Genomic DNA, 125,654 nt, shown 5'->3' with positions numbered 1-125,654 from the left:
ATTGAGTCCATTCTCAAAACAAACATGAAATTCCATGTTATTAACCTCTTGGAGGATTTCACTAACAGAGGTTAATAGTCAGTGAAAAATTAATGGTGAATGATGCACATGCAAATACTGACCTACAGCATGAAAAAGCAGCTTCTTGCAGTGAAAGAGTCCAAACAGCTGATAAAAATATCACAATAATCCATAAGAAATCCACACCACTCCAGTCCATCAGTTAAAATCTTGTGAAGTGAAAAGCTGCATGTTTTTAAGAAACAAATTGATTTTTAGAACGAAACAAACACGGTTTTAACTTTAAACTACTGCTTCCAGCTAAAGTACGAGTCCTCTATACATTGCTTTCTTCAGTGAAAAAGGAATTTAGTCTGAATCAGGAGAGAAATACAGTATGCACAGATCAAGCACCGCTTACAAGCAAAGAACAGTCCAAAACAATTGTAAACAAATACGTTGGTTGGAAGACAACAGAGAATGGATTATTTCATTGAAAGGAGCATTATAATGGTTTCTCTCAAAAACACAAAAACTTCATAAGCTGTTAATGTACGGACAAGAGTCATGTAAATTGTGGATCATTGTTTTGTTTTTACCAGCTGTTTGACGGCACCCATTCACATCCAATAGTGAGAAAGTGATGCAATGCTTAATTTCTCCAAATCTGTTTTTATGAAAAAACAGATTTGCATCTGCATCTTGGGTGAGGGTGAGTACGTTTTCACATTTTCACATTATAAATGTCTTTACTGTCACTTTTGACCAATTTAACGCATTCTAGCTAAAAAAAGAAGAAAAAAAACAGTATAGTATATACATTTTGCTATTGCTGTCATGCTGGTAAACCAGAAAAATACAAAAGAACAAAAGCTTTGTGTCGCAATCACCATGTCACCGGGTGGCTTTAACAGACTCCATATGCACAAATGTTTCTCATATTCTTCCTCAGATTGTTATCCATTCGTATGCTTACACGTTCAACACCTATCTAAATCAAAAGCTGAAATAAGTAAATAAATAAGCTTTCCATTTATGTTTGGTTTGTTAGGATAGGACGATACTTGGCCGAAATACAACTATTTGAAAATCTGGAATCTGAGGATGGCAAAAAAAAAAAAATCGAAATATTGAGAAAATCATCTTTAAATTTGTCCAAATGAAGTTCTTAGCAATGTGTATTACTAATCAAAAATAAGGTTTTGATATATTTACGGTAGGAAATTTACAAAATATCTTTATGGAACATGATCTTTACTTAATATCCTAATAATTTTTAGCATAAACGAAAAATTGATCATTTTGACCCATACAATGTATTTTTGGCTATTGCTACAAACATTCCTGTGCTACTTTTGCGGTCCAGGGTCACATATCGCTTTCTCCAGTGAAAAAGTCATTTAGTCAGAATCAGGAGAGAAATACTGATGTAAGAGGACAACAGAGGATGGTTTATTTCACTGGAAAAAGCCCTATTTTGCCTGAAAAGACAGTATTAAGTTAAAACATCCTAATAATGGATTTGTTTCTTTCAAAAATGTTAATTTATGAACAGTCATGTAAATTGTGGATTATTGTGATGTTTTTATCAGCTGTTTGGACTCTCATTTTGACGGCATCCATTCATATCCAGTGGTGAGCAAGTGATGCAATGCTTAATTTCTCCAAATCTGTTTTGATGTTTACACGTTCACCACCTAATATCTAAATCAAAAGATTAATAAATAAGCTTTCCACTGATGTTTGGTTTTTTAGGACAGGACAATATTTGGCTGAGATGCAACTATTTGAAAATCTGGAATCTGAGGATGTCAAAAAATGTAAATGTTGAGAAAATTTTAATTTTAAATTTAAAGTTGTGCAAATGAAGTTCTTAGCAATGCATATTACTAATCAAAAATTAAGTTTTGATATATTTAAGGAAAGAAACTTGCAAAATATCTTAATGGGACAGGATCTTTACATAATATCCTAATGATTTTTGGCATAAAAGAAAAATACAATACATTTTTGGCTATTGCTACAAATATTCCTGTGCTATTTAAAGGAACAGTCCACTTTTTTTAAAAATAGGCTCATTTTCCAACTCCCCTAGAGTTAAAAAGTTGAGTTTTACCATTTTCAAATCCATTCAGCCGATCTCTGGGTCTGGCGGTAGCACTTTTTGCATAGCTTAGCATAGATCACTGAATCCAATTAGACCATTAGCATCTCGCTCAAAAATGACCAGAGAGTTTCAATATGGGGAGTTGGACACTGAGCCTATTTTCCAAAAAAGTGGAGTGTTCCTTTAAGACTGGTTTTGCGGTCCAGGGTCACATATCGCTTTCACCAGTGAAAAAGTCATTTAGTCAGAATCAGGAGAGAAATATGCACAGATCAAGCACCGCTTACAAGCAAAAAACAGTCCAAAACAGTTGTAAACAAATGTGTTTGTATGGATTTTGATGTAAGAGGACAACAGAGGATGGTTTATTTCATTGGTGAAAGCGTTATTATGGACAGTAGAAAGTTAAAAAATCTTAATAATGGATTTGTTTCTTTCAAACATGTTAATTTACCAACAGGAGTCCTGTAAATTGTGGATTATTGTGATGTTTTTATCAGCTGTTTTGATGGCACATCCATTGGTGAGCAAGTGATGCAATGCTTAATTTCTGCAAATCTGTTCTGATGAAGAAACAAACACATCTACATCCTGGATGACCTGAGGCTGAGTACATTTTCACATTATAAATGTCTTTACTGTCACTTTTGACCAATTTAATGCATTCTAGCTGAAAAAAAAAGAGAAAAAAACATATAGTATATACATTTTGCTATTGCTGTCATGCTGGAAAACCAGAAAAATACAAAAGAACACAAAAGCTTCATGTCGCAATCACTACACGGCCCTGAGTGGCTTATTACTTTAACAGGCTCCATATGCACAAATGTTTGCCTGTTTACACGTTCACCACCTAAAATCTGAATCGACACTCACTAAGCAATGCAGCAGCATGTCTTGCGGTTGTCATGGTTACGCCGCACTCAAATGCATGAGTCACATGATAAGCGCAACACGGCACATGTCCGTTTCGTGGTTATGATTGTGAGAAACACTGTCTGCGGCTTCATGCCGAAAAAACAGAGCGATGTACAGTGTTGCCGGGAAGAGTTTGGAGTCAAGTAGGCGTTCTGCGTGTACCCTGTCATTTCCTGACGATGCTGAGCATGAGAGCGAAAGATAGAGGGGGAGGTGAGAGAGAGAGAATTGCTCAACTGGAAAATACAATGACGATGCACTGCACAATAAAATCCGAAAGACTGTTTCCTTGTGTAAACCAGTGTGTCACTAGTCAGATAAAGAGGGTAATAGACTGTCTATAGCCTGTCAGTGGCAAAATGCATGTCACCCTGTACAGATTGTACTCTCAGACAAATATGCATTATTAATGTACAGTACCATGACAGAAAACAAGCTCCTTCCAGGATATGACTTGACATTGACTTGCAACCTCAGGTCTCCTTCTGTTTAATCCCACATTTCCCTGGAGACATGAAAACTGGATCCATTCAGCTGAAATAATAGAACAAAATCACCAGTTAATATTGATAAAAATGCAGATTGTTTAAATAAGATGAATTTTCAGCATCACTACTCCAGTCTTCAGTATCACATGATCCTTCAGAAACAATTCTAAAATGCTGATTTAGTGCATAAATATATATGTTTTGTATCATTAGAAATGTATTTATAGGTTTTAAATCTGGTCACCATTTTAAATTTATTTTTTGAACATCTTTAGCACCATTCTGTAATTTAATTCAGTAATCTGGTGGTGACAAATTCATTTTAAAAGTACATATATTTCATGTATCATGTATCTGTTTATCAATTTATCTATCTATCTATATATACTAACCGAAAACCAGTCAGTCCGAAAACCAGTCAGTATCTGGTGTGACCACCATTTGCCTCACGCAGTGCAACACATCTCCTTCTCATAGAGTTGGTCAGGTTGTTGATTGTGGCCTGTGGAATGTTGGTCCACTCCTCTTCAATGGCTGTGTGAAGTTGCTGGATATTGGCAGGAACTGGAACACGCTGTCGTATACGCCGATCCAGAGCATCCCAAACATGCTCAATAGGTGACATGTCTGGTGAGTATGCTGGCCATCCTTGCAACATGGGGCCGTGCATTATCATACTGCAACATGAGGTGATGGTCGTGGATGAATGGCACAACAATGGGCCTCGGGATCTCGTCACGGTATCTCTGTGCATTTGAAATGCCATCAATAAAATGCACTTGTGTTCAATGTCCATAACATATGCCTGCCCATACCATAACCCCACCGCCATCATGGGCCACTCGATCCACAACGTTAACATCAGCAAACCGCTCACCTACACAACGCCATACATGCTGTCTGCCATCTGCCCTGTACAGTGAAAACCAGGATTCATCCGTGAAGAGAACACCTCTCCAAAGTGCCAGACGCCATCGAATGTGAGCATTTGCCCACTCAAGTCGGTTACGACGATGAACTGCAGTCAGGTCGAAACCCTGATGAGGATGATGAGCATGCAGATGAGCTTCCCTGAGACGGTTTCTGACAGTTTGTGCAGAAATTCTTTGGTTATGCAAACCGATTGTTGCAGCAGCTGTCCAGGTGGCTGGTCTCAGATGATCTTGGAGGTGAAGATGCTGGATGTGGAGGTCCTGGGCTGGTGTGGTTACACCTGGTCTGTGGTTGTGAGGCCGGTTGGATGTACTGCCAAATTCTCTAAAACGCCTTTAGAGATAGCTTATGGTAGATAAATGAACATTCAATTTACGGGCAACAGCTCTGGTGGACATTCCTGCAGTCAGCATGCCAACTGCACACTCCCTCAAAACATCTGTGGCATTGTGCTGTGTGATAAAACTGCACATTTTAGAGTGTCATTTTATTGTGGCCAGCCTAAGGCACACCTGTACAATAATCATGCTGTCTAATCAGCATCTTGATATGCCACACCTGTGAGGTGGATAGATTCTCTCGGCAAAGGAGAAGTGCTCACTAACACAGATTTAGACAGATTTTGTTAACTTTATAATTATAAAATGCAGGTAGAACATTATAATTAAATCTTAAATAATTATATTTAAAATAAATATAATGTTTGGACACTTTTAAAGTTAACATGTTTTTTGATTTACAAGTTTCACATTACATATACAGTATTCATATGTCAAAATAGGTAGAATTTATTTTAAACAATTTAATTATTATGGTATATAAAATAAATGCATGCTATTTGTTGAAAAGTGCCAAAAATATTTTAGTTAAAAAATATTTTATAATGAGAATATGCAGACACAAGATTATAATTAATGACTACATTATTATTAAAAAAAAAAAAAAAAAAAAAGTTCTATTTCACAAATTAAATTTTATTCCCTATTGGAAAATGTTAAACATTATGAATTTAATTAATAGCAGAAGCTAATTACAAATTACTATTTACAAATTGTAATTATTTTTTTGTTAGTGACTTTGATGGAACCAATTATTGGTGAAATATTATGAAAATAGACTATAATTTGAAAAGAGGGTCGAAAGATTTTTAATGATTTTCAAAACAGTCTCTTATACTCACCAAGGCTGAATTTACGTGATCAAAAACAGTAAAATCAGTAAAACTGTGAAATATTGTTACAATTTAAAAATAACTCTTCCTATTTGAATATATTTTAATATGTAATTTATTTTTGTGATGCAACGCTGAATTTTCAGCACCATTAGTCCAGTCCTCAGTGTCACATCCTTCATGCTAAATTAAGTGTTCAAGAAAAAAAAAAACATTTCTTATTATCATCATCAATATTGAAGACAGTTGAGCTGTTTGAAAGAACAGCAATTATTTAGAAAGTAAATCTTTTGTAACAATAAAAATGTATTTAGTGTCACTTTTGATTAATTTAACATTTAACTTGCTGAATAAAAGCATTAATTTCTTCCAAAACAAAAATCTTACCGTCCACAAACTTAAGGCGTTATGGAAACATATGATGAAGTATTTGGTCATTTAGAATATACAATACATTTAAAAGGAATAGTTCGTGCAGTAATGATAATTCTGTCATAATCTGCTCATCTCCATTTCGTTCCATGACTTTCTTTCTTCCTTAAACAAAAGGAAGAAATTTTGCAAAAATAGTCCATGCAACTTCTGCACTACATTTTAAGTCTATTGAAATTATTGAAAATTTTGGCCTTCACTGTAACTCTGAAATCTCACTTGTGTTTTGCACTTTTAAGCCTCAAAATGCTTTATACCTGGATTTACATCAATCAAACAACACTGGTTCTCATGGATCTCATGACTGATTTTCAATAACACTTCTAAGCTTTCTTGTCATTTTTCTTTGACTACAGTAAATGCTCATACTGTAAAGGACCCTTCCTGTGTCACGGATCCTGCTGCTGTGTTTGTTGTTAAAAACATCACAGTAATTACAAACACATGCATTCCAGCCTCATTCTGTCAGCCAATATTGTCATCAAACTCAGAGATTTGTCATTTCAAAGAAACCATCTGTTTCCAGGGTGCAGGCGAGGAAGGAACAAGAAGCCGCAATCTACAGACAAAATATAGATTCGTGTGGGTTCTCGACACTTCGCTGCTCTTCAGATTTCGCCAAAACAAGCTTTACCTGCCCTCTGTGTCTCAGCAACAGATCACAAATGTCTCATGGTTACAATTTCCATGGTAACTATGACCAGGTCATCTATTCATCAGATGAAAACCCAAAGAGCTTTGTGCAGATCAGAGCAAACCTGAGACTCTCCAGCAAAGACAGTTCATGAGTTGATGATCCAATATCTACAGCTTTATAAGCACAATACTACAATTATGCATATCTACTTCAGTATGACTAATAATGTTTTCATAATGAATTTGGAGTAAAGTAAAATAATTAAAAAAAAATGCATGCATGCTATGTTGCATAAGTATTATGCAAAAATGTTTTATTTAAAAATATATATATATATATATATATTTATATATATATATATATATATATATGTATATATATATATATATATATATATAAATAATTGTATGTAATGAATTAACTATATACATTTTTTTGATATTTATTTTATTTAATAATTATGGTATATGAAAAAAAAATAAAAGTACAATGCAAAAAAAAAGACAAGCTCTGTTGAAAAGCGTCTTTGTTTTTTTTATATATAATTTTATTAATTTTTTATTTAAAATAAATAAATTACTTTTTTGGACACTTTTAATCTCATGCATTTTTGACCTTACACATTTCACATTACATTTATTATATCAAATTAGATTTAGAATTTATTTTATTTTTTTAATTTTATTTTTTTTGTATTTTACATATACAATATTCTTGTCAAAACAGGTAGAATTTATTTTAAATGATTTAATTATTATGGCATATAAAATTAAAAAAATAATAATTACAATTAAAAATAAAAAGAGTTGTCAGCTTTGTTTTTCTGTCATTTTTCACAGTACTTTATCTTTACAATGATGCAGACAGAACATAATTATTAAATAATTTTACTTTTCTAAATATCTTCAGCAAAATGTACTTTGTTTCACTTTTTTGAGTGTTCATGTAGCAAATCTTTTTAAAAAAAGTTTTCAAAGCAAAATTTTAAAGCATATCTGTAATACAGATAAATAAACACTGTAACAAACCTTTACTACGTTCATAAGTAAAATATGCTTCTTGTCTGCACAAAACTTGCCACAATGATTACTACTATGGTTACTAGAGTGTTGTGGCTGGTTGCTAGGTGGTTACACGTCAATAGTTATGACCCTAAATAAAGTATTAGAAAAAGCAACAGTGATCTTTCCATAGCAAATACCAGGAAAGACAAAAATAAAAAAAGAAAGGTCTAATGTCCCTGAACATAATGTTCCGGAGTTCCTAACAGAGTTGTGAGTGACGTCAAACAAAAGTGAGATATCACAAAAAAAACAGCAGAAAAAAGACACACTGTTCTCTCTGCTGAGAGTTCCTCTTTCCACTATATAAACTCTTTTGTCCTCTTCGGTCAGATTCAGACGTACAGTAATGATGAGTGGCAGAGAACAGCGGGTGAGATCTGTAAGGACCGTTCACACCGCAAAAGTGTGAAGAGATTCAACGACTCTTCATCCAAAATACACCTGTCTGCGTGAGAACATACACTCTGTCCTGTCAGATTCCCAGAGAAATCCCAGCGGTGTCTTTTCAGACAACTTACTCTGTAAAAGGTGCTGAGGCATGGAAGCCACAGAATATCTCACAATTCAGATTTGCTTCTCGCAATTCTGAGTAAAAAAGTCGTAATTGTAACAAAGAAACTAAGATTTCGAATTCCAAACTTACAGCGCACAATAATTTTTTTGTCAGAAAAGTTTACATCTTGCAGTTCTATTTTTGCAATTTAGAATTTTTCTATTTTTCTATTCTATTCCATAACGGAATTTAAAATAAATAAATAAATAAATAAATACAATTCTGACATTTTATCTTGCAACTGTGACTTTGTATCTCACAATGTGGACTTTTGCGTTTCTTGCAATTAAGAGTGAGAATTATAAACTTTGAATTCTGACATTTCTCACAATTACAAGTTTACAGCCATTTTTTTCTTTAAAAACAGTTTACATCTCACATATCTGCTTTTCTCTCAATACTGAGTTTATATCTTTGAATTCCATTTCTTTTTTCCTCCTCTCTAAATACTGAGTTTACATCTCGCAATTCAGTTTTTTTTTTTTGTTCCCACCATGGAATAAAAAATAAAAAAGGGAAATGTGACTTCACAATTCTGACATGTCTTTTTTTTCCTCACAATGCAAACTTTGTAAACTCACAACTGTGCGAAAAGTAAGTATTCTGAGTCTTCTTTCCTAAGAAGTTTTTATTTTTCTCACAATTCTGAGTTTACTTCTCGCAACTGTTTTTGTTTCTGCCACTGAATACAAAATAAATAATACAACTGCGACATTTTACCTTGCAATTCAGACAGAAAAAGTCATTATTGCAACATATAAACTTTTCTTGCAATTCCAAATACAGCTCATTTTTTTTTAATCCAGTTTACATCTCACAATTCAGTTTTTTCTCTAAATACTGAGTTTAAATCTTGCAATTCTGTTTTTGTTTTTACCACTGAGTTAAAAACAAGTTATTCTGACTTTCTGTCCACAATTATTTCCTCACAATTTAGATTTTTTATCTCATCGTTCAGACTTTGTTTCTCTGAATTATTAGAAAAAAGCCAGTATTGTGAGATAAACACAGAAACACAGAATTGCAGAATTTTTAGAAATAAACTTAACTGACTATTTATCTCACAAGACAGACTTTGTTTCTCACAATTCTGAGATATAAACATAGAATTGCAAGATATAAACTTCTGACTTTCTGACTTTTCCTGCATTCCAAGTTTACACACTTATTCACATTTTTTTCTTTTTCAAAATAATACAGTTTACATTTCACAATTTGCTTTTTTCTCTAAATACTGAGTTTACATCTTGCAATTCTGCTTTTTGTTTTCATCACAGAATAAAAACAGGGTTACTGTTTGACTTCTTATCTACAATTCTAACATTTTCCCCTCACAATTTTGACTTTTTTATCTCACAGTTTAAACCTTGTTCCTAGCAATTATGAGAAAAAGTCAGAATTGTGAGAAATAAACACAGATTTGTGAGATATAAACTTAGAATTTAATTGTGACTTTTTATTCACAATACAGACACTGTTTCTCGCAATTCTGAGATATAAACAGAATTTCAAGATATAAACTTAGAATTCTAAGTCTTCTTGCAATTCCAAGTTTACAGCTTACATTTTTTTCTTTTTTCTAAATAATACTGATTTTACATCTCACAGTTCAGTTTTTTTCTAAATACTAAGTTTACATCTTGCAAGTCTGCTTTTTGTTTTTATCATGGAATAAAAATAGGGTTATTGTTTGACTTTTTATCTATTTTCAGAAGTAAAAATTGTGAGAAATAAACACAGATTTATGTTATATAAACTTAGAATTTAATTGCGACTTTTTATCTCACAATACAGACTTTGTTTCTCACAATTCTGAGATATAAACAGAATTGCATATATATTGAACGGCATTTCACAGTTCTGTTTTAGTTCTCTGAATTCTGAGTTGTTTCCTCTACTTTTTATACAAAAAAATAATAATTTTTGACTTTCTATCTCAATTCAGACCCTGTTTGCTCGCAACTCTGAGGGAAAAAAAATCATAATTGCAACACATAACCTTAGAATTCTGACTTTTCTTGCAATTCTAAGCTTACAGCTCACATTCTTTTTTCTCTAAAAAGTAATTAAATAAGTTATTACTGAGTTTGCATTTCGCAATTTTTTCGCGAAATACTGAGCTTACATCTCATTATTTGGTCTTTGTTTCAAAAAAAAAAAAAAATTATTGTGACATTTTATCCATTTAGACATTTTTTTCTCACAATTGAGGCTTTTGGTCTCACAATTCTGCCTATATAATGGAATATGCCAATGGAAGCAGAAATAGCATGAAAAAGTAAAATGATTAGCATTTTAATGGTACTTTGTTAATTATAGAATCAAAAGCATCTGTAATTAGAAATTTAATTAAACCAAAATGGCTGTGTCCAATTCCTTATAATCTCTGGTTTCCTGAGATCTGTTTCCAAGCGACCTGTGTATCACTTTAAATGGACTACTTACCAATATGACCCACTTTACATGCTTTCAACCAGCTCTTTCCTATTCCAGCCTTCAGCACAGACCAAGAAGGAAACCCTTTATGAAAATCACAGTATACAGCCACCTCCACATTTCTCTGAGATGAGTCCGTAAGCACCTGCATTCACAATCAAACACAAAACACCAGCATGTACTGTAATAGCTGATGCATCAAAGCATATTAAAACTGGTGACAGTGTTGAGAGAAAGTAAAACTGCTTTCCTTTTAAGTCAGTATGTCTGACAAATGAAATGATTATACGTGTGCCGCGTCTGCAAGGTTTAAATCCCACTAATTAGCTGGGTTAATGTCTACGGTAATTTCTCAATTAGATATTTTAACTCTACTGAGAGCAGGTGGAGAGTGCTGCACCTGTTCACAATAATTGAATGTAGGAGTGCACAGGCGAGATGTCAAAGTTAGACTGATTGAACGTACTCTTGCTAAATAAACATATTATTTTATTTGTTTATTTTTTATCTTATTTAATTTAATGGTAGTGCATACGTTTCCACAAAAACATTAAGCTGCATTTCAAGGTTTTCAGCATTGATAATAATAATCTAAATTTTTGAGCAGCAAATCAGCATATTAGAATCATTTCTGAGAGATCATGTGACGCTGAAGACTGGAGTGATGATACTGAAAATTCAGCTTTGCATCACAGGAATAAAATACATCTTAAAATATATTCAAACAGAAAACAGTCTTGCATTTTTAATCTGAACTTGTTTTTTTTTTTTTTTTTTGTTTTTTTTTTTAAATAAAAGCATCTTTTTGTTGTCCAATAAAATGCTTTCATGCTAAATCTTACACCAATTATGCATTTAAAAAAACAACATAAATTACAAAATCATGTAAATGCATTAAACAACGTTATGTAATTGGGTAAAAGAATTCTCTGCATGTAAATGTTACTGGTGGCAGAGGAAAATAAATAATAATTTATTAAAATAATTTAAATTTTGAGATTTTCTTGCATTATCTGCTTTTTAAAAGCAATTTTTTGAAATTCATTAGTATCTTTGTGTATGTAAACACATAATGCATTGCATTTTGGGATTCAGTAATTATACCAAATGAGGCCTGCTACTAATTAAAAAAAAAAAAAAATGCAATATGCATTATCAGGAATAATTCACATTTTAAAACAATGTAGTATGCCATACATGCATCTGCATGCTGTCCACAGAATACATACTGCAGAAACAGTACATGTAGTACAGTATATTGTTATTCTGAACATGCCCACACAAACACACACTAATGGCAGCAATCCAGAGATAAACAAGACAGTGTTTTAGAAAATAATATGGCTTGTGCTACCCGTCAATCATGAGATATTTCAAGCAATGAACTCTGTGATGTTCTTCTAACCAAGTGTTCAAAGATCTACGATCTACTTCCTTTTAAAAATGACATTCAATTAGCTGTTCAACGCAGGCTGTTGATCACTATTAGCTTCATGATTGCCACTAAATTAAAGGCGGTGATGTATATTTGGACGTCCGGTTCTGTACGTAACGAGGATGCAGACAGGTACGCGAGGCGCAGCAGCAGCAGCTCTGTTGAAGCATGCTCTCGCTGGCTGACGCTCGGCTGTCTAATGGAAGTCAATGACTCGCATTAGAAAGGTTCCAGAACAGACGGAGTATCCATGGAAACCTGCGCTGGAGAGCATGTCCGTCCCAGTGCCTGCAGCGATATATTGTAATTACAGAGCCATTTATTCTGCGCTTGGGAGAAAAAAAAGCCCTCAGTGATGGTCGTAATCACGGCCGTCTGAAGGATCCGCATGTAAGTACGGCAGCCCACGCATGACCTGATTAAAATTCCAACTAAATCAAGTCCTTCTGGCCTGTGAGAACATCTCTACTGTGAAGTGACACATGATATCATGCGTACCGTCACGCGGACATGTCACAATAACCCGCTACATGGCAGTACATGTGGTGGGCCGCAACCTCAGCGTGTAAGCAAATCTAATTTATCGCTTTGTCTTTGGCCATGAACACTCACAGTCTCTTCCTTTGTCGAACCTCTTCGGATATAATCAAATAGATCACACTGATCAATACTAATAGTCATTTGCAACAATATGATATAATAATATTTTCTGAACAACTGCTAAGCTTGCTATTCAGTTGCTAGGGTGTTCTGAGGATTTTTTAGAGTGTCACTATGTGGTTGCTACTGCAGTTTCTACTGTGTCCTAATTGTGTTGTCATGTTGTTGCTAAGGTGTTCCAAATAGGTTTTAAAATTTTGTTATGCTGTTGTGAGGGTGTTTCTGGTTGCTAGGGTGTTGTTATGTTTCCTGGGGAATTATTAGACTGTTGCTATGTGATCAGTACAGTGTTCTGGTTTCCAGGGTGTTGTCATGTGGTTGCTAAGGTGTTTTGAGTAGGTTTTAAAATTTAGTTATCCTGTTGAAGAGGTGTTTTTGGTAGCCAGCATGTTGTTATGTGTTTCCTGAGGAGTTTTTAAAGTGTTGCTGTGTGGTTAGTAAGGTGTTCTAGTTTCTAGGGTGTTGTTATGTGGTTGCAAATGTGATCCGTGCAGGTTGTAACAAATTGTTATGCTGTTGTGAGGGTGTTTCTGGTTGCCAGGGTGTTGTAATGCATTTCCTCAGGGGGTTTTCAAGTGTTCCTAAGGTGGTGTGGCTGTCAGGGTGTTGTCATGTGGTTGCTATGAAGTTCTAAGTGGGTTTTAAAATGTTTCTATACTGTTGCAAGGGTTATTCTGGTTGCCAGGGTGTTGTTACGTGTTTCCGGTTCCCAGGGTGTTGTTATGTGTTTCCTGAGGGTTTTTGGTGTTGATATGTGGTTAGTAAGTTGTTCTGGTTGCCAGGATGTTGTAATGAATTTCCTCAGGGGTTCTTCGAGTGTTCCTAGGGTGGTGTGGCTGTCAGGGTGTTGTCATGTGGTCGCTAAGGTGTTCTGAGAGGGTTTTAACACATTGCTATGCTGTTGCAAGGGTATTTCTGGCTGCCAGTGTGTTGTTATGTATTTCCTCAGGAGTTTTTAGAGTGCTACTATGTGGTCTGTGGGGTGTTCTGGTTTCCAGGGTGTTGTCATGTGGTTTCTAAGGTGATCTAAGTGAGTTTCAACACATTGTTATGCTGGGTATTTGTGGTTGCCATGGTGTTTTTAGAGGGTTGCTATGCAACTGGTAGGGTGTTGTGGTTGCCGGGGTGTTGCCATGTGGTTGCTAAGAAGTTCTTAGTTGGGTTTTAAAATGTTTCTGTGCTGTTGCAAGGGTGTTCCGGTTGCCAGGGTGTTGTTATGTGGTTGCTAAGGTGTTCTGAGTGGGTTTTAACACATTGCCATACAGTTGCTAGGGTGTTTTGGTTACCAGGGTGTTGTCATGTGATGTTCTGAGGATGTTTTAAAATGTAGCTGTGCTAAAAGGGTATTTCTTATTGCCTGGATGTTGTGTTTCCTGTGCTGCTTTGCAATTGCTAGGCTGTTGTGGTTTCCAGTGTGTCGTCATATGGTTGTTAGTAAAGCATAATATGGTCAAAAGTAAAAAGAACAGATTTTTATCCCTTTAATGCATAATTCTGTACACTCAAAATAGTAACAGCACACCTCTCTTCAACAAGCTGCATGATGAGATGAACTGCCCACAGACATTCAGTGCTTATGGCTGGGTATGGGTTTATTCAAAGCAAGCACCACTAATTGTTATTATTATCATTATTATTTCACTATTCATATTTTCTTATTCATGCTGTTGGTTGCTTGCTACCGCAACACAGATGGACTGGCAGGGTTGTCTTTCAAACACTGCTCATATTTAGACATTTTATTGAGAGGTTTTGAGCTACAGCATGTTGTCATGGAAACAACAGATAAAAAGGCTATCAATTGGAAAGCTAAATGAGCCAGGAATGAAAAAAAAAAAAAAAAGAGAAGAGAAAAAAATGAATCAATCAATTAATGAATGAACGCCTTCTAAAATTTTAACAGGAGACAATCAAATATAAATCTTATTTAACTAGGATGTGTAACACTGGTAATTTTGGATATCTAAGTCCTGCAAACCACTGGAAGATTTCTCAGAGTGAAAGTGAAAACATTTTGACTCATGAGGTCTGTACATTGATCCATCATTAGAGCAAAAATATGACATGACATCTCAGAGACACCCATTTAAACTCTGGAAGCCTCGGGAGGAAACATGATGGATCACAGAAACGAAACATGACAAAAAACATGACAACAAAACCATTGTTAAACCATTCTAGTGCTGTTAGCTAAGGACAAACATCACTATTTCCTATACTAGGGTTAACTGAGGAGATGTGATCATACATGCTATTTTCATCTGACAGTCAATAAGACAGCTAAAAAAAAACCTTACAGACTTACTTACAGTGTTTCTATGCAGTTAGTAGGAGGTTCTCATTGCCAGGGTGTTGTCATGCGGTTGCTAAGGTGATCTGAGTGGGTTTTAACACATTGCTATGCTGTTTCAAAGGTGTTTATGGTTGCCAATGTGCTGTCATGTGGTTGCTAAGTCAATAAAACAGCTGAAAAAATCTTAAAGATTGATAGTGTTGCACCTAAAATATCTTACAGACTTACTTACATTGTTGCTATGTGGTTAGTCGGGTGTTCTGGTTGCCAGGGTGTTGTCATTGCTGTGTTAGCAAGATCATCTGACCAGCTACTTACCAGGTTATTGTTATGCAGTTGCTAACTAACTAAAAGTTAAAAATAACTTACAGTGTTGCGATGCAGTTACTATGGGGTTCTGGTCGCCAGGGTGTTGTTGTGTGGTTTCTAAGATAATCAGGTAGGTTTTAACACATTTCTATGCAATTGCGAGTGCATTTCTTGTTTCGGGGTTTTTGTTATGCAGTTGCTAAATTAAGGAAACATCTAAAATATCTTAGACTTACTTACAGTGTTGCTATGTGGTTAGTTGGGTGCTCTGGTTGCCAGGGTGTTGTCATGTGGTTGCTAAGGTCATCTAAGTGAGTTTTAACACATTGTTATGCTGTTGAAAGGGTGTATTTGGTTGCCAGATTGTAAGCAGTTGCTAAGTCAATAAAACAGCTAAAAATATTCTACAGACTTACGTACAGTGTTGCAATGTGGTTAGTCAGGTGTTCTGGTTGCCAGGGTGTTGTCATGTGCTAAGGTTATCAAAATGAGTTTTAACACATTGCTATACTGTTGTGAGGGTGTTTCTGGTTGCAGGATGTTGTTATGTAGTTGCTAAAGTCAACTGAGTTAATATTACCACACTGCTATACTTTTGCAATAGTGTTTCTGGTTTCCAGGGTGTTGTTATGTAGATGCTAAGTCAATAAAACGGCTGAAAAAAATCATACAGATTTATGTACAGTGTTGCTATGTGGTTAGTAGGGTGTTCTTGTCGCCAGGGTGTTGTCATGTCGTTGCTAAGGTTATCTAAGTGAGTTTTAACACTTTGCTATACTGTTGCGAGGGTGTTTCTGATGCCAGGATGTTGTTATGTAGTCGCTAAAGACAACTGAGTGAATTTTAACACACTGCTATACTCTTGCAAGGGTGTATCTGGTTGCCAGGGTGTTATGTGGTTGCTAAGATATACTGAGTGGGTTTTAACACATTTCTATGGTATTACTAGGATATTTCTGGTTTCCAGGTTGTTGTTATGCAGCTACTAAAAAAAAAAAAAAGGCTAAAAATATGTTACAGACTTACGTACAGTATTGCAGCATGGTTAGTCGGGTGTTCTGGTTGCCAGGGTGTTTTCATGTGGTTGCTAAGGTCATCTAAGTGAGTTTTAACACATTGCTATACTGTCGCGAGAGTGTTTCTGGTTGCCAGGATGTTGTAATGTGGTTGCTAAGGTGTTCTGGGTGTGTTTTAACACATTTCTGTGGTGTTGCTAGGGTGTTTTTGGTTTCCAGGGTGTTGTTATTCAGTTGCTAAGTCAATTAAACAGCTGAAAAAAATCTTACAGACTTACGTACAGTGTTGCTACATAATTAATAGGGTGTTTTTGTTGCCATGGCATTGTCATGTGGTTGCTTAGTTCATCTAAGTGAGTTTTGATACATTGCTATGCTGTTGAAAGGGTGTATTTGGTTACCAAATTGTTACTGCTAAGGTGATCTCAGTGGGTTTCAAACACAATGCTAAGCTGTTGCTAGAGTATTTCTGGTTTCCAGGTTGTTGTTACGCAGTTGCTAAGTCAATAAAACAGCTAAAAATATGTTACAGACTTACGTACAGTGTTGCAATGTGGTTAGTAGGGTGTTCTTGTTGCCAAGGTGTTGTCATGTGGTTGCTAAGGTCAGCTGGGTTCATTTTAACACACTGCAATTCTGTTGCGAGAGTGTTTCTGGTTGACAGGGTGTTGTTATGTGGTTGCTAAGGTGTCCTGAGTGGGTTATAACACACGTCTATACTGTTGCTAGGGTATTTCTGTTTCCAGTGTGTTGTCATGCAGTTGTTAAGTCAATAAAAAACTGTAAAATTCTTACAGTGAAGGAAGGAACAAAGCCATATCTGGTGACCAGAATATCAAAGTGGATTTGGATTAGATTTGGACCAGAAACACCCTTAGCAACCTGCTAAAAATTACCTTAGCAACCACATAGCAACACCCTGGCAACATCTTGGTGGTGTAGTCTCTTTCATTTTTTTTTTTTTTTTTTTTTTCCAAAAAATTCAGTTTAACTGATATGCAACAACTGCTAAAGTAAGTGGTAAAAATAAGTAGGTAGCGAAGAAAACAGAAAACAGGAAAGAGGGAAGTGGAATTTGATGAGACGCAGAGAGCTGAAATGAACAAGGAGGTCTCGGTTGCTACTTGACAGGCGGAAGTTTGTGATGAACGGCCTCTGAGGACGACTAAAGCAACCGCTCTGATGAAATTGTGCTTGACACCGACAAATACTAGGAGAAAAGGGACACAAATGCATCTGTTAGTCTTCAGCTCTCTGTCTCTCTCTCACACACACACACACATAAATACACTTTGATATTGATTAGCAACACTGGCATATTAGCAGGAGAGAATTTGAATAAGTGTACTCACAGTGCTCAGGAGAATAAAAGCGTTCTGGGGTTGTTCATTATGCTAATAAAATTCACACAGTGGAACGTAAACAGATTCCAGAGGCCACGCGTCACCGTGGCCCTTATTTGCATATTATGAATAATGCCTGTTGCTCATCACCTGTCCTGTTGCAGAGGTTATTAAGAACATTGTTAGCAATGTCTGAAGGAAATCGTGACGCATGACACCAACCTTACTAATATACTTTATTTATTTATTTTTCAAACATTTTTCTAAAAAAAAAAAAAACGGTTTTGTATTACATTGTAGTGACAACACCACTAAAACAGTAGGCTAAATGAAGCAGAGAGTGAATTTGATGGGTAATAAAGCTGTCAAAAAACAGCTTAAATAGAATTATGATAGCCTACAGACTACGGAAGTATAATGTGAACAAATTCCAAATATATAAAAAAAATCTGCTATCATAGATACTTACAGGCTGTTTGCATGTGTTGTCTTACAGCTTTCAGACATAAATTGTCAATGTATTCTCTTTCAAGTCATGCTTCGGCAGCGTTTGGCTTTTTATGAATGCAGTTTCAAGAATCAGATATAATAAATCAAATCAGTGCCGTTCATGGCTGTGATTTTTAACAGTAATGGTTGTGAGTCTGAGACTGCCACCTAGTGCTCATAACCACACACACAGCACATCAACGACAGCCTGATAAAACGTTTCTGTTTAGAGAATGTCCTTCGCCAAAATCACTCTGAGAAATTACACATTAAACATCTTTGCGTCATGTTCATGCGTCACAGGAACTGTAGGAAGCAATTTTGGAGAAACATTCCGGGTTCATAACGTTCGTTCCATGCAGTTATAAAATGTACATGGCTTTTTCGAGAGCTTAACTTGTATTAAACCCCAAAAATATCTTAGACAACAAGCGATAAATTGTTCACATGTAAGATACAGGTGTTAATTAAATGCACAGCCATTGTAGACACACGTGAGGGGAGCGAGCAAAGATTTATAGTACACTTAACTGAGCATGATATGAAATGGACACCACTTCAATCAGCTATCGAGTACTCTGGAATCCCATCCACTTCTTAAGAGGCTGTTACATTGAATATAGGATGGATATTGGCTGGAAATACATTAGCTAACTATCACACTGTAGTCAAACGATTCTGCAGTAAAATTAAAATAAAAATGCACATCAGCTATATTTATTACAATGCAGCGTAGTGGCATTATGTGACAACATAACATACTGAAATGTCTGTTCAACTTTTTCAATGCAGGAATAAGTTTATGGGTGAGACTTCCGGTTCATTAGCCGCTATAGGGAAATAACGAGCAGAACAACGTGTAGTAAACAGTAAAACTGTTTGCACTATAAACCAGTGTTTTCATAGTAATAATAATATATTAAAATAATATGGTAAGACAAACCAATTTGCAACATCAAGCAGCAAAATGAGCCGTTCCGTACAGATAAAAATAACTGAAGGCGAAGCCAGACCCATAAAATTTAGAAATGGCCACAGCCACTCTTATTAAAAAATAAGGTAGATACTGTTTCATGTTTAAAAATAAATAACAATAAAATACCCAAAACTATAGCAACGTGAATGAATTATACGCATTGCATTGTGGGAAACGGTACTCAGAGCTCATTTTTCGCAAATGCGCATTTTAGTAAATGTGACCCTGCACCACTAAACCAGTCATAAGGGTACATTTTTTAATTGGGATGAATAAATAAGCTTTCCATTGATGTATGGTTTGTTAGGATAGCACAATATTTGGTTGAGATACAACTATTTGAAAATCTGGAAGCTGAGGATGCAAAAAAATGTAAATATTAAGAAAATCGCCTATAAAGTTGTTTCTAAGTTCTTAGCAATGCATATTACTAATCAAAAATTAAGCTTGTACAGTAGGAAATATACAAAATATCTTCATGGAACATGATCTTTACTTGGCATAAAGGAAAAATCTATCATTTTGATCCATACAATGTATGCTACAAATACACCCGTGCTAAATCTTTCGTTAAAACACTACAATAAAGTTTAATGCCAAATACTTGTATAAGAGTTAACAAGACTGAAATCTTAACAAGATGAGTATGCAAAACATGGAAACAGCTAGGGCTGGTTATGGTTATTTTGATTTATAAGCTTGCAATTCGATAATGCAGCTAGCAGCTGGACTAAACAATTAAACTGCGCCAAAATGGAACTTGATTGAATTTTGTTATAAAACACACCGTTTACACATCGTCTTTGTTTCATATCAAAAGTAACAGTACAACATGTCTTGCAATGCTCAAAAATAATATTTGGTTCTGTTTTTTTTTTTTTTTTTTCATGCATCCACTGAAAATAGCAGAGTAAATTATTCATTTTTGGGATTTAAGAATCAGTATTGGTTCATCAAAGTTATAATCTAAAACTAAGAAATCAAATTTTTTAACACAGCCCTAGAAACAGCATTGCAATTTCAACCATATTGTAACATCAACATTGAATCAGTTTGCAAAATTGAAACAAAGTTCCAGACCGATTTACCCACGAATAAATGTTGAAATGCCAGCTGGGATATGCAGTATACATGCTAAATACTGCAGGAATAGTGCGAGTAGCATGGTAGAAATCCATTGTGAACACAGTCACTGATTCAGATGACTTATACCAATATGCATTTTTTTAAAGGTCATTTCTTAAACAATCACATCTGTTTCCCTGAACCCTGAATATGTAATTCCATGCTAGTGTATATATGTGTGTGTGAGAGCTAGGACTTAATATTCAACTCACATTTTTCTACACCCCCTCCCCCATCCCTTACTCTCTCTCTCACTCTCCCTGTATGTGTGTAAATCTCTGATCATTGCAGGCCGGTCACTGGATGTGATCTGATTTACAATGGGTTCATTAACCTTGGGAAACGGTCTGGACTCTGCAGCACAAACACGCTGTGTTCAGATGGACTTCACGGTGATCTCAGTGGCACTCGCCCTCTGTGGCGCAGCGTAACCACGGGCAACCGGCATATGAGCATGACTGACAGCATATGATGCAGCCCTGGCAGGGAATAATCAATATCCTTAGTGGACACATGCATAGAGACTGAGCTCATCACAGTGGAGAACATACACATATTCCTGGAGCAGATGGCAATGCCATGAGAGCGTGTTATTGTGTTTTACTATGGCTAAGGGTTGCCGGTGGTCTGTGGCTTCAGTGTTTTGTTTACAAGAAGTATTATACATAAGTATTGTTAATGTGAACAAAAATTATAATTGTTGAAAATATTTTTGGTTAATTACAATAAAGCTCAAAGGAAAAAATGCAGATATTAGATGAAACACTTAAATATAAAACAAAAATTAATAACCTGATAACTAAAACCATGAAAATGATTTTGTTTTAAGAAATATAATGCTTAACTTATATATGTACACACACACACACATATGTGTGTGTGTTTATAAAATGTGTGTATATACTAAATATGCATGTATATACTAAATGTGTATATATGTGTGTATGTATATATAAAATGTGTATGTGTACTAAATATGTGCATGTGTGTGTATATAAATGTATATACTAAATATGTATGTGTATAAATGTGTTTATGTATATATGTGTGTGTATATAAAATGTGTGTATAATGTGTATATATAAAATGTGTATGTACTAAATATGTGTGTGTATAATATGTGTGTATGTGTGTGTATATACTAAATATGTGTGTACTAAATATGTGTATATAAAATGTGTGTATATACTAAATGTGTGTGTATGTGTCTGCGTGTATAAAATGTGTATATAAAATGTGCATATATACTAAATGTGTGTGTATAATATGTGTGTATATAATGTGTGTATATACTAAATATGTGTGTGTGTATAAAATGTCTATATAAAATGTGTGTATATACTAAATATGTGTGTATAATATGTGTGTGTATAAAATATGTGTATATAATGTGCGTATATACTAAATATGTGTGTGTATAAAATGTGTATATAAAATGTGTGTGTATATTAAATATGTGTATGTGTGAATAAAATATACGTGTATATAAAATGTGTATATATACAAAATATGTGTATATAAAATGTGTGTATATACTAAATATGTGTGTGTGTACTAAATATGTGTATATGTGTGTATATAAAATGTGTACATACTAAATGTGTGTGTATAAAATATGTGTGTATATAAAATGTGCGTATATACTAAATATGTGTGTATAATATATGTGCATGACAGGATATGCTGTATATATATATATATATTTGTGTGTGTGTGTGTGTGTGTGAGAGAGAGAGATGATGTATTAAAATAACCAAAATAAACCATAAATGAAAAATGTTAAATTAAATTGAAAAAATTAAAAGCAAAAATAAAAATTATATTTAAAAAAAGCATTCAAAAAATAACAAACAACAAATTTACTTTAGAGACAAACTAAAACGATAATATAAAAATAAAAACTCAAAATATGACTAAAAACTAATATTAATTGTAGCTCAATGATACTACAATAACACCGCTTGGCAACTAAAAGTAATATTAGTTTAAATACAAAAATTACTAAATATATAATTACTAAATATATATATATAAATAAAACAAATCAAAGTATACAAACCTTCCACTGTATGTACATTATTGTACAGTGTTTTTTGTGTGTTTTTTGAAGACTGAAAGACACTAAAGCTAGCTTCTGTGGTAACTGAATGCCTCAGAAACATTAAGTTAAATTTAAACAATTGCATAACAATTGTAGGCCTACGAAAAAAACAACAATGGATATACAGTACACTGGGTCCAAAGTAGAGTCACGCCACCAAGTAGTTTTAATTCAGCCCCATTTCAAACTAGCTGTAATATAACATTACTGTCATATCACAGCTACTTACAGTAACCGCACATAAAAAACGACTGCTACAGTTCTTTGATCAAATGCCATCATCAGCCTCTGAAACACATTCAAAAAGTGCAACAGTGAAGAATCAATGCTTATTATTAAAATGTAGCCATTATAAAAAGTGTCATTTACAATGTCCACCTTCTTCAGGCTGGAGTTATTGCACCGCCAATCTGATTTATGCAAAAAACACAGTCACTGAGTTATTGCTTATGAATTTTTCCCTGGCGTCAGCCGAATGAAAATGCATTTTTTGGTTGAAAAAAAACAAGACGGCCAGGAAATGGAGTTTCCCCTTATTACTGTGCACTCGTCCCTTCAGAATACAGATTATATGTCTGCAGAGAAGTCATAGTTGATTTATAAAGCTTTGGAAAAAGACCTAAGATGCCCATATTATGAGAGATACACTATGCAACCTCATAAGAAAATAGATTATTCATAATTCTTATCCATTTATAGCTGTTTAAATTCCTGAATTTTTAGCATAGGTTAGACTTAAATGAATATTAGATAGAATGAAAAAATGTCCCTGTATGTCAGTAACCTGATGTAGTACAAGCATTTCCTTCATATCACTAATTCATTAAAAAACACAGTAATAAAGCTCTTCTGTAGTGCATAATCTGTTATAAAAACTTCATCTATTTTTCTACTGACCACACCAAATTTCAGGGGTTTTCCTTCATTGAGTTTTTTTTTTTTTTTTTTTCGCTGTCCATTCACTTAATAAGTATGTCAGAGATATTGTACCATTCTGGCCATTAGAGTTGGCCAAGAGTGTGTTAAAATCATTCATAAAAGGTTATGAATGAAGAGCAATCATCCATAAGAGGAATGTGGCTGGAATGAGGGTGAATCTCACAATATGTCCAGGTCATATTTCAAATTAACAAAAATAAGAAATTATTTTATTACATAAAGAAATTACCCTTGGGAGCATTTTTTGCATTTTGACATTATTATTTTTCATGACCAATACACACATTTCACCCTCAAATTCCCATTAATGTAATGCATCTGGATGTTTTCTGTTTTTTTTTAAGATTCTCTTTACTGTATTACAATGATCACATAAAAAAATATTATTATTTATTATATATATATTATTACTATAAAATTGTGTATATATAGCCATTATTTATTTACATTTTAACATTTCAGTAACAAATATTTGATTTTTGCATTACTGTAATAAGAATTTAAGGGGAATATAAATATACTTTATTTTATTACGAACTAAATTTCTCATTTTTTTTCATTTGATTGTGAGATTCACCACACAATTCATTGAAAGCAGCATTATATGTTTGGCTTGATAAACAGCCATATTGACTGGACAAGCGGTCCATGACCTGGCACAGACACAAGTGTGCGTGATTCATTTTCCTATGAAGAGCAATCACTTCCGTTGCAAACCTCTGGCTTCTCTATACTCAGTTTGTACTGGACTTTCTTCGAGAGGAACCTGCAAACAGGAAAAACAACAAAACTTAAACAGCGTTTAAGAGAGAACAACAGAAGCTCTGCTGGAGGAATTAACTGATCCTAATACGAACCTGGAGAAGGAGTTATCAAATATAAGAGTATATTCTCCAGGGTTTCTGACCTTCAGCTGACCCTGAATTGTTTCCTTATGAGAGTTACATCTCGTCAGAGGGATCAGAACCTGAAAAATTTAAATATACTTTAAAACATAATTAATTCCTGTGATCATAGCTGAATTTTCAGCATCATTACTCCAGTCTTCAGTGTTCCATGATCCTTCAGAAATCATTCTAATATGCTGATTTGCTGCTCAAAAATACAAAAGAATGAAATTTGTGTCCAAGCGGTTATAAATTGGCTGGAAAGCAGTAGTATGACATAAGCTGGTACTCTGGCAGAGTTCATTTCCAAGCATTTTAATAGCGGGGTTCAGCTGGCACATGAACCAATAAACTGAGAAATGCTGATGAATTTATGGCCGTATGTCATGCGTATGTTACCTTGGCCTGTTCTAGAGGCGTATCTGTGCTCTCTTTGTACACTACACTGAAGCCGATGCTCTTGGGTTCGGAGGAGAAGACCCAGCTGATCGTAGGACCCGGATGTGCAGCGGAGATGAGAATGACACTGTAACAGCTGGACTTGATGAAGAGCTCTCTGGACTTATTGCCAAACTGAGTCACGTCCTCTACACTAAACGGCACAGATAGCCTGTGAAATAAAACACAATGCTGGTTATGCAATATTGCCATTCTAGATGTGTTTTATTAGTGCAACAATAATAATAGTAATAATAATAATAGTTATTATTATTATTATTATTATTATAAATAAATACCATAATTTTGCAAAAATCATAAGACCTTTAGGATCCATCATGACCATTGTGTGTCTCACCAGTGGTCATGGGAATTTAATAAATATTGCAATACTGGATTTTTTAAAATACATCTTAGCAATAATAATACAAAAACTTATGATTACAATAATTAATAACAATAATTTTGCACAAATAATAAGCACATCAGGAACCATCATGAGTGTTGTGTGTCTCACTAATGTTCATGGGAATTAATAAATATTGCAATATTGCATTTATTTTTTGCAACAATAGTATTAATTCTTATGATTATAATAAATAATAACAATACTTTTATTGTGTCTCATGCATTGTCATTGAAATTATAAAATACTGCAATACTAGATTTTTTTTGGCTCAACAACAATATTAACAACAATAATAACAATAATAATTATTATTTACTATTTTTACAAATAAACAAGGGTGTCAGGATCCATCATGAGTGTTGTGTCTCTTACGTTCATGGGAATGATTAAGTATTGTAATACTAGATTTTATTTGATGATAATAATAATATTAAAATATATAATATATAATAAATTATTATTATTATTATTATTATTATTATTATTATGCAAAAATACAAGCATCAGGATCCACCGTGAACATGATGTGTCTCACTCACTAGATTTAAAAATACAAAAAAAAATACTAGATTTATGTAGTTAGTTATTTTCGTTTTAGGTTCATGGGAATGATTAAATATTGTAATACTAGATTACTAGACATTGTAATACTTCATTTTATATAATAATAATAATAATAATAATAATAATAATAACAACAACAGATGCATTTATGCAATACTAGATTTTATTTAGTAATAATAATATTTATAATAAGTATAATAATAAATTATTATTATTATTTTGCAAAAATCATAAGGGCATCAGGATCCATCATGATGATGATGTGTCTCACTCACTAGATTTAAAAATACAAAAAAATACTAGATTTATGTTTTATGCTTTAGTTAGCTATTTTGCATCAACAATAATATTAATTCTAATTATATTAAATTATAACAATAATTGTGCAAAAATCATAAAGGAATCAGGACCCATCATGAGTGTTTTGTGTCTGACTCACGTCTTCTCTCCAGATTTCAGCAGACAAATCTCAGCGTCCTGAACGGAGCCGATCAGCTCGTCTGAATCTTCTGTGCTGGTGATGTCACTGCTGCTTCTGCAGACATATATGCACTCACATATCATTTCCTGTCAGAAACTTAATTAACCACATACTAAAGATAAGCGCACACCACAGTGACATAAATGAAACAGCAACAAAGCCAGCAAGTTTCGGTATTATGTTTACTCAGTAGTCCATTTAGATACTCTGGCAGGCACCATGTGTGCATGTCAAATTTGCTCTGACGAATGAAAATAAATCCAATAATGAACCCCGAGTTCAGCTCAGCAGGAGCAAATGTAATTTTGTTTGTTACTTCAGCACAAATTCAGCACGTTGTGTTTAGTGCAGAGAATCTGTGCTAACTAGACAGGTGTGTGAGTTTGCGTGCATCTCACAGCTGTTGTGTCTCTGAGGGCTGCACAGCGGTGGTGTATAACGAGTCGCTGTCATGGACACAGTTCACCTCCTCTTCTGTGATGATGTCATATGCTGTGTCATCTGACCGAGGGGACTTCAGCACCCCTGTGAGGAGAACATTCACATTACACACAGGATTACAACACATTATCTGAAGAAAGGTTAGATTGTATTCAACCAATATGCATTTGGATTGCATTTAAAGCATTTACAGTCAATTCACAGTAAATCACATAAAAGGGTTGCAAAGCATGTTTGTTCTGCCTTCTATAACATCTTACATGGGACACCAGGCGTGCTGGTTCGCGTAGGGCTTGATATTGGGCTGTGGACTGGGCGTCCAGGACTACCCGGATCCGCATGTGCAGAATGGCGCTTACTGACGCAGTCCTTACAGCAGCGGTGGACATTTGTATCATGAGAGAGGCAGTAGTAACAGAATGGGCGCTGACAAAACCTGTTAAAAAAAATTATAGAAAAAACAAAAGCTATTATTTTGAGCTTTCTATTCATCAAAGAATCCTGAAAACAAAAGTGTAACACATTTTCCACAAAAATATTAAGCAGTTTTCAACACTGATAATAATAAATGTTTCTTAAGCAGCAAATCAGCATATTAGAATGATTCCTGAATGAGTAATGATGCTGAAAAATCATCTTTGCATCACATGAATAAATTATACTGTAAACATTTTTAAATACAAACAAATATGTAATATTAATAATATCCCTATGTAATATTATGTTACGTTTACTGTTTTTTGACCAAATAAATGCAGCCTTATTGATTTTATTTTATTTTATATATTTTAATGGTACAATGACAATTGTTGTTTTTATGTCTACATAGCACAACCATTAATAACAGAACAGAGAAACCACAAAAACTATAATAAATTATAAAATAATATAAACTATCAGTCATTATTGAACAGTAAGATTTGTAATGTTTTTAAAGAAGTCTCTTCTGCTCGCCAAGCCCGCATTTATTTGATCCAAAATACAGCAAAAGCAGTTATATTGTGAAATATTTTTACTATTTAAAATAACTGCTTTCTATTTGAATATATTTTAAAATGTAATTTATTTCTGTGATCAAAGCTGAATTTTCAGCATCATCACTTCAGTCTTCAGTGTCACATGATCCTTCAGAAATCATTCTAATAAGCTGATTTGCTCATTATGCTATTTGTTTTTATTATTATCAATAATTAAAACAGACGAGTATATTTTTTCAGGATTCTTTTTTTGGAGGGGAAAGAAATTAATACTTTTATTTAGCAAGGATGCTTTATTAATTGATCAAAAGTGATGATAATGATATTTGTAATGTGACAAAAGATTTCTATTTTAGATAAAGGCTATTCTTCTGAACATTCTATTCATCAAAGAAATCTGAAAAAATTCTACTCAGCTGAAATAAAAATAAAATAATAATAATAAATGTTTTTTTAAACAGCAAATTGTAATATTAGAACGATTTCTGAAGGATCATGTGACTGGAGTAATGATGCTAAAAATTCAGCATTAAAATCACAGGAACAAATTACATTTTAAAATATTTACATTTTTTTAATAAAAAATATATTAGAATAGAAAACAACTTAAAATTGTAATAATCTTTCAAAATTGTACTGTTTTTGCTGTACTTTGGATCAAATAAATGTTCGAAAATGTTTGACTGGTAGTGTACTTAAATATTATGCTACATGGATGTTTTTGGGTAGTTAAAAATAAGCTATTAAGTTTTATTATGTAGAGCAACCCATCAATCAGAAGACGGATGACTGACCAGTCAGAGCAAGTTAAGGGTTGGGTCAAGTATACTACACATATACAACAGACATTTATCGCTATGAAATCATAGGACACTCTTTAACTGTATCACATATATTTAAGAAACTGTGACAACCCGTTTCAAGCACAGCTTGGACAGAATTACTCATCACTGTCTAGCTACTGAAAGCCAGATGAACATCATTTCCGAAAAAAGCAATTTCCCCTTAAAGTTTTACCCCTGACCTGCAGCTATGTCTGCGCAGCATCCAGGTGAAGTTGTTGCGGCAGCTCAAACAGTATGTGACGTCTTTGTCTGTCTGTTCCTCAGCCCTCCTTTTCTGTTCAAACTCCAGTGCGTCCGACTTCTGCCATAAAGCATCTTTGTCCCTGTAGGGGGCGCCAGAGTTCTATTAACAACAGCTTGCAACAATTCAGCAGATACAGTTAAAGAATTGTCAAAAGCAGTTTTTGCAAATAAACTCTTCATATATTCTGATGTGACAGATATACATGATAGGTAACTACTGTATATACAGTAAGTCACCTTATGAGCTCGATGAGCCTCTCCTCCAGATTTTTTTTGGTGCGATAAAGGTCATCCAACTCAGCAGACATCTTCAGTTCAATGGCCTGCTTCTCCATCGCACTTCTGCTTAAGTTCACACCCAGTTCTTTACAGGACTGCTGAGCAAGAGCCAGTTCCTCCTCAGCTCTGATTAAAAACAAGAATCAGGCCAGCAGACATTCAAAACAGCTAGCAGAAAATAGAAAGCAAAAATTCCTATCTATCTATCTATCTATCTATCTATCTATATATATATATATATATATATATATATATATATATATATACATATATATATATATATATATATACACATATATATATATATATATATATATATATACATATATATATATATATATATATATATATATATATATATATATACATATATATATATATACATATATATATATATATATTTTTTTTTTTTATATTTTAATGTATGGACTAGCTCAAAAGCAATACAGAAATATCTTACCTTGTTAAGTCCACACTGAGGTTTTTGATCTGTTCCTCTTTCTGATTAATTAAACTTTCAGAATCGCCTATGAGGGCACTTTTCTTTTCGATCATCTGACTGTAATCGCTGTTGGCAGACTTTTAAACACAAAAAAACATGGATGCAAAAACATGTTGATTTTCATGCATTTAAAAGACGTTTAATCGAAATAATTAGGATTGGGAATATTTAGACACCTCAACATTGGTACTATGGAACCCCTAAAAATGCCTTCTCTCACAATTATATTGTTGGGTAATTTCACTGTATATATATTAAAATCGCTTTTGAATGCTAGTGCAGTACCACGAATTTTACAAGATAAGATCTGTGGTCAGTGGTGCTCAGAATATGCAAATTATGTGCAATTGTCCTATTAGTCATCTCTTCTTACACTGTTTATGTGGTAAATAAGGTCTGCTGTTTTTGTCATGCTCTTACACCACACAGCCAATTTCTCACGCCTTCTAAAGCACCCTCAGTTAAAACTATAATAATAGGATATCTGCAAAACAAATTTGCCAAAGACTCCTGTGTGCATTTGTGTTTGCGTTCTGGAAAGCGTCAAAATATTCTATTTATGTGTTTTCGTAGCGTTGAGCAATGTAGCCAATCATAGACATATCTGTTGATTTCTTGAATACCTGTGTTTGGCCACTGAGTTCACTCACAGGAAACCTAACACAAGGGTTTTTTTCCTGGCACGCTTGCAAATCCTCTCACTGTAACACGATGCAAATAAGAGGTTTGTCGATTATAAAGGAATATCATGAGATTGCGATGAACTAAAGTTAAGCGACACCTTTTTAGTGATTATTAAGGAAGGGCTATTTGCACATTTTCTAGAATAAATATAATCCATTAAGAATTTAAAGAAAATTTGTTCTTAATTCTGCTAATGGCCATGTACCCTTGTACAAGCAGCAAAGTTTCAGTAGTGAATATTTTCAAAAAGGAGAAAAATATAAATTTTCTAAAACGGATGTTCATGCACTACAGACTAATAAAAAAGTATTACAATTTTCACGTCAAAATATTTTAAATGCGGTTGCAATAATTTTTTAAAAGTAATGACTAGCAAATCTTGCAATTTTTTCACTGTACATGTGGAGTGGTAAAAAGTGGTAAAAAGTTAAATGTTTTGTAGCACTGCAACAGTTATTTTACATAATTGAAGGATAAAAACATAGTAACAGTACCATCATGACATTAACTAGGTATGTCTAGATGACAGACAAAACTCTGCAGACAGGTGTTTTGTACATATTTTGTATTTAAAAAAAAAAAAAAAAAAGTTAATTAATTTTCTATTTTAATATGCTTTAAAATATAATTTTTTTTACTGTGATGCAAAGCTGAATTTTCATTAGCCATTACTCCAGTCTTAAATGGTACATTATCCTTCAGAAATATGCTGATTTATTATTAGAATTCTCAAAATATATATATTTTTTAACAATATGCACTACTGTTTAAACGTTTGGGGCCAGTAAATTTTTATTCTTTCTTTTTTGAAAGAAATTAATACTTTTAAACTGATGAAAAGTGATAGCAAACACTTGCATTTTTAGAAAATATTTATATTTAGAATAAATACTGTTCTTTGTAACTTTTTGTTCATCAAATAATCCTAAAAAAGTATCACAGGTTCCAAAAAAAGCAGCACAACTGTTTTCAGCAGTGATAATAAATCAGCATTTTAGAATAATTTCTGAAGGATCATGTGACACTGATTACTGGAGTAATGATGCTGAAAATTCAGCTTTGATCATAGGAATAAATTTGATTTGAATGTATATTAAAACAGAAAAACACTATTTTACATCGTAATAATAATTCACAACATTAAATGTTTTCTGCATTTTTAAATTAAATAAATGCAGCCCTGATGAGCATAAGAAACATTAAAAAATAAAAAAATAAAAAACAATGAAAATAAAAAACAACCCCATATAACCATATACTGTAATGTAACAAGCTATGCTAGCAAGAGGCTAACCATGTTTCTTTTAGTGGCTCGTAGAACGTGTTGTTGGTTTTTGCGCACCTTTCCAAATATGGATTCACAATTCAGCACAATCCCTACTTGATAGAAAACAATGTCAATATCATTATGCTTTGAGATGCTATAAAAGCAGAGTGACTAGTCAGGATGCCTCAAAGAAATCATACAAAAACTATTTAAAATCAGTGCAGTGGAATGCAAAAGCACATTCTGCATAAATGGCCCTTAAAAGTAGGTTGTTTAACAGTTGCCAAAACTATAGCCTATGGGTGAGACTTCCAGTTTGTTATCTTCTATAGGGAAATAATGATAAGAATAATGTGCATTAAACGGCAAAACGGTTTGCACCACAAACCATAATTAAAATAAAACATTAAAATAATATGGTAAAACACACCAATTTTCAATATCAAGCAGCGAAAATAGTTGGACGTGGATGAGACTGAAAGCCAGACCCATAAAATTTACAAATGGTCACACCCACTCTTACTGGAAGAAAAAGGTGGATAGAATAGACTTGATTCATTCATTCATATTCTAGGTAATAAAATGAAAAGTAATATGGGACCATGTTACCTCGAGCTCCAAAACTTTGGACTCCAGACTTGAAACTTTCTCGACTTCATTGTCCAGCCTCTTCCTCAATGCATCCAGTTCCTCATTCAGACCCTTCGGAAAGACATTTATAAATAGCCTGGACAAAACAGAACAAAAACCATCACCAAGAGAATTTTAAATTCAATTACCTGCACTTGAGTTTGATGGTGCACCGCTTCATCGCTCAACTGTGACCTCAGTGTATCCACTTCTCTCTGTCGGCTCTCTTGAATGCTTTTAGCTTCTTCTTCCACCTGCTCAAGTCTCTCCTGCAACTTCTGCATGGCTTCTGGGACTCTCTCAGTCTGCTTTAGCTGCTCTTGAAGTCTTGCATTATCTTTTCTCAAGGCCTCCATCGAATCACTTAGAGTTTCCACCTCCTCCTGTGCCTCCATCTGCAGCTCCTGCAGTTTGGTAGAAAGCTCTTCCCATCTCAACTGAGCCTCCTCGTTCTGTCCCGTCAGCATGCAAACGTGAACCCCAAGCTCAGCTGTCTCAGTGTTGGCCCTGTGTAAGGCCTCTTGAGCCTCTCCGTTCTCAAGCACAAGCGTGCTATTCTGCTTTTTCAATTTGTGAAGCTCTTCCTTCATTTCATTCAGGTTTGTTTGGGCTTCTGCCCGCACCTTGGCCTCCATATCCCTCTCCTTCACCAGAGCATCTTCTCTTTCCCGGCAACGCAGCAGTTCCTCCACATGCCTACGGTTTAGCTCTTCCACCTGGGATTTTAGTTGCTCCGTCTGAGCCCGGAGATCTTCTCTGGAGGCTTCCGTCACTTCCTGCAAAGCCTGGATCTTCATCCTCTCCTCAGAGCTCACCAATAGCTGTGCCCGGAGCTCCACGACCTCTTCCTGGAGTCTGGAAACCTCCTTCATGTTCAGCTCAAGTTGAGCCTCAGCCAGAGCCAATCTAGAAGTGGATTCTCCATTATCAGTTCTCGAAGATTCACTGGCCTCCCGAAGGTGTCTAGAAGTCGTTGTTTTGTTCTCTTGTGGGACTGCAGCACTCTCGTCCCTTGATATACTCTTCTCCTCAAGTTGTTCAATCTCGGTTTCCTCGCTGTTCATCTGGCCATTCTCAAGATTTTGGTTATCCACCGTCAGTCCAGCCGACTCCAATTTGGTTCTCAGTTGCTTCTCAGAGGACTGTGTGGTAATCAGTTCCTTCTCCAGGGCGTTCTTGGTTTGCACCAGCTCCTTGCTGCTCTCCTCGTTTCTCTTCACCGTTTGGATCAGCTTGGCATTGATCTCCATTAAACTTGTGCACTGGTTCTTGTACTCTTCCAGTTTCTTGGCTTGCGCTTGGAGGCTCTGACTTTCCGCAGTCAACCTCTGGTTGAGATTCTCCAATTGCCGGATCTTCTGGGTAACGGTGGACAACTCGGTCACTTTTGCGTTCAATTGTTCTTCAAGCACACTTTTGTGTTGTAGCTCCTCATCGAGCTTTTTCTTGTGCTCCTCCAGTTGACCTTCCTTGGCCTCGAGTGCTCTCTGTACATCCTGCAGCTGAGTCCGGAGGTTCCCTGATTCTCGCTCCTTCAGGGAAAGCGCTCCCTGAAGGCGGTTGATGGTCATCTGCAGCTCATCAGCCTGCTGCACTGCGGTTGTTCGTTCTTTATCAGCAGACACTCTACAAGTGTCCAGTTTACTTTCCATCTCCTTAAGTTTCTCCTCCTGAAGCTTCAGCTCCTTGGCAAGTCGCTCAGCTAGTCTTGCCCGGTCTTCGCTTTCTCGTTTACACTCAATCCTTTCTTCCTCTGCCTCCTTTAGCTTGGTCAGTAGCTCTTGGATCCTCCAGGCTGAGTCGCAGTAGCTGGCAGCCTGGTGTCCTTTGTCGCTCAAGGCTCCGTCAAGCTTTGCCAGCAACTCCATGTTCCTGTTCTCCGCAACGCTCAACTTGGCTTCTAGGTTACGTTCGGATGTACGTAGAGCCTCTAGTCCCTGTGTGGTTGTATGGAGGCGATCTGTGCACTCTCTAACAGCTTTCACCACCTCCTGCTCTCCTTCTTTCTCTTGATTGGGACCTTTAGCCAAGAGTTGTTCTTGTAGGTTTTTGACCACAGCCTTCAGATCAGCTGCTTCGCTGGTGAGCTGCTGGATCTTTTCTTGGAGCTCTTTTTGTCTCAATTCTGACTGGTCAAGCTCAATGCGCAGGTCCTCAGAAGCACTACAGGATAGCTCACCTAGTTCCCCGAGATCACCTAGAAGACTGGAGCCAAAATCTTGGCCTTGAAAATCCGGAGCTTGCTGCATGAGGGAAAAGAGATTGAAATCAACAATGACTATGTAAATGCACTGCATTAGGTCAATACAATCTAAACTACTGTGAACACAGAAGGTCTACTTTGGTTTTATTCCTTATTTAATTTAATTAAAATAAATGCAATGTAATTAATTACTCCTTTTTGCGTGAGTGTGTGTTATGGTTAGTTTGCTGTTTGTAGGGCAATTACATGTGGATGAATATGAGTGAATACATGTTTGTAAATATGTGTTGTAAGGTTTGGATATATTTAAGAAAAAAATCTAATAAATAAAGTTAAAAAAGTTAGACTGGTGGAACAAAGAAAAGCAGACACAAATTTAAAATGTTGTTTTCTTATTATGTGATTTACATAATCACATAATAGCCTATGTATAGGTTCATTTTAACTACTGACAGACACAATAAAATAAAATAAAAACTGAAATGTTGTCTTGGCAACAAAATGAAATACATATGTTTAAGTGCTAAAATCTAAAATTCCAAAAACTGAAATGTAAATAATTTAAAGCTAAATAGAAAGATTTTAAAAAGCACATAACAAAAATCACTAAAACAATATAAAATATTGAAAATTATACTTATAAATTATAAAATTATTATTAAATTATAAATAAAATAAATAAATTATACAAAAAAAAATTATATTATAATTTTATAATATATGTGACCCTGGACCACAAAACAAGTCATAAGGGTCAGTTTTTTTAAACTGAGATTTATACATCATCTGAAAGGATAATAAGCTTTCCATTAATGTATGGTTTGTTAGGATAATATCTGGCCGAGATACAGCTGGAAATCTCGAATCTGAAGGTGCAAAAAAAAAAAAAAAAAAAAAAACAACTGAAAAAAATTCACCTTTAATATTGTTCACCTTTAATGCATATTGCTAATCAAAAATTAAGTTTTGATATATTTACAGTAGGAAATTTACAAAACATGATACAATGTATTTTTGGCTACTGCTACAAATATACCCATGATACTTAAGACTGGTTTTGTGGTCCAGGGTCACATATAATAACGCAATATATTACTTTTTAAAGCAAGAATAAGCAACATGTAATGATTACATTAAATGATACATCTAACAATCTGTATTTATGTATTTTACATATTAGGTACAGAGCGAGAGATTATGAGAATATGAACAAAAGCAATCATTTTAATGATGTTTCTAAAGTCTAAGGTGTTTCTAACATGTTAGCAAACCTGTGAGTAACTGCTGACCAAACTGTTGACACTTGAGCAGCGACTGGGTGGTTTCCATGCATGGGCGGGGTGAGATAGCGGATCCCAGAGTCTTTCTGTATGTGTCACATAAAAACAAAAAAAGGCACATGTATTGCTAACATAATTTCATTCACATTGTAAGCAGCTGCTTTGTTGGAAATGAATGAAAAAAAAAAATTATTTGCACTATACACTCTTTTTTTCATGAAAAAAAAATTACATATGATGTAATGTAACTGCTTACATGTCTTACAGTCTAAATGTGTTGAAATAGGGACTTTACTATTGTGACATGCATGGGATGAATTCTCATGAATCACCTTGCAAAAGTGGGCCAGTCAGAGTCAAGGTCGTGACCTCGGGACGCTACATCAAACTGGATCTCATTAAGCTCATACAAGTGATTGATGATATCGATGTTCAGATGGGACTTCAGGAAGGGACTGCGTTCATAATACCACTCACTTTGAACGACAAACATAAAATTATTACTGCTCAAAATGTTCTCAGAATGCTTGTTTCTCAGAGATGCTTTACCCCTGTGCATTCCTACAAATTTAGCTTTGCTTCTGTAACATAAAAAAACACCAAACTTTGGTTAACTCTGTTGTAGGTACTATAATAAAAACCGCTGACATTACGTGTATGAATGCTACTTTAACAAGAAGTTGCTTGTTTCAGAGAAGTGAAAGCAGGTGGAGGAAGAGAAATTAATGTGTTGATGAGTCGGTTCTGAATCAACACTTTCAGGTCTGTTTAAAGAGCAGCTTTGCACAAATGCATTATCACTCTCTATTCAAATGACTATGTTGAGTCATATGCAAAAACAAAATAAATACTAACTGCTAATTAAAATTAATTATTTGCAATTCATTGCAGACTAATTTGCTGAAATCTAACCCTTTTAAAGCTGGCTAGCAGAGCATGCATCTCTTGTCATGCATTTGCTTTGCTTTCGTGTGAAATTCTTACCACACTTTAAAGCCAATTGTGGTTGCACTTTCCACCAAAATGGTTGTTTACATGTTTGATCGTTCTGAGGTGTACATGCATTATATCAGTGTTATTTTAGTATAGTGGAGATACTATCATAGTTTTCATTGATATTTTTAATTCGTTTTTAGTTTTATTCAGTTTTAATTATAATTTTAGGTAATGTTTTTATTAGTTTCATTTTTTTGGCTTTTTAAATGTCTACATAGTTTTATTCATTTTTTAGTTATTGAATAGCATCAAGTTAAACTAAATGAAAATAAATTAAACATTTTAAGTTTGAGTTAACTGCAAATAACTAAAGTTGTTTATGTTATGTTATGTTTAATAACCTTACCCTAATATCCTTATAAAAACCTGTGTCACATGGCTTTTAGTTCATGTCAAATCATACACATTTGACTAATTTATGTGCTTTTTGTACTTTAGCAAAGCTTTGCATTTTGGTGCAATGCATCAAGCATCCTGTACAAGTTCCCACTAAGATGTTTGCATTTTTGCTGAATACATTACCTTGTGGTTTTGTAGTTTATAAGACATTGCTGAAGAGTGTCGGCCAGCCTTTGGTGCACAAGACAGTAGCGGATAAAAGCCCGTCCTTTCCCTAATGACGTCTTCAACTAAATCACACAGAGTAAACAAAGGCCTTGCATTTAAAAAAAAAAAACATATGCATGTTTTGAAATGAGAATTGAGCATGAAATATGTTCTGGTTAACTCTGTATAAATTACACAAGTGTCTGTCTGACCACAACACAACCGCTTCTCATTTTGTTGATTGCATCCGACAAACCCAAACCTAGCCAAATAACAATAACAACACATATGAAAATCAAAAGTAAGATAGAAACAACTGACAATCATTTTTGAGATTTAAGCTTAGATCAAAGGTCAGTGTGCAGATTATCTGCTTAACATAAGCATCACTACATGTTTATGCATTTATTTTCCCTTTTAGTATAAAAACATCAAACTTTTGGCAGTTTGATTAAATAATTAATCAAGAAAGTACAGTGTGATCTGGTTTTATGTTGCACATTTTGGCAAATGCAATAATAGGACAATTTTGTAATGCAGAAAATCTGAATACTGTACCTAGTGTAGTACACAGTGCATGCTGAAAAATGCTGTATGAGTAGTATGGTAATATGCCAATCTAAACACAAACAGTGTCTGTCAGTGGGACAGCAGATGGAGGATTACAGTGGGTGACCAAAGAGCATAAGGACACCAGATGGAAATGTTACACTACAGCTGACGCTGGATTTCTGGATTTATTCTGGATTCAAAACTCAGTGGCAAATGAATTCTGAAGAATTTTGTATGCGTTAAAAGTTCTTCAAATGAGGAACAAGGATGCTCTAATAATTAAATTATAACCTGTGAGTAATACAAGTTAATGTCTTAAACTGATTATGTTGGGAACAGGGCACAAAGAGAGTGATCACCTTTAATCTATATAGGTGAGTCTGAAAAAAATCTGCATGTTGTGGGTGATGGGTAGGTGGTTTTTAGGGTATTCCAGGTGGTTTCTTGCTGGCTAAGATTCAAAAAGACTCAAAACAGCTCTCCTCTACAATATTCTGGTCCTAAAATAAGGCTTAAGTCACTCCTTCAATGTCAGTCTATGTCTGGCCACTTCAAAAAGTAAAAGCACACACTATCTTTGATAAGATACACAATTTAAAGTACTATGTAAGTAGCACAAATGATGTGGGATGAGATGCACGCTAAAATTTGATACTTAAAGCTTAAAGAAGAAGTCCACTTCCAAAACAAAGATTTACATATAATGTACTCGCCCCCTTGGCATCCAAGATGTTTATGTCTTTCTTTGCTCAGTCGTAAAGAAATTATGTTTTTTTTTAAGGAAAACATTTCAGCATTTTTCTCCATATAATGGACTGCTATGGTACCCCGATTTTGAATCTAAGTATTTATATTGTACTTTTTTTAATGAAAATAACCGATCGTTTCGCTAGATAAGACCCTTCTTCCTCGGCTGGGATCGTTTACAACCGCACTTGGGATCGTTTGAAGCCGGATTTAAACTGCATTTTGGAAGTTCAAAATCAGGGCACCATATCAATCCATTATATGGAGAAAAATCCTGAAATGTTTTCCTCAAAAAAACATAATTTCTTTACAATTTACATGAACATCTTGGATGACAAGGGGGTGAGTACATTATATGTGAATCTCTGTTTTGGAAGTGAACTTCTTTAATAGTTTTTTTGACACTTATGCTTAAAAAAAGTTTAATACTTAAACTTAGTGCTTTGTCTCCCAAAGTATGAGCATTAGTAATCCTTACGCACTACAAATCACCTGCTTTGGTAAAGAAATAACATCCCTGTCTCTATAATGCACAATTCTTTGGCCTGCAAATGGTACAATCATCTTTGCGAGAGTCTACTGCTAGTTGAATGACCAACCTGAAGCTGAGAGTCACTGCTTCCTGCTTCAAACCCTCCAGAGAGGTGCAGATGAAAAAACGGATGTAAAAAATGTCAGAAAGCCAGCAACATGAAAGTGCGAAAGAGAAATGAGAAGGCAGGCTGGAGACAAACACGCACGTCTGAAGTGACGCGTTTTTCGACAGAAGTTTTGGCTTATGCAGTGGATTACCTCAGGGATTGATTTGACAAAGCGAATGCCGTCATTAGCTCCTTTAATCTTGGCCAAGCAGTCGCAGAAGTAGTCCCAGTAGTCTTTCCTGCTGCCCAGAAATGTGGTCCTCTCTTTCTGGTCAAACTGGACACGACGGTCAACAGGTTAATAACAAAGCAGGGTAATTCCATGCAAATGTCAACCTTGCCATGAAAAAATTCTTACCAAAGGTTTTTACTATAATGATAACACAGGTGTCAACATTTGGTGGTTCAAATACCCATGTGAGGTCTCTTTTAAAGCATTTTTTTTTCCTTTTTAGTGCATGACTTTCCATAGCCTGGTAAGTGCTATTTTCAAGCTTGTCACCTCCATAACAATACATATTCCTCATAAATAGACACGTAAAATTTAAAATACAGTAACAATTATATGATCTGTGAAGAGTCATCGCTTCTCTATTTGTTGGGTATTATTGCGTCTGGTTTGTGCATTTTAATTCGCAGAAATCCTACAAAGTATAAAGTCTCTCAAAAACTAAAAGTGTCCTTTTTTTGTCACATCCATAATGCATGATTGTTTCTCTTTTTTAATAAATAGGTAACTCGTGCATAGACTGATATTTTTCTGATGTTTAGACAAGGGTTATCAACAAGGGTTTATTAAAATATAAACAGATGGTTTGGTATATTGGGAACACATACATTCTCTAAGCTTTTATATGTAACATCCATAACGCTAAATGTCACATCCATAATGATGGATTTGCCCGGCAATCACCCTAAATTTGATGCTTGGTTAAATATGCGTGTGGAGATGCCCAGTCATCCAGGTCACTATCATTTCTATGTTAAACAACAAGAAACTAGTTCAGGTGTAACAACTAAATTTCACAGGATATTCCACTTTTTGCAAGTTACAACTAGTTTCACATTTTTTCACTGATTGAGGGAAAAATCTGCAGAATTGATATCTACTGCAGTTGTACTATGACTAGTAATTGAAAAAAAGCTGAAAAAAATTATTATAAATATATACATTTTAAACAGAAAACTAGAAATGTTGCATTGGCAACCAAATTAAATAAATTAAGTTGAAGTAGTAAAATTACTTAAACTAAAACTGAAATAAAAAATGTTTAAAGCTATTAAAGCTATATAATAAAAATAAAAAATAAAATTAAAATGTTTTATGTAAAAAGGTTCATTTAAAATATGAATAAATACTATAAAAGCATATAAATAATACTAAAATAAAACATAAGTCAAATTAATCATCAAATTAAGATTAAGATTAAATTATTATGTATTTAAACAATTATTTAAAAAATAATAATAATAATGAAATTAATTATGACCTCTGGCTGATATAAATGTAGTAAACGGGTAATTTTCTGTTGTTGTTTTTTTCCCTCCCCCAAATAATTAAAAACTTATTCAAATATGGACTAAATTATGGACAGATTTGCACAAAATACTGCACTATTACTGACATATAATATTTAAATCAAACCATTAAAGACACAAAAGACAAGGATATATAGAACTTGTATGGACATTTCTGCTGAATTCTGCAGTTGCAGGAAGGAGTTCCTGATGTACAAAGAAAAGCAAGAAACATAAAAACAACCTTAAAGACTGTGTCATACCTGCAGTAGGTACTCCAGTTTATAGCAGAACTTGTGAAGGCTGGAGCTGTCATCTGTGATGGGCTCTCCAGTATCACAATACTCTTTGCTCAACTCAGAAACTGCATCTGCACAAACAGTTGATATTCTGAGTTTCAGCAGAACATAGATTAAGTTATTTGCTTTATCTGTATTAAAATAGTCTGTCTTGTTTATTTCATAAGAAGCTATGTGAACATTTCAAACCCAAGCACAACAATATTTAGTAACATCTTAAGATTTCAATGATTTATAAAGGTCTGGAAATCACATATGTGACCCTGGACCACAAAACCAGTCATAAGGGTTAGTTTCTTGAAATTGAGATTTATACACCATCTGAAAGCTTTCCATTGATGTTTGGTTTGTTAGGACAGGACAATATTTGAGATACAAGTATTTGAAAATCTAGAATCTGAGGGTGAAAAAAAAATCTAAATATTGGGAAAATCGCCTTTAAAGTTGTCCAAATGAAGTTCTTAGCCATGCATATTACTAATCAAAAATTAACTTTTGATATATTTATGTTAGGAAATGTACAGAATATTTTCATGGATCATGATCATTACTTAATATCCTAATGATTTTTGGCATAAAAGAAAAATCTATCATTTTGACCTATACTATGTATTTTTGGTTATTGCTACAAATATACCCGTGCTACTTAAGCCTGGTTTTGTAGTCTATGGACACATATTTAAGTTTGTGTGTGATACATGTGTTGTGATAACAGAGAATACAGAGTATGTGGGGAAATTCTGCAGTGTCTCCCAGTTATTGGCCAATCAGTGTCAAGAGACTCTGTTCACATGATTGTTCACACATGCAAAGCACCACACTGAGTGTGTGATTTTACCATGCAGATCTCTGATTATTCTCTGCAGCTGATTTTCTCCCACTGTACTCATGGTAGGCTGAATATGTTAGGGTGGATGATTCATAAAGTCAACATTATGCCTGTAAAAGCAAAGAAAAAGGGTGGTACTTAGAGACAGCAATAAAACAGTAAAATTTAAACAGTTTTTGATGGCATAGCAATGTTATGAAAAAAAACATCCCATATTTTTACCATTTTAATTCTGAACTTATTCGTGTCATAAAATAAAAAACAGAATAATGTACTTGTGTAATCTTGTGTTGTGATCAGTTTGATAAGACTGCAAGTGCACAAGAGAGTTTTACTTTTGTTTTCAAACGTGCAGCCCAAAATTCACAATTCCTTTAAAAATATTATGATTACCATGAATACAGACTAAAACTCCAAATCATATCTGTAATATTTAAATATTATAATGAGACTAGGGAAACAAACGCACCTGCTGAACTTTACAACTTTAGCGTTTAGCGTTTCAGTCACATTTCTACCATAACCGTCAGCCTGTCGTCAGTATGAATAAATGTACATTTGATAAACATTTGTAAACGATGATAAATAGATGTAAATAAAGACATACTTCATAAAGAAAGATGATCTTCCTCATCGATTATTTACAGTAGATACAACCCTGCTTCCATTACAGGGGCGGTACTAAGATTGACTGACAGCACGCTAATCCAATCAGAGGCGAAAACGAGCACCAAGTTTGGTTGCGCGAGTGAAAAAGCGCAGTAAATAAAGTGTCATGTGATGATCCAGTTTTGAGTGCATCATAGGTAACACAACACATTTCAGGTGTTAGCATATACATATGCATCTCAAAAAATTAGAATATCATGGAAAAGAATATTAAAAAGCAAATCTTATATTCTAGATTCATTGCACACAAACTGAAATATTTCTTTTTTTTTTTCTTTTTTTTTTTTTTTAGTTCTGATTGTTTCGATTTACAGCTTAGGAAAATTAAAATTCAGTATCTCAAAATTAATTTTCATTTTGAGCTTGATTAGTTTGATTAATTTGGAGTATAAATATACAAGTATAATTACTGGGTACCTCCTGGACTAGTTTAGAACATGCAACCACAATTATGGGGATGACTACTGACTTGACAGTTGTCCAGAAGATGATCATCGGCACCCTCCACAAGGAGGGTAAAAATCTAGGTCATCACTGAAAAGGCTGGCTGTTCAGAAGTGCTATGCAAAAGGAGGCCCAACCAAGCACTGAGTGCATAATTAAACCTACTGTAGTGAACCTCCAGTTTTACTAAAGAGGTTCAAACAGACATTTATGGAGGACAAAAAGAGAACTGTATATAAATAACATTTCAATAAGTTCATCAAACATTAACCTGTAGGCCTTCACTAGGGCAAACAGTGTTAACCAGGTGACAATCAGCACTGCACTTCACTACACTCCAGTGATTATTGCTGCCCCACACTTCATACTAAAAAATCGTGTTCACACAAATCATTTCAAGTGATTGAAAGATCGACTCAGTTTCCCTCTAGCTCAGTACATACAAAGTAATCATGTACATATAAACTTTAAAACAAACACTCATTCACAAAGATATACACACTCATACCCCCACATGGACAACACAGAAATTGATTAAAATGCAATGCAAATTGATTAAAATCCCCGTCTCCATGAAACAAGACCCCACACTGGGGTTTCGGGAAAGAGATTAGCCGTACTGAGATTGCATCAACACGGGAGTCCCGTGCTCGTCTTTACTGTCAGTGAGCCACAATTGGAGGAGTTGTGGCTCAATTCCTCTTTACTCAATTCAGTCCATTTAAACATCAAACAGTTCGTCACTGTCGGAGAGCACACTTATCATAAATGCGAATGAGTCCTCTTTGCTCGGTTAAGTCCATTTCAGTGCTCCGTAATCACACAGTTCGTCGCTGCCAGAGAGTGCACTTATCATAGATGTAAATGAGTCCTTTTTACTCAATTCGATCCATGAAAACACTCATAGAGCACGCGGCTGGCACTCCTACTCCCCCCAGTTATCTACCTAAACCCCATGCATGTACGCTATCTAGCTATCTTCGTTGCCGGACAAACCCTAACGGTCTCGAGCAACACAAACCATTTCCCCCACTTCCTAGAGTGCAAAGGTCAGTCACATTAGCTCTCTCAGGACTCAATTCCGCTCTTCACTTGCCTCTTAAATTTCCTCTGGTCCAGGTGAGTTCAATTATCTCTGCCCTCTGTTAATGGGAGGGGAATGCATTACAACCAAACCCAAATGGGCTGGACTAAAGCCAACAAAACAAAGTCCTCAGCATTCATTACACTATCCCCTCTCCTCCACAAGAAAAGACTCATCCTCGAGTCACAGCCAGTTATAATCCTTAGACCACACTGGTGGTCGCCGAGAGCGAACAGGCTGGCTCCTTTGTGGGCATAGCTCTGGAACAGAGTTTCTAACTGCCATCCTTGGATCCCCACTATCCTGTGCTGCATCACCAGGTCCATTTTTTACAGGAACAGAAGGTAACCTGAATCCACATCACCTCCCATCACAGATTCCGATGTCTGATTCCTTTCCTCTGTGCTCGATACAGCCGACATCCCTCCCATTTGAGCAGCCTCTGGAGCAGCGGGTCAGTAATACCCCCATGTAGGCTCGTATCCCTCTTTTGTAGACTGCCAGACCTTGGGATATTGCTTGGTAGTCTGGCCCTCAGTAGGAGATCGGACATTCTCCCCCACAGGCTCTAAAACAGAACAAGCAACATAAGGCTTCATTCGGTCAAAATGCAAAATGCTTTCAGAACCTCCCCCCCTTTCTAGTTGCACTCTATAGAGCACATCAGACACCCTTTCTAAAATTCTAAAGGGCCCCTTAAAGCATCTCTGCAACTTTGGGCACACACCCCGTTTCCAAGCTTTATTTCGTATCCAGACCAATTCACCACTTGTATAATAGTGGAAATTTGCCCAAAAATCAGCAAACGTCTTCTGTCGACTGGAAGCCCACTCCTGATGTCTTTTTTACTGATTCTACTACTGTAGATAAACTTTCTGCCACACCTGTCACATATTCATTTACAGACTGGAACTTTGGCATATTATCTACCCCCAACATGATATCTACAGGCAAAACCATTTCCTGCCCAAATAAAACATTACATGGTGTAAACCCAGTGCTTGCCTGCACACTACTATGGTAGGCCATCATCACATAGGGTAGCAACCTGTCCCAATTTGTCCGGTTATCATCCACAAACAACGAAAGCGTTGATAATATGGATGGATTAACCGTTCTGTTAAGCCATCGGATTCAGGCTGATAGGGAGAAGTGCGGAACTTGTTTATTTGCAGCAACCTACACAACTCCTTAAACAAACAAGACTCAAAATTCTTCCCTTGATCAGAATGCACACTCCGAGGTACTCCATACCGACACACCCATTCCTCCACCAACACTCTAGCAATGGACTGTGCCTCCTGATTAGGAATAGGGAACACTTCAGTCCATTTCTAAAAATAATCACCAATCACTAAAATATATCTATTGTTATTAACAGTCTCTGGTAATGGACCCAGTATATCCAACGCCACCCGCTCTTATGGGCAGGATGCTACAGACATCTGGAGTGGAGCACAAGAAGCTTTGCCAGTAGCCTTATGAGATGCACAGTCATAACACTCCCTATACCATTTTTTTACATCCCCAAACCACCCCGGCCAATAGAAGCGATCCTTCATCTTAGCTTGTAGTTTCTGAATACCTAAATGTCCCCATTGGGTGTATTATGCAACATAGACAACACACCAGGCATCAACTTCTTAGGGAGGACCACCTGTACAGCTAAAGCAGTGTCAGTATTAGATGGAGGTAGCCTCACCAACCGTTGATTCTGAACCTGCAATTGATCCCATACTGGCAAATACTTAACAAGTGCTGGGTTGTTGCATGCTGCTTCCCTGGTCTGTGAATGATTTTATACTGAACATTTTCCAGCTGCTCTACCTATCGTGCTAACTGCCCTTCTAACCCACTAAAGTTAAGCATCCATCGCAAAGAATTATGATCAGTCCTCAAAAAAACTCCCTGCCCAGCAAATAATGTTTGAAATGTTTAGTAAAGGTCACCATACTCAGAAGCTCCTTTTTTTGGTGGCATACTTCTGTTCCTGCTTTGTCAGAGCCCTGCTAGCATATGTTACAACTCACTCCAATCCCCCTCCCTCCTGGGACAATACAGCCCCTATCAGAACATCACTAGCGTCAGTATCTAGGATGAATGATTTTTTTGGATCTGGATAGGCCAAAACTGGAGCAACAGTGAGACTGACTTTTAAGCTGATGTAAGGGACGAGCAATCTCTGTGAACCCTTTAATAAACCTCCTATAATAAAAAGCTAATCCCAAAAAACTTCTCACCTCAGTTTGACTTCTAGGGGTCGACCAACTACGTACAGCCTCCACCTTTGAGGGATCAGCCATCACTCCCTCCGCGGAGATAATATGGCCCAAATATTTGCACTTGAGAAGCAAAAAGTGTGCACTTAGAAGGTTTAACCTTAGGAATAGCATAAGTTTAAGAAGAACCTCATCCAATCTTTGAAGATGTTCCTAAAAAGTTTGCCCAAAAACAATAATATCATCCAAGTAGATTAAACAAGTATTCAACTGCAGATCCGCCAAAACAACATCCATTAAACGTTGAAACGTACTTGGCGAGTTACATAACCCAAAACATAAAACATTAAATTCAAATAAACCTTGACGAGTAATAAATGCAGTTTTAGGTCTATCCTGAGGATCAACCTCCACCTGCCAGTAGCCACTCGCTAAATCTAACATAGAAAATCAGTAAGCATTGGTTAAGCTATTCAATGCATCATCAATCCTAGGAAGTGGTTATGCATGCTTCTTGGTAACGTCATTAAGTTTACGATAATCTACGCAAAAGCGAAGATTACCATCTTTCTTTCTAACCAAAATCACAGGTGCTGCCCATGGGCCACGGGATGGATGAATAATGCCATTATCTTGCATCTATTTTATATGCTCTGCAACCTCCTGCTGGAGGTGCAAAGGCACACGACGAGGGGGCAATTTAACCGGCTCTGCTGACCCGGTATCTATCTTATGCAAAGCAAGGTGAGTCCTCCCCACATCCGTTTAAAATCAAACCCCCGCTCCTTTAACCCTAAATGTGACACTAAATAATCCACAGTCAAAGGAGATGACATAATTGAATCACTCATCTCTGGGATCGATGAACTATCTTCTACCTCCACATCTAAAAAAAAAAAAAGTCCCAACATTCATATTTTGCTTCAGCACACAATTATTTTCAGTCACACTGATGACCCGCACTGGCACTACCCCTCCTTCAAACTTACAAACTACTCTGGCCACCAAAACATCACAAGTGGGAAGCATAATAGAAGAAGGTTCTAACATACCCTCATAATGTAGTGGGAAAAGTCCTTCTAATTTACCTGGTTCAATTACTTCAGAACGATGCAGAATCATTACATCAGCTTGCACCCTAACAATTTTAGGTTGAGCACTATCAACTTCACTAAACAGGGGAAGATTCTTGCCCATTAATCGGCAACATTTGTTGCCCAAATCAATAATTGCCCCATATTTAGAGGGAAATCAGTCCTCAACAACAATTTTTGGGGGGTAACATCAGCCCCCAAAAAGTCAACAATTATGGCTAATGAATCAAATTGACACACAGTCTGCCAACGATCCAAAATTAGCATTTCCCCACCATTTGCAACAGCTACTCTACCTCTAAGGTTGACCCCCCATTAGTCACATCTAACCAAAATTGCTTGGGAACAATAGATACCTGTATTCCCGTATCAATCAATACACGTGTTTCCTGTCCCCCTACTTTACCTGTCAGAGAAACTCCAGCGCCTGCTGCCGAGACTGAGGCCAAAGTGTTAGACTTTGACATGGGGGCAGGCATTTGGCCTACTGTGCCTGCCCCCTCTATTTTCCCTGCAAATAAGGACAATTTCTGCACAGGTGCATAGTACACCCACACTCACAGCATGCTTCTGTCTGGGACTGAAGCTGTGGCTCTGAAAAACTGGCCAAGGGTGGTGTTCATACAGGAGCTGACATGGTTTTCCCCTGCAACTCTTTTACAGTCACTTGTACCATCTTAACCTCTTGACGTAACTCTTCCACTATGCCCAGCAATACCTCAACCCTATTGTCTACAGGCACCTTTTGAGTTGTTAAACCACACACTTTGAAATCTGAACCATGTGCATGTTCTAAATTTCAAATGAGCTCTAATTCAGAGGCTAAATTAATTGCACTTTCTAAAGTGGTAGGTTTTGCACTGCTAAGATGTATACGCATATCACCACTGCCTACATGTGCAACAAAATGATCCCGTTCCAATAAATCTTGGGTACCAGCATCAGCTAAAGGATAAGCCTTATAAATTAAGCATCTTAGTACATTTCCAAACTCTTGTGCAGTCTCATTAGGGAGCCTACATCGGGAAGAAACTCTATTCCAATCTGCACTCTCGCAAGGTTCTAAACATTTGCCAATTGCCTCTTTAAGAAACACATAGTTAGATTTTGCATCACTGGGAAGTCCACCATAAATATCTCTAGCTCTTCCAGCAAACAGTAAAGACATAAACTTTAACTTCAAATCATCATTCCACCCATTTACCTGGGCAGCCATCTTAAATTGTTCTGCCCAGTCAGACTATTCACATCCCACCTCAGTAAATGTTTCAGGCATAAAAAGTGGGCATGCAGCTGGAGCTACATTAAAGACAGCAATGGCCATATTGCTGTTTACACCTGATGCAACAGCTCCTGCCTGTGACACAGATACACCCTCATCCTCCATTCTGTCCAAAGTAATCCCACCGCTGCCACCAGTGTAGTGAACCTCCAGATTTACTAAAGAGGTTCAAACAGACATTTATGAAGGACAAAAAGGTGTATCAATGCCAAAGAACTTGATAGAAAAACAGCTTACTTTATTGACAATGTTATTCAGAAAAAGAGAACTATATATAAATAACATTTAAATAAGTTCATCAAACATTAACCTGTAGGCCTTCGCTAGGGCAAACAGCATTAACCAGGTGACAATCAGTGGATGTGCGATCTAGATCCAGATTCACACAAACTGAGTGAACTCGTGCGCTTTCGTTTCGACACCTATATATTACTTAACCACTTTGGGGAGCATGCTGTGTGATGTGTTGCGCAACTCCCGTCTCTTCGACTGAAATTAAAATGCCTCACTCATATATGTGTGAATTCGCTACAGAGCATCAGCCTTGCGCTTTCACATTGTACTTCCGTTGGCATTCAAGAAACGGGCAGAGTGTAAACAAGCGAGTTTGTGAGTTCAGTTCAAATCCTCATAAAAGCTATATACAGTGCTTAACAAACTTATAAGACCACCCGTTAAAAAATGTATAGTCGTTTATTAGGCAAATAACAAACAACTAAACTGTCTTTATTCACACATAATAACCAAAAAACTAATAAACCAAATAAATAAATATTTTATTTTTTATTTTGTATCCCTCTTTTGGCCTTGATAAAAGCTTGCATTCTTGCTGACATTGTTTTAATGCACTTTTCCACAGTCTCTGTTGTTACTAACATGATCCATCCAAATAGTTTCTAGTTGCTCCCAAAGACTTTTATGCAATGTACCTTTGAATCCATTCAATCCCAACGATAATCATATTTTAGCATTAGAAGCACAACTTTGACTAAAGATTTTACACTTACTGGTGGATTAACCAGTACAGAAACATTAAAAATGATTTTGGTAATCACTAATACCTAGTTTAGGGAAGCTGTGGCACAGACCTTACATTGGGTGCTGGTCCAATAAATTTGTTAAGCGCAGTCAGGGATGGGCAGTTTTCAAAAACATGTATTTGAAATACAAAATACTACTTTGTATTTCAATACATTTAATCTTAGTATTTTTTGTTATTTCAAAATACATAAAATACTTTTTGCCAATCAACCTCTTTAATAGACTGCTGATTTTCTGTATCAACAAGTATACAAAATACTAAATACAAAAATACTAAGATTAAATGTATTTAAATACAAAAATTCTAAATAGTATTTTAAATATATGTATTTGAAAAACTGACCACTCCTGTAGGAAATCAGCAGTCTAATAAAGAGGTTGATTGACAAAGTACCTTATGTATTTTGAAAATAGTAAGATTAAATGTAATTAAATAGTATTTTGTATTTCAAATACATATATTTGAAATACTGCCCATCCCTGCAACAAGACCATGCACTCATTGTCACATTTCTGAAAACACCCGTTTTACACCTTTCTTTCGAAGGGAGTAAAACACTCAAAAATTAAATGAAAAATGAGCCGAGGACAATAATGACTCTAAAAACACTATCTACACTTTCTTTGTTGGCCATAGAGTCTGATGAGATGAACAGATTGGATTATTATTATACCTGTAACAGTTGGCTTCACTACTTAAAACATGTTTGAATTTGCTGCATATTGTTCAGATTTATATCTCATCTTAGAACAGATTACACCTGTAAGAGTTGGGTTCACAAATTATAAATAAATTAGGGACTCTGTAAAAGGTGGTAACCTGATTTTGTAAGGATTCCTACTTGAGCGTAAAATGATATCTGTTGATGTAGCCTTCTGTTATCAGATAAGTTTACTAATATGAAATTTAGCAAATACAAAAAGTATGGGGGGTGTTTGGGGGGGCACTTTAGATGTCGTTGCCCAGGGGCACCAAAGAGTCTTAATCCGCCATCACATAGTTCGTCGCTGCCGGAGAGCGCACTTATCATAGATGTAAATGAGTCCTTTTTACTCAATTTGATCCATGCAAATGCCAGCAGCTAGCACTCCTCCCAGTTATCTACGTAAACCCCATGCATCCACGCTATCTAGCTATCTTCGTTGCCGGACAAACCCTAATGGTCTCGAGCCACACAAAGCATTCCACCCTACCCATGAGCGCAAAGGCCAGTCATATTAGCTCTCACAGGACTTACATTCCACTCTTCGCTTGCCTCTTAAATTTCCTCTGGTCCAGGTGAGTACAATCATCTCTGCCCTCCGTCAGTGGGAGGGGAATGCACTACAACCAAACCCAAATGGGCTGGACTAAAGCCAACAAAACAGTCCTCAACATTCATTACACTACTTTGGAGATCTTGAACATTTCTGTTTTGTAAATCTTTTTGTGATTGATCTTTGAGAAAATATTCTAATTTGAGATACTGAATTTTTAATTTTCTTAAGCTGTAAATCATAACCATCAGAATTAAAGCAAAAAATATTTATGAAATTACAAAATATTTCAGTTTGTGTGTGTCACGAATCTGGTCGGTGCTCTGCGGACCGCTCACCACCAGATGTCACTCTCACCTTTCCATTTCACTTTGACTGTTACTTTGCACTTCGGACTGCATCTCCCATCCTCCACCGCACTGATTGCGTCAGCCCCCATGACCAATCAGGCTTTCTATAAAGCCCTGGTCCTTCCCAGTGCTCTTCACGGATTGTTAAATTGTTGTATTGTTGTATTCCTAGTATTCCTAGTTCCTGTTCCGAGTTCCTAGTTCCCTGTGTTTGTTTTGTTTCCTGAGTTCCTGGTTTCCCGTTTTCGACTGTTCGCCACCTGCCTTTATGGACTATCTATCGTTATTGGATTATTCTCTACGTTTTGCCTGTGATATACCTGTCTGCTCCTGTTTTGACCCTGCCTGTACGACCATGTCTTTGTCTCGTCCATATAATAAAAGCTCGCATGTGGATCCGCTCGCCTCTCGTCTCATTTACCACATAACAGAACAATCCGTCACAACAGGATCCAGCAGCTTCACCCCCGGACAATCTTTCGATATGGACACTGACAGAATTCTTTGCAGAATCAAACAGCGATCACACACACTCGAACAGTACACCCGTGAGTTTATTTCAATTGCTAACCATTCCACTCTCCCGGACTGTATAATAATTGAGATTTTTTGTGACGGCGTGAACCAGCCCCTCCGTGCACGACTGAGAAGCGAGGGCCCGCGCTCGTCACTGGGGGCTTTTTTGAACTTTGCCCTGTTGTGTGTGGGTTCGCCGTGCACCGTGGGGGTCGCGCAGAGGGAACGCGACAACGCGGTAATGGCGACCGCGCGTCCCACCTGCAGATTGGCGGTCATGCCGGAGCACGATCCCACAAACACGTTTGCCGCCTGGATCGCTCGTGAAATGGCGGCCGTGCAGGAGCGCGCTCAAGCAATGGCGGCGACAGCGGTGCCCGTTCACAAAATGGCGGCGACTGCGGTGCCCGTTCACAAGATGGCGGCAGCGCTGGCGCGCGCTCACAAGATGGCGGCGACGGCGGAGTCTGTTCACAAGATGGCGGCGGAAACAGAGCTCCGTCACGTCACAGCTGCCATACCAGAGCCATATAAAGTTGCAGCTGCATTTCCTGAGTCAAGTCAAGTTTCCAAGCCAAGTCAAGTTGCAGCTGTGTTTCCTGAGTCAAGTCAAGTTTCCAAGTCAAGTCAAGTTGCAGCTGTGTTTCCTGAGTCTAGTCAAGTTCCCAAGTCAAGTCAAATTGCAGCTGTGTTTCCTGTGTCAAGTCAAGTCAGAGCTATCGCCCCTGTCTTAAGTCAAGTTACAGCCATCTTTCCTGAGCCATTGCACAAGATGGCAGCCACACCAGAGCCACCGCACAAGATGGCCGCCGTCTCCAAGCAACTGCACAAGATGGCCACCGTCTCCAAGCCACTCCACAATATGGCCGCCATTACAGAACCTGTGGTTTTTCAGCACCCGGACGCCACCTGTGGTCATGATGGCCCACGTGCTGGACACACCCCTAATGACGGTATGGGCAGCTAAAATGGCGCTCCTTCATGCCGCGGCGGCTACCCCTGGGTCAAGTCAGGCTTCCAAGTCAAGTCAAGACACAGAGTCAAGTCAAGACACAGCTGTCGTTCTCCACGAGTCAAGCCAAGTCACAGCTGTTCCCCACGAGTCAAGTCACATTACAGTTGTTGTTCCTGAGTCAAGCCATGTTGTTCCTGAGTCAAGTCACGCTACAGCTGTTGTTCCTGAGTCAAGCCATGTTGTTCCTTAGTCAAGTCACGCTACAGCTGTTGTTCCTGAGTCAAGCCATGTTGTTCCTGAGTCAAGTCACGCTACATCTGTTGTTCCTGAGCCAAGCCATGTTGTTCATGAGTCAAGTCCCGGTACAGCGGATCTCCATGAGTCAAGCCAGGTTATAGCAGATCCTCATGAGCCAAGTCAAGCTGCTGCTGTTATTCCAGAGCCAAGTCAAGCTTCAGCCGCTGCTCCAGAGTCAAGTCAGGCTACAGCTGAAGCCTCCAAGTCCAGCCACGCCTCCAAGTCCAGCCACGCCTCCAAGTCCAGCCACGCCTCCAATCTAGCCACGCCTCCAAGTCCAGTCAAGCCGCCAAGTCCAGCAATGTCAAAGCGGTCGTTCCTGTGTCAAGCAACGTCATAGCCGTGGTTCCTGAGTCAAGCAAGGTAACAGCCGTGGTTCCTGAGTCAAGTGAAGTCAATGATCTTCTCAAGCCAGTTCAAGTCACCGCTGGTCTTCACGTGTCAGATCAAGTCACTGCTGATCTCCATGAGCCAAGTCAAGTCACCGCTGGTCTCCATGAGTCAAAGCAGTTCACTACTGTTCTTCACGAATCGAGTCAAGTTACAGCCAATCTCCAAGAACCAAGTCAAACCACAGCTAATCTTCATGAGCCAAATAAAGTTATTACTGCTGCCCCAGAGTCCAGTCACGTCCCGCCTGACGGCCCAGAGTCCAGTCACGTCCCGCCTGACGGCCCAGAGTCCAGTCACGTCCCGCCTGATGGCCCAGAGTCAAGTCACGCCCCGCCTAACGGCCCAGAGCCTCGCCATGTTTCGTTTGACTGCCCAGAACCACGCCATGTCTCGTCTGACATCCCAGGGTCACGGCCTGTCATGATGGCCAGCGTGCTGAACCCACCACTAGTGTCAGTGAGTGCTGCAAACATCCCAGTGGCATTAACATCTTCTAAAACCACCATTAAAGAGGTCCTACCACCCGCTGCTGCTCTTCTCTTAATGGCAGTTGCCTTTTGGTGTGTGTGGGCTGCACACTCAGCTCTTGAGGTCACGTCTGTTCCCGAGTCAGCTCCTGAGGTCACATCTGTTCACAAGTCTGCTCCTGAGGTTACGTCTGATCACAAGCCGCCAAGTCCAGCAATGTCAAAGCGGTCGTTCCTGCGTCAAGCAACGTCAAGGCGGTCGTTCCTGTGTCAAGCAACGTCATAGCCGTGGTTCCTGAGTCAAGCAAGGTAACAGCCGTGGTTCCTGAGTCAAGTGAAGTCAATGATCTTCTCAAGCCAGTTCAAGTCACCGCTGGTCTTCACGTGTCAGATCAAGTCACTGCTGATCTCCATGAGCCAAGTCAAGTCACCGCTGGTCTCCATGAGTCAAAGCAGTTCACTACTGTTCTTCACGAATCGAGTCAAGTTACAGCCAATCTCCAAGAACCAAGTCAAACCACAGCTGATCTTCATGAGCCAAACAAAGTTATTACTGCTGCTCCAGAGTCCAGTCACGTCCCGCCTGACGGCCCAGAGTCCAGTCACGTCCCGCCTGACGGCCCAGAGTCCAGTCACGTCCCGCCTAACGGCCCAGAGCCTCGCCATGTCTCGTCTGACATCCCAGGGTCACGGCCTGTCATGATGGCCAGCGTGCTGAACCCACCACTAGTGTCAGTGAGTGCTGCAAACATCCCAGTGGCATTAACATCTTCTAAAACCACCATTAAAGAGGTCCTACCACCCGCTGCTGCTCTTTCCTTAATGGCAGTTGCCTTTTGGTGTGTGTGGGCTGCACACTCAGCTCCTGAGGTCACGTCTGTTCCCGAGTCAGCTCCTGAGGTCACATCTGTTCACAAGTCTGCTCCTGAGGTTACGTCTGATCACAAGCCTGCTCAAGAGCTCCCGCCTGATCACAAGCCTGCCCCAGAGCTCCCGTCTGATCACAAGCCTGCTCCAGAGCTCCCGTCTGATTACAAGCCTGCCCCAGAGCTCCCGTCTGATCACAGGCCACAGGTCTCCAGTCCCTCCTAGGGAGGCGGCGTTAACCTGTGCTCTCTCTGCTTCTCCCCTTATTCTCTCTGCCTCCTCTATCCCTGCTCTCCCCAGGTCCCAGTCCATGACGCGGGTTCCTGCTCAGCCCTGGAGGGCCCTGGCGCCTCCTGTTCCGCCCTGGAGGGCCTCGGCGCCTCCTGTTCCGCCCTGGAGGGCTCCTGCGCCTTCTGCTCCGCCTCCACCCTGGAGGGCTCCTGCGCCTCCTGCTCTGCCTCCGCCTCCGCCCTGGAGGGCTCCTGCGCCTCCTGCTCTGCCTCCGGTTCCGCCCTGGAGGGCCTCGGCGCCTCCAATTCTGCCCTGGAAGGCTCCTGCGCCTTCTGCTCCGCCTCCGGCTCCGCCCTGGAGGGCTCCTGCGCCTCCTGCTCTGCCTCCGGCTCCGCCCTGGAGGGCTCCTGCTCCGCCTCCGGCCCCGCCCTGGAGGGTACCTGCTCTGTCGGTCCTGCCTCAATCACTGGGCCTCCCACATGGACCTGGCCCTCCAACCCTCGCCCTGTCTCGCTCCCGCCCCACCGCTCCCCTGGACTGTTGTTTCCTTCGAGCGTCTGGAAGCCGCTCCTTGGGGGGGGGCTATGTCACGAATCTGGTCGGTGCTCTGCGGACCGCTCACCACGAGATGTCACTCTCACCTTTCCATTTCACTTTGCACTTCGGACTGCATCTCCCATCCTCCACCGCACTGATTGCGTCAGCCCCCGTGACCAATCAGGCTTTCTATAAAGCCCCAGTCCTTCCCAGTGCTCTTCACGGATTGTTGAATTGTTGTATTGTTGTATTCCTAGTATTCCTAGTTCCTGTTCCAAGTTCCCTGTGTTTGTTTTGTTTCCTGAGTTCCTGGTTTCCTGAGTTCCTGGTTTCCTGAGTTCCTGGTTTCCCGTTTTCGACTGTTCGCCACCTGCCTTTACGGACTATCTATCGTTATTGGATTATTCTCTACGTTTTGCCTGTGATATACCTGTCTGCTCCTGTTTTGACCCTGCCTGTACGACCATGTCTTTGTCTCGTCCATATAATAAAAACTCGCATGTGGATCCGCTCGCCTCTCGTCTCGTTTACCACGTAACAGTGTGCAATGAATCTCGAATATAAGAAAGTTAGCTTTTTTGAATTACATTACAAAAATAAATAACTTTTCCATGATATTCAAATTTTTTGAGAATATGTAAGCCAACTCAATGTGATTTTTTTATTTATCTTTCTTGATTCAAGTACCTTTTGATTAAGGTCAAGGTAAGGCCTCACCAGATTTTGAAAACGAAATTATGCGGAACAGAAAACAGGACATGAGCCTATTAGTTTTGTATTTGGGGATTGGGGATCTGAGCATCATTTATGGGTGGGTTATAGCCTGTCCTTTTAGGTTAAAAGGAACAATAACCCATTAAAGTTTCATTGTTTTTAACACTCACTTAGTCTACGATCAACTATTTTCTCTGGAGAATTTCATACAGGTAAGCGATAACTCAACAGGGAGAAAACACAGAACACTAAATTCCACTGGGATATTATAATTGTCATTTTGGTATAATATAGTAAAAGAAATGTTACATTTGCATTATTGTTAATGCTGTGCATGTGAAAAATATGTGCAATAACTATCAATGCAATTATTGGTTATTTCTCTAGTTGATTAATATATAATAATTTAGTTATTAGGATCAGATAGATAGATAGAAATTATTAGGAATTTCTGAGTGAAAATTGTCCCCACTTTGTTTTCAGTATACATTCATGCATCAAGATGACAGTCCAAACAGTGACTGAAAATCTGCATGGAATGCCTGACACTTCTGACTATTATGATTACGATAATCAAACCAGTGGTAGCTATGGTGACGACATCTGTATCAAGAAAAATGCTATCCAGTTTGGGAAAGCTGTCACTCCAATCATTTTCATCATCGTTGTTCTGTTCAGCTGTGTGGGAAACACATTGGTCTTGTGGGTCCTTGTGAAGTATGAAAATCTGAAATCCCTCACCAACACGTTTCTGTTAAATCTGGCTCTCTCTGATCTGATTTTCACCTTTGGCCTGCCTTTCTGGGCCTACTACTACATGCATGGCTGGACTCTTGGAGATCCTGCTTGCAAAGCAGTTAACTTTGTGTTCTACACCGGATATTACAGCAGCATCATCTTCCTGACGGTTCTGACCGTCCACCGCTACATGGCCGTGGTTCATCCCATGTCAGTTGTCATGTCTAGGAAGAGCCTGCACTGCTATGCAACATCAATTGTCATCTGGATCATCAGTTTTTGTGCTGCCATCCCACAAGCCAGGTTCAACTCAGTTGTATCAAGCTCTGTTGATGAATTCATAGATGCCTCAAACAACAGCACCAATATAGTCCTGCTCTGTGATTTTGATGGTGAAATTAATTGGAAACTCATGAGTACATATATGCAAAATTCCTTTTTCATTATCGCTTTTGTGGTCATTGCTTTTTGCTACACTGTGATTTTGGGGCGACTGCTTCGACCAACATCTCACACTCGTAGAAAGACGGTGCAGCTCATCCTCTTCATTGTGGTGTTTTTTTTCTTGGGATGGGGGCCGTACAATGTGGCCATATTTCTGGACTCTCTGATTTCATGGAAAATTAGTCCTTTTAGCGATTGTAATACGAGTGAATCTTTAGACTATTTGATATACGTCTCTCGGATGGTGGCTTTCTCACACTGCTGCCTGAATCCTGTGTTTTATGTTTTTATGGGGATAAAATTTAGAAACCACTTAAAGAAAATGTTACAGACTTTCTGTAGGAGCAACACAGAGCCTCAGAATCGACACAGCAGGCTTATTTACTCCAATGGTGAAGAAATATCTATGTATTAGCTCCCCATGCTTAACAAAAGCAATGCATGTACAGTACTGATCATCAACAAAATGAATGTAAAGTAAAATGTCTGTACTGAAATCGAATGTAAAAAGCTCTAAAAATATGTGATGCAATCTTATGGGAAGTAGTTAGGCACATTTACTGTGTTAAACTGATTTGCATTATATATTTGCTTTCTTTTATACATCATATTTGATGCTACAAATGATGAACAAATAAACTGGTGTGTATATACAGTAGTGAACATGTTAGCTTGCATTTGTTAACTTTGATGACATGTTTTTCACATGTAATATATATATATATATATATATATATATATATATACATTTGATGAGCAAAACATCTTTGCATCTATGCATTTCACATTATGTGCTACTAAAAGTGAAACATTTTTCCAATGAGATTTTTTATATAATATTAATAATGTTTTTGTTGTTGTTGTTGTTTTTGTTTGTTTGTTTATAATTAAATAATCAAAAGTTTCAAAGTTAAATATAAATAATATATTTACAGGCTTGGAGACTCCAATTATTTGAAAATATGCATGCATTATTTCACTAAAGAAAGTTGCTGGGCCTTTTTCTGTCAATACTTTTACGAGTCACAAAAAATAAATATACATTTTACCCGAAATCATTGCTGCTAGTTTCTTGTACTTGCAGCAATTCCATGGTTTAGTTCATATGTGGTTTGCTGATTCAGCATGGTCGTCTGGTATGTGTTTTGTTTGTGTTTCGATTTTATTGGCCCTACAATATTAAATGGTCCAGGGAAGAACAAACAACGACAGTGAAGTTTGCTCAGGTGAATTATTTTACCTTAATTTGTATGCTTTAATATGAATATAGTGTAGCATTAGTAATAAACTGTGTGTGTTTCCAGACTAATTATCCAATGTCTTAAAGGTGTAATGTGTAAGTCTGTGCCAACAGCAAACAAAATCACAAAATAATGATCGAAATGATACTCTAAGATAATGTACTGTTACAAACCACTTCTTTTTAGTGATTCAAACTCATACTTGTCAAATGTAGATGGTTGACTTAATTCTTCACATGACAATGTGTTAAATATGCATTTAATAAACATGTCTGAACTGAATACATTTTCACATTCATGTGTGTTGCATGTAGTTTAAGAAGAATAAAAGGTCCTGCTTTTGGATTTCATTTACTCTGCCTCTAAAAAGACTGTGAAAAGTCATAAAAAGTCTGTACTCATGCCTTTTGCAAGAATAGTTTAAAAAAAAAAAGATGCGATGCAGTTTTGTGGACAATTGATAAGGAACTGGTATTGCTACAATTCAGCAAAATAAATATAGCAATGTAAATATAACATAATTTGACAAAACTTTTTAAACTTCTCAGAAGACACATGCCAAGCCACACTCGGTTTATTCATTGTGAAACTGCGAGCATTAGTATATGAATAATTTTCTCTTTTTTTACCTATACCCCAAATAATTGGACCTTTATTAAATGATGGTCAAATTTGCACTAAATACTGCACTATTATTAATAGATCATATTTAAATCAAGTCAGTGAAGACACAAAGGCAAGGATCTACTGAACTTTGTCAATTTGAGTCTGAATTCTATGGAAATTTCTGATGAATTCTGCAGTTTCAGATTCCATGCTCGCCTAGATATACAATGACTTGAAGAAAGAGTTCCTGATGAACAAAGAAAACTCAAGCATTAATTGTAAAACCACTTTAAAGACTGTACCGCACTTGCAGATGTACTCCAGTTTATAGCAGAACTTGTTAAGACTGGAGCTTTCATCATTGATGGGTTTGCCAGTATCACAATGCTCTTTGCTCAACTCAGAAACTGCATCTGCACAAACATATTTGAATCTGAGTTCCAGCAGGGTGTTTAAATGTTATTTGGTGTAGTGCAATATAGATTCAAACATGGAGGTATTTGTAGTAGAGCGGGTACAGTTGGTACAGGGGTACACTTGAAACACCTTAAATAACTTGCATGTGCAAAAAGTCTGATCTGTGATGTTTACTTTGCACATGCGTATTAGCTCCCTCTTTGATCAAGGGAAATTTGAAGTACATGCGCTTCTCCAGTACGAAGATATTGGTGAAAGTTTTTTTCTAAGGTAAGTTTTTCACTTCACCACACCCCTTCCACATTAAATAACTTCCCATCTTTACATGACTGTTAAAGGAGAAGTCCACTTCCAGAACACTTCACAAATAATTTACTCATCCCCTTGTCATCCAAGATGTTCATGTCTTTCTGTCTTCAGTTGTGAAGAAATTATGGTTTTTGAGGAAAACATTGCAGAATTTTTCTCCATATAATGGACTTCATTGGTGCCCCGATTTTGAACTTCCAAAATGTAGTTTAAATGCAGCTTCAAAGTGCTCTAAATGATCCCAGCTGAGGAAGAAGGGTCTTATCTAGTGAAACAATCAGTCATTTTTTTCGGAAAATAACATTTTTATACTTTTTAAGCACAAAAGCTCGTGTAGCACAGGCTCTGAGGTGTGCATTCACGACACTATGTACTATTGAATCACGTTGAAAGGTCATGCGGAACTACAGACCCAAAGCGAACACACAAAGACAAAGTGCAAGTAAGTTTGTAAACGCTGTTTACAAACAAAAAGGTACAACAATGTCCTTCTCTCAAACTGTTGGAGAAAATAAGATGGAGTTTTTCGCCATACTCAGTACACAGACAATGAACTTACAAGTGATTCGTAGTAGTGATGGGAAGTTCGGATTTACCGACTCTGACCTTTGAGTCTCGTTCAGCAAAATGAAAAAATCTTTTTTCGAGTCATTTCGTTCATTTTAGCAAAATATAATTAAAATGTTATGTGTTACTTCCCTAACACATCTACTGCTTACACAAACGTTGATCACACTACAAACAAGACAAAACTATAATGCTATAAGAAACAGAAAAGATTCATTCATGGTTAAACAGGTTCTTTAGTCTATGATTTGCTCACCTCACCTCTTGTCTGACAAGTTTTTAGGTTTGAGTTGTTCGTTCATCATGTGACAGCCCCATAAGATGAACGAACAACTGGAAAAACCCAATGACTCGAAACAGGTGAACTAATTCCAGTACAGAACCTAATAGAATGTTGCGCATGCAAAATGAACGAATCACTCCCCGAGATGACTCGTTCTTCCTGAGTCACATTAAAAATTTGAAAATGAAAGAATCGTTCAAGAACGACCCATTACTAATTTGTAGCATTGTGAACGCGCATCCCAGAGCCTGTGCTACACAAGCTTTTTGTGCTTAAAAAGTATACAAATTATTATTTTTTTTTTAAAAAAATGATGATTGTTTCGCTAGATAAGACCCTACTTCCTCGGCTGGGATCGTTTCGAGCCCTTTGAAGCTGCATTTAAACTACATTTTGGAAGTTCAAAATCGGGGGCACAATTGAAGTCCATTATATGAAGAAAATCCTTAAATGTTTTCCTCAAAAACATTTCTTTACGACTGACAGAAAGACATAAACATCTTGGATGACAAGGGGGTACAAGGGAGTAAATTATTTGTAAATTGTTCTTCTGGAAGTGGATTTCTCCTTTAAAGTTAACTTACATTTTTGTAAACCTTAATCTGTGCTCTAAAACCTGACATATTGCATGACTTCTTGTCTTGCAAGGTCATCATAAAATCTAGAGAAATGTTCAAGGTGGTCAGCGGGGTACAGTTGAGACATAATGGGTCATTTATTTATTATGTTTATTGTTATTGTGTTTATTAGGTTGTTGTTTTGATCTGTTTTATTATTGCTGTTTGCAGTTTTTCAGTGTTTTTTACTGTGTTGTACTCAACTTTTCAACTGTTACTATTAAAATGATGAACTGAAATTAAATATTGCATCGCTGTTTGACATTACTGCACAATGTTTTACAAATCAACTACTTCTAACAACACAAATAATCAAATAAAATACTGAATGTAAATAAAAATGGATGAATTCTCATTTTTAAATGTATTTTACATTTGCAGTGAATTGGTTATGCAGCTTTACAGCATTACGGATGGGTGTCTCAACTGTACTCGGGAACAAAAAAGCTTCTTGTGTTTATGAGCTAATTGTGGCAAATATGACCTTACCTATGTATGTTAATAATTACTAATATCTCAGTAGACAAGTAAAGGAAAAGTCATATGAAAAATCACTTCTTTTCAGTCCCTAGGTTTGGTGTGGTAACAGAAAAAGCAAAAAGTGTACCAGCTGTAACCGGTCTACATGATGCAGAGAGTCTTATTTTAAGTTTTATTTTAATGATACATTTAATCCATATTTAATAATATATAGAGAGACTACAAGATATATTTAAGATATATTTAATCCATTTACTTGATGTTTTTTTTTTTTTTTTTTTGTTATAATATGTGAAATTTATTATGAATTTCTGAGTGAAAAATTGTCTCCAATTTGTTTTCAGTGTACAATATTGCATCAAGATGACAGTCCAAACAATGACTAAAAATCCACATGGAATGCCTGACACTTCTGACTATTATGATTACGATAATCAAACCAGTGGTAGCTATGATGACGACATCTGTTTGAAGAAAAATGCTATCCAGTTTGGGAAAGCTGTCACTCCAATCATTTTCATCATCGTTGTTCTGTTCAGCTGTGTGGGAAACACATTGGTCGTGTGGGTCCTTGTGAAGTATGAAAATCTGAAATCCCTCACCAACACATTACTGTTAAATCTGGCTCTCTCTGATCTGATTTTCACCTTTGGCCTGCCCTTCTGGGCCTACTATTACATGTATGGATGGACTCTAGGAGATCCTGCTTGCAAAGCAATTAATTTTGTGTTCTACACAGGATATTACAGCAGCATCATCATCCTGACGGTTCTGACCATCCACCGCTACATGGCCGTAGTTCATCCCATGTCAGTGGTCATGTCTAGGAAGAGCCTACACTGCTACGCAACATCAATTGTCATTTGGATCATCAGTCTTTGTGCAGCCATCCCACAAGCCAGTTTTAACATAGTTGTATCCAACTCCGTTGATGTATTCATGGATGCCCAAAACAACAGCACCAACATAGTCCTGCTCTGTGATTTTGATGGTGAAATTAATTGGAAACTCATGAGTACATACATGCAAAATTCTGTTTTCATTATCACGTTTGTGATCATTGCTTTTTGCTACACTGTGATCTTGAGACGGCTGCTGCGACCAACATCTCACACTCGTAAAAAGACGGTGCAGCTCATCCTCTTCATAGTGGTGTTTTTTTTCCTGGGATGGGGGCCGTACAACGTGGCCATATTTTTGGACTCTTTGATTGCGTGGAGCATCTCTCCTTTTAGTGATTGTGAGGTAAATGAATCTATAGACAATTTTATATACATCTCTCGGATGGTGGCTTTCTCACACTGCTGCCTGAATCCTGTGTTTTATGTTTTTATGGGGATAAAATTCAGAAACCACTTGAGAAAAATTTTACCGACTTTCTGTAGGAGCAACACAGAGCCTCAGAATTGACACAGCAGGCTTTTTTACTCCAGTGGTGAAGAAATATCTATGTATTAGCTCTCTGCAGGGTTTGAACAATGCATGTACTGATTTTCATCAGCAAAAAAATGCAATGTATAGTGTCTGTACAATAAACTGATTAGATTACTGAAATCACATGTAATAAAGCTCTAAAAATCTGTGATGCATCTTACAAGAAGTTGTTATATGCATTTACTGTCTTAAATTGTTTTGCATTATATATTTGCCTTTTTAATACATTCATAATTAAATAAATTGGTGTGTATATACAGGTGAAAACATGTTTGCTTTTTACTAAATTTGTTAACTCTAAACAACATAATGACTTGACAAACTGACGCATGTTTTTCCACAATTTTTGCATTTTTCCAATTAGACTAATTGACTTTATTTTTACAGCTTTAATAACAAAGAAAATTTAGAAAAATGAATTACATTAAAAATGTAGTTCTTTTTATTAAGTTAAGTTCAAAATTAAAACTTGTAATATTATTAGAGAATGTTTACATATATAATGAAGTTTTCATATATATATATACATATATACATATATATATATATATGACATTCTAAATTTACTAGCAGTGTGAAAATTGTTTCTCCACACTTAGAACTTTACACTTAGAACTCTTACAAACTTAAACTGAGTGAATCATTATCATTTATCCTTCAATATAGTCCTGATTAATGTTTTGAAAACATGTGCATTAACTACTTCATTGCAATACTAGACTATACTTTTGTCATTAACGTAATTTATGAGTCACAAACAATAAAAATAAATTTCACCTAACCACATTGCTGCTGGTTTCCTGATATACAGTGGTTCTGTAAGCTTCCCCTTTTCTAAGCTATTTCCTTTAACTTGTTCACTCTCATTAGAAAAGATATAACAGTCACATTTAAAAGTACATAATATTACCTAAATTGTTTATATTAATAACTTTTAAAAGGGTGTGAAGTAAAAAAAAAAAAAAAAGTACATTATGTGAGAAAAAGTACTTTGCGTGACAAAAACCTGTCAATATGTACAACCACCATCAGGTAAAAACATCTGTCAGCATGTGCTGTCACCATTTGTGAGGACTAACCTGATAACCCTACCCTGATGTTAAAATGATGCCAGTATAGTATGAGTTCTGTTTTGCAACTAAATAAATGCAATGAAAAATGTCTGCATGTTTGCTCTGGCCGCACACTCTCATTGAGGTTGCTTTGAGTGCTTCCTGCAAGCAACTTTGATCAACAAAACATCTTGGCACCTATGCATTTCACATTATGCGCTACTAAAAGTGAAAGATTTTTCCAGTGAGACTTTTTATATAATAATAATAATGTTTTTGTTTATAATTAAATAATCCATAATCACAATTTTCAAAATTCAGTATAAATTATACATTTAAAGACTTGGAGACTTTTATTATTTGAAAACTTGCATACATTTTTTTCAATGAGGAAAGCTGCTGGGTCTTTTTCTGTCAATACTTTTATGAGTCAGGAAAAACAAAAATAGATTTTACCCAACATCTCTGCTGCTAGTACTTGCAGCAATTCAGTGGTTCAGTTCCTAGCAACTTTGACACTTTATATGTGGTTTGCTGATTCAGCATGGCCGTCTGGTATGTCTTTTGGTTATTTGTTTGTTTCGATTTTATTGGTCCTACAATATCAGATGACCCAGGAAAGAACAAACGACGACAGTGAAGTTTGCTTAGGTGAATTATTTTACCTTAATTTATTTGTTTTAATATGGATATAGTGTAGAATTGTTAATAAAGTGTCCGTGTTTCCACGTGCAGACTAATAACCCAATGTCTTAAAGGTATAGTGTGTATATCAATGCCATTAACAATATTAAACGAAATAATGACTGAAGTGATACTGCAAGATAATGTACTGTTATAAGACACTTCTTTTTAGCGAATCAAACACATACTTGTCAAATGATCAGATTAGTTCTTCATATGACAATGTGTTAAATATGCGTTTCATAATCAAGTATGAATTTAATACATTTTCACATTTATGTGTATTATATGTGCTTTTAGAACAGTATAAAGGCCTGTTTTTGGATTTAATTTACTGTAACCTGCCTCTAAAAAAAACGAAAAGTCATAAAAAGTCTGTACTCATACCTTTTGCAAGATTAGTTTAAAACGTTTAAAATGTATATTTAATTGAAATGAAAAAAAAAAATAGAAGCAATTCAGCTTTGTTGACAGTTAATAAGGAACTGACATTGCTACAATTCAGTAAAATAAATATAGAAATGTAAATATAACATCAGATTGCCAAATGTTTGCATATGCTGCAATGCCATACTCAGTTTAGTCATTGTGAAACTGCATGCATTAAATATGGCACTATTATTGCAAGATAATATTCAAATCAAGTCAAGGATGTACTGAAATTTGTCAATTTGAGTCTGAATTCTGTGGAAATTTCTGCCGAATTTTGTAGCTGCCAATTCAACATTGGCCTAGATATACAGTAACTTCAAGAAAGAGTTCTTGATGAAGAAAGAAAACTCAAGCATTAAATGCAAAATGCCCTTAAAGACTGTGTTTTCCTGCAGTAGCTGGTCATCAGTGATGGGCTCACCAGTATTACAATGCTGTTTGCTCAACTCAGAAATTGCCTCTGCACAAATATATTTGAATCTGAGTTCCAGCAGGGACTTTAAATGGTGTTTAGTGTAGTGGAGAGAGAGAGAGAGAGAGAGAGTTCTTTAAATGGTGTTTAGTGTAGTGGAGAGAGAGAGAGAGAGAGAGAGAGAGAGAGAGAGAGAGAGAGAGAGAGAGAGAGAGAGAGAGAGAGAGAGAGAGAGAGAGAGAGAGAGAGAGAGAGAGAGAGAGAGAGAGAGAGAGAGAGAGAGAGAGAGAGAGAGAGAGAGAGAGAGAGAGAGAGAGAGAGATGAATTCAATGTGATTTTTATTCATCTTTCTTGATTCAATTCCTTTTTGACTAAGGGCAAGGCCTCTCCAGATCTTGCAAATTAATTTATGCTATAAAGGAAGAGAAAATAGGACATCGCCCTATTGGTTTTGTTTTTGAGGATGGGGGATCTGAGCATCACTTATTGGTGGGCTGTACTCTTTACTGGTACTCTAACTGGGACAATAACCCATCTAGAAAGTTTCATAGTTTTTAGATTCAGCACTCACTCAATCTGCGATCAATGATTATAATAACATTTTCTCACAATAATTTCATAAAGGTAAGTGATAACTTCCACTGGCTTCCACTGAAATATTATATTTTTGTGTATTATAGCATAAAAATGTTGTATTTGCATTAATGTTAATGCTCTCAATATTTCTAAAGTACATGTGAAAAATATGTACAACAATTATCAGTGCAATCATTTATTATTTCTCCAGCTGGTTAATACTTAATATTTGAGTTATTAAGATCAGATAGATAGATAGATAGATAGATATATTTAATACAGTTTAAATTTATGATGAATTTCTGAGTAAAAATTGTCCCAAATTTGTTTTCAGTATACATTCATGCATCAAGATGACAGTCCAAACAATGACTGAAAATCCACATGGAATGCCTGACACTTCTGACTATTATGATTACGATAATCAAACCAGTGGTAGCTATGACGACGACATCTGTTTGAAGAAAAATGCTATCCAGTTTGGGAAAGCTGTCACTCCAATCATTTTCATCATCGTTGTTTTGTTCAGCTGTGTGGGAAACACATTAGTCTTGTGGGTCCTTGTGAAGTATGAAAATCTGAAATCCCTCACCAACACATTACTGTTAAATCTGGCTCTCTCTGATCTGATTTTCACCTTTGGCCTGCCTTTCTGGGCCTACTACTACATGTATGGATGGACTCTTGGAGATCCTGCTTGCAAAGCAGTTAACTTTGTGTTCTACACAGGATATTACAGCAGCATCATCATCCTGACGGTTCTGACCGTCCACCGCTACATGGCCGTGGTTCATCCCATGTCAGTTGTCATGTCTAGGAAGAGCCTGCATTACTACGCAACATCAATTGTCATTTGGATCATCAGTCTTTGTGCTGCCATCCCACAAGCCAGGTTCAACTCAGTTGTATCCAGCTCCGTTGATGTATTTATAGATGCCCAAAACAACGATACCAGTGTGGTCCTGCTCTGTGATTTTGATGGTGAAATTAATTGGAAACTCATCAGTACATACATGCAAAATTCATTTTTCATTATCGCTTTTGTAATCACTGCTTTTTGCCACACTGTGATCTTGGGATGGCTGTTTCGATCAACTCGTAGAAAGACGATGCAGCTCATCCTCTTCATGGTGGTGTTTTTTTTCTTGGGATGGGGGCCGTACAATGTGGCCATATTTCTGGACTCTCTGATTTCATGGGAAATTGGTCTTTTTAGTGATTGTAAGCTGACTGAATCTTTAGACTATTTGATATACGTCTCTCGGATGGTGGCTTTCTCACACTGCTGCCTGAATCCTCTGTTTTATGTTATTATGGGGATAAAATTCAGAAACCACTTGAAGAAAATGTTATGTACTTTCTGTGATTACAACACAGAGCCTCAGAATCGACAAAGCAGGCTTATTTACTCCAATGGCAAAGAAGTATCTATGTATTAGCGCTCTACATTTAAAAAAGCAATGCATGTACTGACATTTGTCAACAAAGTGAATGCAACGTAAAATGTATGTACAGTAAACTGTTTAGATTACTGCAATTGCATGTAAAAGGCTCTAAAAATCTATGATGCAATCTTACAAGACATTGTTACATACATTTACTGTGTTAAGTTGATTTGCAATATATAGTTGCTTTCTTTAACACATTCATTATTGATGCTACAAATTCTGAACAAATAAACTGGTGTGTACATACAGTGAACATACACGTGACGTAAAAGAAAACATGATTCATCAGACCAGGCCTCCTTCTTTCACTGCTCAGTGGTCTAGCTGGTGGACAGGGGTCAGCATGAGCACCCTGACTGGTCTGAGGCTATGCAGCTCCATACGCAACAATCTGTGATGCACTGTGTATTCTGACACCTCTCCATCAGAACCAGCATTAACTTCTTGAGCAATTTAAACTCGTCTGTTGGATCGGGCTACACGGCCTAGCCTTTGTGCAACAATGGGCTTTGGCCACCCATGACCCTATTGCTGGTTCACCACTGTTCCTTCCTTGGACCACTTTTGATAGATACTGATCACTGCAGACCAGAAACACAGCACAAGAGCTGCAGTTTTGGGAATGCTCTGATCCTGTTTTTCTAGCCATCGCAATATGGCCCTTGCCAAACTCGCTCAAATCCTTACGTTTGCCCATTTTTCCTGCTTCTAACACATCAAATTTGAAGACAAAATGTTCACTTGCTGCCTAATAAAGTACATCCCAAACACTAACGGGTGCCATTATGAAGAGATAATCAGTGTTATTCACCTCAACTGTCAGTGGTCATAATGTTATGCATATATATTAGGGCTGTCAGTTTAACACGATAACTCAATTAATTAGTTTTAAAAAATAATGTAATTAAAATATTTTAAAGCAGTTAACATGCTGGCCCCACCCCCATACCTGTAAATCATATTAAATTTCATACAGTTGTCTGTTGACAAATATGATGCAGGACAACAAATCCATAAGTGCAGTTCTAACCTAAAATCCAAGATATTGGTGTAAAAATGTCCCTGTATGTGTTTTATCTCATATTTATATCTTATTTTATTTTATCTTATATTTATCACATATCACACAATATCACACACAATATGAACCGAATGCTGATTTTGTCCTAATCTATTATGAGCCTAAATGTGACGTTATAATAAGAAGTTGATATTGTGTTATATTTTTTTTCTTAAATGATCTTCTTTCATGTTTCATAGTTCACGTTAGGGCATTGCAGCCTAAATGTTAATGTGTAAATTTTATGCTGAATCAAATAAAATATTTCTTTCTAAACCTATACAGTTTGTACTGTGTACTTGATACTTTCTCATTTAACACAAAAATAGCCTTAAATAATATTTTGTAGGTATTTTAACAGTCAAATTTATCTAATTTATTTTGTGATTAATTAGATTAAAATTTTTAATCATCTGACAGCCCTATATGTGTGTGTGTGTGTGTGTGTGTGTGTGTGTGTGTTTTTCTGAAAACACATTTACACTAAAACTCCTACAAACTGAAACTGAGTGAATCATTTACCATCATTTATCATTCCATGTAGTTCTGATTTATTCATGTTTTTGAAAACATGTGCATTGACTATCACACCTCTGTCATTAATTGTAATTCATGAGTCACAAACAATAAAAATAAATTGCACCCAACCACATTGCTGCTGCAGTTTCCTGATACAGAGTGGTTCTGTGATCTATGTCAGGGGTCTCAACTTCCCTCTTTAAAGCCTTTTCCTTTAACAGAAAAGAAGATACAACACTGTTAGTTTTAAAAGCACTGCCCCAGTGAGAGTTTGAGAGTGAGAGTGAGAGTGGTAAACAAAATAAGCAAAAAAATAAAATTAAAAAAGAAGAAGAAAAAAAAAAACATTGCGTGATAAAAAGTAGTACATTGTATGAGAAAAACCTGTCAGTATGTACAACCACCATCAGGTAGGAAACATCTGTCAGGATGTGCGGTCACCATGGGAGAGGACTAACCATTTGTGAGGACTAACCTAACCTAAACCCATTTGATGCTACAAATGATGAACAAATAAATTGGTGTGCATATACAGTAGTGAACATGTTAGCTTGCATTTGTTATTAACTTTAATGACTTGTTATGCCTGCTTTTCACATTATTTGCTTTTATATATATATATATATATGTTCTGTTTTGCACAAAAATAAATGCAATGAAAAATGCCTGCATATTTGCTCTGGCCTCAGGCTCTTATTGAGGTTGCTTAGAGCGCTTCCTGCAAGCAACTTTGATCGACAAAACTCTTGGCATCTATGCATTTTCAAAAAATATACTAGTAAAAGTGAAAAATAATCAAAATTTCTAAAATTCATTATATATGATAGATTTACAGACTTCAATTATTTGAAAATGTGCATGGATTCTTTCATTAAAGCATGTGTTGCTATCAATACCTTTATGAGTCAAATATATTTTACATCATTGCTGGTAGCTTCTTGAAGCAGTTCTATGGTTCAGTTCACCGCAGCTGTGACACTATAGTAGTCGTATGTGGTTGGCTGATTCAGTGTGGTTGTCTGGTATGTGTTTTGGTTATTTGTCTGTGTTTCCATTTAATTGGTTCTACAACACCAAATGGTCCATGAAAGATCGAAAGACGACAAGTTTGCTCAGGTGATTATCTTTATTAATTATGCTTTCATTTTGTATGTTAATAAATTGTCTGTGTTTCCATGTGCATACTAATAATTCACTGTCTTAAAGGTGTAGTGTGTATATCTGTGCCATTAAAAACATCAAACAATATAATGACCTTTGTGATACCGCATGATGAAGTATTGTTATGAGCCACTTTTTAGTGAATCAAATTTTGATTTACACGTCAAATGTCGATGATCGAGTTACTTCTTCATATGACAGTGTTAAATATGCATTTTATCGATAGCAATTTTGTAAACATGAATGAATACATTTTCACATTTAGTATTGTAGTTTAATATAGTTTTATAACAATATAAAGGCCTGCTATTGGATTGCATTTACTGTATTATGCGTATTGTTTAAAATTCACACTTTATTGAAATAGAAAAAGAAGCAATGCAATTGCATTTCCTTATTATTTATTGAGAACTGTTAAGAAACTGGTATCGCTGAAATTATGCAAAATAAATCTATAAATATAAATATAAAGGCAACTGGCCAAAAGGATTTTAAACTTCTCAGAAGACACATGCTGCAATGCCAAACCACACTCAGTTTGTTCATTGTGAAACTGCGTGCATTAACAAAAGGAAATGACAACACTAACAGAAGTGTGATTTCTGTTGTCACTTAGACTATTTTCTTTAAGCTGTTATACAACCCAGTCAACCAAGATCTTGAGGTAGGCATTTCATGTTCTTTCATTCCTCCTATATTCTACTCTAGATGTTGCATGGCTTTACGACTGTTTAATATCAGAAACTGCATTAGAAAGTGCAGTAAAATGCATTTATTTTTATGCTAGATGGCACCATTCTTCCTATACTCTACTCTAGATGTTGCATGGCTTTACGACTGTTTAATATCAGAAACTGCATTAGAAAGTGCAGTAAAATGCATTTATTTTTATGCTAGATGGCGGTGCTCAACTCAACCAGCAGCTTTGATTACAACTACTCATATATTTATGAGGATGGGTTAATCACAGTGTGTGAGGTTGACGGCTATAAAATGACCACTGGCGTGTGCTATGCCATGATCTTCTTCCTCAGCATCCTTGGAAATGGCTTTCTCATGTTTGCGCTCACCTGCTACGAAGACCTGAAAAGGGCCACCAACCTTTTCATGTTCTGTTTGGCTCTTTTTGACCTTGTGTTCACACTGACGTTGCCTTTCTGGTCCGTGGAGTTTATTCATCACTGGATTTTTGGTGACGTTGCCTGTAAGATCATGACCGCAGCCTATTTTGTTGGCATCTACGGAAGCCTTATCCTCCTCACGGCCATGACCCTCGACCGGTTTGTTGTGGTTGTGGTCAGAAGCTACTGGCTGACTCGGAGTCGAAGACTCAAATGTGCAAAAGTTGCATGTGTTGGCGCCTGGATCATCAGCTTGATTGCTTGCCTGAGAGATTCAATTGCTGCAAAGGCACAAAAAATACATATCGAGACATACGCTTGTGAAAGCAGCAGTGAGTTTGATGACAACGTTGGGTATTTTGCACAGCTCATTCTGCTGTTCCTTGTACCGTTTGCAGTCATTGTTTTCTGTTACATCAAAATCATTTTGACCCTCATGTCAACGTCGACCAGGCAGAAATACAGGACTGTGATTCTGGTGCTGTGCATTGTTATAGCTTTCTTCATATGCTGGGGGCCGTATCATATTATCATCGTGTTGATGTCCATCTACGAGTATGATGAATGCAAACATTATCAGCTGCATGTTGCGTTCATCGTCTGCAGGATTCTGGCGTTTTCTCACTGCTGCATGAACCCGGCACTGTATATTGTCAGAGGGAAGTACAGAAACCTCTTATCAAGCATATTGTTCTGCTCACCTGAACTCAGGCAGTCGGGGCTCTACAGGAGACCGACGGATCCGAGCGACTCCAGGATTCATCCGTACACGAATGAAGGAGCTCAGGAAAACTGTGAAGTGCAACAGACAAATGTCACAGAGCTGAACACACTGAAAACAGTGTAAAAATGGAGGCCGTAAACATGATGAAATTATTTATTCCCAGAAAAACATTTTAGCAATAGAATTGTTAGTTATGTTTTGAGAAACAAAATCTTGTTTTCCCCCTAAAATGATAAATTACAAATATTTTAAACTTTTTAAAAACGTTGGCACAACCATCTATAAAACTGTAAAATACACACACCTACACATACGGATATAGATATATGTACATATTTTCGAGCATTAGAAGTAAAACTTCAGCATTGCTGCTTATTTCTGCACTCTATCACTGCATTGGAAGTTTAAGAAGCTATAGTGGAAAATATTAGAAAATGTAGCTGTTAAAGAAAATATATGTCAATGTGTTTGATGTAAATAAGTGGGCTGGACATTCATGTAACTGAAAGAAGAAACATGCAGAACATGTATGATTTCTTCAGTGTCTCCATGAGAAACAACACCGATATTTTAAGGAACAAACAACCACAGCAACCAAGGTATTTCTTATATTACATTTTTCGTTCCTTCTCTCTCTGCTTGTGGGAATGGATGATTGCATTTCTTACAAAAAAAAAAATATATATATATATATATTATTATTATTTACAGTAGTCTCTGGAAAACACAGTAGCATTTGTTTATATGAATCATGTGTCAATTTCCAAATCATCTGAAGTCAAACAGAAGGAATTATAATTATATAAGTTTGCATTATTTCCTAAAATCAGTGTTTACTTTCTGTTCCTCACACAAAACTATTGCAAAACTTCAGAAGATTTGGAATTTAGTCATATGTGTAAATTTTACAGTGGTTTTTGTTGCAATAATTGCATGGGGAAAAAATGTGTAAAGAGTTTTTAAAATGTACAATTTTGCGTTTCATGAAAAAAAAAACATTTATAATACAATTTTAAAAATAAAGCTTGTTTATTGGCATCTATGGTTCCATAAAGAACCTTTGACATCCATGGAATCTTTCCATTCCACAAAAGGTTCTTTATTGTGGAAAAAGGTTCTTTAGATTGTTAAAATGTTCTTCACACTCAAAAAAAAAAAAAAAAAAAAAAAAAAAAAAACTGGCTCTTTTAAGAACTGTTCACTGAATGTTTTTTGGTAAACCAAAAACGGTTCTTCAATTGCATCGCTACGAAATCTCACTTTTGGAACCTTTTTGTTTGAATTTTAAAAGTGGACTTGACCAGTGTTGTGGATAAAGCATTACAAGTAATGTGAGCTATCAGATTTTTTTTTTAAGTAACTAGTAAAGTAACGCATACCTTTTTAATTCAGTTACTTTTTTTCCCCATTTATTGACTGAAAGCTCTCGTGTCCCCATGTTGAGAGAAATCGGGAGTAAGATGTTACTTTAGTTCTAGAATAAATGTGAACATGCATTAATTTATTTCACTCACAAATAAACAGATTTAGTATTTCTCAAAATGAATAAAATAAATAAAGAAGAAGTTCACTTTCAGACATAAATTTACAGATAATTCACTCACCCCTTGTCATCCAAGATGTTCATGTCTTTCTTTCTTCAGTCATAAAGAAATTATATTTTTTGAGGTAAATATTTTAGGATTTTTCTTCATATAGTGGACTTCTATGGTGCCCATGAGTTTGAACTTCCAAAATGCAGTTTAAATGAAGCTTCAAAGAGCTCTAAATGATCCCAGCCAAGGAAGAAGAATCTTATCTACTGAAACGATCAGTTATTTTCTTAAAATCTATATACTTTTTAACCTCAAATGCTCGTCCTGTCTAGATCTGCGTGAACTCTGTGCATTCTGGTTAATAACAGTTAGGCCAGGTCGAAAAACTCCCATATCATTTTCTTCACCAGCTTGAAAATCACCCTACATCACTGTTTTACCTTCTTTGCATGTTCACTTTGTAAACACTGGGTAGGTACTTTTGCAGCAAAGACAAGTTTGAGAAAATGAGATGGGAGTTTTTGACCTATCATAACTGTATTAAACTGGAATACACAGAGTTCATGCAGAGCTAGACAAGACGAGCATTTGAGGTTGAAAAATATATAAATTGTCTTTTTTTTTCCTTTTTTTTTTTGGAAAATAACCGATTGTTTCACTAGATAAAACCCTTCTTCCCCGGCTTTTAGGGCCCCTTGAAGCTGCATTTAAAATGCATTTTGGAAATTAAAACTCAGAAGTCCACTATAAGGAGAGAAATCCTGAAATGTTTTAATCAGAAAACAATTTCTTTACAACTGAAGAGAAAAAAGACATTAACATCTTGAATGACAAGAGGGTGAGTACATTATATGTAAATTTTTGTTCTGGAAGTGAACTTCTCCTTTAAATAACAGAAATTTTCTTTATATATTTAATCCTATTTTATTAACCAGTGACCTTTAATGATCTAGTTTAACTATACTAATAAGCAAAAATTACTCAGGATAAACTAACATTCATTTTTCTTCTTTTTTTTATTGCTGATAAGTGTCAAACTTTCTTTTTCTGCATTTTACTGTACAGACGTGAATTTAATTTTCCTTCAGCCTGAGAGTTTTGGTGTGAAATGGCTTTTACTTTTGCCAAAAATAGAACTTTTTATATTAAAAACAAATAAGAAAGCCCTGCCCAGATTTTAAAAGTAACGCAAACGTAACGTAATGCATTTCGTTCCATAAAAGAGAACTAAGTAACAATTAGTTACTCTTTTAGGGAGTAGCACAATATTGTAATGCATTATTTTTAAAAGTAACTTTTTCACCTTTCCCAACACTGCACTTGTGTCAAATTTTATTATATTAGTAAAGTAGACATGTATTAAATGTTTTGAAGGAGGAGTAATAAAATATAATTACAGTATTTTTTGTGATTAAGCTATGGTGTTTATGCATTTATACTAAATGTATTTAGACAGTTTTCCATACAATACCTAGGAACCATATTACATTTTTACCATGGTATTGAGGTGCTGTATTTGTGGTTTTAACTGTTATTGTCATGATCTATAGATGATGGAAGAGTACCTCAAACAGTCAGAATAATTAAATGTCACCATATAAAACTAAAAAAATATTTTTTCTATTAAGATTTATGATCTATTATTTATTTTGTTAAGGAAAAATGACTGGAAAAAGTGTGAAGAATTAAAAAAAACCCATAAAGAATGACCATAAAGAATATTTTAAAGTCACATTTAACTGTCTGTTTTTTACAACTTTCACATTGTAGCAAAAATCTGCCTTTAAAATTTGAAAGAAACAAAAATTTGACATTTATTGTGATAATTATCGATATCGACCGATATGAAAAAAAAAAAAATTGTGATAATATTTTGGCCATATCACCCAGCCCTAACTGGACTTACTGCAAACGTTTTTATTTGCTTTCTGATATGATGTCTATGCTTAATTTTTGAGATTATTCAATCTGTGTCTTTCTACAGGTCATATGATGCATGAAGAGATAGCGCACGAGGTCTTCAATTCCAGCTATGATTATAACTACACATATGAGGATTATTCTTTGGTTATATTAGAGGAGGAGAATTTTCCGTTTAATATAATCAATGCCATTTGCTACAGTCTCATCATCTGCATTAGTCTGCCCGGAAACAGCTTTCTGCTTTGGGTGATCTTGAAGAAAGTGGGTTTGAGCAGCTCCGCTGATTGTTTGCTCTTCCATCTGACAGTTTCTGACCTCATCTTCACCCTCACGTTGGTTCCCTGGACCGCCTATCATATTTGGGGATGGATTTTTGGACATCTGGCCTGTAAGTTGTTCACCTGGTGCATCTTTTTGGGCCTGTACAGCTACATGATGTTCCTCATGGTCATGACAGTCCATCGATATGTGGCGGTGGTGTATCCGGTGTTCGCTTCATCCGTAGGGAATCGTAGCAGACTTTACACGTACATCTCGTCTGCTGTGGCTTGGTTGATCTCTGTGGGCTTCAGCCTGTCTGAAATGGTCTTCTCTGAAACGGTGGATGGTCCTGATGGTGTATTTTGTGTCCCTAACTATAACTCAGTGTTTATGGAGTTGTTTGGATATTTCATTCAGATAATTCTCTTTTTCCTGCTGCCGTTTTTGGTTATTGTATTCTGCCACACACGGATGGGATTTACCATTCTTCAGAGTCGCATCCGAAGCAGGAATCACGCCGTGTGCATCATCCTAAGCATCGCCGTGGGATTTTTCATCTGCTGGGCGCCATATAACATCTTCCTCTTCCTCATGTCCCTGAGGTCTTTGGGCGTTTTTGAATCCGGGCAAAGCTTTTGGGAGATTGCGTACTGCGTCACTCACATTCTAGCATATTCCCACTGTTGTCTGAATCCGTTAGTCCACATCTTCGGAGGGAAGAAGTTCAGGATTTACCTGCCGTGGAGCAGAGGTTTCCACCGGCTCCCGTATAGGTTTAGCACACAAACTTTCAGCAACCCCAGCAGCTACTCAGGCCAGGTTTATCTCTGATTATGTCAAGGGTCAAGTGTCATGATGTCATTTTGTTGTGGCTCCAGAATGAGTCATGTGACGTTTACAGCGCAGATGATTGGCTCAAAAAAGTTCTCAGGTTACTAAGATCAATAACAGATTAATCAACAATTAAGGCAAAAAAAAACAAAAAAACATGCAAGAATCAAAGAAGATATGACAAAAATGATTAAAACTTTAAATGCAAACCAAAAAATTTAATATATATATATATATATATATATATATGTGTGTGTGTGTGTGCCAAACTAAATTAATCTAAATGGCATTCATGTTCAGTTTAAGTGGTGTAACTATTAAGTAAAAAGTAACACATTTTCCTGAACACATGAATACCTGCACACCTTTATAACTATTTCCAACATTTTTTTTTTTTCAAAATAATTCTAATTTTTTAAATATTTTCTAATTTTTTGACATTAAAAAGTCTGAAATTATATATGTAAGAGTTCATTTGCAAAAGCTTTTTTTTTTTTAAACATTTTTTCTTTTTTTTTTTTTCTTTTTTTAAATTCTGCATTCCAAGTAATATCAATCAAACTGCAGTTGGGTTGTTTTGAAAATAATAATAACTCAAAATTAAAAAATACAACTAACACAATAAAACATGATAACACAATGAAAAAAAAAAAAAAAATGATTTATGAAAATTAATACAAATTTAGTTATCTGTTTTTGCAAATTAACTCCTCATATATATATATATATATATATATATAATATATATATATATATAAATATATATATGACAGTCTGACAGTCTGAATTACCTTTATAAAGTCAAAATATATAGGCCTTTATAAATATATTGATTAAAAACCTTGAGACACAGCCTTTTTATTATTATAACAGATTTTATACCAAACAACATCATTTTTTTCCAAGACTTTCTAGATTTTTTTTACTATATAGTTACACCATCTACATACAATATTTTGCCTTTAAACATTTTTAGCCCCCAAACTATAAATTACTTAGACTTAAATAACTGAAAACATGTTTATTATAAAAGTGTACTGAGCTAATTGTCTGAATGGGTGTATTGAATGTATTTTTGAATAACTTAATAGATCTAGGAAATGTTTTGAAAAAGTGTTGAGTTACATGTATTTCAGTTTTGCCATGTAATGTGCATGTGCTTGAGGTTGTTGAGTTTGGAGAAGTGCTCCTCTGCACGACTGTATTGTAATGAGTCATGAAAAATCTTAGAAGAGGAACAGAGACAAAAAAAAAAAAAGCAGATGGAAAACCAAGTGCAATAGCAGAATGCTGAGAGGTAATTTTCCACTGTGCAGTAAAATAATAATAAAAAAAACAGATAAATAAGAAATTGTTGTTAGTAGGCCTTGCTTGCAAATAAGCTTCAGGATGATAATTCCGCAAGTGTCCAGTAGGTGGCAGTAGCGATTAAGTTAGACATTTATGAGCTTTATAGCCCTTCGAATTTCATTCTTCAAATGTCATTTTTATTAAAGTGATGTTTTGTCCAAGACCATTTGGATTCACAAGACATTACTCCTTTGTTTTATTTTATTTATTTATTTTTTTAATTTTGCAAAAATATGGGTTTAAGTTAATAGTATTTTTTGTTTAATGGGTCTTTTCATGTGTTTTTTTTTTTCATTAAAAGTAGTCTGAAATGAAACAATATTTGGTGGACCCCCTGCAATACTGCTGCAATGCCCTGCTGAAGACACCTGGATTCATTTCAATTTACAGTGGATAAAGAGTTCTGGCATGAAACTGTAGATGGCACTGTCTGATAGGTCTGACTCAGTCTCACCTAATGACATCATTATCACATGGCACAGCTGATTGGTTCTTTCCTGTATAAGTAGCTAATGAGCTCTCTGCTCAGCATTCAAATATATGACTATTGCTTGCTGTAGTAGCAGTTGCAGCATGCTTCAGAAACCCTCCACCTTCTCCAGCTACACCTGTATAAATCTGCTATGAGTTTATTCATCTATGCTAGGGTTATTCATATGTGTTATATGTGTATTTCTTAGATGCTCACAGCAGCATGTTGTGATTGTATTGGCAGTAGCAAGTCCCGGTACTTAGCATAGCAGACACTTAATTTATTAATTATGAAACTGCATGCATATGTAAATGAAACATTTTCAGGTTTTTTTTCTCCTCCTCCAAATAATTTAATAAGAGTCAAATTTCAGTCAAATCTGCACTAAATGTTGAACCATTATCGATAGATAATATTTACTTTGTGAATTTTAGTCTGAATTCTGTATCAATTTCTCCTGAATTCTGTAGTTGCAGATTCCACACTGGCCTAGATATGCTGTACAGTAACTTCAAGAAATAGTTCCTGATGAACAAAGAAAATTCAAGCATAAAATGCAAAATGATCTTAAAAACTGTGTCATACCTGCAGATGTACTCCACTTAATGGCAGAACGTGTGAAGGCTGGAGCTGGTCATCGGTGATGGGCTCGCCAGTGTCATAATGCCATTTGCTGAACTCAGAAACTGCATCTGCACAAATATATTTGAATTTGAGTGTTTAAATGGTGTTTGGTGTAGTGCGATATACATTCAAACATATGAGTTCTTTGTACATGATGCATTGAGTCTTTTTTAAGTTTTATTTTAATAATACATTTCACCCAATCCATATTTAATAAAATAAACAAAGAGACCAACTCAATCTGATTTTTAATCATCTTTCTTGATTCAATTCCTGTTTGACTAAGAGCAAGGCAAGATCTCACTCAGTCTGTGATAAACAATTATAATAACATTTTCTCATGGGAACTTTATAAAGGTAAGTGATAACTCAGACAGAAAAGAAAATAAATATTATATTTTTGTTTATTATAGTATAAGAAATGTTATATTTGCATTAAGGTTATGTTCTAAATATTTCTGAAGTGCATGTTAAAAATATGTGCAATAATTTTCAATGCAGTCATTCATTATTTCTCTAGTTGTTTAATATTTAATATTAGATAGATAGATATGTCACATTCATAGACATTCTGTACAAAAGTGGGCTTTTAAAGACACTCCGTTATTTTATGTATTTACACACTCGTGTCGTCTAACCGTTGTATAAATGCAATAACACTCGTAGACGTCAGATATGGCTGTAAGGCTGAGTGCCGTAGGTAATCACAACGTGCTGATATATAGCCATATCTGGCGTCTACAAGTGTGACATTGCGTTCATACAACAGTTCAACGACACCAGTGTTTAAATACATAAACAAAATAACAACGAAGTGTCTTTTCGAATCAAAGTTTGACAGTTGACAAAACGTCACTTTAGAACTAGCAACGAAGGAATGTTGAGTTTCACCACGTAAATAATAATGGTGATAAAAGATAGCTTTCACAAAGAAAAAATGTTCCCAGCAGGCAAACAGCACCTACTGCAGGCAGTTACCCAGATGAACCTGTGTTATTAGTTTTACCGGTTGTTAGGACTATTGTAACGCACTACTAGGTGGTTGTCCTGCATCTTCAACAAACAAGCTACAGATAGTCCAAAATGCAGCTGCTAGAGTCCTTACCAGGTCAAGAAAATATGATCATATTACCCCAGTTTTAAAGTCTCTGCACTGGCTACCTATTAGGTTCCGCATCAACTACAAAATATTACTTCTTACCTATAAGGCCCATAACGGTTTAGCTCCTGCATACCTAACTAGTCTTCTAACACGCTACAATCCATCACGCTCACTAAGGTCACAAAACTCTGGACTTTTGGAAGTTCCTAGGATAGCAAAGTCCACTAAAGGAGGTAGAGCTTTTTTGCATTTGGCTCCCAAACTCTGGAACAGCCTTCCTGGTAACGTTCGGAGTTCGGACACACTCTCTCTGTTTAAATCTAGATTAAAGACACATCTTTTTAGCCAAGCATTCAATTAATGCATCTCATAAACTTTTACTGCAGTTATATCTGATCAAACGCACATTATTAATCTATTAGCTCTGGTTGAACAAATCTTTCTTTGCTTGGTTTGAACAGTTGCTGTGCTAATTATGTTCCTATCTGTTCTCTGTTTCTGCCATGGGATCCCATGGTAACTAGGAATTCAACACAAGCTTCAGTCTGGATCCAGAACACTTAAGAAGAGATGATGCCAACCACTCAGTGGATTCAGATGATGCCAACCCTGAAACAGCAATACAGCACTACTGAATTTTGCTACTAATTTATAGTGTTCTTTGTCTGTTTGATTATGTCATTAATCGATCTTTATCACACATCTCTGCCATGTGTACATCAACTTGACATAGTCACCACTAGTAAGCTACTACTAAATATATTGTAAAAACTTTAATTTGCTGTAAAGTTGCTTTGCAACGATATGTATCATGAAAGGCGCTATACAAATAAATTTGAATTGAATTTGAATTGAATCAATTGTTATCTGGGACTGGGAATATCAAACCTTGGAATGTTGCGACTGACCAATAAAAATCGAGTATTCCATGAAGCTGTGTAATAATATTGTATTAAAAGCTGTATGTTACCTGCATCTGATACAGCATTCATTAAGATTAATCTCATATCACAATAAATCAATGTCTGATAGGCTCGTACTATTTAAAACTGTATTTTTCCATTGAAAAGTCCTTACTCTGACTTCTAAAACAGTCTCGTCACCATCTAATGGCAGAATAACGTAAATAAAATCAGTCACGAAAAACACACACTGTTTCCTAATACTAAATACTACTACTACTTAAGTTGCCTTAAGTTTAGGCAATCCAGTCTAAAGTGTATAGGCTAAAGCACTGAATTTACATAAACATGAGTTTATCAAAAGTATTTGCTCCAGAGATCGATAAATAAGAGCAAATACTGCCTGTTAGATTTACCCAAAACGAATTACATCTCAAGTTTAACCACTACAGCAGGGGTGGGGAACCTTAATCCTGGAGGGCCGGTGTCCCTGCAGAGTTTAGCTCCAACCCTGAAAAAAAAAAAAATAAAATACCAACCTGTATCATGAAGACCTTGATTAGCTTGTTCAGGTATGTTTGATTAGGGTTGGAGCTAAACTCTGCAGGGACACCGGCACTTGAGGTTCGGCATTCTGCACCCTACACTACACGGACATCTAAGTCAGCGATAAATTCCCGGAGATCTGGCCGAGTTGAGGTGCTCTCGGGCAGGTTCATGAATGCTAAACGCCCGCAGACGGTCTGGAACTCACATGCCCGAAAACCCAAGAAGTCCTTGCTGCAGCATGTAGCACGATGACGTAGCTGGATCAGATTCGATGTTGGACACGCATGCGCAGTATTGGATTTTAGGCTGTCACTGAAGCTAGTATTTACTGTAAATTTTACTGTAATTACATGTGTGTGTGTATGTGTGTGTGTGTTTCATGGGTTTACACAAATTTTATTATACTGTGATTTTAAACTAGTAGTGTATTAAAACTTTAAGCAACGATGGGGTAGTTTTAAATGAATGAGTTTGGTATGTAAGCTATGTTTATTTTGTATTAGTTTGATTCCTTGTAGAAATAAAACTCTTCTAATTACAACTTTGTTTGTTCTTTAAAAAAAAATGGGGTGTAACTATTGTCTTTATTTTTTCATCTGGTTCTGTCAATAATTCATTCAGGAATCAAATATTTTTACCTCTCTGTGCTATACGTAACAGAGAATAAAAGTTATAGGCCTGCTAAAATAAGCGGATATCCAGTTTGCTATCCAGTTTGCGACAGACATCACTCTAGTCTTTTTCCTTGTTGTTCTGTTCAACTTTATGGGAAACACTTTGGTTGTGTGGGTCCTTGTGAAATATGAAACTCTAAAATGACTTTTTATGCATGTTCACATTATTTGCAATTTTCCAATCAGATCAACTGATGTTAGATTAACAGCTTTAATAACCAAAAAAAAAAAAAATTAAAAATGTACATGTAATGTATGCAATTTCTCCTGATTAAGGTCAAAATAAAGATAAATTTATGCATTTGATATATATATACATTTTAAATTTACTAGCAATTTATGTGTGAAAATGTTTCTGAAAACACATTTACAACTTAAAATTCCTACAAGCTTAAACTGAGTGAATCATTATCATTTATCCTTCCATATAGTTCTGATTTATTAACGTTTTTGAAAACATGTGCATTGACTATCACTGCAAAACTGTACTATTTAATTGTAATTTATGAGTCTCAAACTAAAAAAAATTGCACCCAACCACATTGCTGCTGGTTTCCTGATAGAGAGTGGTTCTGTGGTCTGTATCAGGGGTCTCAACTTCCCCCTTCAAAGCTTTTTCCTTCAACTTGTTCACTCTCAGAAAAAAAAGATACAGCGCTGTCACTTTTAAAAGTAAATATTATTACCTAAATTGTTCAAATTATTAACTTTTGAAAGAGCACTGCCCCACTGACAGTTTGGTACCTGTACCTGAGAGTGTAATAAGTGGACAAACATGAAGTAGTACATAAAAAGTAGTACATTGCATGAGAAAAACCTGTCAATATGGACTAACCTAATAACCCCAACCTGATCTTAAAATGATGCCAGTATAGTGTGAGTTCTGTTTTGCAACTAAATAAATGCAATGAAAAATGTCTGCATATTTGCTCTGGCCTCAGGTTTTTATTAAGGTTGCTTTGAGTGCTTCCTGCAAGCAACTTCGGTCGACAAAACATCTTAGCATATATACATTTCACAAAATATGCAAGTAAAAGTGAGAAAAAATCAACATTTTCAAAATTCATTATGATAGATTTACAGACTTTAATTATTTTTAAACGTGCATGGATTCTTTCACCGAAGCATGTGTTGCTATCAATACCTTTATGAGTCAAAATACATTTTACACCATTGCTGGTAGCTTCTTGAAGCGATTCTATGGGTGAGTACACCACAGCTTTGACACTTTAGTAGTCGTATGTGGTTGGCTGATTCGGTGTGGTTGTCTGGTATGTGTTTTAGTTATTTGTCTGTGTGTTTCTGTTTTATTGGTTCTACAACACCAAATGGTCCAGGAAAGATCGAAAGACGACAATGAATTTTGCTCAGGTGATTATCTTACATTAATTGTGCTTTAATTTTGTATGTTCATGAATTGTCTGTGTTTTCATGTGCATAATAATAATTCAATGTCTTAAAGGTGTAGTGTGTATATCTGTGCCATTAGAAACATCAAACTAAATAATGACCTTTGTGATACTGTATGATAAAGTACTGTTATGAGCCACTTCTTTTTAGTGAATCAAACACACATTTGTGACCCTGGACCATAAAACCAGTCTTAAGTAGCATGGGTATATTTGTAGCAATAACCAAAAATACATTGCATGGGTCGAAATAATAGATTTTTTTTTTTTAATGACAAAAATCATTCGGATATTAAGTAAAGTTCATGTTCCATGAAGATTTTTTGTAAATTTCCTACCTTAAATATATTAAAACATATTTTTTATTAGTAATATGCATTGCTAAAAACTTCATTTGGACAACTTTAAAACTGATTTTCCCAATATTTAAATTTTTTTGCACCCTCAGATTCCAGATTTTATCTGTATCTTGGCAAAATATTGTCCTATCCTAACAAACCATACATTGATGGAAAGCTTATCTATTCCGCTTTCAGATGATGTACACATCTCAATTTCAAAAAACTGGCCCTTATGACTGGTTTTGTGGTCTAGAGTTACATTTGTCAAATGTAGATAATTGAGTTAGTTCTTCATATGACAGTGTGTTAAATATGCATTTTATCGATAGCAGTTTTGTAAACATTAATGAATTTAATACATTTTGACATTTAGTATTGCAGTTTTATATATAGTTTTAGAATTATATAAAGGCTTGCAATTGGATTGCATTTACTGGACTGCATCATGCCTCTAAAAAGTCTGTACTCACACCTTTTGCAAGAATTGTTTAAACTGTACACTTTATTGAAATAGAAAAAAAGACGCTATGTAATTGCATTTTCCTCCAAATATTTATTAACAACTGTTAAGGAACTGTAATTGCTGAAAATATGCAAAATAAATGTATAAGTGTAGTTCTAAGGGCAATGTGTCAAAAGGTTTTTAAACTTCTCAGAAGCCAAACTCAGTTTATTCATTGTGAAACTATTTGCATTAACAAAAGGAAATGACAACACTAACAAAAGTGTGACTTTAGCTGTCACGTACACGTACAAGAAACTATTTTCCTTAAGCTGTTACACAACACGGTCAGCCAAGATCTTGAGGTAGTTGTAGCTTTACAACTGTTTCATATCAGAAACTGCATTAGAAAGTGCAGTAAAATGCATTTATTTTTGTGCTAGATGGAGGTGCTCAACTCAACCAGCAGCTATGATGACAACTATTCATATCCGTATGAAGAGTTAATCATAATGTGTGAGGTCGACGACTTTGAAATAACCACTGGTGTGTGCTACGCCACAATCTTTTTCCTCAGCATCCTTGGAAATGGCTTCCTTGTGTTTGCACTCACCTGCTACGAAGACCTGAAAAGGGCCACCAACCTTTTCATGTTCTGTTTGGCTCTTTTTGACCTTGTGTTCACACTGACGTTGCCTTTCTGGTGCGTGGAGCTTCTTCATCACTGGGTTTTCGGTGACATCACCTGCAAGATCATTACCGCCGCCTATTTTATTGGCATCTACGGAAGCCTTTTTCTTCTCACAGCCATGACGCTCGACCGGTTTGTTGTGGTTGTGGTCAGAAGCTACTGGCTGACACAGAGTCGAAGACTCAAATGTGCAAAAGTTGCCTGTGTTGGCGCCTGGATCATCAGCTTGATTGCTTGCCTGAGAGATTCAATTGCTGCAAATGCAGAAGAGAGACATATCAAGACATACGCTTGTAAAAGCAGCAGTCAGGATGATGACAAATTCAGATATTATGCACAGCTCATTCTGCCGTTCCTCCAGGATTCATCCGTACACGAATGAAGGAGTTTATGAAAACTGTGAAGTGCAACAAACAATGTCACAGAGTTGAGCACACTGAAAACAATGTAAATTTTGAAATATTTTTATTATTTGATATAACAACTTTCTATTCAAATATATTTAAAAATGTATTTCATCTCTGTGATCAAAGCTAAATTTTCAGCATCATTACTCCAGTCTTCAGTGTCACATGATCCTTCAGAAATTATTCTAATATGCTGATTTGCTGCTCAAGAAACATTATTATTATTATAAGTATTTAAAACAGTTGAGTACATTTTTTTTCAGGGTTCTTTGCTGAATAGAAAGATCCAAAGATCAGCATTTCTCTGAAATAAAAAGCTTTTGTAACATTATACACTATACCATTCAAAAGCTTGGAGTCAGTATATATATATATTTATAGATATATATATACAGTAGTTAACATTTGAAGTAGATCAAAAAAGTTAATCAAAGTTGTCCTAAGACAAGACCGGGTATTGTTTTGGTTTTAGGACAACTTTGATGAAAGGTTTTGATCCACTTCAAATGTTGACTACTGTATGTATGTGTGTGTGTATATATATATATATATTAGGGGTGTAAGGATACACAGATGTCACGGTTCGGTACGTACCTTGGTTCAAGGGTCACGATTCGATACGATTTTGGTACAACAGAAAAAAGAAAAAAAAAAAATCTACTATGCTAGGTTTAAGGTTTTAAACAGACAGTACTACAACTTATAATTGTTTGGACCTACATGTGAAAATATTAAAAATTATATCAAATTAATGTCATATATAGGCTAAAAAATCTGCAGTAAATATACATTCAAGGAATAAATACTTGAAATATATATAATTTAGTTAACTGATAGACAAGGGGAAAAAACTTGCAACATGTAAAGTAGCCTATATTTGCTGAGTTTCAGTTCAGTTTTATGACAGAAAAGAAAACTCAAATGGCAGAAAGCGACATTCTATTTGTTTTTAAAGTTGCTGGTATGAGGAAAGTTGAAGTAATCGCGCCGGCGCCCACAAACACAAAACATATCATATATTTCACATATATTTTTGGACAAACTATATCAGTATGTTCGAAATACCACAGTTCTGTTCATAACGTATATTAAAAGAAGAAGATAGCAGAAAGAAAACGAAAGTATAGTTTTAAAGTGGCTTATTGGAACACTAGTGCGCAAACTTTTTTCCTCATGCCAAGCTAACATGGTTGTCAGTCAGCATTAAAAGGTATAAATGCTGCTTTTTGCAGTGCAAATGTTTGTGATAAAAATAGTAATAATAATAACAATACGTTTCGTCAGTTATTTTACGTACAGATCGCTGCATTTCTTATTGATTTATTCCCATTCGAAATCGGATATACAGATGAAGTAGCACAGAAGTTTACATTTGTTTTAATGCATTATTGAGAGAGCCATTGCGTGTGAATAAGTGTTGTACTTGTTAAATCACGCTTTTGAAAAGAAAGAACAAACTAATTCACTGAAAACTATACTTTTCTGTTCATGTCCATTGCCGTCATCCTAGTTTTCACATTCTTTCTGATTTGAGTGATCCATCTCTATCAAGCTAGTTAAACAGGCTATGTTTAACGCGTGAATTCTTGCTTTATATGCAGTTATATTATGGGTCGTTGTCATGAATTGTACTCGTGATAGAGCGGTAGTGGAGCGCTCTCGGAGTGAGTAAAAACCACAACGCTCTGCTTTTAAAATTTCCGCTCCTCACTCCACTAAAAATCACACCCCTCCACTCCGCTCACATACTCTGGTACGAATACATGTATCGTTACACCCCTAATATATACACACACACCAAGGATGCTTTAAATTGATCAAAAGTGATGATAAAGACATTTATAATGTTACAAAAGATTTCTATTTCGGATAAATGCTGTTCTTCTGTACTTTCTATTCCTCAAAGAAATCTGAAAAAAATTCTACTCAGCTGTTTTCAACATAATAATAATAATAATAATAATAATAATAAATGTTTTTTGAGCAGCAAATCATAATGTTAGAATGATGGAGTAATGATGCTAAAAATTCAGCTTTGAAATCACAGGAATAAATTACATTTTAAAATATATTCAAACAGAAAGCAGTTATTTTAAATAGCAAAATTATTCTGTAATTTTAATGTTTTTTTTTTTTTTTTTTTTTTTTTTTTTTTTTGTACCTTGGATCAAATAAATGCAGACCTGGTGAGCAGCAGAAACTCAAAACATTTGACTGGTAGTGTACACACAGACAGAGAGAGATATTGATATATGTATATAGTTTCTAACGCTTGGGAGTAAAACTTCAGCTTTGCTGTTAAAGAAGATATGAGTTCATGTGTTTATTTCTTATATTACATATTTCTTTCCTTTTGTCTTTGCTTCTGGGTATGTATACATGCATTTCTGTGTTCTGATCTTTTAAAAATTAAAAAAGAAAAAACCTGTCATTATTTGTAGTCTCTGGAAAACGCGATAGCATTTGTCCAAATTAATCATGTATCAATTTCGGAATGCGTGTTTAAGTTTGTATTTTTTCCTAAAATCAGTGTTTACTTTCTGTTCCTTACACAAAACTTGCATGACTTCAGAAGATTTGGAATTTAGTCATATATGTCAATTTTACAATGTTTTTTTTTTTTTTTTTTTTTTCCATTGTATGGAAAAACATATACACTTCTAAAAATAAAGCTTCTTTATTGGCATCTATGGTTTCATGAAGAACCTTTAACATCCATGGAATTTTTCCATTCCACAAAAGATTCTTGATAGTGGAAAAATGTTCTTTAGATTGTTCAAATGTTCTCCACACTCTTTCAAGATCTTTCAAGAACTGTTCACTAAGCATTTTTGGGGGGAACCAAAAATGGTTCTTCAATTGCATTGCTATAAAAACTCACTTTTGGAACCTTTTTATTTTACTTTTGAATTTTAAAAGTGGACTTGACTAATTGCAAACATTTTATGTTTTCTGATCTTTATGCTAAATTTTTTTTAAGAGACAGTGCCTGAGGTCTTCAATTCCAGCTATGATTATAACTACACATATGAGGATTATTCTTTGGTTATATTAGACGAGGATAATTTTTCGTTTAATATAATCAACGCTATTTGCTACAGTCTCATCATCTGCATTAGTCTACCGGGAAACAGCTTTCTGCTTTGGGTGGTCTTGAAGAAAGTGGGTTTGAGCAGCTCCGCTGATTGTTTGCTTTTCCATCTGACAGTTTCTGACCTCATCTTCACCCTCACGTTGGTTCCCTGGACCGCCTATCATATTTGGGGATGGATTTTTGGACATCTCGCCTGTAAGTTGTTCACCTGGTGCATCTATTTGGGCCTGTACAGCTGATGTTCCTCACGGTCATGACAGTCCATCGATATGTGGCGGTGGTGTATCCGGTATTTGTTTCATCCGTAGGGAATCGTAGCAGACTTTACAAGCACATCTCGTCTGCTGTGGCTTGGTTGATCTCTGTGGGCTTCAGTCTGTCTGAAATGGTCTTCTCTGAAACGGTGGATGATCCTGATGGTGTATTTTGCGTCCCTAACTATAGCCCAGTGTTTATGGAGTTGTTCGAATATTTCACTAAGATATTTCTCTTTTTTCTGCTGCCATTTTTGGTTATTGTGTTCTGCCACACACGGATGGGATTTACCATCCTTCAGAGTCGCATCCGAAGCAGGAATCACGCCGTGTGCATCCTAAGTATCGTTGTGGGATTCTTCATCTGCTGGGCACCGTTTAACATCTTCCTTTTTCTGGTGTCCTTGAGGTCTTTGAGTGTTTTTGCATTCGAAGAAACCATTTGGGAGATCGCATACTGCGTCACTCACATTCTGGCGTATTCCCACTGCTGTCTGAATCCGCTAGTCCACATCTACGGAGGGAAGAAGTTCAGGAATTACATGCCGTGAAGCAGAGGTTTCCCGTTGGTCCTCGTAGAGGGTCAGTACACAAACGTTCGGCAACCCCAGCAGCTTATCGGGCCAGGTTCATCTTTGATTGTGTCAAAGATCAAGTGTCATGATGTCATTATGTTGCGACTCCAGAGTGAATCACGTGATGTTTACAGCGCAGATGATTGGCTCAAAAATGATAAAAAATATTAAAACTTTAAATGCAAACCAAAAATGTAAAAAAAAAAAAAAATGTGCCAAATTTTTCAAAATTAATCTAAATGGCATTCATGTTCAGTTTAGGTGGTGTAACTATTAAGTAAAAAGTAATACATTTTCCTGAACACATGAATACTTGCACACCTTTATAACTATTTCCAACAATATTTTTCAAAATATTTCTCATGTTTTTTACATTAAAAAGTCTGAAATTATATATGTAAGAGTTCATTTGCAAAAACTTTTTTTTAAACGTTTTATAAAATGTTAAAAAATCATTTGTTTTTTAAAATTTTGCATTCCAAGTAATATCAATCAAACTGCAGTTAGGTTGTTTTGATTAAATAATAATAACTCAAAACAGAAAAAATACAACACAACACAATAAAACATGATAATACAATAAAAAACATTATTTATGAATGAACTATGAAATGAACTATATATCAAAATATATAGGCCTATATAAATATACTGATTAAAAACAGCCTTTTTATTACTATAAAAAATATTATACCAAACATCTTTTTTTTTTTTTTTAAATGTATACACCACCTAGCTTTAAGTAACTGAAAACATGTTTATTATAAAAGTGTACTGAGCTAATTGTCTGTATGGGTGTATTGAAAGTATTTTTGAATAACTTAATAGATCTAGAAAATGTTTTGAAAAAGTGTTGAATTACAGTTTTGTAATGTAATGTGCGTGTGCTTGAGGTTGTTAAGTTAAGTGAGGAGAAGTGCTCATCTACAAGACTGTATTGTAATGAGTCATGAAAAATCCTAAATGAGGAACAGAGACAAAAAAAGCAGACGAAAAGCCAAGTGTGATAGCAGAATGCTCAGAAGGATTTTTCCACTGTGCAGTAAATAAATAAATAAACAAACAAATAAATTTTTGTTAGTAGGCTTGCTTGCAAATAAGCTTCAGGATGAATAATTCCGCCAATGTCCAGTAGGTGTCAGTAGTGATCAAGAAGTGAGACATTTATAATCTTTTATAGCGCTTCGAATTATATTCTTCAGATGTCATTTTTATTAAAGTGATGTTTTGTTCAAGACTATTTGGATTCACAAGACTTTAGTTCTTTGTTTTCTTTTTTCTTGAAATGTAATATTGCAAAAAAAAAAAAAAAAAAAAAAAAAACTTGGAAGTATTGAACAAAAAGCTAAATAAAAACACTATAAAAATAGTTTGTTAAACTACTTGTGCACTAAATATGAAGTCATAGGATGGATTCTGATTTGTCTTTCATACAGTTATTCTCTGAAAATCTCACCTTAAAAATCCTGCATAGTTACCATTTGCTTTAACTGTATAAACTTTGGGGGCAAACAGTTTGGTCATTGTTGCATAAAATTGCACTTCCATAATGTATCTAAAGTGCTCTTTTTTCACGCACTAAATGTGTATTCTTTAGTACTTCTTAAAAAAAATCTTAAGAACATAAATGAACTCAAATGTACTATTTTGAGACACCATGAATATGAACTAAAATGTACCACAAAAGCCTGGACCACAAAACCAGTCTTAAGTAGCATTGGTATATTTGTAGCAATAGCCAAAAATACATTGTATGGGTCAAAATGATCGATTTTTCTTTTATGCCAAAAATCATTAGGATATTAAGTAAAGATCATATTCCATGAAGATATTTTGTACATTTCCTACAGTAAATATATCCAAACGTAATTTTTGATTAGTAATATGCATCATTAAGAACTTCATTTGGACAACTTTAAAACCGATTTTCTCAATATTTAATTTTTTTTGCACCCTCAGATTCCAGATTTTATCTGTATCTTGGTAAAATATTGTCCTATCATAACAAACCATACATCGATGGAAAGCTTATCTATTCAGCTTTCAGATGATGTATAAAATTTTCCTTTATGACTGGTTTTGTGGTCCTGGGTCACATTTGTGAAATGTAGATAATCGAGTTAGTTCTTCATACGACAGCGTGTTAAATATGCATTTTATCGATAGCAGTTTTGTAAACATTAATGGATTTAATACATTTTGACATTTAGTATTGCAGTTTTATATATAGTTTTAGAATAATATAAAGGCTTGCAATTGAATTGCATTTACTGGACTGCATCATGCCTCTAAAAAGTCTGTACTCTTTTGCAAGAATTGTTTAAACTGCACACTTTATTGAAATGGGAAAAAGAAGCAATGCAATTGCATTTTCCTCCAAATATTTATTAACAACTGTTAAGGAACTGTAATTGCTGAAAATATGCAAAATAAATGTATAAGTGTAATTCTAAGGGCAATGTGTCGAAAGGTTTTTAAACTTCTCAGAAGCCAAACTCAGTTTATTCATTGTGAAACTATTTGCATTAACAAAAGGAAATGACAACACTAACAAAAGTGTGACTTCAGCTGTCACGTACACGTATGAGAAACTATTTTCCTTAAGCTGTTATACAACACGGTCAGCCAAGATCTTGAGGTAGGCATTTCATGCTCTTTCATTCTTGCTATACTGTACTCTACCAAAGATGCAACAGTTGTATAGCTTTACGACCGTTTATATATCAGAAACTGAATTAGAAAGTGCAGTAAAATGCAATTATTTTTGTGCTAGATGGAGGTGCTCAACTCAACCAGCAGCAATGATGACAGCTACTCATATGTGTATGGTGATGATTTAATCATAATGTGTGAGGCCGACGACTATAAAATAACCACCGGCGTGTGCTACGCCATGATCTTCTTCCTCAGCATCCTTGGAAATGGCTTCCTTGTGTTTGCGCTCACCTGCTATGAAGACCTGAAAAGGGCCACCAACCTTTTCATGTTCTGTTTGGCTCTTTTTGACCTTGTGTTCACACTGACGTTGCCTTTCTGGTGCGTGGAGCTTCTTCATCACTGGGTTTTTGGTGACATCGCCTGCAAGATAATTACCGCTGCCTATTTTGTTGGCATCTACGGAAGCCTTATCCTCCTCACAGCCATGACGCTCGACCGGTTTGTTGTGGTTGTGGTCAGAAGCCACCGGCTGACATGGAGTCGAAGACTCAAATGTGCAAAAGTTGCCTGTGTTGGCGCCTGGATCATCAGCTTGATTGCTTGCCTAAAAGATTCAATTGCTGCAAATGCAGAAGACGTATATATCGAGACATACGCTTGTAAAAGCAGCACTCAGGATGATGACAAAGTCGGATATTATGCACAGCTCATTCTGCTGTTCCTTGTACCATTTACCATCATTGTTTTTTGTTACACCAAAATCATTTTGACCCTCATGGCAACGTCGACCAGGCAGAAATACAGGACTGTGATTCTGGTGCTGTGCGTTGTTGTAGCTTTCTTCATATGCTGGGGGCCATATCATATCATCATTGTGTTGATGTCCATCTACGAGTTTGATCCCTGCAAACATGAACAGCTGCATGCTGCATTTATCGTCTGCAGGATTCTGGCATTTTCTCACTGCTGCATGAACCCGGCACTGTATATTGTCAGAGGGAAGTACAGAAACCTCTTGTCAAGCTTTTTGTTCTGCTCGCCTGAACTCAGGCAGTCGGAGCTCTACAGGGGACCGACGGATCCGAGCGACTCCGGGACTCATCCAGACACGAATGAAGTAGTAGTTTATGAAAACTGTGAAGTGCAACAAACAATGTCACAGCTTAACACACTGAAAACAATGTAAAATTGTGAAATATTTTTATTATTTTAATATAGCTGTTTTCTATTCAAATATGTTTAAAAACGTATTTCATTCCTGTGATCAAAGCTAAATTTTCAGCATCATTACTCCAGTCTTCAGTGTCACATGATCCTTCAGAAATTATTTTAATATGCTGATTTGCTGTTCAAGAAACATGTTTCACAATTATTATTATATTTATATATACTTATATATATAAGTATTTAAAACAGTTGAGTACATTTTTTTCAGGATTCTTTGATGAATAGAAAGATCCAAAGACCAGCATTTCTCTGAAATAAAAAGCTTTCATAACATTATACACTATATCAGTATATATATATACAGTAGTCAACATTTGAAGTAGATCAAAAAAGTTAATCAAAGTTGTCCTAAGACAAGAACGGGTATTGTTTTGGTTTTAGGAAAGGTTGTGATCCACTTCAAATGTTGACTACTGTATGTGTATGTATGTATATATATATATATATATATATACACACACAGGCATATGAATCTGTTCTATGGTTTTATTCACATAAGTGGTTTTCTGAATGTTTATTTATAAATAAATACATACATACATACATACATACAGGTTACAAGTACCAAGCAAAAAGTAATCAGTGGTTTTCCTTAAAATATAAATACTCAAATGGCGTAATAATTATTAAAAAAAAAAAAAAAATTTTTGCTAATATATTATGAGTAATATCAATGAATAATAAATTCCGTTTGACAATCTGAATTAAGTCAAATAATAAAGTCAAAATATATAGGCCTATATAAATATACTGTTTAAAAACCTTGAGACACAGCCTTTTTATTATTATAAAAGATGTATACCAAACAACATCATTTTTGTCCAAGACATTCTAGATTTTTTTACTGTATAGTCACACCACCTACATATTTTTGCCTTTAAACATATATAGCCCCCAAACTATCAAATGACTTAGCCTTAAATAACTGAAAACATGTTTATTATAAAAGTGTACTGAGCTAATTGTCTGTATGGGTGTATTGAATGTATTTTTGAATAACTTAATAGATCTAGAAAATGTTTTGAAAAAGTGTTGAAGTACATGTATTACAGTTTTGTAATGTAATGTGCGTGTGCTTGAGGTTGTTAAGTTAAGTGAGGAGAAGTGCTCATCTACAAGACTGTATTGTAATGAGTCATGGAAAAATCCTAAAAGAGGAACAGAGACAGAGAGAAAAAAAGCAGACGAAAAGCCAAGTGTGATAGCAGAATGCTCACAAGGAATTTTCCACTGTGCAGTAAAAAAAAAAAAACAAACAAATAAATAAATAAATAGTTGTTAGTAGGCCTCAGTCTTGTTTGCAAATAAGCTTCAGGATGAGTAATTCCACCAATGTCCAGTAGGTGTCAGTAGTGATCAAGAAGTGAGACATTTATAATCTTTTATAGCGCTTCGAATTATACTCTTCGAATGTCATTTTTATTAAAGTGATGTTTTGTCCAAGACCATTTGGATTCACAACACTTTAGTTCTTTGTTTTCTTTTTTCCTTAAATGTAATGTTGCAAAAATATTAAAAGTATTGAACAAAAAGCTTAATAAAAACACCATAAAAATAGTGTGTTAAGCTACTTAATATGAAGTCATATGATAGATTCTGATTTGTCTTTCATACAGTTATTCTCTGAAAATCTCACCTTAAAAATCCTGCATAGTTACCATTTGCTTTAATTGTATAAACTTTGGGGGCAAACAGTTTGGTCATTGTTGCACAAAATTGCACTTCCATAATGTATCTAAAGTGCTCTTTTTTCACGCACTAAATGTGTATTCTTCAGTACTTCTTAAAAAAATCCTAAGAACATAAATGAACTCAAATGTACTATTTTGGGACACCATGAATATGAACTAAAATGGACCACAAAAGCCTGGACCACAAAACCAGTCTTAAGTAGCATTGGTATATTTGTAGCAATAGCCAAAAATACATTGTATGGGTCAGTGTCGTTTATGCCAAAAATCGTTAGGATATTAAGCAAAGATCATATTCCATGAAGATATTTTGTACATTTCCTACAGTAAATATATCCAAACTTAATTTTTGATTAGTAATATGCATTGCTAAGAATGTGGTCAACTCAACCTCAGTATTCTGAATTTTTTGCACCCTCAGATTCATTTTCAAATAACTGTATCTCGGCCAAATATTTTCCTATCCTGACAAACTAACCATGTTTATTCAGCTTTCAGATGATGTATAAAACTCAACTTTAAAAAATTGACCCTTATGACTGGTTTTGTGATCCAGAATCATGAATGTGCTTTTAACGTACTATCTCAGTATTTAAAAATGTGTTTAGTTACTAAGTAGTACACTTGAAATCATCTTTCATACACTGGTGGGTTCAAGTGTACTACAAGTGGTAAGTAATTTTTTTTTAATACATATTATGTTAAAAACACATTTTAGTTCATATTCATGGTGTCCCAAAATTGCACATTTGACACATAATGTTCTTAAGATTATCTTAAGAGCACTTTAAGTAGATTATGGAAGAGCAGTTTTTTATTTAACTGGGAATAAAGGAAGTCATATAGGATTTGAAAAACAAGAGGGCAAACTTAAGCAAAGTTTTACATTTTAATGTGCAAGAAACAATGTAACATTTAGCAGAACTTTAGCTTCGTAATAATTGGTTGAAGTTAACATTTTTGTTTCATGGAATTTTCATTAGTTTTCTTTCACGAAAAATAGTCTGAAATGAAACAATAATTGGTGGACCCCCTGCAGCACTGCTGCAACCCCCTGCTGAAGACCCCTGGATTCATTTCAGTTCACAGTGGATAAATGTAGTTTCAATTATCTGCCAGAACCGTTCAACCCAGATGACCAATCAGTGATTGACAGCTCTTTATTTTAAAAATAAAGACCCCAAATAGCAACCAATGCCATATAAGAACCATTTATGGTTCCTTAAAATACCTTTCAGTAAACAGTTTTCAAAAGAACCATTTTTTAAAGAATCTTTTTCCACCTTTTGTAAAATGGAAAGATTCCGAAGGTTCTCCATGGAATCATTAATGAATTTTAATGATAGATGTCAGAATATATGCTGCTCTGACATATTATATACTCTAAGGTATATTTAATATGACACCCAATGTGATCATAAGTGATATCTGTCTTAAAAAGCTGATTTATGTCATTCAGTGCAGCAGAGTCCCACGCCGTCTCTGTCCTGATCTGATCTCATTAAACTCCCAAACCACAAACCTCTGACAGACGGCAGTCAATTGCTCTCTTCTACACAAGACATCAGCTTAGCTCAGTTCCGCTGCGATTTATCACTTTAAATCAAGTCAAATATGTATTTGAGAATTTTGTACCAAATCATTATATGTATAATTGTGAAGCAATGTATTAAAGCATCCAAAAATGACTTTGCACTTTTAATAACACGCATAATAATTAATGTTTCAAACTTCATCAACTATGCATAATAATTATATGCATTAAAAATATAATGCATAGTATATGTGTATATATCGAAATTTACTGTTTTCAGCACTGGTAATAAGATACATTTCTTGAGCAGCAAATCAGCATATTAGAATGATTTCTAAAGGATCATGTGACACTGAGGACTGGAGTAATGATGCGGAAAATTCAGCTTTGTGTCACAGGAATAAATTACACTTTACAATATATTCACATAAAAAACAGTTTTTTTAAATTATAAAAATATTTCACATTATGACTGTTTTTACTGTATTTTTAATAAAATAAATGCAGCATTGATGAGCATTAAACTCTTGTTTCACAAGCATCAAAAAAAAACCTTACCGACCACAAACGTCTGGACAGTGTATATTTTTTTTTTGTAAATCCTTCCGTAAGACGAGATGTGCATGTTGTCATTATCTGACATGTCTGCTTTGACATTTCAGCAGTGTTAGAATGACAGTCTGTTTATAGCACTGACACGCCTCGCTAAATGTCCTCGATCGTGCTGTTTCACCCACGTGAAGCATAAACATGGACAACATTTCAGAAGAGACATTGTGACAGAAGTCTTGCTCACAACAGAAATCGTTGCACGAGTTGTAGCCTATTTTATATTCCTCAGTGTTTTCAGAACTTGAACAAGCAGCAGAAATTCAGCAAAATAATGTTATTTCCATCAAAGAACTTTGAAATCTGCTCAGCTTTGAACAGAAGCAGTTCAAAAAAGCTGGAAAAGTTGAGAACAGACAAACCTGTTCACTGCATCTGTTTACAAGTTTCTTGAAAGACGCGGTCTTTTACCATACTGTACCTCTCTGGCAAATGTGTGCTCAGATTATAGCCAGGAGCCAAACAGATGTTGTTTTCTGCTCAATAGAGTCTCATTAGACCTTCCTGTTCTTACCTGCTTTCCTCCTGTCTTTATTTAACGTACTGTGATTTTTCGACTCTTTTGCTGCCTTTTAATGTCCTTGTTTTCTGAAAGTCTATAGTTTAGATTATAAACAAATTCCTGTCTTCTTTGATATTATTTTTTTAAAAAAGCCAGGTCTGGCATTTGCAACATTACATTTATAATTTTAAGGTTTTAACACCCTAAGTTTGTGCTGTTATTGTTTCCATTTTTGTTGTTTTATGATCTAATACCGCTGCATGCAATTTAATGGGATCGTCCCAGTGTGACAACTTACCCCATATAGTGTGACAATATGTTCCAATATTAGGTTTGATGAGATGTTCACTGGAGTAAAAAGTGTAACAACTAGCTTTCTTTTTTTATTTTTAATAGTCTAATTCTGATATTTTTATTTTGCAAATATTATACATAATTATATAATAAAAAATGTACTTCTTTAGATATTATGGGTAGATGATAGATAGATAGATAAATAGATAGATAGATAGATAGATAGAAGGAAAAACAGATCAATAGATAAACAAAATGAAAGAACAAACGAACGATAGACAAAACAGATAGATAGATAGAAGGAAAAATAGATAAATAGATGGATAAAAAAAATGAAAGAACAAACAAACGATAGACAAAACAATTGATAGATGACAGATAGATAGATAGATAGATAGATAGATAGATAGATAGATAGATAGATAGATAGATAGATAGATAGATAGATAGATAGATAGTAGGAAAAATAGATGGATAAACAAAACAAAAGAACAAAAGAACAAACGAACGACAGATAGACAAAACGATATAGATAGACAGACAGATAGATAGATAGATAGAAGGAAAAATAGATAGATGGATAAACAAAACGAAAGAACAAACGATAGACAAAACGATAGATAGATAGATAGATAGATAGAGAGATAGAGAGATAGATAGAAGGAAAAATAGATAAATAGATGGATAAACAAAACGAAAGAACAAACGAACGATAGACAGATGATAGATAGACAGACAGACAGACAGACAGACAGACAGACAGACAGACAGACAGACAGACAGATAGATAGATAGATAGATAGATAGATAAACAAAACGAAAGAACAAATGAACGATAGACAGACAAAACGATAGATAGATTGATAGTAGTTAAAATAAATGGATAAACAACACAAAAGAACAAACGAACGACAGGTAGACAAAACGATAGATAGATAGATAGATAGATAGATAGATAGATAGATAGATAGAAGGAAAAACAGATAAATAGATGGATAAACCAAACGAAAGAACAAGCGAACGATAGATAGACAAAACGATGGATAGATAAACAAAACGAAAGAACAAACGATAGACAGACAAAACAATAGATAGATAGATGATAGATTAAAAATAGATAGATAAAATATATACACACAGTAGATATAAGAGATATACCTTTTACATTATATATATATATATATATATATATATATATATATATATATACACACAGACTATATTTATATTTTGTATATATTTATATACATGTATTTACTATTTTATTTGTATTTACTAAATCTAATAATAATATTTTTAAAAATTACAATAGCAAAATTCTTCATAAATATGAAAATGTATTTGCAGATACAGAGTGCTTATTGTATATGAGAGGGGAAGAGGTGCATATGCCTCAGGCAAACCTCGGAGGACGTCAGGGTTAATTGAGAGCAGATTGGAGTGAAACACAGTGTTCAAATCATCCTTGATCAAACCAAAAACACGAGTCACACTGCACAGCTCCTCTACAGGGTCAGAGAGGAGAAGTACGAAATACAGCCTCAAACTACACTCATGTGTTCACAAACCAATCCATCCAGTCTCATCCTCCCGTCCAGTTGTTTTTTTTACACCTGTGATGTTCATCACAACAGCAACATCTCTTTATTTACATGTTATTAATTTAACTCCTGGAACAGAGAATTAGAGTCTCATCTTACTAAAACAGAACTCTTCTCTTCTAAATATCAAAGGAATTATTCTCTGCTCACTCAAAGGTCTTGCTTATGAAACGATGCATTTTAATAACCAGGTGTGGCATCGATTGGAGCTGATAGACATCTGTTCTCTGAAGGATTTTTATACTAATCTCTTCCTCATTATAACCAGAACCGTCTAATTTATTAGCGCTTGCTAAGGCATACTAAGAGTTGGGGATTTGAACAAACCCCTAGCTTCGCCATACAACTCATCCAGCACCATTTGTGCAAAAAAAAAACAAAACTCAAATGCTTCTACTTTTCTAAATGTTCCGACTTACGATTTTTAAATAGCAGCAGACATCTAACATCATCTGCTCGCCAGTGGATTCTCTGGAGTGAATGGGTGCCGTCAGAATGAGAGTCCAAATAGCTGATAAAAACATCACAATAATCCACCAATAATCCACACCACTCCAGTCTATCAATTTACATCTTGTGAGGCGAAAAGCTGTGCTTTGTAAACAATAACCTTTTTAAGACATTTCAACTTTAATTCATCACTTCTGGCCAAAATCTCTGAAGTCTATAATCCATAACAACGCTTTCTCCAGTGAAAAAGTCCATTATTTGTTGTCCTCTCTCATCAAAATCCACTGGCATATTTGTTATGGAGTGCCTTCGCTTCAAAACGGTGCTTAATCTGTGCATATTTCTCTCCTGATTCAGATCAGATGACTTTTTCCACTGTTAGAAGTAGGACTGTCAAATGATTAATCGCATACAAAATAAAAATTGAGTTTGCCTAATACATGTGTGTAATTATTATATACATATATATATTAAGAAATATTTTTATTTACATATAAATTATATAAAAATTATATTAAATACATATAGTTCAACATATTTCTTAAATACATACATGAATGTGTTTGAATTTATATATACATAATAATTACACACAGTACACACACATATATTAGGCAAACTCAAGCTTCTATTTTGTATGCAAATAATCGCGATTAATCATTTGACAGCTCTAGTTAAAAGCGTTATTATGGGTAAAGACTTTCATATTTTAGCTAGATGATGTAATTGTTTTTTTTTCAAACTTCCAGTTTTTTACTTTACAAGATGTTAACTGATGGATTGGAGTGGTGTGGATTATTGTGATGTTTTTATCAGCTGTTTGGACTCTCATTCTGACGGCACCCATTCACATCCATCGGTGAGCAAGTGATGCAACGCTAGATTTCTCCAAATCTGTTCTGATGAAGAAACAAACTCATCTATATCTTGAATAGCCTGAGGGTGAATAAATTTGCGACAAATGTTCAATCTGGGTGAACTGTTCCTTTAAAGTTATTTCTTCATGTTCTTGTGGTTCTGGCACGTGTTTTAAAATCACACCGGCCATCTAGTGACCTCGCAGACATAAGCTACCACCGGCTTGCTTTTCTTAAACACATGCACACACATATGCGTAACCTCTGCCGACCTCGGCGGTTCTGTACACTGTCTCCCCCACTGGGAGCGAAACTTTTGGAGAAATAAATAAATAAATAGAGTGGACAAAGTGATTTTAAACTGCACTGTGCATGACTAATGGTAGAAACATGTTAAAATCATTGCAGAAATGTCCTTGGGAAGACAAATGAATTTTCAGCAGAATAATTAACTTAATTAACAAATTTGCATGCATATTCATCAGGGCCATTGAAGTCTCTCCAGCTCAGTTTGATGAACGCGACTGTGCAATAACAGCCTCATTTACATTCTGTCTTCCATTGCCATTTCTGTGGATTACGGCGGCGCGGACCTGCATGTTTGCGCATATATCTCACGCAGCATCGTCGCGAAGACTCTTAGAATTGATTGGCTGTGCAGGTACATGTAGGATCCGTGTCGGTTCTGTTCAAATCCCCCCCTCTCTGTCCTTCATGATAGCTGTGGATGGGTACCTCCCTCACCCCCTCTTTCTCTCTCTCTCTGGTGGGCACGTCTTGGCATGGCTCCCACCTCGTAACTCTCCAGGGCTGCCCGGCTGTTCAGCGTTCCCTGCTGTCTCTGCAGGGCAATCTTTAAAGGCAGTAAGGTGTGACGATACCGACTGGCAGCTTGGCAGCGGTGCCCGAGGATATCAGAGCTCTCTGAGCCGTGCGCGGATCGACCGGCGCCATTGCGATCGTCAAACTACCTATACATTAACATTGGAGGCTGCGCGCGTGGATGGGCACTCTTATGTGCAAATGTGATTGGTTTTTTATGCATCTAAAACCATATGCCCTTGCTTCCATTAGCCCATAAGTTTGTTTGCAAAGCACAACGAGGCCATTACAATGCATAAATAATAAAGCCAGGTTCACATAACCCTGGACAGCATCAACTTGGACAGCAAGGCAAGACATCACAGGTGAATAAGACTATTAAATACCACTGTTCTTTTTCGGCTGATTAAACACAGTACATTAAGACAGTTGTTTTGTATTACAAGTTTTCTGAAATGTTATGTTTAAATATGCAAATCAGACATTATCTAATTAAATATGCACTCATTTGCATACATTTCCAGAATGGAAATGTGAAAATTCTTCTTGACATTTCAGAGGTTTGTGCAGAGTTTTGGATATCTCTTTTTTGTATACCATAAAACAGAAAATACTGTAAACGGCCACATAAAAAAGAAGAAAAAAAGTTTTAGGAATTTCTTGTTATATAAATCAAGTGAGTATAGATAAAGGAACAGAAGTGTAAAGTTTGGTGTACATAAGTGCAGTAAAAAAAAATCATTTTGAGAAAATGGCCTTTGAATGGCCAGTGAATGGGTGCCGTCAGAATGAGAGTCCAAACAGCTGATAAAAACATCACAATAATCCACACCACTCCAGTCCATCAAATAACATCTTGTGAAACTAAAAACTGTTATTGTAAGAAACAAACACATTTTTAAGGCATTATCCTTAAACTGGCCTTTAAATGCATGAAATTGAATTCTACATATGCAAATAGAAAATAAACACTCAAATGTGTATTTTGGATGTTTTCTTTCCAATAGTCTGAACGAAAACATGTTTTGGAAGCAAAGTAGGTCAAAATAACAAAACTTGACAGTGCATGAAAAACAATGGTTTAGCCAGTAGTGTCTTGCCTTAAACTCTTTATTTAGACAGTGAAAGTTTGAACTAGAGTCTTACACTGGTGCTTTTCTGTAAAAAAAACTCCTGCTAGAAAGTTTTAGATGGTTGCTACGCTGTTTTTACTGTATTCTGGGGGCAGTTGCATAAACTTAGCCTCTATGTTAAGACAGTGTCTTAAGAATTAGTCTGAACAACTAGCAATTAGCAAATGGGTAATCAGTCTTATATTCTGGATTTAACTCAACTAATCCAAGTTTTCAAATAATTTAATTTTTAAAATTTGCATCAGTCTTAAAGAAAAAATTAGATGACTAACTTTTAAGACGAGCCTAAATCTTTTAATCTGGTTTCATACTAGCTCAAGTAATAACAGCCCACCTCCAGGTCTTCACAATAAGCCTATCGACAGCCATTTGTCCTGTTGTGCCAGTGTTGTGTTGTTAATGAAAGTCTTACGACAATATATAATGTTTCTAGCCGGCTCGCACAGTTTTCTGATTAAAGTGCAAAAATGACTTGAAATTGCCTTGAAAGCAACAAGAATGACAGTCTACAAACCAGAGATCTGACACAGCCAAAGTTTGTGCTTGAAACCAATAGAATTGCAGCACCGAACGTAAACAATGCCACTGAACCGAACAAAACTCGTATATTTTACTGATTATTGCTGCCAAAAATGGTCAATTATTGTCTCGTTTTGGGCTGTATTAATCGGTCAGACCAGGAGAAACGTTTGGAGTATTACAGACTGCCAAAAGTTATAACAAATCAAGGAAAGGAGCACAAAAAACCTGTCTGATGAACAAAAGGCATTTACGGTTGGCCAAACTGAACCAGGATTTCCAGGGCAAGAATCTTGACAACATTCGTGTTTGTTCTTATCTTTTCTGGTAAGGTAGGTGAAATATTACGCTAATATCTTAATTAATACTGCTCGTACGTGTCTTTATCACCTATTAACTTTAGTTTGCTAAAATATTAAAAATATAAAGTCCTTCTCTATATGATTTAGCAGCTTCCACATGTTGTTTTTCATGGTTTAGACAGCATTAATTACATTAAACTTGCAATTCATGCTGTTGTTTACATCCGGGTAACTCACCAAATCGTGACATAAGTGCAAACTCTCTATACTAGTGTGAATGCTTAATCAAGTATTCAAACCTTTTATATTAAGAATCAATATCAAACTCCTTTTCTAATTTTATAATATCCATTAATTTCGAGACCCTACTGTATAAATAAAGACTCGATAACAAGCACACAATTTCACAATAGCTAATTCATTTGGCTTGTAACAGCAGTGACAGTCTATTTAACTATTTAAAGATTTTAACTTTTACCTAGTGAAGAGAGTAGAATTTGAATTGCGTACAGACCTCAAAAGACAACGGAAGCTGCTCCGGTGGAAGACGGCGACTGAATCCAAACTTCCGGACGTCCGGACTTCCGTCTCCGTTTCTTTGAAATATCAGAATAAAACCCACTTTTCATTAAAAACATGTGCCACTTGTCAATGTATAACGTGCCAACTAGCTAACAGTTCAACAGTTCACATAGCACAAATCTACCGGACCAGCAAAAGAAACCTTTGCAAAGCTGTCAAGGACCAGCATAAACCAGCAAAGGACCAGCTTAAACCAGCATCAAAACCTACCTAACCAGCATCCCAGCATCAAAACATACCTACCAGCATATGCTGTTTTTTTCACCAGGGACGTCCATGTAGTGCATAAAGAAAGAAAGAAAGAAATACATTGAAATATATCCTTGTGGCAAATATAGTTCTGTGTGAAACAAGGTGTAAATTCATTTGTAAAATGCAGTTTGAGCAAATGTGTGTTTGGATTTTAAAGCTTTACTGTATAGTTAGTTCATTTAGAGTTGTAGCCTACCTAATCCTTCTCAGAAGTGTGAGACACCATATATCTGAAGCACAAATTGTTTAAAAAAAACAATTACTTGAATTAGGATTTTGTTCAAATCACTAAGTAATTTGAACTAAGTGATTAATGCTAATAATTGCATGTTTCTGTTTTTCTCTGGGGGCCTAGAGCTGCTAGACTACTTTTTTTTCTTTTCTTTTTTTTGATATTTAATTAATTCCAGCACAAAAGAACAGGTTTATCTCACTATGAAATCAGGATTAGAAAACAAAGAAAGGAATGAATAAATAAATAGAAAAAAATGAAACAAATGCACAATTTGACACCATCCCCTCCCACACAAGGAATTACACTTTTTAGATCCAATATGTTTTGGCGCCCTGGAAATGTATCTGGCGTAATTAGCACCTTGTTACTCTAAGCAAGATTGACAAGAGAAAATCTGTTTCATATAACAGACCTGTGAAAATGTCTCACTCAGTCACTCATTTTTACTCACGTATGTGTTCATATATTGCTGTTGTCTGTTTTTTTCTTCTGGAAGAATAACATTTATTTAGGTATTTTATGCCAGCGTATGCAAACCAAATTGTTTTCTTGTATTGGTGCATTAGTTTGCAGTTAAGTGGCTCTTTAGAGGAGTGTGCTTTCCTCTAACACACAAATTACATGTCAGCAAATCTTAAAACCTGTAATCCATTTAGAAACAGTATAATTAAGCAATAGGCTACGTTGCAAGAAGTTGTGCTTTATTGTAAATTTGGGCTGTGTCTGGAACCAAAGGCAGCTGTCTTTCTCCCCAATCAGACAATGACAAAACAGGCAGCGTTTCTATTTTAGAGACTTGTTTCTTAATAATCTAAAACATTTTTATTTATTTTTTTTAAGCAAATTTGAATATTAAAATAAATGCATAGGCTTTTTTATTCTATTTGCATAAAATAAATTCTTTATGTGTTTTTGCACATTTATTGGAAGAAAAATTCCAGAGTTTTTATTTTAGATGCTTTAGATCTAGATGAACTAGATTTTAGTGTTTAAAAAGCGACGGAATGGAGTTTCTGGAAGTTGGACTGTCACGAACTGGTCACGTCATCTTAAAAATGCTTATGATGTGAGACGCTGAAAAAAACAGCGAGATGTGTCGCAAACAGTGATCAAATATATCCGTCTAGCACGTGTTTACATGGAAAAACGGATGCAAAGATGGGTCCCGTTTGAATGGACCCACACGTTTTTAAAAGATCTTAGCGTTAAATGCTGTGTGGAGTTTTGCAGGGTTCTTACGGCTCCAGAGAGTGTGTGACAGCCGTGAGGTGCGGCGCTGGCGTTTGATGGCACTATTGATGGGAAAGTTGTGAGGAAAGTCACAGAGCCACAGAGGAATTTGATTACCTTCATCCATTATCCGCACAGTGAGCGACGGAGAAACTCGCCATCTGTCATCCGTTTCATTAGCATCGTCAACACCTGCCCTGCCTGTTTACCACTTCTCTCACTCTCTCTCTCTCCCTCTCGTTCTCTCTCTCATACAGATTTTTTTCAAACAAGCTTTTAATGAAATAATAAATGTTTTTCTTTGCTTCTGTAAATATAGTCTTATCCTGTTTAGGTGAACATATGTGCTTCATATATGAGACCCGCGTCACAAGTTCGTCAAAAGAAGTTTACAGAGAGAAGGACGATTTAAATACGTAAAGCGGAGTGATTTATTGAGTTCAGGATCATTACGCCATCTGCATAAACTAAATCAAAACCAATACGATATATTCAGGGTTTATGTTAACTATTTCTTTATCTATCTATCTATCTTTATCTATCTATCTAGATATTGTTGTGTATATCTGTCTATCTATTTTATCTATCCATCTGTATTGTTTTGTCTGTCAGTCTATTTATCTGTGTAATTTTATCTATCTGTCTGTCTATGTATTGTGTATATCTATTTTTATCTATCACCTATCTATCTTCTATCGGTCTATGTATTGTTGTGTATACCTGTCTATCTATCAAGTTTTATCTATCATCTATCTGTATTTTGTCTGTCAGTCTATCTATCGATCTATCATTTTGTATATCTATCTAGTTTTATCATCTTCTATCTGTATTGTTTTCTCTATCTGTGTAATTTTATCTATCTTTGTGTCATTTTGTATATCTATCTAGTTTTATCTATCTGTATTGTTTTGTCTATCTATCTATCAATCAATCTATGCATTGTTGTGTATATCTATCTATCTGTATTGTTTTGTCTGTCAGTCTATCAACTATCTGTCTGTGTAATTTTATCTATCATTTTGTATATCTGTCTAGTTATATCTATCCATCTGTATTGTTTTGTCTGTCTGTCTATCTATCTATCTATCTATCCTGTCTGTGTCTATGTATCGTTTTGTATATCAGTCTAGATTTATCTATCCATCTCTGTATTGTTTTGTCTGTCTATCTATCTATCTATCTATCTATCTATCTAGTTTTATCTGTGCATCTATCTGTCTATCGTTTTAACCATCTGACTAGATTTATCTATCCGTTTATTGTTTTGTCTGTCTATCTACTGTCTATCTATCTATTTGTACAAAATACAATATTGCCAAAGCTTTGAATATATGTGGAGGAACATAATAACAATGAGAAGATCTAAATAATAGGAGAGAAAAAAATCATTATAACAATTTAAACTTAAATAAACAGTGTAACAAATAGAACATGGGAACATTTCATACCACAGTATTTAACATGTAAACTCACAAACTGAGGATCGCTGTGGTAAACAGTAGGGAAACACACTGAGATCAGACATAATACACACATTCACCTGCTGTCTCTCAGGCTGTGGCACATCCACACATATCTTGCAGCCAGTGCTGCTGTCTGTCCCTCTCCTAAAATTTTCTTTATTTGCTCCTCTTCAGTCATGCCTCTTATTTTTTTCTTGTTCTTAAGATTATTTACGTTATTTACACATATTTATTTACATACAAGTCTCTTACTGATTTGAATTTGTGGCAGTGAAGAAAGGAAGTGCACCTCTGTCTCAATCTCTCCTGTCTTGCAGTGAGCACACACTCTTTCCTCTCTGGGTAACCAGCTCTTTTTGTGTCTGCTGGTTTCAATGGCTAGACTGTGCTCACTGAGTCTGTACTTGGTCAGGATTTGTCTCTGCTTTGTTTCTCTGATACTTTGGAGATATTCTTCCAAATCGTAATTAGATTTTATAGTTCAATATAATTGTAATTTACTTTGTGTTTTAGTTTCTTGATCCCAATGTTCCAGATATATATATATTTAGATTGTTTGATAATTTGATTTATTTTGATGTTTGAGTGAAAAGCAGTGCTGGTCTGAGACTGGTTAGAGTTAGTAGAGTTAGTTAGGTTAGTAAGTCTTAGAACCAGCTGACTTCTTGGGTTTGTAGCGCTTTAAAATGTAGCGATTCTGTGACTTGCTTTTAGATGCATCCAGAATTTGAGGGATCTTTTTTGTATGTTAATGATCAATGGGAATCGGCCTAATTCTGCCCTACATGTGTTGTTGGGTGTTCTCCTTTGTAATTTAAGAATCATTCTGCAGAATTCTGTGTGTAGGGCTTCTGTTGGATGTCTGTCCCATCTAGTGTAGCTCTGATCACTGAGTGGGCCCCATACCTTACTTCCATACAGCGCTATGGGCTGAATTACACTATTAAAAATTTAAACTAAAAGGCCCAGTATTTTGATCTATCTATCTATCTAGTTTTTTCCATGTATCTGTCTGTCTAGTTTTATCTATGCATCTATCTATCATTTTTTCTATCTATCTACCATTTTGTCTGTTTGTCTATCATTCCTATCTATCTATCATTTTGTCTATCTACTATCTATCCATCTATCATTTTGTCTGTCATTTCTATCCATCTATCTATCTATCTATCGTTTGTCTATCTATCATTTTGTCTGTCTATCATTTCTATCTATCTGTCTATCTATCTATAGTTTTATCTGTCTATCGTTTTATCCATGTCTAGTTTTATCTATCTATCTATCTATCTGTCTATCATCTATCTATCTATGTATCGTTTTGCCTATCTAGTTTTATCTATTCATCTATCGTGTTATCCGTCTAGTTTTATCTATCCATCTATCTGTCTGTCTGTCTATCTTTCTGTCTATCAATCTACTACGTCCATTGTTCTATTATTCTTTCTTTCTGCATTTTTGTCGTTTTTTTTTTTCTATCTAGCTATCTATAGCAAATAAAACGTGTGTAGAAAGAATTGCTAGTAAATCTATCTATCCATCTATTGTTCTATGTATCTTTCCAGATCCAAGCTGTCAAACAACAGCTAATGACAAACAAACATGACAGATTGCAGACTACCACACCTTGGCGTTTCGAAAGTAAGGTAACAAAAAAGTGGAAGGAGGAAACAGTCCTTCTGGTTACCGAGGCATTCTGAATTCCTCCTCCAGCCCTCTCTCCAAAATCCCCAGGTGCTGCTGCGGGCCCCATTAGCGCCCGAGTCCCTGCCTCCAGCAGGCCATGCGTGTCCCCAATGACACTTTGTTGGATGAGAACCAAGTTTTTTCCCCCTCTGCAGTCAGATCGCTCACTTCCGTCCAATCGCAGGACGGGGAGAAATGGGGGTGGAGTCCTGGAGAACAGGGCCGTCCCGGTGGACAGGTGGAACAGAGGAACATCATGAGCTGAACAACAGTAGGACAGGAGGACAGAGGGTGAAACGTGACTGTCAAAAAATCAATGTACTGTTTATTAGGCCACATGTGTGCTTAAAGCAATAGTGCATGCAAAAGTGAAAATTCTGTCATTTACTCACCCTCGTGTCACTTTAAACCCATATGATTTTCTTTCCACATCAGTTGGTCTTATAAATGAGCAAATAGTGACAAACTTTTCCTTTAGAAATTTGAGAGCTAAAATTAAATTAATAAATCACAAATGCAATTTGTACCAGGTTTATTAATTACCTGTAATTACTTGACATAAAATAAACATTACTGAAATAAATGAAATATTAAAAAAGACTTAAAGTTATTTTATTTCGGCTAGCTGCCAAAGCAACATTTCTCATCTGCATTTAAAGTAGAACTAACTAAAAAACCTAAAACTAACATTTTATAAAAACTAGTACATAAACATTTTCAAAACAAAAACAAAGGATAAACTGACTGAAAATTTAAATAAACCTAAACTCTAAACAGAATTTAAAAGTTCAAAATGTAAAAAAAACTTCTAATATACTACAATACCACTGCTTTAAACTCCTATTTTGTCATTTACATTTGAGTATGCATACTTTGTCAATTGTTTTTTAGTATTTCTCCTTAGGATGATCTGCATTTCGCATTTGTAAGTCTTTTTCAGTGTAATGCACTAAGTGAATAAATGTGAATGGTGTAAAACAGGCCTGCAATGCATTGTTATTGAATGTGTGTGAAATGTAAACATCGCATTTGCTTGTAAAGACCCAATAGTGCAGAATAAATTTGCATACTAGATGAACATCAAAAGATGCCCCGTATGAAGCGTGTCACAAAGCTCCTCCTTCATTCTAATTACCTGGCTGGTTTCATCAAAAATTTGTGAACGTTGTTTTGAAGCCATGCCACAAAGCATGTTACGATATTTTCCACAGCTTTATGTAGAAATAACATGCAATGTTAGACTTGTATGATTGTATTTGTAAAATGCATGCGAATGACTTTGAATGAGTCACTTCAACAGTTCATAGTTCAGCAATTGGCAGTGTAAACACACCATCACACATCTGCTGTTGAAGCTACGGGAGCCCTGGGTCAAGAACACCTCCACCTTGAAAAAAATTACTCGCAGCCTTCGGGGCAAACGCCCCAGTCTTCGTCAATTCACCCTGCCGTTGTGTCGTTTACTCAGAGGCCATGAAATTAATGCATGGATTGTTTTCAAGGTTTTTGTCTGCCTTATGTAACCGGAATGTTAGGATTTTTACTGCTATAGGTTAGTACTAGAATAAATAAGTGAAAAGAGTGGATTGTACCCACTGTTCAGCTGACGAAACGTCTTTCTGAAAAAAAAAAAAAAAAAAAAAAAAAAAAAAAAAAAAAAACTTTCAGTAGACAAAAACTCCACAAAACAGTTCTGAAAGGTGAGCTGGCAAAAATTTTGTGACCTAGGACCTTTATAGAGGGCATGCCATTATAAAGACTGCAAGCCTTTGCCTCACAGGCTTGTTTTTATCCACAATAAATGCAATATGGTTTCTAACCTGACTAAAGTCTTTTCTATATGCATTAGGGCACGTTTACAGGACAATGATTACACTTAAATGGAAATGTTTTCCTTTGCATTTTTGAATAGTTTTACGTACAGATGATCCCAATTCACACAGATCTGCGACTAAAAACGCTGTATTATGCATGCCAGGCCGATAGCTGGCGATGTCACTTTGTAAAGAAACACTACTTGCCTGCGCACATACACATGCAAACAGACAAGAGTTGCGATGATAAATTGATGCATCGTGATTTGTGGATCGATTCTGAGATTTTCTGAATGCATCGCGATTCTCTCTGGAATCGATTCTGAGCAGATGGTGTTCTAATCTAGTTTTTAACCGCGCACTCAAATGCTCACGAAGAAGAGTGCTTGTGCATTCTGTGTTATGTAATTGCAACTCATCTCAGAATGCTTTTATGACAAAATTAATGTGAATACAGGCACACTGTAAACACCCTTGTAATTCCTTAAACCTTTCTAAGGCTACGATGTATGACAACGATGTAGTCAAAAACGGAACATTTTTTCCCTAGCTTTTTTAAAAAGTTTCACGTATACACGATAATGTTTTCAAAATTATTTGCGTGGCATTTTCAAAAGCTTGCACTTTCAAAATGCGTTTTCAGTCTCCAAAACGCGTTGTTGTGTAAACGAACAGGCAAAACGCATAAAAAGTTTACCGTTTTTGGCTGAAAACGCTGCCGTGCAAAGGTCCCTTAACTTTCTGAATGATTACTTTAGGTTCAAGTGTGTGTAAGGAACTGGAATCAAGCAGAATAAGACTGTTTCTAAGCATGCAGTGCCATCTGCTGTTACTTTGAAAACTCAGGGGTTGCGTTTCAGTGTAAATGGACCAAAACAGAGACTTTTGAAAACGATGGCGTGGCTGCCCACATTCTCTTTGCGTATCCTCGACGGGAGATCGTTTCTGAAACCAGTGAAACCGCTAGTGTAGACAAGGATAGTTTTCATTTTAAAACGAAAACGCACTAGTGTAAACAGGGCCTAATATAATATGCATGTGCATATTCACACGTTTGCATTTGCCTAGTTTACATACACGAGTAACCGTATCGTTTTCAAAAACTTCCCTGGTGAAAAAACCAGCATATGCTGGTAGGTATGTTTTGATGCTGGGATGCTGGTTAGGTATGTTTTGATGCTGGTTTAAGCTGGTCCTTTGCTGGTTTATGCTGGTCCTTGACCAGCAACATGACCAGCATAAACCAGCAAAGGACCAGCTCACATTTTCAAAAGTTTGCATTTTTAAGCCCCCAAAATGCTTTTGTTGTGTAGGCCAAAATGAATGTCCAAAACGTCATCACAAACACATCTATGTCTCAGCATGACACAAATTTTTTTTGTCTTTAGTTTAAACCAGACTGGCTCGTATCCGCCTAATAAAAGTTGTCATTAAACAGTATGAACTCGATTAACAAAGAGTATACTATACCTGAAAAAACTTTTAAATATTCCCTCTGCACTTCGAAAACTGTAGGCTTCCAAGTAAATGACAAACATTAACGTATTTCCCGTCTGAGGAGAGTTTTTGACTGCATGAGGGGTGTGGTCTGAAAATTAAAGGTGAATGACGCAATGAGGCCAACAGCAGTCACTCTTGCTTTATTACATAAATAATAAACATTTTTTGTTGTTGTTGTTTTTGTTTTGTTTTTTGGCTAAAATACAAGATACGTGAAACAGTTTTGATATGATATGGATAGTTCATGTTGATAAGAGTTTGTGGTTCCTAAAGGTTTTGCGCAGTGATACACAGATCTGCTCGGTGAAGCGGACATAGCCGTACTTTATGGTAAACAGAACACATTGACCAATCAGCATCGAGACACATAACTATCCGTTAATCTTATGCTATATTATGCTATAAAATGTAAATTTTATAAAACTAAATATTTTTATATTTTCTAAAACTGTAAGAAAGCAACACAGACAATATAAGGTAGGCTATAATACACAATATGCAGTTTGCATTAGGCTATGTCGTTTGAACAGTTAATGAACTAAAATGATTGTGATGCTGACAGAAGCTTTACACTTGAGCAGTTTAGATTTTTATTTTCCAATAAACTCCACTGCCTGATTTATTTTAGATTTTTTTGCTATCAGTCGTGAACAGCAGGTGTGTTTCTGGGTAATGGCAGTTGGATCGTGTCCCATTTGCTCACAGACAAACAGCACAGACATGGAGAAACCTGACACATAGAAAGCTGCTCGGTTTAATGTTCATTTAATGTAGGCTTATTTCTGTGCTAAGACGTTAAAATCACTTTTATTTCAAATTGCTGACGGCAGGAGGAGGAAAAACACACCACGAACTGCTGCACTGTCCCTCAGGCATGCAGGTCTTTTAAAGCCAGTCGCTTTCTGTTCTGAATGTGAATCGCGACTTTGGACAAGTGTCAATAGATTATGAAGTTCTTCGAGATGAACTCTTTAATAGCTTTGAGCCTCTCAGCGAGATCCACGCTATTGTAAATGACCTGTCATCACTTTTTACTAATGGAAGTTAAATATGTCTCTTATTAGTCTTTCTGGGGCTCCAATAAACTTATGATTTATATAAATGACGGGAACTCATACATGTTTAATCAATGACTGTATCATGTTCATTCCTATGAAGCTGAAACTTCGTACAGTATGAATACAGATCTAAAAAGTTGAAAGTTGTAGAAATGCTATCTTTATTAAAATACAAGGTCGCTCACTATGATGCAGGGCTACTATAAATGGAAAAAGATAAATGACTTGTATGCACGTCATTTTATTTAAAAACACTGAAAAAAAATCGCATTACTAACATGATTCTTGTGAGAATGTATGCCGGTTTCTATAACATTTTAACAAAAGTATATAATGTTATTTAAAATATTCTATCCAAGGTTTTTTTTGTAAGAAGGGCGTGGCCAGTTGTACATTTTATGGGTCTAGCTTCCGGTCGCGTCCAACTATTTTTAGCTGTACAAAACTGTTTTGCTGCTTGAAATTGCAAATTGGTGTGTCTTATCATATTGTTTTATCCTAGTTATAAACACACTGGCTTGTAGCGCAAACGGTTTTACCATTTACTGCTTGTTGTTATTCTTGTTATTTATAGCGGCCAATGAACCGGAAGTCTCGCCCATAGACTTACATCGCGTTGAAGAATAATGTAATTTTTTTATATTTTAAACGTTACATATTGATATAAATATTAATTAATAATATTATTATATTCATTTATTTCGTGTATATTTATATACTGCATCAAACATTGCAATTACATGCATCTGAATGACCCTCTGAAAAACTAAAGTAGCAAATTTGTGTAGGCAGTGTACAGTATTACAACACATAACATATTAGCCAAGATTTGTAATGAATGTTTGTTTTGGAATGACTGTTTACACAGTCCCCTTAATGTGTATGCCATTTAAAAAATTACTATCCTGCATTTCTGTTACATAATTTTAGTTCTCGTTTCTCCGAATAGACTCCTCTCACACCCCGGCACATAATTGCTGTCTTTCTCTCCTCTTCAGACCTCTGACTGCTGAGTTCAGGAGTGTTTCCCCGTGCCCAGGCCTCGTGCCAATCCGATGCCAATCTGACATGCAAATGAGTTCCTGGCTTCTGCTGTGGTGTCATTTTATGGCAGCCCTGCACCCATCACTCCCAGAATGCACTGCTTCCCACACCGCCTCTGCTCCTTAAAGCATCTAATTAAAACAGCAGATCCCTCGGCCTCACCCCCTCCCCTCCCCAGTCTCTCACACCATTCCACAAGAGAAATGATTATTAGGAATTTAATAGGGAGAGTTTTGTGTCCCAGGCCATCTGTGTCCCGGAGAAGGCTGGAAATTTGGGGAGGGTTGACGATGTGACTAGAGCTGTCCTTTTTTCCCCTCTCTCTCACTCGTTCTCTCTCTCTCTCTCTCCGGGAATTATTATTCACTTCTGCAGCCAAAGTTTAAGGTGGTAAATCACCATTGTGGGGGCAGAGCATTTTTCACTTTTAATCACCCAGATTATTTCTAACAGGCTATTTATTTTAGGCAATGCCAGACTCAGAGGGATTGTGCCCTTTAACCATTCAAGACACTGTTTGTCCATTTAAATAATTGCTATTTATCAGGACAGGAATTCTGGAACTTTTCATTTCATTGTATTCAATAAATTAATCAAAGATAAAACCATTTAAATTCATTTCTCAAACTCACAAATATTTTGATCCATTTTTGCATAGTGGATTCAGAAGAGATGAATCATGTTATTGCCATGCAAAATAAATAGCCTAAATAAATAAATAAATAAAAATACATTTTCTGCTAAAAAAAAAAAATGTATTTAATTTATTAATGTCTATCTATCTATCTATCCATCTGTGCTTATAATGCATTGAATTAAATGTGAAATTTTGAAGTTGAAAAACTAAAATATTATTTACTTTATTATCATACTCCAATAATCTTAGCTCACGTTGCACCTCATGATTTGTGACATGCACTGTAAATGCAATTCATATTTACTTGTGACATATTGACAATTAAGCCATGGGGTGCAATTATGAGCCACTCGTTAATTGATTCACTTAGAGTAAGTTGATTGTCTGTATTTATGTAAATGCATATATGCATGTGTTGCATGCATTATGAATAGCATTTTAATACGGGTCGCATGGACTCATAAAGAACAGATATGAATGTGAAAACTCTTGTTCATATAAAAGCCAGACTGACGCCCCCAGCTCTGCCACCCACACAGAATATGCCATATGCTGCACTATACTTTACCTCTATAGACTCTATGAGACAGAGAGAGAAAGAGGGCACAATCGTGGTTAACCTCTCAGTCAAAGGAGAGCAAATGCATGCCAACCATTCAGACCTTCACCCCCGAGACTGTTTGCCTGCAGACCTTTCTCTCTCACACACACACTCCTCCTGTCAGGGAGCAGCTGTCAGAGGCTGACTGAAGGAGAGGATGAGTGTGAGAGGAAGGATGGTGTCATTGGCCTGGAGGTTTCCAGCTCCAGAGATTCACATGTCAAACACAGAGACACATTTTCACACTAGCAGCAACAGAGCAGGACAAGATGATGTCATAGAGGAGCAAAAACCGGCATGGATTTCATTTACCGATTTTATGAATATTTGTGCTTTTTATTTTGTTTTATTTATTAACTGTATTTGATTTGTTTATGTTTTATTTTTACGTCTACATCCAAATATACAAGTGAAGTAAATATTCACATATATAACGTCGTGTTGTAATTTTACATTTGGTAGATTTTAACCTTGGAGAAACTTTAAAAGGCTGAAAATCTCAGTGACAAAAAGCGGACATATTAGACTGTAAGACAATAGCCTATCTGCCATCAACTGCTCAGTTTTAGATAATTCGGGTTTATATTGGATTTGTTTAAAATTTCTTTAGTTGAGATTTTTTTTCCTTGCAATTGCTATTTTATCTATTAAATATTTTAATCGTCACATAGGCCTGCGTATAAATACCGATTTGAGTGGCATTTACTAACAGTCAGTCAAACTCTGCACGAAGTCACACCGACTTTAACAATTCGTTTGACTCTCAAAAAAAAAAAAAAAAAAAAAAAAAAAACCCGCTTTAATCACTTATTATTATTATTATTATTATTATTATTATTACTATTATTATTAAGAAAAAGAAGAATAAGAAGATCACAGAATTAATCACTGATCTTCTGTCCTTGATCGAAATTCGTCTCTTCGTTTTACAATCTGAGACGCAAACCTGAAATATATATAATAATAAATCCATATAATAAGTGTGAAATTAATACTCTAATAAAATATAAAACTCTTTTTTAAATTATAAATCAATATACTCCAACTGTCATCTTAGAAACCTGTTATCCGACATCTGAAAGTACCTTGTTGATCTGAAAAGAAAAAAATATATATATATATATAAATTGTAAATGTGTAAATTCGTTAGATGTTTTATTTAATAATAATAATAATAGCATTAAAGCCCGTTATTTGGATAACATACATTATTAACAATCTTTTAAAAGGTCATAATGAATTCAGCATGTTCCCGCTGAAACCCCTATGGAGCACTTATATCCAAATATGAATAAACATAAGGTCAAAACCAAACAATTGCTAATTGAATATTTATTATTTTATCTATATATCCTTAATCCTCACAAAAACATTTCGAGCCACAAATGTAAGTGTATTTCGATCAGATTGTCAGCTGTCAGACTCATTCGTGCTGTAAGGGATTCATCAAGTGAATTGAAACTCATCAAGTTATTTAGTGCTGATATAAAGTTTACAATTTATCAAACGTGCGGTCACGGCATTTTTTAAAGACAAGATTTATGGTTTAAATAACCCCAGTCATCAGATACAAATCTAATAACTTAATAACAAATAATACATTTCATATTTCAAGAGGTAGATGTCAATAGATGTCAAGTCTGATGCCGCAGCATTTTATTCCGTAATCTGTTGATATATAATAGTGCGTTCATGTCTAGTATTGACTGGGCTAATACTGATTTCCTCAAGAAAGAGCTTGAACACAGTTGATCACATTCAAGATTTATTTCGACAAGCTGATCGAAGTGAGCTCCTCAAGTTCACACCATTCACAAGACCCGATGCTCCTCAGAGAATAAACAAAATAAATAAAGGGGGCAAAAAACATTGTACATAGCAAAATCACAATAGTTTTCTTTAATTGTTGACATTACGCAGAATCAGTCAGAATGGTGAGTATCTATAATAGTTCAAAGACACAGAAGTCTAACGAAGAATAAAATTCACACAATAAGGCTATTTACATGTCTGCACGGTAATATATTTGTCACACTGTGTTGCATAGTTCCATTATTGCTATCGTGATTTTGTGTTTCATGTAACACGAATAAATCCATTTGCACAGGATGAGTTTCAAAAGCCTTAAATTTTAATTTTCATCTTCTTTTCATTAATTGATTGTAGCAGGCCAATCACAGCCCGCGTCGATGCATGAGCAACCTATGCAGTCTCAAATAAATAGAATTGATTTTACACTATATCGAAATGAAACGAAAACAAAGCAAAACAATCAGCAACAAGCACTAATTAATTAACAGATCAGAGTGTAGCTGGCATCCAACCCCTATGCTCGCTTTTAATTATGGAAACCCGTATTTAATTCGTCCTGGCTCTGGAACGATTGGCTGCGGGGATGTAAGTCATAAGGAAAATGGCTGTCTGGGGAAACGCGGTACATGGAGCCCCGGCCGGGAACGTTACAGTATCTCATCCCGTAATGGCAGTTCTTACTGTACTCGACTTGGTCCTCGTGTTTTTTAAGCGAGAAAATCCCGTTGTAATTAATCGGGGGACTCATTTGGCCGTCAAAATGAGGGCTGCTGCTCTCTGGAGAGGCGCTGTCGTAGTAGGACTCGTAGGACGCGTAATAGTTGTACGGCCGGAACGGCTTGACGCCGTCCCGGGTCCCAGAACTGAGGCCGGTGGGCGTGGCCATTTCAGCGTTCGGATACGGGTACAGAGAATCGTACTGAGGCCTGCCAGAGAACGACACGTCCCCGTTGTGATCTGTGAGGAAATTTCTGGCGTTCAACTGCAGGCAGCCCGCGACCAAGTTAGTCGTAGGCTGTGACAAGCCCTTGCACAGGGTCTGCACGAACGCCAGCAGGTCGGGTCTCTTTCCCGCGCTCAGAGTCTCAGACAGAGCCCATATGTAATTCTTGGCCAGCCTCAGCGTCTCGATCTTAGAGAGTTTCTGCGTTTTGGAGTAGCACGGCACGACTTTGCGCAAGCTCTCCAGCGCGTCGTTCAGGCCGTGCATACGGCTGCGCTCCCGCGCGTTCGCTTCTTGCCGGCGCATTTTGACGCGGTCGCCGCGGCCGTCGGAGAATTTCTTTTTACGCGCACCTTTCTTCTTAGGGAGGCCGTTCTCGTCCTCTTCTCTCTCTTCCTCTTCCCTGTCAGTGTTGTCGTCCTCGGTCTCCTTGAGCTCGGCGCTGTTGAGCGTCCGGGCGTCTTCTTGACGGGTGAATGTGCCACCAAACTGAGATTCGCGCATCATATCTGGGTCTTCAAATGGTACGGTTAGCATCGTCCCTGCGTAACGACAAAAATTAACAACAAAATAAAGCAGCCATGACGTACCCGGAAGCCTAATTACCCATTAGTAACCTAAAGAATTGAAATGCTTTTTTAAAATCAATAAAGTCTGTGATTAGCATTACTTGAAGAGAACGTTAATTATAGGCTATATAATGGTTTTTTTTTTTTTTTTTCTTAAGGAATTCATAAAACCAAAACGAGACTATGTTAGTCTGACCTGCATTTAAAATGTCTGAAAATGTGTTTCAAAGTTTACAAATAAAAAGAGTGTCATTTTTACAATCCCACTATATTTTCCATTTTGTGCATTAATGTGGTATCAAACGAAATTGTCATCCCAAAGCTATGCTTTTAAACATAACATGGTGAACATTTTCATTCAAAACGGATAAATGAAAGTTAACAAATGCAGAAACATACCAGAACGTGTTTGACAGTGAAATCTGGGCCTGCATGCTGTTTATTTTTAATCCTTGATAATACACGCACATTGGAAAATGTTACAATATACCCCGTCTGGTTATATAATGTTTAAGTTTTTATTTTTAATGATCTTCATAAATCTTATGTGGATGTTATATATCAAATCAAACGAGAACCTGCTGATTCAGGTGACACATTTTGTCATACATTAACGTGATCAAATACTAACCAGACGTGAAATTGTATTAATCAACTCAGAATTAGTATTTTTGCTTTAGAAACGATTTACAGTTTCTATTGTCATCTCAGGAATGTGGTGGTCATGTATTTTGATTTCAGTCCTGTAGCTCATTTCTAATTGGTTAACTGGCGATGTTACTCCCTAACAAAACAACAACCATGTCATTAGGTACATTGTTTGTAAGGCAAAAAAGACTGGAGCTATGCGCGCTGTTTATAACAATAAACAACAACAACAACAACACATGCATGCCCAAACTGATGCTCTATTAAAGCAGACTGCTTTTTCATGGCTCACCTGTTTCTTTCAGTGTTCAGCTCGCATGTTCGAATTCCTCTCGACGTGCAGGGCTGCCTCCCATGTGCTTGATGTGAAGCTGTAAGAATTCCTTTAATCTCCCTCTCCCTCTCTCTCTTTCACAGAGAAATGACACCCATGCCAGGCACCAGCGCTGGTACCCATGCCATCTGCCACTGACGTTTTGTTGGTCACGTGACGCGGTCTCCGGGGACCTTCATTCCGCTCTCATCATCTGGTGCGCTCGGTAATGGGCACCGGGAGGCTCTCATTTACCGTCAAAAAACTCCGAGGTAAAAAAAGAGAGATTAATGCCAGTTCTGCTGCGACGATACCAGTGTAGAGACGGCTAAATGATTTAGACTTTAAAGTGAAGCGTGTATTTGATTATAGGGCGACGGACGCTGCAGGCAAGAGCAGATCAGTTCACGAATGTGTTATAGAGTCGTCTGATGGATAATAAATGCTCAGATATTGCATAAAGTCTCTGCACTTGCATATGTATAGCTTGCGTGCGTATACATGTTGAGGAACATTTGGTTGATAAACAGCAACGAATTAATTCATTGCTAGTGCTGTCATAATGTACTGTATGGTATATATTCAGTCAAACTCACTTTACACTGATGGTATTTAGATATTTACAGAAGAATTGGGCTAGTTGTCATGCAGGATCATTTTAATTAGGATCATTTAGTGAATTCTGTTTCCAAATTAAAATTCATTCACTTACCCATTTATTGGGTAAAGAAATAAATACAATAAAACTACAGAGACAAAAATCACACAGTGAAGGCAGAGTTTAAATGATGTGAAATGTTAAATTGTGTTCTTAGCAAAGGGGAAGTCGTTTTAAATGTTTATTGGCCAGAAATTATGGTTTCATACAGTATGTTTTTTAATTTTTTTTTTTAATTTTATTGTTTAATGTTACTGTTAACTTTTTTTTTTTGCTTTTTAATATTTTAAATGTTATAAATTCACTGGCCAAAAATTATGGTTTCATATAATATATATTTAATATATATATACTTGCATGTATTGTTTTGTCTCCCATATGTCTTTCATAAAATGTATTAATTTATTTTATTTTACTATTATTATTATTATTTTTTTTTTTATTTATTTATTTATTTATTTATTTATTTATTTTTTGCTGTTTAATTCTTATTTTTTAATGTTACCTTTGAGTTTTTTGCCATTTAATATATAGTTTTGGAATTGTTTTACTGTTTTTTTTTTTTTTTTTTTTTTTTGGTTGGTTGGTTGGTTTTTTTTCCCCCTATTTTATGTATTGTTTTGTCTCATAATAGTTTTCCTGTTTTAAATGTGAGAAATTCTGTATGAAAACATTCAATTTATTTATTATTATTGTTATTTTTTTTTTGGCTATTTAATGCTTATTTTTTAATGTTACTATTAACTTTTTTGCCATTTAATATATTGTTTTGCCTTTCAGAATTATTTTACTGTTTTAAATATTAGAAATTCAGTACAAGGCTTTTTGTTTTGTTTTGTTTTAATCAGTGTCAGATTGGGGCAAGTTGTCACGTGTTTTAAATGTTATAATTCATTGGCCAAAATGATGGTTTCATATATATATATATATATATATATATATATATATATATATATATATATGCTATTTTTTAAGTAATTTAAAAATATTACTTTGCTTTGCTATTTAATGTATTTTGTGGTTTGGCTCATTATTGTTTTATAAAAAAATTCTGTATGAAAACATTATTTATTCAAAAAAAAAATTTATATATTTTTTGCTGTTTAATGTTTTTTTTTTTTTTTTTTTTTTTTTTTTTTTTGTTTGTTTGTTTTTTTGTTTTGTTTTGTTTTTGTACTTTTTTTGGAGAAGCTTAATAGGCAAATGGCCCCACTGTTTTATTTTTTTATTTTTTAACCTTCCTAAGATATTAACTGAAAATGGCCTGGTCTTCCCTATTCTGTGATACTGAATGATTAACTTACATTTACTATAGTATCTACTCAATGGTACTTTCAAGAGTATCAAGCACATATCACATATTTTCCTGCAACATGGTAGTACCACGGTTATGTTGATGTTAGATATTGTTATGTTAAGTGCTACTGTAGTTTAGGCCCACAGTGTATGACAACTATGAATCTCTCTAGTGCAGTCTTGCGAGAAGACTGTTAGAAGTGCAGCTGTGTTTAGTTTACGCTTCATCGTCCTTAAATCATATAGCACACAAACTACTACTTTTCCAGTAAATATTTCTCTGTGCAGCAGAGGGCAGTCCCCAAAATGCCAACATTTGGACACACACACACATACACACACACACACCATGTTCGCTCACACTCTGCCCCCCAAAACGCCTCAGCTGGCATTCTGCACGTTCTGGTCCAGTTCACACCAGCATCTGATGAGTCAAACTCCTCATTTCAGACTAATCAGTTGACTGCACTAATTGCAAATGCAAATATGCAAATTTAAATTAATTAATTACTCCACTAATTAGTTCTCTGGTCTTTTCAGGTAATAAATCATTGTGTAGTTGAAAGAAAGAGATGGAGAGAGGAAGGGGAAATGCATTTATCTGCCACCTAATACTCTTATAATGATTCACACACGCTCAACATGAGTCCGGTTACATGCAGAGGTGAAAGTTGGGAAGAATTCCAATGGGAATGACTTTTGGATATGTTTTCTGCCTATTGGAATCAGATAAGAGTAATATAATAACAAAACCCCAGCTAACAAACATATGTTCTAAGAACGTTTTGCGAACGTTCTCATTAAGTTATGAAAATGTTCATTCTGCATGTTCTCTCAATGTCCAAAATGTCACATTTTAAAAAATTGTAAAACACTTTTGAACAGTAAGAAAACATTCTATTTTTTTCAGTTTGCAGACATTATGGGAATGTTACTTTTAAATGTTCTCTAAACATTCCGATACAAGTGGTAACATTCAAACATTTAAATTTACCATTTAAATATTAGATGAACATCTAACTAAAACGTTTTAGAAAAACATTCCAATAACTATGAGATTTTGAGAAAATTATAGACCAGATAACTTTAAATGAATGTTGTATTAACTTTTATGGAAGAATCAGGGCTTATACAGAAACTGTAAAATTAAATTCCAGGATTGTAAGGACTTTTTAAAGCCCTACTTTTTTTTTCAAGAACTTCAGTCAGAGATCTTACTTGACAAACAATGTTTTATCTTTAAAATTCTAAAAAAAGATAAACAGATGAATAAAAAATTACTAATAAAAATGGCAAAAATAAAGTGAAGCACATGCAAAGTATCACTACTAAAGTATTACTAAGTATACTACACTTAGTTTTCTCAAGGGATTTGTATTTGTGTATACTTTCTTCTCTTTTTTCTTTGTTTTGTTTTTATAACTGTACTTCCTTAATGGTTTGCCGTTTTCTACTGTTTAAGTAAAAGAAAAAAAGAAATCAGAAAAAACAGTATACAAAATCACTCCAAAATCCTCATCTGAATCAAATGATTCACAACATGTGCTCCAAAGTCCCGATCTGAATCAAATGATTCATGATACACGATTTGAAGTCCCGTTCCAAGTCAAATGATTCACAAACCTACTCTGAAGATCTGATCCAATCAAATGATTCACGATTTTAAGTCCAGATATGAAACAAATGATTCATGATACACAATCCGGTTGGACCATTTGGAAACAGTGAATCATTTTGCAAAGCAATAGTTTAACTGATTCTAAGATTCGAAAAGCTCTGTTTCACCATCACTACATGCTTTTTACAATCATTATAAGCAATGTTGAAATTCTAAAATGAATGGCTCTTTTAATTTGACCTGGTTTTTGCAAGAGAATCACTTGAAATGAATGATCAAAGTCATGAGTTTGAATCAGTCGGAGCAGTTCCAGCGTAATTGACTCACTCAATTGATTTGGTTCATCTATTCTTCTTCTCACATCTTCAGCCATGTTTACATGGCATTGCCAGTATCACTACTGGCTTGCACTAGTTTTCTGACATTAACTGAAATAAATGAAAAAGGTATTATGTTTTTTTTTATTTTGCATGAAAAGTGCTTATTGAGAAAAATTAAACACTTATTTCATAGATACATTGTCTTTCAATAATTCAAGCACTTTTTAAGCACCTCTTCAAGAATAGTGCTATTTTCAAGGGTTTTCCAGGCCTTAAAATACAAAGTCAAATTTTTGTACTTCACTTTGCGCTTTAAAGGAGAAGTCCACTTCCAGAACAAAAATTTACAGATAATGTATTCACCCTCTTGTCATCGAAGATGTTCATGTCTTTCTTTCTTCAGTAGAAATGATGTTTTTTGAGGAAAACATTTCAGCATTTTTCTCCATATAATGGACTGATATGGAGCCCCGAGTTTGAACTTCTAAAATGCAGTTTAAATACAGCTTCAAACGATCCCAAATGCGGTTGTAAATGATCCCAGCCGAGGAAAAGGGTTTTGTCTAGTGAAATGATCAGTTCGTTTCATTTAAAAAATACAATTTAAATTCTCAAACACTCATCTTGTCTTGCTCTGCCTGAACTCTGTGTATTCTGGCTCAAGACAGTTAGGGTATGTCGAAAAACTCCAATCATATTTTCTCCCTCAACTTCAAATATCATTTCAAAATCATCCTACATCGCTGCACAAGTACTGACCCAGTCTTTGCAAAGTGAATATGCAAAGAAGATCAAACACACAGGCAGAGCAAGACAAGATGAGCGTTTGGCATTAAAAAGTATATTATTGTATTATTTGTTTACAACCACATTTGGGATTGTTTGAAGGCGCATTTAAACTGTATTTTGGAAGTTCAAACTCGGGGCACCATATCAGTCCATTATATGGAGAAAAACGCTGAAATGTTTTCCTCAAAAAACATAATTTCTTCACGACTGAAGAAAGAAAGTCATGAACATCTTGGATGACAAGGGTTGAGTACATTATCTGTAAATTTTTGTTCTGGAAGTGGACTTCTCCTTTAAGCACCTTGTGCAAATCCTGAAGAATGTTTGTTCATAACTTTGAGAACTACTAATTCTGAGAATGTTTTCTATCAGCTGGAAAAGCATGATAGTGCCATGTTTTGTTTTTGTTTTTTTTGTTGACAGCATGGAAATATCACACACAACTGTTCATTTATACTACAACAAGTGTTGCCAAGAATTGGGCTGCTTTAACATGGTTGCTGTGGGTTGTTTTTCATGTCCGTGGGT

General features: G+C 35.7%; 8 protein-coding genes, 1 long non-coding RNA gene and 2 pseudogenes across 11 annotated transcripts; 8 read left to right on the top strand and 3 right to left on the bottom strand.

Annotated features, from left to right (window-relative positions):
* Nucleotides 1–16,653: 16,653 nt before the first annotated feature.
* LOC127183088 (uncharacterized) lies at nt 16,654–18,436 on the bottom strand. The gene is made up of 3 exons (XR_007829996.1): nt 18,265–18,436; nt 17,805–17,950; nt 16,654–17,662 (listed from the first exon to the last, which is right to left on the bottom strand). It is a non-coding gene; the product is annotated as an uncharacterized LOC127183088 (long non-coding RNA).
* A 4,193-nt stretch (nt 18,437–22,629) lies between these two features.
* fyco1b (FYVE and coiled-coil domain autophagy adaptor 1b) lies at nt 22,630–42,417 on the bottom strand. The gene is given in 19 exon segments (XM_051134488.1): nt 22,630–24,191; nt 24,283–24,392; nt 24,712–24,922; nt 26,163–26,258; nt 26,603–26,729; nt 26,906–27,081; nt 28,647–28,790; nt 28,948–29,115; nt 29,450–29,568; nt 32,052–32,144; nt 32,222–34,315; nt 35,547–35,615; nt 35,617–35,641; nt 35,888–36,031; nt 37,074–37,180; nt 39,189–39,314; nt 40,819–40,925; nt 41,693–41,793; nt 42,291–42,417. Coding segments are annotated over 18 exon segments (4,047 nt in total). The 5' UTR covers nt 41,745–41,793; nt 42,291–42,417; the 3' UTR covers nt 22,630–24,112.
* A 13,815-nt stretch (nt 42,418–56,232) lies between these two features.
* On the top strand, nt 56,233–58,099 carry LOC127174315 (chemokine XC receptor 1-like). The gene is made up of 2 exons (XM_051124702.1): nt 56,233–56,312; nt 56,584–58,099. The coding sequence occupies exon 2, from the start codon at nt 56,603–56,605 to the stop codon at nt 57,695–57,697; it is 1,095 nt and encodes a 364-aa protein (XP_050980659.1). The 5' UTR covers nt 56,233–56,312; nt 56,584–56,602; the 3' UTR covers nt 57,698–58,099.
* Nucleotides 58,100–58,474: 375 nt separating this feature from the next.
* Nucleotides 58,475–63,260, top strand: LOC127174321 (chemokine XC receptor 1-like; annotated as a pseudogene).
* Nucleotides 63,261–64,905: 1,645 nt separating this feature from the next.
* Nucleotides 64,906–68,096, top strand: LOC127152636 (chemokine XC receptor 1-like). Its single transcript, XM_051093424.1, has 2 exons — nt 64,906–64,939; nt 66,728–68,096. The coding sequence occupies exon 2, from the start codon at nt 66,747–66,749 to the stop codon at nt 67,830–67,832; it is 1,086 nt and encodes a 361-aa protein (XP_050949381.1). The 5' UTR covers nt 64,906–64,939; nt 66,728–66,746; the 3' UTR covers nt 67,833–68,096.
* A 2,309-nt stretch (nt 68,097–70,405) lies between these two features.
* On the top strand, nt 70,406–72,551 carry LOC127154636 (chemokine XC receptor 1-like). The gene is made up of 3 exons (XM_051096303.1): nt 70,406–70,536; nt 71,198–71,245; nt 71,479–72,551. The coding sequence occupies exons 1-3, from the start codon at nt 70,498–70,500 to the stop codon at nt 72,547–72,549; spliced, it is 1,158 nt and encodes a 385-aa protein (XP_050952260.1). The 5' UTR covers nt 70,406–70,497; the 3' UTR covers nt 72,550–72,551.
* A 19-nt stretch (nt 72,552–72,570) lies between these two features.
* Nucleotides 72,571–77,677, top strand: LOC127154643 (chemokine XC receptor 1-like). Of its 2 annotated transcripts, none has more exons than XM_051096316.1 (2): nt 72,571–73,025; nt 75,946–77,675. In XM_051096316.1, the coding sequence occupies exon 2, from the start codon at nt 75,951–75,953 to the stop codon at nt 76,974–76,976; it is 1,026 nt and encodes a 341-aa protein (XP_050952273.1). In that variant the 5' UTR covers nt 72,571–73,025; nt 75,946–75,950; the 3' UTR covers nt 76,977–77,675. The 2 variants fall into 2 exon arrangements, with proteins under 2 accessions (XP_050952273.1, XP_050952282.1); XM_051096325.1 differs by lacking the exon at nt 72,571–73,025 and adding an exon at nt 74,742–74,799 and having other exon boundaries at nt 75,946–77,677.
* Nucleotides 77,678–85,187: 7,510 nt separating this feature from the next.
* On the top strand, nt 85,188–95,285 carry LOC127175428 (chemokine XC receptor 1-like). 2 transcript variants are annotated; one of them, XM_051126494.1, is made up of 2 exons: nt 85,188–85,206; nt 92,636–95,285. In XM_051126494.1, the coding sequence occupies exon 2, from the start codon at nt 92,636–92,638 to the stop codon at nt 93,704–93,706; it is 1,071 nt and encodes a 356-aa protein (XP_050982451.1). In that variant the 5' UTR covers nt 85,188–85,206; the 3' UTR covers nt 93,707–95,285. The 2 variants fall into 2 exon arrangements, with proteins under 2 accessions (XP_050982451.1, XP_050982442.1); XM_051126485.1 differs by lacking the exon at nt 85,188–85,206 and adding an exon at nt 92,388–92,500.
* LOC127182006 (C-X-C chemokine receptor type 6-like) lies at nt 85,285–85,914 on the top strand. Its single transcript, XM_051137080.1, has one exon. It carries the CDS (start codon nt 85,285–85,287, stop codon nt 85,912–85,914), a length of 630 nt encoding a protein of 209 aa, XP_050993037.1.
* On the top strand, nt 87,561–90,033 carry LOC127182000 (chemokine XC receptor 1-like; annotated as a pseudogene).
* A 22,216-nt stretch (nt 95,286–117,501) lies between the features above and the next one.
* Nucleotides 117,502–120,763, bottom strand: neurod6b (neuronal differentiation 6b). The gene is made up of 2 exons (XM_051124691.1): nt 120,425–120,763; nt 117,502–119,457 (listed from the first exon to the last, which is right to left on the bottom strand). Exon 2 carries the CDS (start codon nt 119,450–119,452, stop codon nt 118,499–118,501), a length of 954 nt encoding a protein of 317 aa, XP_050980648.1. The 5' UTR covers nt 119,453–119,457; nt 120,425–120,763; the 3' UTR covers nt 117,502–118,498.
* Nucleotides 120,764–125,654: the final 4,891 nt, after the last annotated feature.

This window comes from Labeo rohita, chromosome 2 (assembly GCF_022985175.1).
Source record: "Labeo rohita strain BAU-BD-2019 chromosome 2, IGBB_LRoh.1.0, whole genome shotgun sequence".
In the NCBI taxonomy this organism is placed as follows: Eukaryota; Metazoa; Chordata; class Actinopteri; order Cypriniformes; family Cyprinidae; genus Labeo; species Labeo rohita.
The sequence above is the reverse complement of the archived record's forward strand: the minus strand, read 5'-3'. Positions and strand labels throughout refer to the sequence as shown.

Coding starts and splice junctions, on each gene's coding strand:
- LOC127174315 (XM_051124702.1), top strand. CDS start 56,603: ATGACAGTCCAAACAGTGACTGAAAATCTGCATGGAATGCCTGACACT.
- LOC127152636 (XM_051093424.1), top strand. CDS start 66,747: ATGACAGTCCAAACAATGACTGAAAATCCACATGGAATGCCTGACACT.
- LOC127154636 (XM_051096303.1), top strand. CDS start 70,498: ATGGTCCATGAAAGATCGAAAGACGACAAGTTTGCTCAG. Junction 70,537..71,197: donor AAGACGACAAGTTTGCTCAG/GTGATTATCTTT, acceptor GTTGTCACTTAG/ACTATTTTCTTTAAGCTGTT. Junction 71,246..71,478: donor CAGTCAACCAAGATCTTGAG/GTAGGCATTTCA, acceptor TTTTTATGCTAG/ATGGCGGTGCTCAACTCAAC.
- LOC127154643 (XM_051096325.1), top strand. CDS start 75,951: ATGATGCATGAAGAGATAGCGCACGAGGTCTTCAATTCCAGCTATGAT.
- LOC127182006 (XM_051137080.1), top strand. CDS start 85,285: ATGGAGGTGCTCAACTCAACCAGCAGCTATGATGACAACTATTCATAT.
- LOC127175428 (XM_051126494.1), top strand. CDS start 92,636: ATGGAGGTGCTCAACTCAACCAGCAGCAATGATGACAGCTACTCATAT.
- neurod6b (XM_051124691.1), bottom strand. CDS start 119,452: ATGCTAACCGTACCATTTGAAGACCCAGATATGATGCGCGAATCTCAG.